Below are 129,082 nucleotides of genomic sequence, written 5' to 3'. Positions count from 1 at the left end.
ACATACATTTTGTAGGTTGTAATTATGATATTTGCATTTTTTTCCCCTTCATTTGCTGTAGCATTGAACCGATTCGTCCTTGTTCCTCTACGTCTTGGTTGGGAAATTCTTCAATGCGCGATAGACGTTGTTTTCACAGGCATTTTCCTGGCCTTATATATTACCTTCAATTTGAAAAAAGTGATTCTCTCAGGCAATTTATAAAATGTGTAAATATTTCCGTCATTTTGACTAAAAAATCTGTCCAGATTGATAAAGACGATCAAAAGGGCCTAAAAGCATCACAACTGATTATTATGTAGGATTAGAAGCCAAACAACAAAGAAATGTTTTTCAGTCACTTTGTAAAATAACTGAATATTTAGGCGTTTAATAAATTTGAAAATGTTACACATTTTGACAGTAAAAAAATATACACACTATATAAAAGCAATGCTCAGGTGAAATATTTACTTTGTATTGCAAGTCAAAATAGTGTAAACGAAAATCGCAAAATTACCAAGCAAGTGTTTTATCAAAACTTCGTCACCATTACCGATGCTACCCACAAAGATACCTACATTTCCTTATTATCTCGAAAACTGTATTTCATTTTGTTGATCAATGTGACCATACGCCCTTATTACTACCAATACAAGTGACTAATGCGCTTACGAATGGCGCAGCAGAGGTCGCGAACTAGTCTAGATTTCTGCTATACATCCGGGTTCTCACTGGGAACAAACAATAACAAAGGCAACAACCAGTCCCGGGGAATTGCGTTAGATCAGTGCCCCTTTAACATGGGTCCTCCTTTGGTCAAACGTTTGTTCCCCCTCTAATGAGTGTGTCACGCGTTGCACACGAGTGACGAACGGGGTGCACACCCGTGTTCAACGCGTTGCACACGGGTATCACACGCGTGGCGGACGGGTTCCACACGAGTGACCAACGGGGTGCACACGGGTTGCGTAACGCGGTGCCCATGCGTGTCAGGGGAATGAACTTCTAGGCACTAGTGTATCTGGTGCTCGGCATTAGGGCTAAAACAAGGACTTCTTGGCCATGAGTCAGTGTACTGTGTCGCTGAGTGCGGTATCCACGTTAAATTGCGCATGGTATCGCAGTGGGCATTAGTCCGGGCTAGTATAAGCAGCCTCACCCCCACCCCAGCCTCTCTCTCTCACACACACGTATATGGACATCGCTGTAGAAGTGCAATAATCTTGAACGCGATGTTGTTAAACCCTACCTCGCCTCACCACGTTTTGCGGTGTTAAAACGTCTTCGATATCCAGAGAAGCGGATGTACAATTTTACCGTTGGTCTCGCAAGTCAGTTTCACAACATAATTTCTCCACTACAAGCAGGATTCTCTGCAACTAGAACTGTCATGCTCTGCATCTTTGTAGTACAATTTACCTGGACTTGACAGTAGTACAGAAGTGTACAATCATCAACAAAGGTAACATTGTACATGTGATTTCGATTCTGTTGTGTGGCCACACAATGTGTTATTTAAGCCTTGTCAATGTTTTACTGTATCGGTGAACACTTTTCTTAATTATTAAAATATGTTTGCGTCCTGTGTTCTCTATTGGAGGCGTATCAGTGACTGACTGGCAAGGAGTAGCGTTCCTTTGTTTCCGTAGTAAGTGGGTTCAAGTACATCAATCGCCTTGATTATGATTCTTGCACTGTCAACATCATAATCTTGCGTGTCACTTCCACAAAACACTTTAACAAAATTTCTGCAGCACCTCATTCTTTCCACTACAAAAATCAGTTACAATCCATGCCAAAATGACCAGTTCATTTTTGCTGTAAATTTTGTATAAATGTCGGCATTACTCTGTCACATATTTCAGATTTTACTACCTTTTACGACAAGCATAGTCGCATTTTATGGCAAGCATGAGTTGTTGAATTGGTCTTCAGCAACCCATGCTTGCCGTAAAAGGCGACAAACGGTATCTTGTGTTCAGGGTCCCATTCCACAAAGCGATCGTAGCGCTACGATTGTCGTAAGTCTATGTTAAAGTATGTGAGTTACGATTGTCTTAGTGCTACGATCGCTTTGTGGAACGGGGCCCAGGCTCGCTGATTTGGTTGATGTATGTCATTGTATCCCAGTTTCATAGACCGATGCTTATGATGTCAATTACTGGATTGTCTGGTCCAGACTAGATTATTTACAGACCGCCGTCATATAGTTGGAATTTTGCTGAGTGCGGTGTTAAAGAAACAACCAAACGAACAAAAACAATAACAAACAGTCGCTTTACTAACGTCGCTGATAGATCAGTATACAGCTGCTGCCACCATTTTCTTCGTGGGTTAAGGTGCTTCCAAATTTAATCAATTTATTTTCTTCTGACAGTGAAGCGAATATGGATACCGGTAATGTACTGGATTATTTTAACTTCAAAGTACGCTTATTGTCTCTACTTATCGCCGTTAAGACGTGCCACTCTGGGTTTGAATCCGATATTTGGTTTGATTGTGATCAGCGTCAATAAAAACGAAGATAAACGCCAGAGAGTAACCAGTCTCAATTATTCGACAAAACCGATTTCATTGGACGTATAAGGCAAAACAGCGGTGAAAATTATATGAATGAATCACTTAAAATCTGTGATGACACCAAATGTTCGCGAAAAGGGTAATCATAGATAACAGGGTAAATAAGTCAGCAAATAATGCTTTGGTAAATAAGGTTAGCATAAAAAAAGCTAGGGTAAATAAGGGTAAAATAAATAAGTATAAAACTGACCTTCGGTCCAGATTATTTTTGTCTTATTCAATGTTGTGTAAAAAATGTAGATATGATAGTAATTAAGGTGATGGTTTGCACAACTCACACACTCAGTCAGTACTAGTTGAATTTATAACATATCATCGGCGTATAACATATCATTTGCATCATTTCTGTTAAATCACAACGATGGGTACAACATGAAAATCATGTGGAGATTCAAATCAAATACGGGTCTTCGGCCTGACGAGCGAACACTTTACCAATTGTCTGCCTCACCGCCCCATCATGTAAGACAGTACAACGTTTTGGTAAATATATACTTAGGACCAAGACGAGTTATAAATAATCTTAAAAATTACTATTCAGAGTATATACTAGAAGACTGCTATCATACTGAGGCTGATTGCGATGTAATGCTGCAATCCCATTGAAACTATGTCGACATGTAACGGGTACCGTATCACTTGTCTTTGAATGTTGTGAAACACGCCCTTGGCATCACTCCCTCATTTGCAGCGGCGGTTTAGAGCGTAGTGCTGCAATATTGATAACACGTGTGTTAACCCAAACAAAACATGTATGACTAATAGACCTGTCTTTCAGAACCACAACTCCTGCGGTCACCATGTGTGTGCTGAATGGAATTAAAGCCGAAAAATTACAAAAAGAGTAATTTCCTACAAATTGACTGGAACGTTCCTCGTGGCACAACTGGAGTGATATCCGTTGAGTGAATCTTGTAGGGATTGAGAGAACTCGAGGGGTTTCGAGTGGTTAGCTCACGTCACAACGCCATTGTTCATTCGTCTTTCAATCTTATCAGCTGTAATTTGGTTTCCTGTCCTCGTGACAAAAGCCCTAAATAGTCATTATCTGTACTTGAATGTGAAGACCAATTTTGCGATACGACTGAGATAGATTGCCGATTAGCGTTGGGTTTTGAATTTTAGGAACCCATTTTAAGAGTAATTTAATTAGTATTACATAGTCACATAACATAACGCTTTCAAATATATGGTTTTATATATGTATAACAAATTTGGTAACGTTTTTAGCAGTTGTTTAGACACGATGTAATTCGTGGGTTAGAACATTGATAGTCAAAATTTTCAGGTTAACTAAAAGTTACAAGCAAGTTGAAAGCAAGCATTTCAACACTAAATTGAATGAGAGTATAACCTAGTTTAATTACCAATTACTAACCTGCATCCCTCAGTGATTAAGCTTGTGTGACAGTATTGTAGTGACGAATTTGGCGTTAAAGATGAGATGTTCTGTAGTGACGAATCCGACGTTGCAGATATAATGTTTTGTAGTAACGAATCTGGCGTTGCAGTGATGTCCTGCACTGGCGAATCTGGCGTTGCAGTAGTAATGTTCTGTAGTGACGAATCTGGCGTTGCAGTAGTAATGTTCTGTAGTGACGAATATGGCGTTGCAGATGTATTGTTCTGTAGTGATGAATCTGACATTGCAGTAGTAAAGTCCTGTAGTGATGAATCTGACGTTGCTGTAATGATGTCCTGCAGTATGAATCTGGCGTTGCAGATGTATTGTTCTGTAGTGACGAATCTGGCGTTGCAGTAGTGATGCCCTGTTGTGATGAATCTGACATTGCAGTGGTGAGGTCATGCAGTGATGAATCTGACGTTGCACTAGTTATGTTCTGTAGTGATGAATCTGACGTTGCAGTAGTGATGTTCTGTAGTGATTAATCTGACGTTGCAGATGTGATGTCCTGCCGTGATGACTTTGACGTGCAGTAGTGATGTCCCGTAGTGAGGAATCTGACGTTGTAGTAGTGATGTCCTGTAGTGATGAATCTGGCGTTCCAGCAGTGATGTTCTGTAGTGATGAATCTGACGTTGCAGTAGTGATGTCCTGTAGTGATGAATCTGACGTTGCAGTAGTGATGTCCGGCAGTGATGAATCTGATGTTGTAGTAGTGATGTCCTGTAGTGATGAATCTGACCTTGTAGTAGGGATTTCTGTAATGATGAATCTGACGTTGCAGATCTGATGTCCTGCAGTGATGAATCTGACGTTGTAGTTGTGATGTTCTATAGTGATGAATCTGATGTTGTAGTAGTGATTTTCTGTAATGATGAATCTGACGTTCAGAAGTGATGTCCTGTAGTGATGAATCTGACGTTGTAGTAGTGATGTCCGGCAGTGATGAATCTGACGTTGCAGATCTGATGTCCGGCAGTGATGAATCTGACGTTGTAGTAGGGATTTCTGTAATGATAAATCTGACGTTGCAGATCTGATGTCCTGTAGTGATGAATCTGACGTTGTAGTAGTGATGTCCTGTAGTAATGAATCTGACGTTCGTGTAGTGATGAATCTGACGTTCCAGCAGTGATGTTCTGCAGTGATGAATCTGACGTTGTAGTAGTGATGTCCGGCAGTGATGAATCTGACGTTGTAGTAGTGATGTCCGGCAGTGATGAATCTGACGTTGCAGTAGTGATGTCCTGTAGTGATGAATCTGCCCTTGTAGTAGGGATTTCTGTAATGATGAATCTGACGTTGCAGATCTGATGTCCTGTAGTGATGAATCTGACGTTGTAGTAGTGATGTCCTGTAGTAATGAATCTGACGTTCGTGTAGTGACGAATCCGACGTTGCAGATATAATGTTTTGTAGTAACGAATCTGGCGTTGCAGTGATGTCCTGCACTGGCGAATCTGGCGTTGCAGTAGTAATGTTCTGTAGTGACGAATCTGGCGTTGCAGTAGTAATGTTCTGTAGTGACGAATATGGCGTTGCAGATGTATTGTTCTGTAGTGATGAATCTGACATAGCAGTGGTAAAGTCCTGTGGTGATGAATCTGACGTTGCTGTAATGATGTCCTGCAGTATGAATCTGGCGTTGCAGATGTATTGTTCTGTAGTGACGAATCTGGCGTTGCAGTAGTGATGCCCTGTTGTGATGAATCTGACATTGCAGTGGTGAGGTCATGCAGTGATGAATCTGACGTTGCACTAGTTATGTTCTGTAGTGATGAATCTGACGTTGCAGTAGTGATGTTCTGTAGTGATTAATCTGACGTTGCAGATGTGATGTCCTGCCGTGATGACTTTGACGTGCAGTAGTGATGTCCCGTAGTGAGGAATCTGACGTTGTAGTAGTGATGTCCTGTAGTGATGAATCTGGCGTTCCAGCAGTGATGTTCTGTAGTGATGAATCTGACGTTGCAGTAGTGATGTCCTGTAGTGATGAATCTGACGTTGCAGTAGTGATGTCCGGCAGTGATGAATCTGATGTTGTAGTAGTGATGTCCTGTAGTGATGAATCTGACGTTGCAGTAGTGATGTCCGGCAGTGATGAATCTGACGTTCGTGTAGTGATGAATCTGACGTTCCAGCAGTGATGTTCTACAGTGATGAATCTGACGTTGTAGTAGTGATGTCCGGCAGTGATGAATCTGACGTTGTAGTAGTGATGTCCGGCAGTGATGAATCTGACGTTGCAGTAGTGATGTCCTGTAGTGATGAATCTGACCTTGTAGTAGGGATTTCTGTAATGATGAATCTGACGTTGCAGATCTGATGTCCTGTAGTGATGAATCTGACGTTGTAGTAGTGATGTCCTGTAGTAATGAATCTGACGTTCGTGTAGTGATGAATCTGACGTTCCAGCAGTGATGTTCTGCAGTGATGAATCTGACGTTGCACTAGTGATGTTCTGTAGTGATGAATCTGGCGTTGTAGTAGTTATGTCCTGTAGTGATGAATCTGACGTTCCAGCAGTGATGTTCTGTAGTGATGAATCTGACGTTTCAGCAGTGATGTTCTGTAGTGATGAATCTGACGTTGCAGAAGGGATGTTCTGTTGTGGTGAATCTGTTCTTGCAGTAGCAGTAGTAATATCAGGTTATGTCATTTACAGATGAATGCAGATCTGTAATATCACTTTAATTAATCACACAAATTAATTTGTAGTAGTACAGTTCCCCGTAAAGGTCAACCATATACTTTTTTCACAACCCATTTGTAATACATGACTACCACTGTTTGTGCGTAAACACATTTTGTTCTGATGAATGTGAGTTGGTAAAGTTGTTATTTTTTGTCACAATGTTTCTAGGCCTGGCTTTATCCCAGTGGTACCCTCTTTAAAAAGTAGGACGCGCCCTTGTACCAGTTTTAGCCCATGAAGCTTATGAAGATGTAATCATGTTTGCTTGTAAAACCAGTTGCGAATCTCTATTAGGAATAGTTGCAATACCAGGCCAATAGTTCTTTCGTGTTCTTTTTTTCACACAACGTACATGTATCTCGCTTCTGACTTATGTATACTGAGCGTTGTTAGCACAGGTGGGCATCTTTGTGGGTTCCTGGCAGAAAAGATCCCCCGTTTCATACTCAAGCCGCCGCGACGTGAACTGTGCATGCACCACACTCTCTGCTCTTTGAATAGGAAGAAAACCGTCATAATGGCATGTCAGCACTCATCATCCCGAGGCAAGTTGACTCTAAAAGTCCAGTTTCCACCCTTGCCGAACAAGGCTGGAATTTCAGGGCTCGATCGTAGGGCCACCAGTTGCTATTACAAGTTATGTCACGTCTATGCCCCTCCTAATGACCTATCAGTTTCACTACTCAAATCACTTGCAATGCTTCAAACAAAATGGCGGCCACCGGTCAAGACGATCTGGACCACGAACAAGATCTGTATTGTAATATAACGGGTCGTACCTCGGATAGTGCATCAAATCACGTGGGCAGCTTGATTTAAAACATGAAAAGATGTGCAAAAATATCTGGCAACGCCCAGTTGACGGGACACGGGCAAACCCTGCAGTCGACCGAAATCTGCACGCTGAAATCCATTGAAAACCGGATGGACTATGGACTATAAAATATAACTCTTTAATCCCTGCCCAATTCGGCAAGGATTGATACTGGACTTTTACAGTCAGTTAACTCCCTTGCCTCGGGAAGATGGTCAGCGCTGGTCATGAAACCGTATAACATTAATTCTTCAAATACTTTCAATCATTAATGTAAGGACGTGAGATTCGCTGTACATGAGTAATAGGCTAATAACTGGTGACGTTACATAGCCTGGATTAGACTACCTCCCTTGTATACCATGCTTGTCACAAAAAGCATTTAAAGAGCATCGGAGTGTCAGTTCCTCAACCTGGTTAATTGCATGTCATCGTACCCCGGTAGCGTGGGACGTTGCTAATATACTAGTTACTTCTGTTGTGTAGTATAATATCAACCACAGGTTTGTCTAGCTCATATACATAGCCCGTCCTCATATCGCCGGAATATAAATAAAACTTCGTGCTGCGCAAAACAGCAAACTACAACGATGCTGATGCCCGATGTTCTTTTCATATTTTGATATGACATGCTTTCATTACGTTACTCGCGTTTTGTTCTTTCTATTTGTTCAGTTACTTCTGTTTGTTCAGTTATTTTTGTTTGTGTAGTTTCAGAGATGTTTGTTGATCGCAAACAAACGTAATGTTGTGCCTTTTCGATAATCGTGGTACTTTCATGATCAGCAATAATAACACTCGCATGAAAAACATAGCACGGTATTTGATATGTTGAAATACGCCGTGTTTACTTTCTATTTGAATGCTGTTATCACTCAGTTGATCGAAATTATCGGGGCCTTCGAAAATATAGCCCATATCGATTCTGCCCGCAATATTATTTTTTTATCGTCATGCACAAGACCATTGTTTTAAAGGAAACTAAATATCCCATTGAGGTATAATGCATCTATCTGCCTCATATGTTCGGAACGAAAACAGGAATCACCAAAAAAACACTCCACTCTTTATAAATTTCAAGCACCGCCGTGGGGACACATGGTGTTCGTTATCAGGGTAAACAATTCCTTCCCTACCGGTAGTACCCTTTGTGTGTTCTGGTTATTTCTACCTTTTAATCAGTATTCCTTTTACTACTCTATAATCATCATCGGTGCTTCATGAATTATACAATTACATGAATAACCAAACATACAGTAATAAATGAACAGTGATATGGTATACATGGTAGACTATGTCACAGTTTAACATTCAAATGTCTGAGGAACGTTGACAACGCTGACATATTTTAAAGCAGATACTTTACAATTTGTGGTATTTAATTATATTTGGCCATTTTGACATTCCAATGACTGAGGAACGTTGACAGTTTTTTTAAAGTAGATACTTTGTGGTATTTAATTATACTCTCTTCAAAACCAGAAACGTATAGGTAGTATGTTGTTCATTGAACCTGACTACACAAAAACCCGGTATATAAATTGGTTATATGTTATTGAAAGATGTTTGTGGCCTGATATTCGACACACGGTGCGTCAAAACGCAGCCATTGTCGATTTGCAATGTCTTAAACGGCATTGTTTTCACACTTGTTAAAAAATGTCATGGAGGAAAACAGTAAAGCAAAATGCTCGTGCAAGTTATGGCATTTGTAACTCGTGGTAGTGGCTATAAAAAGGCAAGAATAAGCCAATAATTTGTTATTCAATTGTCAACATTTTTCAAATTCGAAAATGCCGAGACTCAGCGCTGCCGATCGGAACATCGCCATGGAACGTATCCAAAGAGGGGAATCGCAGTCTTCTGTTGCCGTCACTTAATCGTCCACCACAGCACCATTTGCAGCCATTTGTGACCGATACACACAGTTTAATTCCACTGTAGACCGGCCGAGAACCGGGTGACCAAGAGTTACCACCCCTGCACAGGATCCCTACATTCGACTGTTCCACCAACGTCATCGCAATGCCACAGCATCTCTGAGAGATCTGACTTGATTATGGTTCAGGGAAATCGCTAAATGAATCAAATTCTTCAACCTCATCTTCTTCCAATCATTCGACCCGTGATAATCCGAGGTAGACTAGGTCTTCAGCAACCCGTGCTTGCCGTAGAAGGCGAATATGCTTGTCGTAAAAGGCGACTAACGGGATCGGGTGGTCAGCCTCATTGATTTGGTTGATGCATGGTCATCGATCCCAATTGCGTGTATCGATGCTCATGATATCAATCACTGGATTGTCTGGTCCAGACTTGATTATTTACAGACCGCCGTCATATAGCTGGAATATTGCTGTGTGCGGCGTTAAACAACAAACCTAGCCGAGGTCTCCAGATCTCAACCCAATCGAACACCTCTGGGATGAACTCGATCGACGTGTACGTCAACGTCAGAACACGCCGCAGACATTCCCACAACTGGCTAACGCGTTACAAGCAGAATGGCGCAGAATGACAATGAACAGTTTTCAATGCCTTTGTACAACGACAATGTGACTATCGAGCTCCAAAATTTCATATTTGTATCTATGATATTAAATTAGATATATCGATTTTATTAGATACAATAAATTTACTAAAAATCTACATGTGCGTTTCTTTTTTTGAAGAGTGTACTTGGCCATTTTGTATAGTATTCATTAATATATTCAGTGTGTAAGGTTAAATGTGAATTACATCTAAATATATAGTGGAATTCATCGCCAATTACTTTGGAGTCACACAATGTACATATACTTTGTTCTCGTTTCGGTAGTTTGTGGTAACCAGTTCTAAAATACAGACTGAGTGAAGGTTTAGAAATATGATCAGAAAGAAGCAGATTTGTTTCGAAGTATGGACATCTTTTAAGACATATCCCACATACCTTAAATGTACAAATGGAAGATTGTATCACACGAAGCAACTATGAAAACCCAGTGAATGTAAATATTAGCACTGACGTCACACAGTCAACGCAATCATTCATAATCAATCCAAATAACACTTAAACGAACCACATAACTATTTTGTTACTGTTTACGGATCATTAGGTTATTTCAATAAGATGCCTATGTTTAGCTGTTGCAACACAAGTAACATATTTAACAGTATTCTCCATTAGTAAACATTCAGTCAACGTTTCACTTTTCGAAGATTTTAAATAAAAAGTAGTGACACTCTTTCCCCGTTGGGCTATCTATCCGTTTTTATGCAATCACATTTATGATATGGGCCCATTAGTTCAATTGAAATTTCCTTAATAACGAAAATGTCCAGTTTTTTTCACGTTTCTTGTGAATAGTGTATTGTCTGAAACCTTACTTTCTAACGATAAATATTATGCCTTTACAGTCTATTCTACTCAGGAAAACATGATATCTAAAACTGTCCCCAAGAAAATTATACATGATTCACTGAATCTCATATTTCAAGCAATATCATTTCACATGATTTCAGTTTTACGAAAATGCAGCTAACGAGAGTCTGCTTACAGGTATGGAATGAACAGTACATTTTTGTCACAGCAATATAACAGCATTATCATGGCAGCCTGAGAATATCGAATTAATGTACAAACCAAATATATGCTAGCGTAAGAAACGTTCAACGTCCCCCCTTCCCCCCTCCCCCCCACCCACCACCCCCAGCAACAAGGTTGCTCATTGTCTTCACTACAGTTGGCATTAACCACGGAACAAGAAGTACAGGAAACCTATTCTGTCTTTGAACGCCGACAGGATGTGTTTTTGCGGAATTCTAAGTTAATTCTCAGATCCAACTTAGCCTTACCTCCAATCAATATTTCCACAATACCAGATGCATGTTACTCTGTGGGTTTGCATTCACACTGTCATCTCATCCCACTAGGTACCCATTCTCTGCTGGGCTAAAATGGGAAAGTAATGTTATTCCAAAGGGCTGTTTGTGTCTGACAGCAAACGCTGATCAGCGACACTAGGATAAATGTTAATGTAAGTTGTACACATCAGACAATGAGTGAGTGAGGATGGTTTAACGCAGCTTTGAACACTTTTTCTGTAATATCATGGCGTGTCAACTTGACCAGGGAGGAGACCCATGAGCACGGGTATGGTGCTGACAAACAAACAACTATAAACAGGGCAAAACATGGACTCAAACCCATGGTCATAGGTTTCTGGCCCACCTGATCACTGGGCCACATCCAGCAAGTGATTTCAAGCTGTAACCGTCATTTAACATGTAAATATACACATGTGCTAGATTATGAGTGAGTATGGTTTTACGGCGCTTTTAGCAATATTCCAGCAACATGACGGCCGGGGACACCAGACATGGGCTTCATACATTGTACCCATGTCGGGAATCGAACCCGGGTCTTCGTCGTGACTAGCGAACGCTTTAACCACCAGGCTACCCGACCGTCCCAGCTAGATTATTAAAATATCAAAAGTGTAACAAACATTAAAGCATTCAGAGATGCAATTTTATTTCACAAATGCTTAACTGCGTCCACATATATTGTATACACATTACATATCCACTGACGTATATATGTACACAGTAACACTCGCATTTGACCAAGACGAAGTCCGTTGCACCTTTTATATAACATTAGGACAACACTGATACAATGTTGATATGATGATTATCTAGATCGATACATGTGATCAGATATATGGTGTAATTGTGAGCTGAATAATCGTTTTGGGAATAAGGTAGGCCTTGGCCACAAAACAAATATGTTTCCACCAAAAACTTCAAATGGTCATATATGTGGCTTGGACGAAAAAGTGTCATGGCCTTGCAGTTACGTGTCACGATAATTTTAGAATCACAGTTTGTTTACATTAAGTGCCGAAACAAGTACGATTCAGCCAAACCCAATCATAAAAGATATTTCTTATGGTAAAGTAGTGTCAAAAACAACTAAAGGATAGTATTGTGAGAAACCTTAAAGTAAGGAAATGCTTCTCGGGAATCTGCGCTTCAAATAAAAACCTGCGCGTTAGCCATTTTTTGTTTTCTTTAGTTTTGAAATTTATCAGAAGTGAAAAAGCGTACTCTGTTATCCCAAAAATAATACGCTTGACAACTGATATTGTGTGCCCAATTGTGTTTCTTAAAAAAATACAAAGCTGTTCCTCCCGTGTCACTTTTATTTTCAATAAAACATTAAAATAAAAACCAACAGCTCTCCTTACTTTTGAGAAAAATGTGCCCGAGAAACATTTGATCTGAACAGATTTGAGATCTTGATATTATTGCTTATGTATGTACTTTAGGTCGTGTATTAAGTATACAAATCTACGCCTAACATATTGCATTTACACGTCAGTACTTAGCAAACTGTGTATGAGATAAATATCTTTTGTACCATGATTTGTATCTGTAAATTAGGATTATTTGAAGTTATGTCAACATTATTATTCCGTGTCAACCGGGTACTAAATATTTGCAGTGACCTTCGTCAACAAGAATGAATTGTTATTCTATACATTCTTATTGCGTGAAAAAAAGTGATTATTTCTAACAAACGTGGTAATATCAATAACAAGACATCTGGAAAATCAACATTCACAGTTAACATACATAATGATAACATTACAATAAATAGCACAATATAACAAATAACAATAGATCCCGTAAACAAAAAAAACAAAACATGTTATCATCATAGGCAAATTGTACACTTCTCCACTTATGTTTCCTTTCCATGAGGAAAATAACATTTAAGGACAACTGTATCGATATACAAGAGTTTAAACGCCATTTAAGCTGTGAAAGGACCTCCATATAAAACATCACAGTTCAAGGTCTGATGTGGGTTCAACAGAGAAACAAATACACTGACTGAACTCCCAAGGATCCTCACACATTTCTACAGTAGTATTATATGTCAAGGTATACATTGTGATTGATGATATGCAATATTACATTGATAACATCTACTCGTCTTTAAATAAGTCAATGATAGTAGGTGAAACAGCGTAGCATGTAAACATCACAGATATGTATCGTGTTCATTCATAATAACACATCCTGACAACCGGTATATATGGGCGAGAGAGAGAGAGTATCAACAGTAGTCCAGTTATATTACGGCGTGTAAAAGCAGGTCTTAGGCGTTGACCACTTTGGTGAAACCCACGAGCACGGATATGGTGCTGAGAAACCTAGAAATATAATCGGGGCGAACTGGGATTCGAAGCCACGATCATAGGTTTCTGGCGAGCCCAAGGGACGCAAATCTGCACAGCGAACTGCGGCGCCTCAGACAACCCGTGTCCACATACAATGATTACGAGTGCGAGAAAATGTGTATGACTTACTATGCTGTTAAACAAACTTTAGTCACTAAGACAGTCTTTCCCTAATAAATACAGTTACTATGCAGGACATAATATCTTTTCGCTGGATCAAATTATCTTTCAAGCTGATTCTAGATCATTAGCTTGCGGGTAGTGTTGTGGACACACTTTTGGAAGTTTTGACTAATAAAGAAGGCCGACATATCCAGTCCCTGCAGCTGTTGCAAGTATGTATTCAATATATCAGTACATTGTTAAATATGAAACTGATCGCGACTTTTTGTCAAAACAAAGAACCTTGTTTGCTTTATTTACATTCATTCCAGAAAAATAGAACCTGTATTGCGAACACCACAATATCTTAGCATGCACAGTAGACGTTGATCATGACATTAAGAAGTATTGTAAGGCTGAATGAAGATTTACATTCTGCCCAATGTGAAGCATATCACTTACATATCCAGACCCGTGAAGATTCCGGGGTAGAATAGGTCTTCAGCAACCCATACTTGCCATAAAAGGCGACTATGCTTATCGGAAAAAGCCGACTAACGGGATCGGGTGGTCAGGCTCGCTGACTTGGTTGATGCATGTCATCGATCCCAATTGCGTGGATCGATGCTCATGATATTTATCACTGGATTGTCTGGTCCAGACTCGATTATTTACAGACCGCCGTCATATAGCTGGAATATTGCTGAGTGCGGCGTTAAACAACATACCAACCAACCAACCACTTACATATTCCTACATTCGTTGATCACACACACGCACACGCGCACACACGCACGCACATACACACACACACACACACACACACACACACACACACACACACACACACACACACACACAGAGAGGAAATGGACTTTTCCAAAACCTTTCAGGCTGTTTCCATTTGCTGGGAATATAAAATTGGTTGAAACATTAATTTACAACTTTATGTGTGTGATTTGATACATTACGTAGTAAGAATATAGTCAGTTTTAAACGACTATTCTCCATTAACGCAACCGAAAGTCAGTGATTAAACTATCGTTCACTGACGTTTTACTCAACCCCTCAACATAAATTTCTGACCTCTTAACGGCAAGATATGTGATGCTTCATCAATACAATCAATGGGATCAAGCGTGAATAAAGTCTGTCCAATGAAGTTGAAACCCCAAGACTACACACGTTACTGACCAGGCCTCTGAGGATACTTCGTCACTTTCAATGTTGCTTCTGGCCTCTGGTCTTTACCAGTTCATGAATGTAGTAATGAACAGTGACGTGTCTAATTGCGCCCTGACAATACAAGTGATACGGCTCTTGCGTCTATGCCATGTGCAATTAACGATCCTATTACGCGGAATCGACTAAAATACAAAAGTCACCTTAGTTTCACGACATCCCAAACAAAATAAGTTATATCATTCAACTAGCAAGATGTCTGAAATCCCGTTATTTAAAAATCTGATAAGGTCTTTGTGTCACTGGTTTACATTCGGAGTTTCAAGCCATTCAGCGCAGAAGTATTCAGTCTTTAAAGCTTGTGAGTGTGACTTCTTCAGTGTGGCAGTTGCTGTAGTTGCTGTTAGAGAACGTCATAGTGAACGTCCCGTCACGTCGACGTGGGTTGGTTTTATACCAAGGTCTCAGGCAGCAGTAGCAAGCCAGCTTGAACTCCTTGCGAAATTTTGCTGAAAGAAAAAAAGTTAATAAATAATGTAAAATAATTGGCAATTTAGAACATTTTCATTTTCATTCAATTTATTTTCATACTTTTGTTTTCACATTCACATGAAGTAGACAATATAAGTTGTAGCAGGGTCACGAGGAGTGCATGGGGTTCCATGCGTCCCGCAGTTGGTTTTATGCCACGAGCCGGAAGCGAGTGGTATAAATTATAACGAGGGGCGCATAAAACCCCATGTTCGTACCCTAGTGATATTGCTATTACGAATTTATCCCACCGACATGTTTTAATATGACACTGTAAAATAATAAAAGCAAATTTAATATTGTTAGAAAACAGCTGTTCGATTGAACTGCAGTTAACTTGTGCTGTGTTTCGTGACTTCCATTGACTCGGAAAAAGTATGAGGCTATTGCTTCAAAGAAGGGGGTATAATGGATTTGTTCTGTCTCTCTGAAATCCCCATACAGCCTGTCTTATTTGAGACGGGGTATAAGGGATTTATTCTCCCGCTGAGAAATGTATTTCCCTCCAAGGCGAGGTTGATAGTCTTTTATCAATATCTCGTGGACAAATCCGATCTCATCATTTTGAGCTATGATTCATAGTATCACATTAAGAAAAATAAAGAAGTGCGTTTTGGGTAAGTGTCCGGAGGTATCCGGAAGGAATCCGAATACCGGAAACTGCATTTTTTTGCTGTGTTATGAACCCGAGAGAAGGTGTGGTCATATAGTTTCCAAGGGAAGGTTCGATATGATGCGTTCTCAGTATTTCCGGAAACACATGAGTTAAGTGTAAACTTTCTGAACAGGAACAGACATAAGATAAGATCTACGAGGCAAAATATTTCAGAATACAGAAAAAAGGTTTGTGGAACGATCTTCATCATTAAACATAAAACGTAATTCAATGCCCCATGCACGCTTGTTTATCCACTAATTGGCCATCATAGGGTATTGTGGGAATACAATGTACACAGGGGAGGAAACTTGAATACAAGTCGGATGTGAAAAAAACCAAAATGACATATCCGATGTCTTCCAATAAAGCCTCAAAATATTTAGGTTCTCCTGGTGCTAAGATGAAGTTACGTCTGATAATACTATTGATTCCGGCTTAATTGCCAGTGTGGCGGATTTACGATTTTTTTCATCAACAAATATCGCATATGACAATTATTCCCCCATATAAAGAAACTCCTGACCAATAACAAGTTGAAACGAATGTCAAGGATTTGTTAATTTTTGATGAATTCTGGCTTGGTTCAACAATATTTATCAACTGATGAAGACGTTACCCGCAATTAAATCCCCGAGAGAGCTCGCTCTTTCATGTTATTATTAAAACATCAGAAACATTTATTCGTTCAAAAAGTTGATTATAACAGTTTTGTCATTCTAATCGATAAAGAGACCAAAGAGGTTTCCGATTCATGAAAGAGAGGAGCAAATGCCAAAATGAAATTTACATATTCCTATATCTCATATGCATAAATGAGTGAGTGAGTGAGCTCTGAACAATATTCCAGTTAAATGACGGAGTGCATATGCATTAATAAAAGTATGACGTTGAGTTCTTAATGTTTTTTTCTCTTTGAATGTGATATCCCTTTTCGTGCAGACACTGACATCTGTAAACAGTTTGAAGTAATGGAGTATTGTCAAAAACTACATAAATCCCGTTTTAATCTGAATGTTGTATTCGTTATATTGACTCTGTGAAATACAAATTTCGTTCCTGCAGAATGTATTTGTTTTGTATGTATCATTATCGCAAGCACAAATGGACTCATAAAATGTTTCAATACACATGTATACAATGCAAGTGTAGAACATACCGCTCATGAAATTGTAGATAACAGGGTTTAGAGCACTGTTGAAGTATGGCAACCAATGCGACAGCTGGCTCTGGACTGCCGCTACATCATTGTTGGTGGATAACAAAATTTTGAAATACCTGAAATAAATGAACAATGCAATACAATTTTGCAAAGATGTGCTAAACGACCATGGCCAGCCATTTCAAAATGTAATTAAGGGTGACATCTACTTTTATTTTCATTACGCAATACCTCTATCGATTATTTTAGTTCACTACGCTACACAACGTTTAAGACAACTAATTTCAGATTAAGGTACGCCTGTACGCACACTTCTTGTTATTTGACTACGCGACCCGTGAAGATTCCGGGGTAGAATAGGTCTTCAGCAACCCATGCTTGCCGTAAAAGGTGACTATGCTTGTCGTAAAAGGCGACTAACGGGATCGGGTGGTCAGGCTCGCTGACTTGGTTGATGTAGTCATCGATCCCAATTGCATGGGTCGATGCTCATGACATTAATCACTGGATTGTCTGGTCCAGACTCGATTATTTACAGACCGCCGTCATATAGGTGGAATATTGCTGAGTGCGGCGTTAAACAACAAACCAACCAATTATATGACGCATCGTTGTGATTAAATGAATTATGTAAGATAAGTATAAATATTATAAAAAAATGAAGCTGAAGTAGAACATAAATATAACCCACGATTGCTATCAGTGTGTTTGAGTAAATAGGGTTTTACTCATATAGCTGGAATATTGGTGAGTGCGGTGTTAAACAACAAACAAACAAAACGATCAGTTGTATCACGGGGCAGCATCGTGATGTGGAAGGAAAGCCTTATTGTGATGCAGGTCTTAGACGTTTACTACTTGCGTGAAACCCACGAGCAAAGGTATGTTGTAGACAAATCACGATCCATAATTAGGGCGAATATGGGATTCGGTCCCACGATCAACGGTTTCTGAAGGTCCTTTGCGACGCAACTTTGCACTCCGAATTGCGGCGCCAAAGACAATTGGGCCAACGCGCCTCTCGGCTGCTATTAGATATTCATGCCAATAATGATATAAGTACATAAGCTTATACTGTTGTTCTTAAATGGTGACAGATTGGTTATGTAAAACATGTTCTTTGACAAGATATGTGGTATCCATGTATTCCAGTATTGACGAAATAGATATTGGACTTTGAAAATGGAGTATGGAAATTTTCTCAGGAAGTTCATGGTTAAATGCCAGCATGAACAATCACTGCTTGTGTCAAAGCATGTGACATCAAATACAGCAGCCAAAAGCCTCCTGAAGCTGCTAAAAACATAAAATCGATACAAAATCAATCTGAAATAAGACCAGAGATGATTAAATCCATTCAACGAGAAGTTTAAATAATGTCAATAGACGATATTATATTGTATTGATCCATGGATTTCACTATTCCACAGAAACATTCCAATAATATTTGACACTTTGTATTTAAAGTACCCTTAAAAACGGCTATACAAATTATGATTTCATATGATCCGCTGTCGGGCTTCCTTCAAAATGTAATAAAATTTGTCAGTAAAATATGAGAATTCGCAAAGATTCATTTACACCTTTAAATACGTCATGGAAATCTACTATGGCGGAAGCCTTTGTTTCCACAACAATAATAGCAATACCACAACAATAAAAGGTTGCGCTGCCTTCACGTTCTGAATGCGAACTCAGTTTACTTCACCTTCGTCTATAATTTGTTGACAAAGCCAGTCATAGGTAATCTTTCTGTATTCATTGAATACAGCACTGGCACAACTGTTTCCTGTTGAAGTCTTTCAAACATTATCACATGCATCTAGTCTCAACATTTGCGTATACCTCATATGCTACAATTACCCATACAAGTGCAATACCGCTCGTCGTTGTTTAAATTACATAGGTATGCGACATGGCTTCAGCAGTGATATTAGTGATTATTAGCAAAGACATATATGCTTTAAAATAAGTTCAGTAGAAAACAGCTTACACCCGGTGTCATCATCGGCTTTGTCCTCATTGCGGCGTGAGGGCGCATGTTTCATTTTATCAATTCGTTTTTATGGACCGCCTTACACGTGATTGGGATACAAATTTGTATGTTAAGATTTCATGACATTGGTCCGACCAGGACTTTCTTTAGGTAATACAAAAGTATCTGCAGTTTCCGATCCGGAAGATTATTTCATCTCGCATCGTTACCTACTGGGACAATTATCTTATAAAATACATGATCGAACAAACATGGCTCACCTTAGAATGTTTAAGATGTGTACAGGCAGGTAGCAGATGGAAAACACGATGACTATTGTGATTAGCATCTTGGCCGCCTTTCTCCGAGACTGGATCTTGTCCTCCTGGCTCTTCCCTTTCCCTTCAATCATCGGTTTCTTGCCTGGCAATAGCAAAACACTCACACTACTGATGCGTATGGTACACGTTACTACATTGTAGTTTCGCAGAAACTTCTCAGTGGCTCCCCGGAGTGTTTGTGTAGCTACCCAGAAGTTTTACAAACATTCTGCGAAGTTCCAAAGTAACTACGAAAACGGTTCAGAGTTTCTGCGGAACTTTTGCGGAATAAAGTAAAAAACTTTTGCGATGTAATGTATCCCCTAATAATTGGCACACTGTCTCATCATGTGAATATACATCTACTGGTATTTAAATGAGATTTTTAAAGTCCTGAAATGATATGAGAATTTCTTTTATAAAACTTTTAATATATTACGTCAATACCTCATAAGATATAGAGATTCTACCTCATGTCTAACAATTTTATCTTGAATGTCTGAAACAAATACTTAAGGTTGAGAATAACATCGAATCTGAAACATATGCTATCACAATATAACGGTATCACATTGACAGCTAACAAATTGGTCTATTTTGCCTATTCCCTAAAGGAGCATTATGTGCGTTGCATCTACACAGAGTGTACATTAAAAAAGGCTTTTGTATAACTATTGCTCAGTTTTAGTACTCGTCTTCGACCACAGCATGCATTCAAAACAATCTGAGAGGATGTATTCATACGAAACCTTTTGAGTACTGCCCCATCTCCGCCTGTCCAGGGATGTCATTGCGCCAGAGTACCACTGCTATGTTGGTATACGTTAGTCCCATCAACACTAGCGGACATACGTACATGACAATTACAAGACTGATCTGGTAAATGATCTGCTTCCATTCCAACCAGGCTGGGGCACACGTGGTCAGGTAAATAGTCTGGAAGTCTCCAGGATAGTTATAGGGGTTAGTCGTAACAACGATCATTTCGGGGAGGGCCACGCCTGCAGCGACGACCCAGATGACGATGATGATGTTGCGTGCCCGGGAGAGGGTGCTTTTGAACGCAAGGGGATGGCAGATTGCGTACCATCGCTCCACAGAGATGGCGCTCAGAGTCAGGACAGACACCGATACTGACACGTTCTGAAATAAAGAATTTACTTTATGACCTTTTTCCATATTATTAACGAAGTTTTACTTTACATACGAGACATGCATGTTTGATTTGAGATACGTGACAGGATAGATTAGATTTTTAAATTGCATTCAATTAACACATTTTACACATTAACTGTCCAGTATGTTCAAAAAGGAATTATTGTAACTTGGACGTGTTTCATTTACAAAACTCTCGTACATTTGGATTTGAGCAAGAGAAAATGTGAAAATGCTAGAAACACATCCAACCGAATGTCGCTGGTATTGCATGTCTTTTGCAAGACAAAAGGAATTTTCGGGATAAATTGCTTCAAAGGTCAGATATCCAATCTCATAGTATTGTCAAATACTTAAAGCAATCTTCGCAAGTTTTGACTGTTTCGATGAGATTTCAAAATGTTTCGCCAAGTAAAAATGACAGATGACGAGCCACTTGAATGCTTGAATCCGGTGCCTCGCTGTGTGACGTCGCCTGTCACTTCAAAGCCCACAGGGACACCATATAGCACGTTATCAACTGCACAAACACGTCAGAAACCTTCCCAGTAATGACCACCAACCCTCAACAACTGCTCGCCAAGTCATATGTGTTCGAACTACGAGGGTTTCAGACAACATCTCTCATAGCCCGTGCCATTCCTGGCAACAGAGGCTTATCTGATATGACTTCCAGCGACGTCTACGCATCTACGAGAACTGCGCGAGGCGCCCAGCCGCACGGCAAATCCTGACGGCACAACGTCTCAAGGTCGACGTCTCCAGTTGTGCTGAAAGCACTTGTGTGGGACGGCACGTCAGTGGAGAATGATCCTGTTCATTCATCCGATGGCAGGACAGGTTCCTGCAGTCGTCACGTTGAGAGTTACGTCATGTATTCTAGAAGGCAATCGCGTCGGAGGCGATGCCGTTGTATGATCTGGGGTGGAATAACGGCTACAGAAAGGACTGAAATTATTGTGATTGATGGTAATGTGAATGCTGCAACATACCGGGATGCGATTTCGTAAACGTTTTACCGATTTTGCAACTGAAAGACCACGGAGTGACGTTGCAGCACGATAACGCCAGACCACATGTTGTGGAGCAGTATCTGATTTCTTGGTTTGTCACCAATCGAACATGCATGTATGTGATGACATGAATCGATATTTGTGACACCTTCCAAATCCTCCAACAGCGTTACAGGAACTTATCCTCCCTCAGATAGGGAATGTCACTCCCCAGGCCTTTCCTCAACGTATTGTGGCCTCGGTGAGAAGGTGTCAGGCATGTATCAATGCATAAAGTCGAAACACTCGCTTGAGCGCTTTCATATGTTACTCAATAACTTATCTTTAGACATAGTTCTTTCAATGTCGGAAAATTCCATCAACGGCATTAGAAGTTTTTTAACGATTCTCTTTTTACCTCACGATAATGTTTTCCTTTGATGATATTTGTAAATGCGCATTCAGAAATACGGGTATTGTGCAGTCAATCCTAAAAACCATTGGCAGGATGAAACTGGGATTAGAACCCACGATTTAGGATTCTAGCGCGCTTAAGAGTCGCAACACTGCACAGCGAGTAGAGGCATCTTAGATGACAGTGCCACCGGTGCACCCTTCAAGGAAAAAAGAAAAAAATCCCTGTTTCACATAATTACCACACATGTCATCAGTGAATGTGCAAAATACCAACATTGCTAGTCAACAGGTGAATTGGAAATATAAAATGTCCTTAAATTCAGAATAAACGAAAATTTAAAATCGTATAAACATACTTAAGATGTCCAGTGTTATTAAAATTAGTTCAGTTATGTGAACTTGGTACGCATCATAATGCTACATGTAGATCATCGTCCACAGTAAATATGGAACTTGGACCATCATGTGGGTATTTTCATATCCGTGGAGAAAACTTATTTTCAATGTGTAAACATTTTCTGTTAAAATTTCATGGGGAAAACGAACGTTTCTACATGAATAGAAGTACGAAAACCTTTCTTCCAGCTCGTCAAAAAGGTGCAGAAAACTACACTCCAAAATGTTCCAATTACGTAACACCACATCGTTTTTTATGAGAAGTAATTGTGAATGATCTTCACTGATAACGCCAGCGAAATCCTGGCAATGTGAGATCGTGCAGTCAACTAATAAGATCTGGAATATGAATGACAAACACGCGGAAAGCCGGTCAGTGATGTAAACACTGTCCATTAGCTTCATGATCCCATGGGCAATGGACCAATTGCGACTCAATTGTAATATTTACCCATGATTTAGTACACACCGTACTGTCATATTATCTTACCGAACAAATCTGCCTGGTAATGACTCTTTCATTATCAAAAATGTGTTCGTGATTCCAGTTAGCTCTGTTCAATGGTGGTCATTATATGTCCTGCCATATGTTGGACTATCCTTTAAGTATTATACGACTTGAATACACAGCTTTATTGTGGCATTTCTACAGTATAAAGTGGTGTTTTATGTAGAGTTAATGTATCATGTTTGAAAAGAAAACAAAAAGAAAACTTATCAGCAAGTGAGTGAGTGAGGTTTCACTCCGCATTCAGCAATATCGCAGCAATTTATTGGCAGGGGACTCAAGAAATGGGCTTCACACATTGTACCCATGTGGTGAATCGCACTCGGGCCTTCAGCGTGACGAGCAACAATTTCAAGGCATAGCTACAACACCGCCCTCAAATAAAATAGCCATTAATAGAGTATGGTCCAATTTTACAGGTAATGCGAGTTGACTTTTACATAATTATCTAGCGTTATGTATCTTGATCTTCATGCAAACAAACCGAAGTAATCTTACAACCGTGTATCGTCATTGTACATCCCTTATCTCAAGGCGGATAGGTGGTTTAGGACAAGTGGGTCTAGCGCTCGCTCGGATATGCTCCCCCCACGAGTAAATTTTGTTATTTTATGTCCCCTTCCTCTACAGGGAGGCGACCGTGGAATGCCATGCGTGATTAATACTTTGGGTTTCCTGGCACGACCGGTTGGACTCTGCGGAGCAAATAATACTATTCATATAATAAGTGATGCACCATCACACATACCATTCATGATATCGTTCCGACATTGGTACAATGTGTGAAGCCTATTTCGGGTGTCCCCCGCCGTCATATTGCTGGAATATTGCTAAAGGCGGCGTAAAACCATACTCACTCACTCACTAATGACATCGTTGTAACATCTCTGAAACCTATTTCGTGACTTCATCAGTTATGTCTTTGTTTGAAAATGACAATATACCAGCTGATTTCATATCAGATATTCTCTTACGAATATCTATTAACAAAAGATTAGTAATATCGTTCCCCCAAGGAATCCCAACAGAGTTCAGACTCTTTGCATCTGAACAGCAGATTGCCATTTGACCTCAGAGACCAAGGCCGCAATAGTAAGAGTCCCAGATATATTTACTGCGTTTTCCCATGGCATTTATCACAATTACTGGCACAGACAGTCCTGTCTAGGATTACTTGTAGGAGCGCATTCCTATGGTAACCAGTCTCTCTCGCGTCTAACGGATATGCATGTGCGGCGGTCTACGAGTCAAGATGCAATCGTGCCTCTTGAAAACAAAGGTAAAGCTTACAGGAAAACCCATACACATACTTGGAGGTTTTCTGTAATGTATTCGTGGCTTGGAAGTCACAATGCGTAAAATATCTCGTCGAGACAACATGCAAAATAGTCTCTGAAGCATATTGCGTGAAATGATCAGGTTCGGCGTGGTGTTTTTCGTAACTATGTAATGAAGCTAAAGCGTTACGTATAATTAAGTTCATTTATGTGTTAATTCTTATTGCAGGAGGCATGTGAGACAAAACTAGAACAAAGAAGTGGATGATGAGTAGTGGATATGCGTGTTAAGAAGTCATTTAAGTTAGCGAGTGATATTCGGTGTAACCTCGCTTTTAACAGTGTTTAACCGTTTTAATGTGAGATGAGGTTCCAAGGGAACGCAGTGTACAGTACCATTGGGATTCGAAAATAAAACCAGACAGTAGACATACCGGCGGGTTGTCCCTCCGTAAGGTTATACTAGTATCTTTTCTGAAATGCCTGATCTAGTTAGTCCAGGGTATTTCGTTGACCATTGGACTTCTTCTCTTCTCGATCACATACAACTTAACCAGTCTTAGGCTTATAGAATATGGCGGAGAGAACGTGTACGTACCTGGGTGGAGGAGAGACGGGGAAAGGAGAGAGTGTGTACTTGCATGGAGGAGAGACAGGCAAAGAAGGGAGCGCGTGCTTGCATGGAGGAGAGACGGGCAAGGAGAGAGCGTTTACTTGCAGGAGGAGAGACGGACGAAGGAGAGAGTGCGTGCTTGCATGGAGGAGAGACGGGCAACGAGAGAGCGTGTACTTGCATGGAGGAGAGACGGACGAAGGAGAGAGTGTGTACTTGGGTGGAGGAGAGACGGACGAAGGAGAGAGTGTGTACTTGGGTGGAGGAGAGACGAGCGAAGGAGAGAGCGTGTACCTGGGTGGAGGAGAGACGGGCAAAGAAGAGAGTGTGTACTTGGGTGGAGTAGAGACGGACGAAGGAGAGAGTGTGTACTTGGGTGGAGGAGAGACGGACGAAGGAGAGAGTGTGTACCTGGGTGGAGGAGAGGCGGACGAAGGAGAGAGTGTATACCTGGGTGGAGGAGAGACGAGCGAAGGAGAGAGTGTGTACCTGGGTTGAGGAGAGACGAGCGAAGGAGAGAGTGTGTACTTGGGTGGAGGAGAGACGGACGAAGGAGAGAGTGTGTACCTGGGTTGAGGACAGACGGGCGAAGGAGAGAGTGTGTACCTTGGTTGAGGAGAGACGGACGAAGGAGAGAGTGTGTACTTGGGTGGAGGAGAGACGGGCGAAGGAGAGAGTGTGTACTTGGGTGGAGGAGAGTCGGACGAAGGAGAGAGTGTGTACTTGGGTGGAGGAGAGACGGACGAAGGAGAGAGTGTGTACTTGGGTGGAGGAGAGACGGACGAAGGAGAGAGTGTGTACTTGGGTGGAGGAGAGACGGGCGAAGGAGAGAGTGTGTACCTGGGTGGAGGAGAGACGGGCGAAGGAGAGAGTGTGTACTTGGGTGGAGGAGAGACGGACGAAGGAGAGAGTGTGTACTTGGGTGGAGGAGAGACGGACGAAGGAGAGAGTGTGTACTTGGGTGGAGGAGAGACGGGCGAAGGAGAGAGTGTGTACTTGGGTGGAGGAGAGACGGGCGAAGGAGAGAGTGTGTACCTGGGTGGAGGAGAGACGAGCGAAGGAGAGAGTGTGTACTTGGGTGGAGGAGAGACGGACGAAGGAGAGAGTGTGTACTTGGGTGGAGGAGAGACGGACGAAGGAGAGAGTGTGTACCTGGATGGAGGAGAGACGAGCGAAGGAGAGAGTGTGTACTTGGGTGGAGGAGAGACGGACGAAGGAGAGAGTGTGTACCTGGGTTGAGGAGAGACGGGCGAAGGAGAGAGTGTGTACCTTGGTTGAGGAGAGACGGGCGAAGGAGAGAGTGTGTACTTGGGTGGAGGAGAGACGGGCGAAGGAGAGAGTGTGTACCTGGGTGGAGGAGAGACGGACGAAGGAGAGAGTGTGTACTTGGGTGGAGGAGAGACGGACGAAGGAGAGAGTGTGTACCTGGGTGGAGGAGAGACGGACGAAGGAGAGAGTGTGTACCTGGGTTGAAGAGAGACGGGCGAAGGAGAGAGTGTGTACCTTGGTTGAGGAGAGACGGGCGAAGGAGAGAGTGTGTACTTGAGTGGAGGAGAGACGGGCGAAGGAGAGAGTGTGTACTTGGGTGGAGGAGAGACGGACGAAGGAGAGAGTGTGTACTTGCATGGAGGAGAGACGGACGAAGGAGAGAGTGTGTACTTGGGTGGAGGAGAGACGGACGAAGGAGAGAGTGTTTACTTTGGTGGAGGAGAGACGGGCGAAGGAGAGAGTGTGTACCTGGGTTGAGGAGAGACGGGCGAAGAAGAGAGTGTGTACTTTCATGGAGAAGAGATGGGCGAAGAAGAGAATGTGTACTTACATGGAGGAGAGACAGGCGAAGGAGAGGGCGTGTACTTGCATGGAGGAGAGACGGTCGAAGGAGAGAGTGTGTACCTGGGTTGAAGAGAGACGGGCGAAGGAGAGAGTGTGTACCTTGGTTGAGGAGAGACGGGCGAAGGAGAGAGTGTGTACTTGAGTGGAGGAGAGACGGACGAAGGAGAGAGTGTGTACTTGGGTGGAGGAGAGACGGACGAAGGAGAGAGTGTGTACTTGGGTGGAGGAGAGACGGACGAAGGAGAGAGTGTGTACTTGGGTGGAGGAGAGACGGACGAAGGAGAGAGTGTTTACTTTGGTGGAGGAGAGACGGGCGAAGGAGAGAGTGTGTACCTGGGTTGAGGAGAGACGGGCGAAGAAGAGAGTGTGTACTTTCATGGAGAAGAGATGGGCGAAGAAGAGAATGTGTACTTACATGGAGGAGAGACAGGCGAAGGAGAGGGCGTGTACTTGCATGGAGGAGAGACGGTCGAAGGAGAGAGTGTGTACTTGCATGGAGGAGAGACGGGCAAAGGAGAAAGTGTATACCTAGGTGGAGGAGAGACGGGCGAAGGAGAGAACGTGTACCGGGGTGGAGGAGAGACAGGTAAAAAACATACCACTGTGGTTATTGTAACACATTTGGTATCAGCACATTGTTCAGCTAAGTACAAGTTTCTTCATGATAAGGACTATATACGTAAAGCCAAAAGCATTTTATAACAATAAAAGTTTTAATATTAATATAATATTATCCTTCAAACGGTGACATAAATTCACTTACAGTCTTTCATAGTGAGAGGATGATCTGGGGTTTTCTTGCCGCGTTTAACAGAATTTCATCATATGGTGTGATATCTAAATACATGTACAGGCCATATGTTTGCACATCTGCTTGGGATTATTTGCGTTCATCCTCGTGATTTAATTATGTATATATATATCACGGTAATGAATGTGCCAACATAATGTGAGATATGGCAAACATTTTGTCAGATATTTACTCAAATTAATGTGCTGCATCGGAACCAGGGAGTCGAATAAAAAGTCATCACATTAAGTCTCATTCATACAAACAAACGCCCTCAAATAAAATGCACAATACTCAAGATCGTTACAATAAACACACGAGCAGCTAAATCCATACATCCTTACCATAATTTCTTTCTAAAAATATAGTCTGTATTGAAACTATAAGATAATCTGGTTACACATACAATTTTATATTGTATGCATCTCTGTGACTGGAACATTTGCTCAAACGACAATTAGAATCATAACTTCGAGGATTGCCTTAAAAAGGGAAACACAATGCCAAATCAGTACAATCAGCTATGGTCTGTATATCTGGCATTAGAAAGGCGAATGAGTTGAGCAGTCTTGATGAAACGAGACACCTATAATAGACGCATATTCCAAAATGATATGCTTTACTTACTGTATACGATCGCAATATTGTGTTATCATGTATATATCCATAGTGATTCGATGACGTCAATTCGGTTTTGAGATATCAAAACGTCCACTTAAGGAACACATCAAATTAGAAAAAGACGTTCGTGTAATATATAGAGGACGAGTCCCAATACTTCGTCGGGAAATAAACGTAGTATCGCGAGAACAAGGGGCGAGGCGTTTATATCCCGATAAAGTACTTGCACAAGTTCTTTATTGAAGGCCCTTGAAGATATCGGGTAAAGATTAGGTCTTCAGGAACCCATGCTTGCCGTAAGAGGCGACTATACTTCTTGTAAGAGGCGAGTAATGGGATTGTGGCCAGGTTCGCTGACTTGGTTGATTCATGTCATCGTATCCCAATTGCGTAGATCGTTGCTCATAGTGTCAATCACTGGATTGTCTGGTCCAGACCCGATATTTTTACAGACTTCCGTCAGTTTTCTGGAATATTGCTGAGTGCGGCGTTAAACAACAAGCAATCAATCAAAGAAATCTAAATCTAAGAGCTCAACAAATACGACCTTTGCACTGTAGATCGCTCAAACTCCACGATTTACACTCTCGAAACAGATTGCACGATTTCATTTAAATTGTATGATTCGTGCAGTCAAGGGCTTCTTGATTTGTACAGGTTTCACGATCTAGAGAGCACGAGATAACTGACCATCCACGTGGCATGTACCATAAGTGGTGTGATGTATTGAAGCTATCAAAATAAAATGACTCTGTAATGTTTCATGCGCTTTGAGGAAACTCTGGAATGTTAGTTATTTGTCTTGATCACACTTTGTTTCAATTAAGCGAAAATATATTTCCATAAATAATAAAATAAAATCCATAAATGATACATGTCATCGTCGACAGTAAAGAGAGATGTTCATATTTATCTTATGAACTGGCAGAAGTAGGCAATTATCACAACATCCACGACTAATCCTCATCATAAGATGTCGATAGGTTGTTGATACGCTCTTGTGGCTGACCCAATGAACGCACACGGAGACAAGTGCCCTTTACCTATGCCAGGATACGATGAACATTGGTTCGAATCCCGGATTTGCCCTAATTAGGATTTCTTCTCTGAAAGACCTATACCTGTGCTTTTGGGTTTCACTGATGTGCACATCGTCAACGATCAGCGTCACATCACATCGGGCGTTACTGGCAAAATGCCGTGCCTTGATATAACTGAACTACTTTTCAAAGCGGCGTTTAATCCCACTCGCTATATTTTTATGCCACGGATAGTGAAGATAACGTGTGCTAGATCCTGCGCAGTATATAGACGGGGAGACCTCTGAGCCACTTCTCTGTACATGATCAAAGTATCTAACAATAACCACGCGACTTAACACAATATGACACGATATCTACAGAGGTCCATGTGACGTGAACTATCCGCTCATCAATATCATCTATGTGCTTGTTCGACTCATAGACCCTTTTAGTCAACGTGTCTGGACAATAATTGCATTTGTGCATCCTTTGCCTAGTCAGTATGATGGATTGGATAGGTCGACATTGAATTATTACAGACAATGATGAGAATACAAGATGTGGGTGACACAGACTTTACTTGTATAGCACTTGACGAGAAAGTAAGGCTATAAATATAGCTGTTTGATGCATCAGTGACTAAATTTCATATTTGAAGTACTTCTTTGGACCAGTAAAGATAGCTGAAGATCGAAATGGAAGGGGTGTAAACTACTTTGCTTTTAAAGGAAAGTTATTTAACTATTTATGGAAAGCGGTGTGGAGAATTGAGCACTACCTAAATAGAAACACTGATACACGTTTGGCTTTGATGTATTCTTTCTTCCTGGGTCAAATGTACATTCTATTAAACAAAATCCGATATTCATATAACAAGCACTATTTGTAAATTCCAGATGTCATCTACGTTCATTCCATTTCAGCCATAGTATTTATCAAATTTTATATATGATATATATATAAAATTACCAAAGTAGATCTACGTTATAATTCAATAATATGGATACATACATTTAATCGTTGATTGCATTGATACCGATTTTAGCTTTGTTACACTGGTCAAGATCTTAAATAAGTGAGTAAGAATATGAATATTCCAGTTAGAATATTTAAGTTTTGACAAAGCAAGCCATTGACTGAAAGCATGTGTAGCGATCCAGACAATCACTAAGGCGGACCCCAGGATTTCTTGCAGTTGCCTCTTACGGCGAATATACATGGGACATATTCTTCCTTTAAATTTCCCATGGGGGTCTTCTACATGTATGGACTGTGAGTGTTGACTTAGGTTTCGCCGTAGTTTTAGCCTTAGATCTTTTTTTGTACGTCTTCATGAAACTTTCTGAAGAGGTTTGCTGAGATTTTCGTAGCTTTTTGTGGATTGCATTTGTGAAAAAGCAGGTTCTATCTAAGACCAATGTATATTCTTCCGTCACGTACGATGTTCGAAACAGTTCTAACGTGAGATGATTACATGACTATGTATAACTTTAACAAATATCAACATTTCCATTCATTTCAAAATCGATGAAAGGTTGAGTACTTCGGCAATTATTTGGTCAGCTTATAATGATGTTTCTTGGAATGGTTGTGGAAACACGCCGCACATAAACCATCAAAAGCATGTTTGTCCATGTTATAATTCATACAAACACGTGAAGACTTTGATTCTTTCGAAAGAATTGTAAAATGTATTAAAAGTCCAAGTTCGAAAAACACTTTGTTTGGTATCTGCATACATGGCTGAAGAATGTGCTACTCGTCAAACGTCGTAAAGAACAGTTTGCAAACATGCTGAAAGGTGGAAGTTTCACTTTCGACTTTCTACAACACAGCTGTGGAAAATGAATGTTTACAAAGAACGGTATTATGTTTGGCGTCACTGTAACATGTTATGTTATGATTGAACATGCCTCTGACGTCGAGTCGCGAAGGTTGTCAAAGAGAAAAGATTAACACAGAAATGGGCTCCTCCAGTGAGACTTTCCGAACGTGCTATATACTACACCACTCAAGAAAATTACCCTGCGTCACTGTGAGCAAAATTACGTTAATAACCACCCACTACATCACAGAAAAACAACATCACACAATCGAATTCGTCTTTTAATAACAGATCATGTGCATACAAATTTGAGTTTTGAAGGTCAGACGGAAGGAGTTCGTGTCAGGTCTACTCCACGACGTCAGGTCTGGGTGACTTAATGAGGAAACGGGCAACCAGAGATACCTGACTGCATAATTGAGTCGATCTACCATCACTATACCCTTTCATCTTATAGATAGTATATTCGTCTACAGAACTGTTGTGACAGGGGGCTAAGAATAATTTTGTTTCTTATCAATGTTGACGTAGGCTGCATAAAAACGCCAAGAACAATATCGCGGATAACACTAATGCTATACAATAAAAGAAGTTCTTAAGTGTTACCGACACTGTATGTATTAGGTGTCACTGTCGGTGTACAAGTATGCAGATTCTTATGCCGTCCGTGGAAAAAAATGCCTGTTACTTGTGAGTTCGGCAGGAATAAGTTATTCATTAGGCAACAACAAACTGATTATTTGTTTGTATAATGACATCATGATTTTGTAGCAAATGAACAAAATGTAAGTGAGAAATAGATTATATTGCCAAAACAAGACAGTTTGATTATGAAATAAGCTCAGCTCGTCATTAACGTATAGTATTATCTAAATAGGATACAATTGTGTGAAGTATAAGATTGGTATGGTCGTCATGCATCTTATTACAAGTTAAGATACGATAAGCACTTTGTTAACTAATACAGAAATCAGTCCTTCATGTGTGTGAATCTAGGAAATTGTCAGCACATGGTTATTTCATACCTAAATGGGAATGCACAGGTATGCACAATGTATATCGTTATCTCGTCGAATCAATAACTTAACGGAACATCAGAAACTGATTCAATTGTACAAATCTAGTGTATGGTGATCCCATCATTAAGTGTTAACATTACTCCGATTCAGTTGTGTGAATAACAATGATGTCTGATGCACTTCCCTATGTAGGCCTATACCATACGTTCCTGTGCTTGCAAGCGATCAGGTGATCATTTGACTTGCCTTGGCCTATGTTTGTGACGGGTGCCACCCTTGGAACAGGATGCCTCACCTTTTCGCAAAATACGTGCCATCACTAATACATTATGATTCATAAACGCATCTATTGGCAAAAATACTTATGATTAAGTAAATTGCTTTGCTCGCTTATATTCACAATATACTGAATACTGTACTCAGTTGTACTTCCATACGTTTATAAAACACATGCGTGAAAACACCTACCCAAAACCCCCATACCTTAAACATATTACATGTTTCCATACAGATACCCATACCAGTGGTATAAAATATTATTATCCATTGCTTGTAGAAACGTCCTAACTGGGCATCGCATATCAGACTTTTGCTAAGTCATTATGGTTTTAGGAATGTATGGGTTGCACAAAGCGTTGGGAATACAGAATTATTTATACATATGTTCAGCGAAAGAGTAAAAGATTGTTCCTTTCAAGATTGACATGCATCTCTGTGCAGCAAGACCCTCTCATTCTATAAACTGCTCACATCTTATATCGTTTGCGAAACATGTTTGTCAAATATGAAGCATTGTGAATATAGAAGGCTAATAACCAAATTTAGATATGGACAAAATACGCTTGGTATTCAACATGATCGTATGTAAACACTGTCATGTAATTGAGGATGAACTTCATGTTAAATACAATTGTCCTCTTTTTGCAAGTCGGCGGGGAATGTTTATCCCAAAGACAGTTAATCATCATTATTTTTGTTTAGAAAGACTGTCAATTATACAACAATGATACAATGATAAATGTTGCAAAATTTCTAATGTTTGTGTTCTCAACAAAAGAAAGTATCAATTAGGTAACTCTTAGATAAAAATATATTATGTATTTTGTACTATGGGTCACTTAACCTTTATACAAATAATTCTGTCTGTCTGTCTGTCAAATATTACGTATTACATAATTTATTGATACCTACGAAAGCGACATCCTTTTATTTATCAATACATCGAGATGACATAAAATTACTATCACTTAAACAACTTAAATGTGTTAATCTGCTAAACCGTCGCCATCAACGTTACTGCTATTATGTTTCAGATACATGAATCCTGTAAACGGTCATCGCTTCATGATACCCATACCTGTAGATGATTCAGCTGTGAGTTGATTCAGCTGTGAGTTGAACTAATCCACGATTCACCTCAAAAGTAAATTTGTAGATCAAATTGTAAGAGTATCGGATCTTGCACGGAAATGGTTTAGGAGAGTGGAGAGATTAGTTTCAATCTGATTCAAGCAGGCAATCCACACCATTGTAATGAAATTCTGTCTTTTCTTATTCCCGTATCGTTTTTTCAACACATGCTGTAATCCATTTATCGCAGGCAGTGACAAACGAACTGCACCAAATCTATTTTTTCAGTGGTAAAATATTTGGATTGAAGCCATTTTAGAATCAGCTCATTATTGAACATTTCATTGATGATTAAAACAAAAATCTAAAAGTGTAAAACTTAATAATCAAATGAGAACATGGTGTAATACGAGTTCATATAAATTTAAACATGTTGATATGACTTCTTGAGGGGCGTATACGTGTGTATATATTAAAAATGATTATAAATCGTAATACACTGTCTGCATGTAAGAGAATATGCAAATACTTCACCCAAAGAAAACAACATTAGATGAATACAAAACGATTTCTTATGGCAATCTCTCACAGTTCATTCCCAGCACATTCCAAGTACATTCCCAGTACATTGATATCAGTTGTAAAGCAACAGGTAAATACAGCGCATCCAGATCAGCATCATGGTCTTCAGTACCACCACAATGTAACTCGATAATGAAACAAATAACAGCCTTTCCCTCATGCCCTACTTAAAGCAACAGCGGTATTTCGCTACCCTACACCTGCATATCACATTACCTTCACTCTTTCCATACGAGAGCTCAATAACCCCTACTAGAGCGTATAATAGGGTAAGGAGCAACTAGCAGTAAGCACTTGAACAGAAGTAAAGCACTGGCTTGGCAGACAAGGGGGTGTTTAGGACGATATAAAAACTTCCTGTGTACCCGCTTGAACTCTATTCTTAAGAGCGGGGAGATAATTCAATCGATTACGATTCCCTCTAGACGTTATTACAGATGTTAATGGATGTGTGGAAGGCGTTGTGGTCGAGAGGTGTAAATCCGTCATATTCTTTGTGTTTATGATAGCTACATGTATGTCTGGGCTTCTGTGGTTACGGTGACCAAACCATCTATGTAAGGTGTACTCTGGCTAAAGTATCCTTCTAGAGTGAGAAAACAACATGTAAAATGCCGGACTTCCTCGTTGAAAAATGTTATGTGAAATTTGGGGATATATTTAGGCAAGAAGTAAGCATCCCCATGGGCATCAATTGTGCTGCCTTTCCTGTTTCTTTATGCATACGAACCGGTAATGATGTATGTGGAAATAGGTCGGATAGAGCTAGACGGGTATCCCTGTCCTTCCCCTCCGCAAGCGCTCTAGGACAGGGCGTGTCGCCTTCTTATAATTTTCTCAAACCGAAAACCAATAAGGCCAGGCGCCTGGTGTCGTGCAACGACAAGAAGGGTGACGTCAATGGTCCACACATCATTTTCTTCATTATGTCGAACAATATTCCAGAAGCGCAAGGGAGCATGCTCTTACTTCGAAGATTTCAAAGAGCGTCATACGACTCTTTCTCAAATGTTTTTTTTTTATCAGAGATCCAACATTGAAGGCCTCAATAAAGCTTTCAAAAAGTATTATGGAAGCCATGTGGAGGACTTTTGACGCATCAGTCACAAGAAAATGTTGTCCGATATAATTCTCTGTGGGGGGCACGGGTGGTCAAGCCGTCTAAGGCGCCGCGATTCGCTGTGCAGAGTTGCGTCCGTTGGGCACACCAGAAACCTATGATTGTGGGCTCGAATCCCGGTTCGCCCCGATTATGTCTCTAGGTTTATCAGCACCATACCCGTGCTCGTGGGTTTCACCGAAGTGCTAAACGTCTGAGACCTGCATCACTTCGGTTTTTGGTTTTGGTTTGGTTTTTTGTTTAACGCCGCGCTCAGCAATATTCCAGCTATATGACGGCGGTCTGTAAATAATCGAGTCTGGACCAGACAATCCAGTGATTGACAATATGAGCATCGATCCACGCAATTGGGAGCATCATTTCGGGCTTTCCTCCCACATGAAGCTGACACGCCGCGATAGAACTGGAATACTGTTAAAAGCGGCGTTAAACAAAAATCACTCACTCACTTAATTGTCTGTTTTGACTTGTACCCTGTGTTTCTGAATGTGAATAATATACTTGCCTTTGCATGTGTTTATGATGGGTAACACCGGTGGGGAAGGACACGTTTACTTTTTCGCGAACACCTATAATCATCACTATTTGATAGTGATTCAGAAACACATGCTCAAGATCGGAATCTGTAAATTGTTTATTTCTATGGGAACGGGCTTTTTGGGTGTCGCTTTTACATACTTATGATTGAAAAATGTTTCCTTCTTTATGTCTAAACGTCTTAACTATTTGCTTTATTTGTTTTATTACAATATAACATGATTCAGCGAGAATGTCACTTGGTTACACCATATGTATGCAGAGAAAAGTGATTTCTTTGAATATTTATGTGTGACTTGGTTTTGTATGTGTTTGTGACGGATGCCACCGACGAAGCACGCTCAGTTTTTTAGCGAACACCAGGTATCATCACTATTGGATAGTGATTCAGAAATACATGCAATTGACTGTCCTTTCAGCAGAGATTTCTTATGGTTATAACTTATATGGAAATGTTTTTGTCACTCTTACTTGCATGGTGTGTTATCGTGATATACGGGGACATCAAACAGAACTTCCATTTAGCAGAATCGTAAATTAACTACTTCAATATATGAAATGCCATGAACTGCAAATCTTCCTGTTTTTGTTGGACAATTTATTGGACAACTTTACATTTCCAACGATTTGACAAGCACCAAGCATTATGAAAGAAACATTACTGGTTCAAGATTTCATTTCTGAAAACGCATCTCTGAATAGTCAATTATGTCATTTCCAATGTAATGCACAACTGTTTATAACAAGAGTTATAATCTAATAACAGTGGAATAGAGAATGCAATGGGAATCGAATGTGTTTGTATGATTTATGACACAATGAGCCCGCAGTTACATGGCTTGGGTCATAATCCCAATAAACACTCAGCTAACACACTTGAGCTCCGCATCTGACAAGCCCTAAGTAGCCCAACGGCAGAAAATGTTCCACTGTAACCATATAGCCATGGAGTTTTCGTAGCATAGTGAGTAAATCACGAGGATAAACAGCAGCTCAGCTGGCTTGGGTTGGAGTACGTGTCTTTCAACACAAGGAGACACCGTGTTTTGCAATTAATAAACAGACACACGTCCATTTCTATAAATTTACACGGTTTTTTAGACAGTTGCTATGAGCATGCACAGATGGAGAATAAAATTAAAAACCGTTACCTAGCGTCAAATATGACGGACAATTATGATGAATGGAAGATGATTTCCTCGCCATATGTCAATAATTAGGGAAGTGTTACTAGATGTTTCGGGTCTTTGCATCTCAAAGAATTCCTCTTCCTTTGAGTCCATGTGCGTACGAGTACTTTATTGGAAAATTCGCAGTATTCTGATATTAGGTCTAACCAAGTTTGACGTAGCAATAGGTTGTGCATTATTACACGTGAAAAGAAAATTGCCTTCTCTCTATGTCCAAGGGAAAATGTGAAAATGAGATCAGAGAGTGTTCGCAGCATGGTTCCTTCTTAGAACTTGAACATAATAGAGTGGAACATTTGGACAATTATTTTGAGATGTGTTTATGTTGTATTCTCCTGGATGGGTATCAGTTTGTGGGCGTTATATTTGGTATTTTTCCAACAGGCTGTCATAAGGCTACATGATATTTTGCTTAGATTACAACATCAGCATGTGAACGAGCAAACGTACCTTCTCGGTAGCCTGGCACTAAGTTTTGATTAGTGTCATGGATGTAAAAACATTTGAATATTTCCTCTGTCTGGAGCAGGATTTAAACGTTTGCTGTGTAACACCGATGCACAGAGGCAAATCCCACCTCTTATATACTGGAATTGTGCTCTGTGGTGCAACAATTACCACATTTAGCTGCCAGGATCGTGAGGTAGGTTCAAACCCCCAAGTTATACAAGTCACCGGCTTGCATTTTGGGTTTTCAAGTATTAAACTCCTAAGCCGTGATGAAACCGATTCGGTGTTCAAATTGGCGTCACAAATCCGCTCATTTATATATCAAACGCAAATGGACACATACATGCAGCGAGACCCCTTTATCATGACGTTGCCAAGTTAAAGTGTCCGTAGTGACACATTTCAGAGAATAAGATAATAATTATCCTCTCTGCCTGAAATAACTGATTTGACGGGCGTATCACCACAGAAGCGGATATGTTTAGAAAGTACTTCTGAAATGATTGTCAATCGGCGTTTAGAAATAAAGATATGCAAACACATTGTTAAAAGAAATGCCATTAATGCAATATAGAAAGTACGTGTGGAAATACATTTTGGAAAGAAAACACGATATAGATCGAGTAAGACAGAGTATATTTCAAGCTTACAACAGAGCGCTTGAAATTAGGCGCGTTTCTTTATAAAACTGTAACGTCACCTCTTGTGTTCCAATGAGCGTTGTGACATCAGGATAGTGACTCGCAGTGCAGTGCTAAACCTTGCTCGGCTTGATAAGTTCTCTTTAGGGTGCCCACTTCACACTGTTTTACGAAGTGGATGCGCTGCACGCGTTCAGTACCTGTCATATCTTCGAGTAAAGTATAAAGGTGTAAAAAAACAAATACATCGCCAAACTGTGTGTAAACCTTGTGTAAACGTTCTTATCAATGTTTCTAAATTCATAACCGCTTCACGCCAGCACTTCGCTCTAAACGGTTTAATTTTGACATGGCCGCGCGTTTGCCTCCAGAATCAACAATGCGATTACACTTAAATGTAACCTAGTTCTACATTGAAAACACAGAACCCGTATGTCCTAAATATCTATATTTGATTAAGTGGCTATGTCATGTGCGATAAAAAGTAGTTCGACAACTTATACGGTTATTCATGTGTGCCCTATTGTCGCTGCTAGATATTCTTTCACTGACACGATGTCAGTGACCCCCTGAAAGAAAACGCAAGCCAAGCTTCCACACATTTGTTCGACATTCTCACGAGTTTTTACTCTGCAATAGTTCGATATGTCAGCAGTTGAAAAGAGATAAAGGTCGCTGATGTTTAGAACTTTGAGGAATCACGCTAGGAAAATCTTGTGTCTACAGACTACGCAGAATTCTTATGTTAATGATCTTAGAATCATTATAAAAGTAAGCTTTCGACAGACCACTCATTGTACTTATGTTAATTATCTTAGAATGTCTAGTAGATTAAGCATGTACGTCCTGATTTCGACAGACCACGCGCTATTCTTATTTATAAGGATCTTAGAATCACGTTACTATTAAAGTAAGCTTGTACGACCTGATGTCGACAGACCAAGCATTATTCTGATGTTCATGATCTTGGAATCACTATTCAAGTAAGCTTGTACGATTCGATGTCGACAGAGCACGCGTTATTCTAATGTTAATGATCTTAGAATCACTATTAAAGTAAGCTTGTACGTCCTGATTTCGACAGACCACTCATTGTGCTTATGTTAATGATCTTAGAATGTCTAGTAAAGGGAGCTTGTACGACCTGATGTCGACAGACCAAGCATTATTCTGATGTTCATGATCTTGGAATCTCTAATAGAGTAAGCTTGTACGTCCTGATTTCGACAGACCACGCGTTATTATTATGTTAATGTTCGTGCAATTACTAGTACAGTTAAGTAACTCATGTGGCTCTAAGGTTGATACGGCATGTTTAACGTAGGATGTCGTGTAACTTCCATCATTATTGTGATATACAGTGTGTAATCGGATTCCAGAAGTACGAAAAGGCAGTGATGAATACCATGTTAAGTGTTTGGGAAACGCCTCTGTTCTTTACATGTTTATTAACAGAACAATATTTATGTTTGCATACAAATGTCGTTAGAAAAAGACAAGAAGGAAAGTTATGTTTTACTGATTGACGATCGCGGGGCTTCCATTTCTTTACATAGACTGCGCGAATTGTTGAATAGCATCAGGGAAAGAAGACCCTTCACAGAGGACACATATTGTGGGATTATGAGAAGATGCCCAAGATTTATTTTCAGGTTTGGAGCTTGTCATTTGGTGTGCAAATTTAAGAAACCGTGTTTTAACCTGCCGGAAGCCAATCATGGTGTTCAGCTTGACAAGAGCAAATGCACGAGTGACAGTAACCTATCCTGCAAGAAATATACTAGCAGAAGCATCGCATATTACACGTCGAACACTGTAGCACCATTAGAACGCGCTAGTGTAATGTTACGAGATTTTTTAAAGCATAATATTATATGTGTAACACATTCGGGACGAAACATACGAGACAATCGCATTCCTTGGTTGCCATCAAAGATCACCCTTTCACTGAGGATAAAAGACATAGATCTGATTTTCACAATTTTAGCCTTTATCATGAAGTGCCGAGGATAGAACTCTACGTATGCAGCGTTGCTTGGGGTCATAGAGGAATAAGGCTCTAAAACTAATAACGTTTATTGCATTGATGGTACATGTACTGACAGATTGATAATAGGCAGTAGGAACCCGATCATTTTCTTTGATTCTTCATGCTGATTTGTTCACAGAAACTGAACCCAGTGACATGATTGTCGACAATCGTAAGATTATAATTGAAAAAAGCGAAAAAAATATTTAAAAATGTGTATGATTAATACATCTCATATGAGCCCTTGATGTCAATTGTGTAACAGATGGCGAGGGAAGCTCTGAAATCCTACTAGGTTTTCGTTCTGTCTCATCTTACGGGCACGGGAGTCTCCCCAATTCAATCTTTCACTTAACAACACCGCAGCAGAAACGATCTAGTTTTTCCTCTCCATTCTAACGGTGTAGTGTGTGGTCTGAGAAGCCTTACAGCTTCCGTGGAACACACACGAATCAAGGAATGCAACTCTCTCTGTATACTCTCTCTGTATACATATCGTCTGAATTTATATGCATCGAACAGCGTTACCCAAAGTTATATCTCCCCAAAAACAGACATACTGTTGAAATCCTTTATTGATTGCCACAGATGAACTTGTATGTCAACCATCCACTGGTCTGTCTAAAGTATCATAGTTGCTATGTGGGAGACAACATGTGTCGTACTGTTCGAATGGATCTTTTTGCATATTATATGGCTAATTCACACCGTACAACATTTGTGCAAGTATGCTTGATATTATATTATACATTTTCAAAATGCATTTCCCACATATCAATGAAAAGGTATTCTTTAAACATCATACATTTATAATTTAGCATGTTTTTGTGCGAATATGTCAGCTAAATGGAATTCAAATTTGGTGTTTCCCGTAAACTGTAACGCTTCCAACGACTCGATGTTCCATTGAAAAGTGCTGTGACCTTCTCGCGTTGTGTTTTGGCATTTTGATAAAACGTTTTTATTACCACTGTCTACGAATTGTGATGCAAAATGCCTCAGTGGTATGTATTCGTGTCTCTGTTTGGTAAAAGAGGACGGAGTCAGAACGAAACAGACACTACCAATGAATAAAACCAGGATTTGGTGTAATATTACAACTATATAACCCAATTGTCCGCATGATTTGGGGAAGAATTTGAGGCATCCATCGTACGTCGTGGTCACCTTAGAAGTTAAATGGCAGCTTGAGCCATCGGTCGTACATACGATAAATATGGAAGCGTATAAGTGCCACGGTCTAAAAACAAATATCATTTACGTAGATGATACTTACACTTACGTAGATGATACTATACTCTACGTAGATGATGCTTTTTTAGACTGTGGCACTAATGCGCTTCCATAGATAAACGAATGATTCAGGCAAACGGGGTTTCTTTAGCGGTAAGAAACACGCACTCCACGAGGAACGTACACGTAGTGACTGAACAGGCACGACTTTCCTCACGACTCCGAGGAATTGAAGTACTTAAGACACAATCCATAGATGATGTCAATAGTATTAATTTTCTGTTGAAACCTGGTTCATGTTCTATTACGAAAAGTTGCATTAAACATTTTAGTGTCGATAGTAGTAACTACAGTAGTGTTGTGTTTCTGATTGAGAATCCTCATACTGAACTGCTTGTCCTCACTTTCGAACCTGATTAAAACGTTGTAACTTAGCTTGTTAACAGATGCATCAACGTACAGACTGCATGCACATCATGTCTTGGTTCTAGTGGTTAACACCCTTCTGATAGGTACGTATTCCACTGATTATAAACATAATTTACCCTTTCCTATCTAGCAAGCACTATAGAAGAGAACATATATTTTAGATCATTTTTAGCATATTTAATGGTGCGCTTACATAATGTGAATAACATAAAGAAATCGAAGAAAACGTCAAACTTGAAGTTCTAAATCTTAAGTGGTTATTTGTTTAATGAAAACGATGAGGTTGGTATTTTAACAAGTGGTAACTCCTCATAATATTTCGTAATAAGATAAAAAAAGAAATAAAGCGTCATATTTATGTTTCTCATCTTGCAACGTGCCTAAATTGACAAACTTGACCGTTTACTCGCCTACTCGAATTGCAACCATTTGTCCTCCGAAAAAAAACTACTTGTTATTATGTTATAATATTTTTGTATTTCTGACCAACATTCGAAATCAAGCCGTGAAGACCTGAGGGCTACATGTACGTGAAACACAATTGCTCTCACACGTGTTACCCATGAGAAAGCATCACAGGCGCCCAGAGTGTTCGTACGTCTGGAATGATTAATATGCGTGTGGTTTTGTTAACGTTATACATTTTACCTTGGCATTCCTTGTACAAGGCGGGAAGGATGTTTATGATAATCCTTTATACTGAATAGAAACGCAGGGTCAGGTGAAGTATACACCGGTGCTTAATGAGTTCAGAGTTAAACATCAAACAAACAGATCAAACTGGAAACTTAAGTACATGTACTTGCTGCAATGAACAATATAACACAGTGTGTAATGATCACAGTTTAATATCATTACAAAAAACTATATTTCCTGTATTCTGTGTATATGATATACAGTGTACCCGTGACGATAGTTTACATGTAATGTTAAAACAAATATGCCACAGAAGCAGGAACTGTACACTTTGTGACATTGCTCTCATACATGTGCTGAAGATTTGTTTGTTTGTGTGTTGTTTAACGCCGCAGTCAGCAATGTTCCAGCTATATGACGGCGGTCTATACATAATCGAGTCTGGATCAGACAATCCAGTGATTGACATAATGAGCATCGATCTACGCAATTGGGATACGATGACATGCATCAACCAAATAAGCGAGCCTGACCACCCTTTCCCGTTAGTCGCCTCTTACGATAAGCATTGTTGCCTTTTATGGGCCGCTGAAGACCAATTCTTTACCCGGATCTCTACGGGTAACATTGGCTTAAGTACCACTGTAATGACAAATGTTCTCGTTGATGCAACGTATAGTAATATCATAAATTATTATCATTATTACTATTATTATTTACAGATTAAAATAATAAAATGCAGTAAAGAGGGTTTGGGTGATCCTGGCACAGTCAGGCTGGTTAGGCTCATCATCAGCTCAGGGCCCTTGCCCTCTCTACACGCAGCCCAGACAACAATTGGGACTTCTCCCAGGAGGCGCTGCCTAGTCAAACCCACCCAGAACTTTTCGAAGAAAGTGAAGACTCCCCAACACTGCAGCCTTCTGCTTTACCCAGATTGTCAGAAGGGCTGTATTCCTTGTAGCTAACCCGGGTACTCTCCCGATGTCAGTCAACAGATTGGGAGGTACCAAACCTAAGGCACCGAGAACAATGGGGAGTCGGACAACTTGGTACTTGGGATGCAAGCGTGACATTTCGAAAGCGAGGTCTGCACATTTGCCATGTATTTCCTCAATCTTGTCAATCACATTACTGTCAAAAGGGACAGAAATTCAATGATATAAATGATTTCATTGTATTTATCAAAAAGGACAAGATCAGGTTTGTTGGCCTGGATATGTCTGAGGCTGTATACGGGCCTATTCCAAAAGATTTCGTATTTATCATTTTCCATGACGCCCTCTACATATTCCGGGTCGTGCCATGGATGGACCTCTATGTCAAAACAACAAGCATGGCGAAGACTGTAATAAAATGATCGAGCCACCCCATCGTGTCGCTTAAGATACTGTGTCTGTGCCAAAGCTGGACATCCACTCACAATGTGTTGGACAGTCTCATTAAATTCATTAAATAATCTACATTTCATATTTACATTTTGATGCAAATTCACACATGGACGGTTTCGAGTGGGAAGTGACTGGTCCTGAGCAGCAAACAGAAAGCCTTCTGTTTCACTTTTCAGGCCAGACGACTTCATCCAAGTGAAGGTCTCTGCAGGATTGCTGATCTTCTCAACACACTGCACATAAACTCGATGCAGTGGTCGTTCAGAAAGCCGATTTGGGTCCTGGCCGATTTGATATAGCACTTCGCTTGGTTGGCAATCATTTCTGTACCGTCCAGCAGTACCAAACCATCAACAAAATCAACACCGACATTGAGATTATGTCCCGCATCCTTGGCTCGTTTTAGAAAACTGTGGAATCCCTTTTTTCATCATGAGTCTTGACATGCTTCACAAGAGGATCATCAGACAAATAGATTTGTTCAAAAGTGCACAAAACAGTTCTATCATGAAGAGCTTCCACATTTATCAAACCACGCCCCCCCCCCCCCCCCCCCCCCCCCCCCCCCCCCTTATAATTGGTAAATATAAGCGATTGAGGGAAGAGCGAGGGTGGTGGGATCTATTGTCTGACATGATTCTTCGTGTGAGGGTGTCAATACCCAGATTTTCCTGTTTCGTCCAATCAACAACACCAAAATAATATGAAAGGACGGGTACAGCATAAGTATTAGTGGCTTTTAGTTTATTGCGAGCGTTCAGCTCTGAACTCCAGATTTTCTGGGCATTCTGGAGTTTGTCCCTAATCTGCATCCCTAAGTACGTATAGGCCTGACCTTCCACGACTGATCCTCCCTCTTCTACCTTGCCACGTTTCAAATCGAGAATGCTGCATTTGTCGAGTCCAAAGTACATGTACATTCATTGGAAAAAGACTCGACAAGTAGAATCTGTTTTTTGAGTGTGGATCCTCCATTAGCAATAAGTTCAATGTCATCCTTGTAAAAGGGGTGAGTAAGGGGTGTTGGGGATCTGTGCTGAGGAGGTCCAGGATGATAACCTTCCTCTTTGCTAAGCAAAAAGCTTAAAGGATTTAATGACAAACAGAAAAGCAAAGGACAGAAAGAATCGCCCTGAAATATTCCTCTTCTAATAGAAATGGGTTCCAAAGTCACCACCTGCCCCTGTGGATACATCTCAAGTTGAGTTGACCAGCAATTCACAAAAGACTTGAGTAAAACAAGTAGTCGCTCGGGGAGGTCAATACATTCCAGTGACTTCAAAATCCATTCGTGAGGTACAGAATCATAAGCTTTTATGTAGTCTATCCAACACATTGAAAGGTTACGGTGATAAGTTTTAGCCTCTTCAGGGATCATTTTCTGAACCAGTAATTGATCCTCACAACCCTAACATCCTTTCTGGCTCCTTTCTGCTCCATGTAGATAATGTCATTCGAAGCGCAGTGCGACGACACGAGATCTGTAAGACACCCTGTAAATAGTTTGTACTGTGTGTTCAAACAAGTAATTGGGCGGAAGTATTTAGGGTCAGTCAGTCAGAAGTATTGTTCGCCCTTTGCAGAACCAAGGCAGAACATCATCTGCATCCACAAGAGAATTTTTATTATTGTTATTATTATTATAAGCAGAAGAAGAAGAAGATTGCAATTTACATTGCATTTTATTTCCCTACCACACAGAGGGTCATGCTCAAAGCGCAACCTTACCATGGTCAACCAGTCCGCTCTCGATTTTCATGTCGGCTCCCTAAGGAGTATACAGCCCAAGCTGCATGTGAGGCGTTTAAACGTTAACCGTCACACTATCATCTCATCCTACCAGGTACGTATTCACTGGTGTGTGAACAGAGGCATATTTCGAACAAAGTCACGTGCTTCATGTGATTCAGTGTGAGGCAGGACTGAGGGCCGAGAAACTCCCAGAGTTCCAGATGCCCAACACGGTCGGCCATACAACTACTCTCCGCAAGGAACGTTGTTTAACTTCACCTGATTTGTAACCGGGAAGAGTGAGTGGATGAAGGTAAGCGCTCTGTGCTTCTGACGTCATTGGAGAAGACATCAGTAACCGGATTCAGTTATTACACCATGTCAGGAATCAAGCCGAGTTTTCAGAGAGTTGACGCGTTCGCTCACTCGCCTTTCCAACATCCATGCCAATCACGAGCTTAGGCTGTCTTCGCGAGCTTCTGACACAGAGGGTATGATTAAAAGTAAACTGCAATATGCCTTTGTGCTAGGGCTAACGTCATAGCTCCAAAGGAGACTTGGCGTGGGGCACTATTTGTGTATCCGACGGTTCTCGTGGACAGCTATTAGTTGTTATTCTACTATATTTACATTAAGTAGTGCTTCATCAACATAAACTTTGCTAAATATATATCACACATCTTAACACTACACAATCGTATTTGTTCTGTATTAGAGTCAAGACTTTGTAATCGGAAGAGATTGTTGTCTTAAGATTCTTACATCCGTCTGCAAAAGATAATATCTAACGCAAACGTCCGTATCTTCATCCGCACAAGCAGACATGCCACTAGACAGGTATCACTAAATTGTCACTGGCTGTGTTTTTGCTACAAATAATCCGACGTTTCTCCCTTGCATAAACAATGAAAGCAAATATTATGAAGACCTCACCTAGAACTCTGCTCCGCCAAGACAGAGCGATCGTTGTGAAGATAGCGTGGCAGCCTCACTGACTATAGAGGAGAAACTATCCACAGACAATGTGTCTCGAAAGTTGTGCCCTATAGATTAACCATATCATATCTAGAACATAACAAGTCTACACATGGTGGCCGGTGGCCAAGAAACTGTTCTAATATTGCCAAAGTTATATTTCAAATTTCAAGTTTGTCGCCACCATAGATTATGGCGTTATTGCGTCCCCATAAAGTCGTTATTGTATACAGGTGCATCTTTTATCAATTTAAAAATTATCGAAATCTATTATTTCCTGTTAGTAATTTAATAATCGCTTTTGGAGAGGTGTGGTAGCCAAGTGGTAAAACACGTTTGCTATTCTTAAGACGCTTAAGATCCGGATAGCGAAATCAATTTTAGGTGTCAACGGCCGTCATATAACTTGACTAATGTTAAAGGCGCTCTAAAACCTACTCACTCACTTATTATCTCATTTATGTAGTTGCATGGTGCAAATTGAACACCCGCTGACGCAATTATCTGTCAGTGCTCTGGATTCAACGATAATCCATTTCAGGGCATTTGCATAAAACACAAAAAGTACCTGACATTTTCAATAAAGAATAGTGACAAAACTGTTTCTATATTCAAAAGAAATCTGCGCTAAAATCAAAAGAAATCTGCGCTGAAAGCAGAATCGATTGAGCGATTCCGACTATATCATGAGCATGTGTTTATCAATTACAATCATACAGTGATGATACCAGGTGTTCGCGAAATGGTTAGCGTATCCTTCCGCATCGGTGGAACCCGTCACAAACACATGCAAAGGTAAGTCAAACACGGGAACATAAGGTACAAGTCAAAATAGGGAATTGCATCGGACATCATTTTTGTCACTCATGTCTCAAATTTAGAAATGTCCTCTACATGTCTACCATAAAACATTTTGAAAGCTTTACTGAGGCCGTGACTGTTGTAACCTTGATCAATCAACTTGTGAGAAATAATCGTATGACACTCTTTGAATTCTTCGCAGACGCAGCACACATCTGCCAATGCATAATGTCGTTATCGGTAGAATTCACATGCAGTTCAATATCGATAGAGCAAAACACTCAAAAGTCGTTGACTGTTCCATTAGGCCAAGCCACCATGAATGGATATACCATCTAAATGGTGTCAGCATGTCGACGGTTTAGCTATTGTTTTGGCTGTTTGATGTTGAAGGTTAGAGCGAGAACGAAACTATACGCCCCACTGTGTGACCTTTCGGTCGCACGTACCCAAACATGTTTCAAGCCTTAAATTAGTCTTGTGGTCTGCAATTATTTGTCTAACACGACAGTCGGAGTTGTCGATAGTTTGGAGATTGCTAACCCATTTCAATATCACAAGAACTTGATTCCCCTCATAAAATCTGATGAACCAAAAGAAATATGAAATGCAACAGAGATCGGCTTGAACTTAAGAAAGTTAGATTCAAGTACAAGTTCAAAGCTTCTGTCAAAACAGAACGTAAACGAATGATTAAGGTTGTCCCTAGCTACAACGTCTATCAATACAGTAAATGATTGATTGGTTTATGCCATGTACAAGTGGCAGTGTTATATCATTACATTTCAATACATGTATGTGTGACTTAGATGTCCTACATATGACAGAGTCATATTCGTAAGGTAATCATGCAGGTTTTATAGTTAGAAAAGGCTTTTAAAATAAATATGATTCTAGTTTGTTAATAGTGAGTGAGTGAGTTGAACGTCGCCTTGATTAGTATTCGAGTTATTTCACGGCGTGTCAGTTTAATGTGGGAGGAAAGTCCGAAATGATGCAGGTCTCAGACGTTTACCACTTTGGTGAAACACACGAGCACAGGTATTGTGCTGACAATCCTAGAAACATAATCGTGACGAACAGGAATTCGAACCCACGATCAAAGGTTTTATGCGTACCCAAGGGAGGCACAGCGAGTTTGTTATAAGATCACTCACATACAACTTAAATATTAATGACTATTCTAAATAGTTGTTGTTTGTTTGTCGCAAAACGTTGCACTTAGCAATAATATAGCTGTATGACTGCGCCTGTGAAAAACAATAATCAACTCTGGATCAGGAAATCCAGCGATTGATATTATGAGCAGCGTCTCACGCCCTTAGGGTACTGTGACATGCAAGTCACCGAGTCTAACCACCCGATCAATTATGTCGCATCTAACGATCAGCAAAGGTTCATGGGTACATATTCTAACCCGAATTACAACGGACTTCTTCTAACCCGAATTACAACGGGGTTCTGTTATGAGTGAGTGAGTGAGTGAGTGAGTTTGGTTTAACGCCGCTTTTAACAGTATTCCAGTTATATCACGGCGTGTCAGCTTAATGTTGGAGGAAAGCCCAAAGTGATGCAGGTCTCAGACGTTTACCACTTCGGTGAAACCCACGAGAACGGGTTTGGTGCTGACAAACCTAGAAACATAATCGGGGCGAACCGAGATTCGTACCCACATTCATAGGTTTTGGCGTGTCCAAGGGACGCAACTCTGCATAGCGAATCGCGGCGCCTTAGACGACTGGGCCACCCGTGCCCCCTGGGTTCTATTATGAATACATTTTGGTGACATATTTATTTCAGTCAAACTGAGAATTGGCGAGGTGGAGGAGCATACATAACGAATATGAAAGCAGTATGGACAGATTTGTACTGACCTGAAACGGCGTATATAATGACTTCAGCTCATACCAGTCAACTATCACCAAATTTCAGTTGTAATTCGTGGTTCTTCAAAAGCTATTTTGCGTGTACGGAATATGTTCTTTATATCTAAACATACAACTGTGGACTCTTTAACTCAACTAGTTCATCGGTTTGATTAGAAAAGGTGTCATTTATATGTTGAAAATATGTACTGTGGTTACATTCCAAAATGGTATATGGGTAAGGTGAGGTGAGGTGAAATTGGGTTTAAGATTATTGCACTTATATAGCGACGTGCATGCACGTGTATGTGTGTGTGTGGCTGCTTGTACTAGTCCGGACTGATGCCGATTTATAGTGCTAGCTCACTGAGAAACCATGCCGCAGTTTAACATGAATACCCCACTCAGACACAGTATACTGACTCCGAGCCGACCAGTCCTTGTTTTAGCCCCTTAATGCCGAGCGCCAGACAGGGTAACAACAAGTACAATCTTTTAACGTCTTTTTGCATGACGCGGCCCGGGATCGAACCCTGGACCTTCCGCTCTCCGGGCGGACGCTCTACCACAAGACCACGGAGGCGGTCGTATATGGGTAAGTGAAGGGCCAATGGCTGAATACAACAGTTGCTAATATGGTTGTCATGGGAACCAAACATCCCTTTTGTTAAAGTATTGCAATCAGTTTACAAAGTTTTATTTCTTTCATTACAAGTATAGAGTAATAGTTTCACCAATTTCATGACTTTGATGAAACAATGCTGTCTGCGAAAATGAAAATGCGAACGACGAAGAAAGATGAATGACTCGCCCCGGCACGGCCACATATGACCCACGAGGCTATAAAAATGGAAATAAAGTGCAATTTATTCGAGACAAAACAGTCCTCGAACTCACAGCAAATGTAGCCAGCGAATGGGGCATGCTTATTAGACTGCCGCCTTCTTAATTTTACCATGATTGAAACGGCAAGAATATTTCTTCAGCAGACTAATTATTTGATACTTAATTTGTCTTTGATCTGCTCATATGTGAATTTTATGCAGACCAGCACTCTGGACAGATTGGTGGTAGCTAAGAATATTTAGTCGTCTAGACCCGCGCCATCGTTTGCATAAAGACATTACACATGTATAGTATATCTGATGCAAATAAGACATTTCTTGAAGGACTCTCCGGACAAGATATTCCATTTATGCCTCTCCAAATATACTCTTAATTACGTTGGTCTGTACCTTGTAGTTATAGTATTAAGGGCAGAGTTTATCTCATTCCCACATTCTATGGCACATGTACACATGATGTCATTAAGTTAACATCATGAGCATATATTTTGTTTTACTCCGACAGCAAGCGCACCATCTACATGTACCAAGGACTCTTGTCTGGGACTACTTCAACTACCTAGGCCGGCTGTCTTGGCTACACTGGGATATAAAATATCATGATCAGTCGGGAACTATTTTCAGGACATCCACCATGTCAGCTTCTTATTTGCTAAACGTGACGGTAGAGTACTTTTCCTAACAAATTGTTTTCTTTCTTAAATAATCCCAGACTATCACCCAATCCCCTTAAGTAGTACAGGGCTTCGTACATTGGAATTTTATTTTTTCGAGAGTCTGGCTGAAAAAGAGTACATTGATATACTAGTTAGCTTCTTATCATTAGGTTTAGAGTTCATATTGAGTTGATGTGCACAATCTCTGCGTATATTTGTTTAACACCAAGAACATGACCACATCGTATGTATGTTTCCAAATACTTCGACATATGAAGTGAAGTAATCATAAATGTCTCAATTGGCCACAACTTTCATTACCCGTTAGACAATGAAAAGGTTTGAAACTATAATTATGTTTGGGTATTTTTCACGAAAAAAAAAGAACTTTACGTTATCCGACTGTAATAAAAAGATGAATTACTTGCAACAGTAATTCCGCAACGCATCACAGCTTAATCACAGAAGCACCGCGTTTATTTAAGTACTACAGCTTTCCTTTATCAGAGAAAACCATTCTCCTTGAAATTAAAACGGACGCCGCCCACTAGAAGCATATGGGGCTAATTGCTCAGCAAACTTTGTTTAAAATAACTTCCACCAATTATACGCAGCACGTGGTAGAACATGCCTAGAAACCCATGGAGCTGGTGGTTACCAAGCGCAGACGACCAAACGACGCCATCTTGAAAAGTCGTTATCTGTTGTGTTCACCGCCTGTCGCAGGTAACCGAAGCACCCTTTTAAATCACTCTTTAAACGGATGTTTCTTGGTGACTGCAACTAAGGGGCTAGTAAAGAAATCACCCGGATGTGCTTATCAGCTGTACGCGAAATAACAATGTTTCAATTTGGCAGAATTGTGTCGGTTGTGTTTGCATAAAATTCCAATGAGAAAGATATATGGGTATTTTTATGTTGTAAACATGGTTGATCAATATACCCGTCTATACAAATGTGTTGCTAAAACACATAGTCGATTCAAGTATAATATACCATGGCGACATCTTGCACAGCGACACGCTTGATGCATTGTGTAATGCAAGAATGCATTGTGTAATGCAAGTATGCATCTTCGTTTGCTGGGACCATCATCCTTCAAACTTACTAATTAGCCATATCGAGAAGCGTACTTGTTAATGAGACTCAAATGGAAGGTACATTAATTCACTGTTATCAAGACAGGTTTTGGCATCTCAATGTCGCCGATATATCCTAATCCAAGTAAACATTCCTGGAAAGTTTCCTTTCAGCCTAACGCCAGAGTCGACCGAGAAATTAATTTTGGTTTGAAACCGAGGGAATGTCTTCAAAAGGGACACAATTTAGGTAATTTTATCATATATTAATTGAATGCCAAATACAACGATCACAACACTTTGTGTCTTGTAATAGACGAACAACCCGGGTTCGCATCTCCACACCAATATCATAACCATCATCAATGTAATTGGCTCCCATACGAGATCGGAATTGTCATGGTGTACACAATGAATTCATTAAGGAGTTTAAATGTCTATTCAAATTATTCCGTCACGCCGTTTTGGTGTAAATACGTCATGACATGATTATTCAGGAAACTTACATTACTCACGTTTCGTAATCATCACTTGTTAAATAGTGCAAGTAATTTTCGTAAAAGTCATGGCGTAGAAAGGAGTGAAAGTCGACTCGGGTCGTCTCAAAAATTGGTCTGGGTTGTCTTTACGTACCAATTTGCTTTGTGTTTATAGTCAATGTTAGCCAACCAGATGCACGGCGGGGACAAGCAATTAGCCTCTCTTATTTGGTTAATGTCCTCCAATGAATAACGTTCGTCCCCGACAGTCACTTTCATTTGCCTTTTTGTCATAGAATAGTTGTTGGTTGGTTGGTTTGTTGTTTAACGCTGCACTCAGCAATATTCCAGCTATATGACAGCGGTCTGTAGATAATCGAATCTGGACCAGACAATCCAGTGATTAATATCATGAGCATCGATCCACGCAATTGGGATCGATGACATGCATCAACCAAGTCAGCGAGCCTGACCACCCGATACCGTTAGTCGCCTTTTACGACAAGCATGGGTGGCTGAAGACCTAGTCTACCCCGGAATCTTCACGGGTCTGTCATAGAATAGATATGCGGAGTAGTCATACTTTCACTGCGTCTATTTGAGGCAATGAGTGAGTGTGTGACTGAGTGAGTTGAATAGTATTCAAGTTGTATCAGGCGTGTCAGCCTAATGTAGGAGGAAAGTACGAAGTGGGTACAGTGCTGCCATACCAAGACACATAATCGGGGCCAACCGGGATTCGAACTCACAATCATAGGTTTCTCACGTGTCCAACGGAGTCAATTCTGCATATCGAATTGCGGCGCCTTAGACGACTGGGCCACCCGTGCCACCTCTATTAGAATGAAGTGTACGTGTTTGGCATGAATGTCCCGACAGAATGACTGGTGCCTAAGTTTTTTGTTTTTGGAAGTAGCTATATACATTGACAAAGTGATAAACGTACAAAAAAAAGATAAGTATCCATTAATAGAAACGTTACAGCTAGTCCAGCTCGCTTTGTGAAGTTTGTTGAAAGTTTTCGAACTACACTTTATGATAATTGAAGTTATCTTTTGTAATGATTGCAGAAGATTTAAAAGCAAAAACAGAAATGCAATCGAAATTTACAAGAAACGCATCACATCGTGAACTATCTCTTAACACAAACCTATCCAATTATGAAATAGACCTGATCAATGAGTGCACGTGATATGTCCATTTCAGCGTTAATGAATCATGCAAAGAATGAACACATCTCACTTGGGCTGTTTCTGACGGGTAATCATACAATGCATCAACAATTCTGGACGAACATGAACCTTTGTACTTCCCAAATCGTTTGTCCTGTCGCGCCACTGAAGCAGTACATCATCGCAACCGCCACTGAAGTATGAGGACAGGATGTTTAGGAATGGGGGAACTATCCTGTCTAGAAACGCTAAAGGTATAGCTACACATGTTAATTATGGCCAGAGTGACCGATCTCCGTCAAATAGAGTGATGGTTTTACCATATTTGCGTATTAGTTCGTACTTTTCATGCAAGACGGATGATGTTCCCAATGTTTTGGATGAAAGACTGTGATTTCTAGCATGCCTTTCCAGATTGCTCTGCTGTATATGCCTGAAATTATATTAGGGACAAACACACATTGTTTGGATGTCAGCTTCTATTTTTTGATAGGCACTCAGCTTCATAATATTATCTAGAGTTTTCTTTATTTGTACACACCGCAGTAATACACAAGAATTGTTTATTCGGTAATTTGACGTGCTTTTGTGTAGTCGTAGGTAAACATTGACGGAATTATATGCCTTGCTTGAGCTGTTTTTGCTAGAAACGGTATTAACCTTTTAGGCACGGGCATTTAGAAAACAACTTGAAACAACAAGAACAAAATTCACTGCGTCTCGTATATCAAACCTGAACAAATATAGTAATCTTATTTTTACGATATAAGTCTTGTAGTATGAACAGGAGAGTACGATGTTGCTTTAAACGATAATTTTGAACCTAGGATCAATTTGGTCAAACTAATTAATAACCGGGATTAAATTTCAAAATGTTTTCAAAATGTCTGGCGCAAAAAAAGATTTTTTTCGCAAAAGGTCCAAACTATTAAAACCACGTCTGGACAATCGAGATTCATGGTATCTTTGGGAATATGAGGAATGCTTTTATTATCTTCCAGGACATGTCCCACGCGATTCTATAGATTTTTCTATTGTCTGAGTGACTCCGAGACCAATGTTTGCTCTCTGCCCATGATAAAATATTGCGAAACAAATATGAAGATATCGGACGTTTCCCCGAAGCGCAGTTGCTGCTGATTTTGATTTAAACAATTTTTTTATACAAGACCGAGGATTGAACACTTGTAGAGCACACATCATGGCGTCACGTAACCCACTCGATATGATTTGTGTTTTGTTTAAACTGAATCTGAAATAAAATAATAGCAAAAGACATAAATTGCGCAGTGGATGGACAGAGGGATGAATACATGACACCTTTTATGGACAGAGGGATATTGAGGTAACCTGAGATTCGAGACACAGGAAATGATGTTTATTTAAGTGTTATAACCTTTTCTTACCATATACATGTAAGTGGACAAGGCTAATGGTATACTTATAAACATATCTACACTCCTCTACTTATATAAATATCAAATTGACGTAAACAATTTTACAGTAACGGAAATCCATGTCTAGTTTACGTTTTCGCTCCTAAAATAGTATTTACAGAAACACGTACGCCTACGGACACTCAATGTGCACTCAGACGTTAGCATTGGTAAGCAATTGATACTAGATGCCTTTTAATAAGCATTTACTGTCATCACTGTTATTGTAAATACATATCATCAGCAGTTTTGTATATACTAAAGTATTCATTAACCAACTTCATGACAATCTGATAAATATATTTAATTTAATCATCTTCCGATTAATGACTAGTTCTAGATATTATTAAGGTTTCATGCATCCAAACAAGGTTATCTCTCTGATGCCATTGCATAATTATCAAATGTTATTCTTCGTACGTGTATAAAGAAACCAATTTGACATTCAGCTGAGCAAACATGCATTTAGTTAAAGGTAGTCACGACCTCATTCAGCAATTTACTCTTAGTCAGGCAGTGTGTAATTGAGCACGTGTTACGCATTACGGGTCTGAAAAAAATCAGCAGCATATACCTTGAGTTCGTCCTTATCTCTTGCAGAGTTACTGATAACCCCGTTCTGAAACGTTTGATCCACTGAAGAGATATTAATGTCGCTTGTGGAGAACACATGATTTGAAATCTTAAGTATTTAACTGACTAAGGTACAATCACATACATGTACATTACCGATGTAGAGCCATGAATGTGCTTAAACGTGCATTTCATTAAATCTGTAGAGATGAGCGCATATTCAAAGAACGAAAACAGTGTAAAATCTTAAATCTCAATCAGGATGTTGGTGAGGTGAGGTGAAATGGAGGTTAACGTCGCGTCCAAGATTATTGCACTTAAATAGCGACGTGCATGTGGCTGCTTGTACTCGTCCGGACTGATGCCGATTTATAGTGCTAGCTCACCATGCAGCAGTTTAACATGAATACCCCACTCAGACACAGTATACTGACTTCGAGCCGCCCAGTCCTTGTTTTAACCCCTTAATGCCGAGCGCCAGACAGGGTAACAACAAGTACCATCTTTTAACGTCTTTTCGTATGACGCGGCCGGGGATCGAGCCCCGGACCTTCCGCTCTCCGGGCGGACGCTCTACCTCTAGACCACGGAGGCGGTCATCAGGGTATTGAAAAGAACCCATTGAAATACATTAAAGTGCCGTGATTGTTTACTGATAGGGCAGGCTACCGGTGGGGCAGGGTATTACCGCGAACACCTGGTATTATCACTATTTGAGGTGATAATACCAGGTGATAATAGTGCTAGCCCATTGAGATATCATGCCGTAGTTTAACATGAATACCCCACTCAGACACAGTATACTATCTACGAGCCGACCAGTCCTTATTTTAGCCTCTTAATGCCGAGCGCCAGACATGGTAACAACAAGAGTGAGTGAGTGAGGAATCGAACCCGGATCTTCGACGTGACGAGCCAACGCTTTAACCACTAGGCTACCCGACCGGCCCTGGTAACAACAAGAACCATCTTTTAACGTCTTTTGATATGACGCGAACGGGAATCGAACCCCGGACCTTTCGCTTTCTGGGCGTACGCTCTACCACTAGACCATGGTCCTCATCACTATTTGATTGTGATTCATAGATACATGCTCATGACACAACCGGAATCGTACAATGGACACTGCATTTAGCAGCGATTTCTAAGTATTATAGAAAGGGTTTTGTAGCTTTTATTTTATTCATTGTACGGTTCCGACTACATCTGTTTATCGCAAGCATGTGTTTATGCATCACTATCAAATAGTGATGACACCAGGTGTTTGATAAACATTAAAGTCTACTTCTGATAAGGGAGGGGGCACGGGTGGCCCAGTCGTCTAAGGCGCCGCGATTCGCTGTGCAGAGTTGCGTCCATTGGGCACGCCAGAAACCTATGATTGTGGGTTCGAATCCCGGTTCGCCCCGATTATGTTTCTAGGTTTGTCAGCCCCATACCCGTGCTCGTGGGTTTCACGGAAGTGGTAAACGTCTGAGACCTGCATCACTTAAGGCTTTCCTCCCACATTAAGCTGACACGCCGTAATATGACTGGAATACTGTAAAAAGCGGCGTTAAATCCAATTCACTCACACTCACTCTGTTAAGGGAACTGAGAAAACTGACCACACGCTGTATCGTTATGCTTGCTTGCATGGGTTCAATAAATATTGATGCTTCTTATCAACAAACAAGTGTCAGTGTTAGACCTTAGTACCCGTTGTATTACAATAAATCTTCTATTATCTTTGATTTGGGTAAGAAATTAGGTCATTGTACCTCAGGCTTGTCGTAAGAGGCAACTAACATTGACATCGGGTGATCGGTTCTGACAGGGCTGATTTCGTTCCACCCTACTCTGATAGAATTTGTCGGTGTTCAGTCTTTCAGTCATCGTTTTCCCCCATTAATAACAGGCTGCCGCGACGTAGATGGAATATTGCTGACTGGGGCGTTAAATAAAATCCACCCATTAACAACCAATTAAAGCCATCCGTGGGGTACTTACGGAATATACAGAAAAACAGATGCTTCTATGCTGCATAGCTGCTCCTTTTTTGAGCTATCGTTATAGGTAGTGCTATAATCACCAGATAAGGGCATCTGGTGTATTTCATTCAACATACAGTCATACACTTAAATAATGCTCCATTATGAAATTAGACATGTGTAATGAGCCCTTTCCGAACCCTCCTCGAATGCTCACTCGTCATCATGTCCTTGGTTTACGACGTTTTCAACCACTGTAAGGCTGTTTTGATAATAATCTCATTCCAATACCGCCATCTGGTTAATGTTATTCCACAAACATTTCAACAATTTTATTCTTAGTGCCGAGTGTTGGGAACGTTGGCTGTTTAAAGCATTCCTTCGATTTACGGAGGACCCGTGAAAACTCTTTTCCGTGTCCCCAACAGTAATAGTACTTGAATAGTACTTACAGCGGCGAACATACATGCCCACATCCTCAAAATGTGAGAATGATACCTGTAACATTCATTGCTGACTAATGCTAGGGTGATTATTCGGGCCTTTCTCAGACAATTTTGTCAACACGTAGGATGAGAATGCAAACCCTCCTGGTGTCGAAAGGGAGGCTTGGGTTAGTCTACTCCCTGGGGTGCTGAGAATGGAAATTGAATGCACACTGATCCATTGACCGGGGTATTCTTGCCACGCGCTTTGAGCATCATATTGTGTAGTCTTGTGCTATATAAGTTACTACAATTAACACTTCACGTCCACGGCCTATCCGAGCAACAATGCACTTGTCTGTTGAAGTCATTACACATGACAGGATTCAGTTGGAACTTGTAATGTGCTAAAGGTAACGATTCTTGTATGCTCAAAACGTGCATCCCATTTGAAAGCGATCCCTCCCCTCTGAAGTAATTTACTTAGTGAAGAATGTATTTGCTTCAGTCATGATGAGAAACTGAAGAGCAAACATCAATAATTAGTTGAGATATGGTGGAGAGCGAAAGAACCACATCTCGTGTGGATAGAGGCCCCAAGATGTTCTCTTCAGAGGAATGTTGGTGTGGCGGAAGACTCAACTCAGGTTGTGGCTAATGATTGAGAAGGCCAAATACTATGTCGCAATACACAGCACATCTTTGAGAAATCGTACTTAAACAACTTGCAGCCTTTCTATTTCATTTCGTTTTAAACTTATGACTAGAGACATTGTTAAGCTACTGAAAAAACTATTTTTGCGAATCTTTAAGTGGGAAAAGTAATGTTCAAATAACATAGAATTGAAATCTTCAGTGTAAAACTCAATTTCCGAATGTAATTGAGGTGGAGCATTTTTGGTGAGTTTTAAGAGCACGCTCACTGCAGGCCTGTGTTGGGAATGGTGAGTTATTGGGAAATAAAGAACGTTCCAATGAACAGTAAAAAGGTCGTTAGAAACAGCACTGTCAACATTGTCAGCGATGAACATCGCAAAAGATATTAATACTCTGTTATTGCCCTATAGCCATATCTGTGTTTCTGAGCTAGGAGATGAATAACTGTTTTAACTGAATGTTACACAACAGTGGGAACATAACAACCATACAGTAACTATTCACAATGGGGGAAGGTTGCTTTACGCATTATTTCATGTAGGGCGGTCGGGTAGCCTAGTGGTTAAAGCGTTGGCTCGTCACTCCGAAGACCCGGGTTCGATTCCCGACATGGTACAATGTGTGAAACCCATTTCTGGTGTCTCCCGCCGTGATATTGCTGGAATATTGCTAAAAGCGGCGTAAAACCATACTCACCCACTCATTATTTCATGTAAATCTCATCTGGGCCTTGCAAACCAGCGGCTGACTGCATCAGCAACGATCAACACCGTCTGAGTGTGAAAATTCACAGTCGATCAGGTCGTATAGAGTATCCACCAGACTCTATACAACGGTTCTTAATATAATCATAGAAGAAGAGGAGACTTTTCTGCCCCGAAATCCCGACAAAGCTTCTCGTGATTGGAGTGTGGATGTGGAGTGGTCAAGTGTACCGATGCATGCCATCGAGGCTGATTGGATACAAACAGTCTAGCAACGTCATACTCATATATAACCACTCACACAAGTAGAAGAGGCGGTCGGATAGCCTTGTGGTTAAAGCATTGGCTCGTCACGCCGAAGACCCGGGTTCGATTCTCGATACGGGTACAGTCTGTGAAGCCCATTTCTGGTGTTCCCCGCCGTGATATTGCTGAAATATTGCTAAATGCAGCGTTAAACCAAACACACTCACTCACTTACAAGTAGAACTCATCTCAGGGAACCCGTCCGATCCCGTTTTTATCGATTCCTACGACAAACTTGATGAGCTTAAATACTAATTTTTTTTTCACTTTTGCCTTCTGTTTAAGCCGATCGGTATAATGTACATGACATCTTGCCGCATGTTCAAATGTCCCAATTCATCACGATTGTGTAGTCCATATATCAAACAGTTCACATTCATAGTCTGAGATAAGGGCAGTTGCGTTAATTGATACTAATCCTGCATGTTGCTCGGGGTCAATGCTGTTGCAATCCCGCCCATAGTAGCTGAAGTACCAGATGTCAACTTTGAGTGAAATAACGTGTTCCCATTCCAAACATCGAACATGTTGACTGACAGTGTAATGTAAAGGCTGTTTCCAGGTTGGTAGACAATTTATCACGTATTGACTAACACTTGATCCATATACTTGTAGCCGGCACAGATTGTATCTTAACTTGTCATTTGCACATGGCACGGAGTCATCATTTTGATAAGAAATTATGACGTTACATATTCAAAAAAATATTTAAAAAAAAATAAATCATCGATTTATTACATAAAACATGCCCACTTAAATTCGTTTAGCGGTTACTTCGTCTGGAAATCAATTCACAGATATATACTGCACTTCGTGGCATTCAATTTTACTAACCCACCCCTGGTAGAAGCTGCTGTGTATTATGAACTGAATCCAATAACCATGGTATTTTACCATTTTAATTTCGCACTCGTGCAGAGAATTCTCATTTAAGGACAGATGTTAGTATTTAGTCGTATGCATATATGTGAGCGTGTCCAATGCTGTCGATCCACTCATAGAGCCAGAAACCAAGATGTATCATCAAGATATTCAATTTGAATTCTGTGAAACGGTGTAGTTGAGAAATCGATAAAGTTTTTACCCTTGTGCCTTTATACCATCGTGTCCAGACACGTTCATGGATGTTAACTTAAAGCTATGATCCCCCGAGAAGATTTGTGACATTCCAACCATTATCCTATTCAATTATAGTGACTGTACTCAGATTTTTTTATTATTGTTTGGGGATAATCGCTTAATGAAATTTCCATCGATGCCCGTATGCGTCAATACTATAAAATAATTTCAAGGGGTTTTATGGAAATGCCAGAATGAATAGGGAAAAGAATTACAAGCTTAAGGTACTTCAAATTGACGAAAAATAGCTAAAATATTATATTGACCAGAAAATAAGTACAGGATTCATATCCATGTGTTTAATTTGTTCATGTCTGTAGGCCTAGCAGAAATCGACAAACTATATTATTTAACTTGTGACATGTCCTTTGTTGATATGGTAGACATATTTTGAGTTCATTATTGTGGAAAAGGGGCGTTTGATTCGTCTAATGGCTAAAGTCCGGTTTGGAAATGTCACATGAGAAGAATATGAGAAGCTCATTTGAGGTCACCCGCTGTAATATTGCTCGATTATTGGCGTCAAACACAACTCACTCACTCGCTATTTCGGGAGATGGTATCATGTTGTTCGATTTGCGTGTTTAGTAATGAATTACTGACTGTTGATAGGCTGCTGTTAAGGCGTCGGCCAATAAGCAGGTAACCTACATGTATATAATAAAGCATTTGGAAATGGTTAACAGTGAAAGCATGGCAGTGAGACGTAGGGTGACCAAATCTGCCAGGTCCACCCTTATAAGTGATCTTCCCGAATGGTCATACGATGTAGCAATTTTAGTTCAAACCGATCTAACTTGTGTCACCAAGAAGGTTGTATTAATTGATAATATCCACTTTATACACTTGCACCCTAGGTGAAACTAAGGTTCACATGAATAGTATTGATATAACCATCGTTATTCGTGTAAATTACTTACCTGTAAAAATATCAGTATTTTACAAATCGTTGATCCGAGGAACCAGGTCTGTAACACATCTGATACCAAGGTCGAAGGTAAACACACAAGAATGACCATGAAGTCCCCTAGAGCCAAATTCACTATAAACACATTGGTCACCGTCCTCATGCTGTGATTCTTCCATACTGCGTACACCACCAAGAAGTTGCCAACAAGTCCCAATATGAACGTCAATATGAACACAATGATGATAGGCCATTCATAAGCTCTTGGGAACAAATGTTCTTTGATTGCGTCTAGATAGTCTTCTTCATTCAGGCAGTATTCATTCCAGCAGGTAGTTTTATTATCATCCGTGTCATTACCTGTCATATTTCCAGTCAGATAATCAACGGTTACGTTCATTACATCCATGCTGAACCTAACACAGGTAACCCACGACTGTTAAAGTTCCGCCAACCTTCAAAAGATCCTCGTGTGTTGCAAATCGCACGGCTAGATAACTTGTTTGCTTGTACACCTGTAATCCTACTCGCATCTATTTATACTCCTCAATACACCATACATGTCATAAATGTTTAATTATGAAAACGGATTATTTATTAATTACAGATCTTCTGCAGGGTGTTACCACGTGTCCATATAACTAACAAATATACTTGGTAGAAAGTAGAACCTTGTGTTTGAACTTGATACACAAGGTGCCACCGGGATCCCTGTTGATGCAGTAGGTCGGAACAAGACGATGGGTATTCAACGTATTAGATGAACACAACGACGTGATTATCACAGTCAATTTGCAATGTGTAGAGGCAGAAAATTAGAGAATCATCCTTTACTTGCTAATGCCGGACTTGACGACTATAACATTGACGTATGTACTCAGGTGGGAGGTCTGTTTCCTTCTCATACAGTCGATCATATGCTGACACCATTTATCTGAAAAATCCAAAAAGATGAGATGAGATAATTACTTGTAAAACGATTTGCGTCAGATGCAAATGAATTTTCTGTTAAAGACCTGTCGACCAATAATCAGTCTTGTGGACACTGAACTGAGCACTGCTTACCAGGGTAATGAAGTGTCAGTGAAGATAATACCTTGTCGTTAGTCCACAAGACCCCAGGACACACGAGAGCGATCCGTTCAGATCATTTACAAACTCTGTCGGGACCAAGTGGTAAATTATCTCTCTGAATGACTTATCTGTGAGTCCACAATGGAACTGTACATATAAGCTGTATTCAGTGTAGGTAACGCACGAAATTAATAACTCGGCAGGTCGATACTTCATATCTATTTGGGTCAGTTAGCGAAATGGCTTGGACCCGAATAGGCTTTACTTGTTTAAGGTGATGATTGGCAGGTTCGCTTAGGAAAGTTCTTGAAGGCTGGTAATGATGACTATTTTCAGGCCGAAATGATAACCATCTTCGAGTCCCGTTAAACTCATCTAGCTGATAGCTGCTACGCTAATGGTGCTCACCCAGCGACTAACATTGTCACTGAAGATTGTTTCAACGTTTCATTTAAATAAACCTAAACATGATGAATGTAAATTGTGGGGAATTACTGACAGAGAAATCTATACGTTGCCCTAAATGATAAGCGCGTAACATATACCTGTACCAAGAATCCCATGACGATTTCTTTATTCTGTTGTCAAAACCACACGGTAATACGTTGACCAGCAAAAAGTTTTCAAATTTTGATCGGAATATTTCAGCTATTTTCGACAGAAAGTACCTGTTCTTTATCTCAACGGCTGATGAAATACAGACTTAAGCCACTTCAGAAATGGATGAGTAAATGGCACTTGTACATGACATGATGAAATTTCAGACTTCAATCTAAATCGTAACAACATCATGCTCATCGTATTTCGCATTACCAGTTACATTGATCATCTATTAAATGCTTAAGTTGTCCATTCCTGTCAATCATAAGGTTATTTTCTCTACACAGACAAAGTACAAACGCCAGAGCACTTTTCTTATGCAAATGCTCACGAGTATTTTCGCTTTTGTTCAGAATATGGAACTAATTTGCAGAAATCGTTTGTGAACTTTTCGCACTGATAGTTGTGTGTACGTTTTCGGTGAATTGATGGATTGATCAGGTGTGAGGTTGTAAAGATATGAGGATGTGATGTTATCTGGTTGAGGTTGCTATTGGAGGTTGTAGAGGTATGAGGATAAAAGGATGTGAGGTACCATGTCTTAGGATACGTGAGGGTGTAAAGGCATGATAAGTTTAGAATGCGATGGTGTGATGGCATCTGGTGTTAGGATGCTATGTGAATTTGTAAAAGTATTAAGGTTTAAGGATGCAATAATATAATAGGTCAAGGTGCGAGGATTCTACAGTGTGAAGGTGCGAATATGTAAGTAGCGAGGATGTGCATGTGTGAGGTTCAGCGGATGTGTGTGCGTGTGTGCTTAAGGCATTGTGTGTGGATGTGATTAGGATGGGAAATGGGTAATGCTAAGAGAATGTAAACATGAGAGGTTTGTATAGTCTACTGAGACGTTTCGCTATATGCTCTGTTGTAACTGTATGTAGCGATATATTGAGAATCATAATTGTGTGGATTAAACTGTATTGATTCTGCTTGTCCATTTTATTTTGACTTATGTTGAATAAACAGAGGTTTTATAATGAATAACATGCACGTTTGCCTGAGTTTGCATATGCTAGTGAAATTCTTTTCTCACAAGATTTCAAAAAGCGTCATACGAAACTTGCTCAAAAGTTGTTTGATCAGGGTTTCAACATTCAAGGCCTCAGCAACTTCTTTAAACTTTCCAAAAGTGTCTTGGTAGACATGTGGAGGACAAAGCTTAATTTGACGCATTAGTGACAAAGATGATATCCGATGCAATGCTCTGTTCTGACATGTATCATATGTTCCCATATTTTTTAAGATGAAGAATTGACTTGCCTTCGTTTGCATGTGCTTGTGACAGGTGCCACCACTCGGGGAGGATACGCTCACTTGGAGACTTGGTATCATCACTGACAGCGATTCATAAACACATGCTTATGATACAGTCGGAATCGTACACAACAGATGTATTGTGATTATGGTAGCTTGTTTGTCGCCTAATATACTTATGCTTGAAGAATGTTTCCTTCTTTAGGTCCAAACGGCATTGCTATCTTTGATTTGTGTGTTCTTTGGATTTTGTCTTCTAACAAAAAAATATGATTCAGTGAGAAGGTCACACCACATGCATGGAGTGAATGTTTCAATAATTACAAAATATGTCATGCCACAGTATGGTGAGACATCATCTGATAGGTTTCGACTCACAGAGCTTAACCATAAAGCGTTGTTCTTAAACATGTATATTTTTAAACATTTTAACCAAACTTCTGACAGGAACAAATCACGTTTTGTTGTTTCACGTAATATTAAGGTTAAGCCTTCAAGACCATCTGGGTTCTGAAAAGTTTTTTTAAGATTTTGTAAATGCGTTTTCGTTCATGATAAAATATAACATCTGTGTCCTGTTATGGCTCTAACAATTCTGCTAATGTTTAAGGATCATCTCTTCAACAGAAGAAATCGAAGTTTATTATGGACTGACAAGGACAGACGGACAACACATGATACGATGCGATCAATTGGCCCGGTGAGCTACACAGTGATGAGAAAAACAAGGAAATAGGCTTAAGAGATGTATTGAAGATAGAAGAAACGCGCTTACAAATAAGCCGGTCCTCTTCCGTTTGACCTTTCTACTGGGCGTATCACAAATTCTAAGGATAAAAACTTTGTAATTCAGCTTCTTCGAAGATGCTAATTTTTCGAAATGATTGAATTGGTGTAATTAGCTGGCACGTGAACACAGCATGGTGAAACTTCAAATCTAATCTAAACCTTAAGACGACATCCCAGCCACCATGTTTCAGGGTAGAGGGTCTATATCGAATTATAAAGTGTCCAGCTTGCCGCCTCGATTTGTATAAATGCCCTGCATCTTTAAATAAGATTACTCCCCAACTCACGCAAAGCTATGGCTTTTTCATATGGAAGCGAATTTTGACTAACGCAATTGTAGGACCTTTACTAAACGCAAAATCCTTGAGAGAAATAGTTACTGGGACTTCCTCCAAGTGCTTGCCCGTCCACGTGGCCAATTAGGAATAGCACTTGATTAACGGCGATCAGTATAATTTGACTTCCGTTGCAACAGGCACATTTTGATTGGAAAATAAATTCGTCAAACCTTTTTGAAGGTAGTTGTGGAGAAGTGCGGATTGAATCTTTTTTGTGGTTCTCTCATGTTTCATGTTGGCTTTGTAGATAAACTTGACCACGATTTTCGCGCCACAAAGGATTAACAAAAGGATCTCAGGGGTAATATCGCAATAGATATCGATTGTATGGGCCGCGAAAGAAGATCTAATCATTATATCATAAAGAGTCAGCCTTTGAATGATTCAATCATTGATTCTACAGCAAGACATTCACGATTCTTATAATGTTACCGACCATAGGACGTGAACAGATGCCCTTACTTGATTTTCGTAAGGAAAAGGACTACGTCTCATTGAAATAGTTCAGTTACGGCTGTGGTTAGGATGACGGGACATTGGTACATCGTATATCAAGCAACTTAAAAAATTCATCATGTGTGTTGATGTTTTGTGATCTAGCATATATTGTGAATGCATCAATAGAGGATGGCCTTTGATGCACATAACGTACATCGTGATTCTATACTGTGTGGCTGCAGCGAACCTACACCATGTTGATGCCACGCATCTTACTGATCGATGTGAATATATCATCATGGCATTTTGTTATAGAAAATATTTATAGATGCATCATGCTGAGAATCGCGGATAGGTGCAACTCACATACGCTAAGAATCAAAGGACACATTTGTTAACAGGACAAAGTAGAATAATTGACATGACATGACATGACATGATATGGCATGATATGGCATGAGATAGAAGAATGTAATTCCAATACGATATCGATTCAACACATATCCCTTTAAATGCATATACATGTAAATATGTGACGGTGATAAACTATATGCAATAAGTAATTACCACCGTAATTAATGCAAAAGATATCAAGTACCAGTTTGCGGTAAAACAACATATCCTACGACACACTCCGGCGCAGTGGTGACTCAGCATAACACTATGCTGGCTGGCATCTGAGACGCTAGAATCCAATGTTTAATCCAATAGATGTTTATCAATTGGCACCAATGACGTCATACTGCAAGGGGCATAAGCCATGGTGTTTTTGTTGTGGAAATAGAACACTTGGTAAATGTGAAAAATATAAATCGTTTTAATGGGAAAAAAATGTTAATTTATTGTGATATTTTTATATTTTTGTCTATGACACTTCTAGGTTAACACTTTTAATGTGGAAAAAGTACAAGAAAAATAGGTTCATTTCCGTGTGAACTTGCCCTTTAAGTTATTTGTCTCTGATCATCAAAAATACTATATACAGACATAATATGAATATAAAATCAATGTATATCTTGTACACTGTCTTACTTCAATTTGCGTGTTACCAGTGATGACAAAACTCCCCCGAAAACATGACACCTCATTTGATGTAGTGCACAGGTAATGGCTTTTTTCTCCTAATGCTCGCAAAAGAGCTCGCACAAATTGCTGAAACACTTTTTCTACACCCCTTTCTTGGCTCCGAGTGAGATCGCATTTCCTACCAAAGACACGGTGAATTGTATGTTGAACACAAACATGTCGGGGCACAGAGATGCAGAGTCGGCAAAATGATGAAGTCTGGTACCTCGATCAATGATGGGAAAACAATGGAAACTGCAGACAAATTGCTAGCATTTAGTCGTCAAATCCTTCGATAGCAAAGTGTTTAAGATCCATCTGGATGAAGATATAGTCTACTGAAGGGTCAATAGAGATTATTAGCTGAGTGTGTCTGTGCTTCTAATTTACGATGCGTAAACACACGGGTATTAAGCCATTAATTATATACTGTCATTCATAACTTAATGATATATTTTCATTCCCTTAAGGATCTCCATAACAAATTAACAACATATTAATATAACGCCTCAGTTGAGCGGCCTTTATAATGTGTAGTGACAAATTATTAGCAACCATGTTTCTTTATTGCGTCATTTGTGTTAATTCAATCCTTGAACTCTTATTTTAGTCCACACAAGTCAATTAAGTCTAAATAATGACGGAATGTATTTAACATTTGAATTGAAACAAATTATCCTGGCATTAATACTTGAAATTTAAACTCTAGAATTAGTTTATTCTCATGAGTCAAATTCTGAACTTCGGTAGCTGTAGGGTGTGTACATGTACGCCATTGGGTCCACTGTGGAACGTTTGATGGATGCTTTGGTTTTATTAAAAGCATGGCTGTTATGGATCCTGTATGACCGCACTAATGTTCAAATGAAGACAGTAAATTACCGAGTAAAGGTCAAAACTAATTGGTTTGGTACCTGGCGTTCAACGGTTCAAATTGTCTTGCTCTATCGAATTTGCAGTTTCTCTGTTGACTTTGGACTTTGGGATAGCATAAAGTGCCATGCCATACAAAATAATGATGGTTATTTAATATTTTGCGGAGTAAAAAAATCGCAACATTTCGTGTAGGCAGACACAGGTGGTCTATTGGCCTCATATGGACTTAATCGCCAGGTATTTATATTATCATAATTCACTTCCTGCCTTGCCATCTCTTCCTCGTCAGATAATTGACAAGAGTCGGCAGCGGGTCCGACAAGCCAAGAGATACAGCCATGTTATTTCTGGCATCGGTTCCAGATTTTGGCCTGGAGTATACGCTTTTGATGTAACTTACATTATTGCTGCATTTTACCAGAAGTTGTGCAAATGGATACCAAGATTTAGCAAGGGAAATGAAATCAACTACAAAATAAGCAAATTGGTATAATTGAGTTTCAAGATATGAGGAATTGTGGCCACACATGTCGATGGATTGGCATGCTATACACGTACCCCCCCCCCCCCCCCACACACACACACACAAATTGCAAGGGTGTGCTTAATTGGTATGACATCATCTTGCACAGGGGTCACAAGTAGATTATAGCGCCAGTCTGAACTATGTTTCGTCCCTTACCCGCGACATGAGAAGCTTTGAATTAGCCCGATTAAAACCGTTTGATTGTCATCACTATATTGTCATGGGTTTGACAAAAGAGCTAACATCCAGGGCCTGTGTCCCTCTGGGCTTCCCCTTAACTAAGCTTGTACTCAGTGATGAACTAGTAACTGGATCGTGTCCACCGCGATGTTCATGTACAGATAGAGATGTTTAGACTGATTCCCACTAGTTTTCGTATTGAACATAATTCAGAAACTTCAATTCATGTGTTTTTGATTACCCTAGCCTATTTTAATAGAGTATAACAATCAACCACATGCCAATGTTTGTACTTTACTAAACACTATATATACTAACCACACGCCTGCTAAATCCACGTCGATATCTCAGCTGAACTCTCACCAATACAATATGATGCACCAACATCTCAGGTTGTGTTTTTTATTCAACGCATTAAGTTATCATCAGGAGAGCTCAGCTACCTGCAATTACAGTTTCCAATAGGAAAGGATTTTCAACTGTCGACTTAAGCGGCATATTGGGAAAATAAATGTGCTTCTTGTAGATATTTAAGCCGATAAAAAGCTTGTGTTGCCACAATTAATTATAAAGGAGATATATTACAAAATTGCACGCAAGAGGTTTACGCCGATGTCAGTAATACTACAACTATGGCGGCACGCATTCATCGCATCTGGACTAGTCTGTAAAAGCATGGGCCACTTGCAAAAACAGCGATACATTTGGCACAGCCATAGTCGTTATGTTACTAATATTTTAACAATAATGTAACTTTCAGTTATCATGACTCACTAGATGAAGGTTTTATATTAACCCTTCATGACACCATTCATTCATTCAGCTCAGTGAAGGTATGTTGGTCGTCTCATTCAGCGCTTCCTGTAACTTTTCTGTAATTGTGTAATACATGGCTGTAGACAGAATTGATCAAGATACTCGCACTTTATGACTTCATCATTACAATATTCAATCAACAATGATTTTTTTTATAAATCCATATGGGATGCCATGAGACTCTGACGAACTATTACACTCCAACGTTAACGTCGTGTCATGCAAAAGATTCAATTTATCAAATTTCAGATCGACATAAGATTCAGTACAAACATCAGGAGATTAGTTGAGCTAACAATGAAATTTAAATAGAGTTCAGCGAAGGTTACAGTGAGAAATATGGTAACAGATATGTTTTCTGACATTTGCTGAGGTTTGTATTACGAAGTAATCAGCCAATTTATGCATAGCAACAGTCCAGAAAATGATTTTGACATATTTGCGTGAAGAGTAACTCCAGTTAGAAATTACATCACACGCTTGATCATGTTTCATCTGTTTGGAATTTCTTTGAGTCTATTTTACTGCATATCAAGTATCTTCCAATTCAATATTTGACAAACCTGTAATCCATTCTCGCATCCGATAGCCTTATCGTCTAACATGAAGGTATCAGAAATGGCATGCATTGAACCCATTCCCAATTGACACACGACTATGTGTGTATTCATTGGCTTTATAAAACCAGGGTTTTCAAAATTCGTATTACAAAATGAACAACATTATGATGCAGAAACAATATGGACTAGCAATCAAGGCCAATACACACTGTATTTGATACTTAATGAACTATTTGAGAAAAATGACGCACCTCAAACATGTAGTTGCTATCTTAATGCCTTAAAACGTTAGTGTACATTAAGGCATATCTGCATACACACTGTATTTATGTGTAGGGAGCATATGTTTTGAAACACATTTATCAAAAGAACATATTTAAAAATGACATAGCTAACGCCGAATGTACGAGCAGGTACCGTACTATGCCCTAGAAAAACGAGTACCGGGGATATCAGCATGACTTCAAGATTGTTTTATCACTTTCTGAAGCAAACGTGTTGCTATTGTTGATTGTCACATTTGGAATGTGTGTATTTACATCATCTGAACGACGATATATACATGACGTTTGGTTCGACAATCGCGAACAACAGATGCTCGTTATGAAAATATGTATGAGTTACAGTCATTATCTGCCATCTTTGATTGTTTGTTTGTGGTTAAATGCCGCACTCAGCAATATTACAGTTATATGACAGCAGTCTGTTAATAATCGAAGGTCGACAAGACAATCCAGTGATTAACATGATGACCATCGATCTACGCAACTGGGATCGATGAAATGCATTAACCAAGTCAGCGAACCTGAACACCCGATCCCGTTAGTCGCCTCTTACGACAAGCATGAGTTGCTTGTTGCATATTCACGCCCTATTCCGTTAGCACTCTTACGACAAGCATTGGTTGTTGAAGACCAACTCTAACCCGGATCTCCACGGGTTATCTACGATGTAATGACATTGTAGGTATATATTCAAATTCATAGAATGAATTAATAAAAAATTACAAAATAATTACAGAATGTAAATGTGCCATGGAATATATAATTATTGGTTGCGACTACCAGGCCAGCTGCGGAGCTAATTATTGCGTGTGATGAAGATTGTAATGGTTTACGAAATAGTTCCTGCACTCATCAAATATATGCAAATACAATCAAGTTATAGGTTTAGCATTCAGGACACATTCACCCTGATTTACTGGTTTAGATGTTGGCGTTTTGCCATTGTAATCGAGTAAATTAATAGTACAGCAAACACGTTTCGTCATATACGCCTATCCACTACCAAGATACTTACAAGTTTTTACCAAATATATGATCCAGAACAATTATCACTGCACGTAAAATCCAGTTAGTGAATACACATTTCTCCAATAAACACCAAAACCATTGGGCACCCTAGACTCCAGGCGAGAAAACCTTGGTTGCATTTGCCACAGTTCAAGATGCAGGGACGTAAATGTCGATGCTGCTTTCATGCCAGCGATTCTGTACAGATTGTGTGCACATGTATGTGTTCTATTTAGGACGAAAACAAAACATACACGCACGTTCTCAGCATGCATACCGCGTTGTCATCAATGAAAATAACAGCCCCAGAATTAGTCAATGTAAGCATGCACGCTTGTATCTACCTTGACATTTGCTTATGACTTTTGAGGTAAAGCTATTTAATTTTATTAGTCCTGAAATGTATCCAACATTGTTCCGCTAATTACGTGCTAAGATCGGCATATAAGTATGTTCTGTTTATAAGTGGTATATAGTATAATTTGACTTCCATCGGCTCAAACTGAAATAATGATGGGGAAGATGCTATCTGAATACTAAATAATACTTGGTCTCTTGCAATTAGACAAGCACGCATATTATTTACACATGTAAGCCCAAAGGCAACGATCCAAATTCGTCCCTTATGAAAAGTTAGCTTGTTGTGAAGTGTTGTTGTAACATGCCAAATGATACAGAATGTGTGCGAATGATCCATGTCCATGATAAGCCAAACATAGACAATCTCATCCAGATAACTGAACGAAGGAAACTTTGACAGAGGAGGTAATTTCATCGCCAACATAATAAACTCTAACGACCTTATCTGGCTCGGGATCCCGTGGAGAACATGAAACCGTTTTTTAGTTCTTCATGGAAATAAATCGTGACGATTTGACGCTGTGCTAGATAAAGAGTCTCAGGTCGACAAAAGTAAGATTTGTAAATGTCATTATGTCAAGCAGGCACCTCACAGATAGAATGTTATGTACAGAGAGTAATGAAATGTAAAGAAATGAATAATGGCGCCTGTAGAGAGCCACGGCGGTTTCATGTTCGAGGAAGCTTCAAACGACATGATTGTTTATTCTTCTTCTTAAGCAGAAATGCAAGGTGACAAACATGCATTTTCAGTCAAGCGTACAGAAGGTGTGGCCACTTGAGAAAATATGAATTAAAGGGGCATAACTTCCACCATACTTTCATTTCCTTCAGCACATATGCAAAAAGAATGGTTAACTCGCCTTGCTACAAGGGGTTTGTTGACCATCTGTGGAGACCAACGTTGGCCGATACACACGACCACGAACTGGCTGGTGCAGCATGCGTGTGATATGTCTTCGGAATTCAATATAATTATACTATATACAGGAGAATACATTCGTCTTGTTAAGCGGAATTGCAAGGTGACAAACATGCATTTTTCAGTCAAGCGTTCAGTAGGTGCGGCCACTAAAAAAATATGGGTTAAAGGGACATACCATCTACACACCTCCCATTTCCGTCAGCACACATGCAAGAAGAATGGTTACCTCGCCTTGCTTCAAGAGGTTTGTTGACCATGTGTGGGGCCAACGTTGGAACGATACACGCGGCCACGAACTAGCTTGTGCAGCATGTGTGTGCAATGTGATCGAAATTCAATATAATTGTAATATTTAAAGGAAAAGACAGTACATACATCGAAAATTAGACATAAATGTTTTCTCAATTAATTACGTCATTTCTATTATGGGTACATTTAATTCGACATGTTTTCCACGAACTGTTTCCTGCCGAAGAAATGTACATATCGTTACGACTGAAAACACTTGAGATTTAAGACTTCACTGAAAAGGAAACTTCTCTTGAATAAGTTATTTAAAAAATTATGTTTTTTTCTCATAACGTCATCATCAAGACAAAAGAAACACCAACATGGCAACTTAACGTAAAATATTGAAGGTAAAACACAACGATAAAGCTGATGAAAGCGGTAATATCATTTTTTGTTATCTGCACATAACGTAACTCTCGAAACTCTTCGGTATGATACGATCTATTTTGAAACACGGGCCACATAGGAAGGAGTACTGACATCGTGTGCAAGTCACAAGAACCAAAGGGATATCCTTGCCATCTGGTTCAGTTCATTGTCAGATACAGTCATAGACAGTAAGCGTGATATTACTGATAATCACAGCATGCACGAATAAGTTTAAACCTGCTTCAACTGATAAGTTCTAAGCCAAGTACGACTATGTATAGGACAGACACCAGAAAACAGGTTGAAGAATCGATTTCAGCAGTAATGCCAATTGTTGACTGACAAGCACGCAGTCATGTCCTCCGGCAGAGTGTGAAAGTCTCACATGCCTCGCCACCACCAGCTAGAGAGGCGTGCGCGGAAGCCATCTCTCAGGCGTAGTTTGGAGAAGACTTCTCGTTGTGGATACGTAGACGTATTATCGTAACTCGCACCTGACCTGTATTATATCTGCGTCGCTGATTATGAGAAATAATGAAGTCGGGGCCTGCTTTCAAATTTATATCCTTGATGTGGTTTTGCTAGATAACACGTCTGGGTGCGAGTCATGTGTTGAATGGGCCTCGGGAAATGCACACAAAAGCACGTTGGACATACATACACAAGCTAGACAGCATGCAGTCATGACAAATGTTCAAAAGAATATATTTATGCATCCATATTATGTGGAATTCTTAGCAGAGTTGGCTTGATACTCTTGGCTCGTAATATGATCTGTTTGACGATACTTCTCTGGAGATACGATGTGGCTGATGATACTTACCTTACGATACCATAATTATCCTTTACAATCTTTACTTTGAGATTGCATAAATTAAGTAGCGCGATACTTACTTCAGGATAAAATACATGTATCTATGATGACACCAGGACATACTAGCATTTCAAGACAGTTCCCAATCATGAATGTATCTCGGGTACCCAGTTGTTTCAGTTTCATATTTCATCTTGTATGTACATGTATATGATACTAGGTATGAATAATATTTATCACCCAATATACGGTTGAACAGGAGATGAAACTGCGTCTTAATGTTTTGCAGACCATTGTCACGTTATCAGTAATCATGCTGTCACAATAAATTGACATCGCAAATTTCTGCCACTGACGCTGATAATCTGTCGTTTTTACACTCGAGACACTGGTTGTTATATAACGTTTACAATGCGTAAATTCGACAGAATGATTTTAGATGATGCAGAGCTCCCACCTCCGTGTTTTTGACATCAAATGTATCGAGTCGTGTTGATACATTTGATATCCGGGTCAGAACGTGTAGCTTATGTAATGCAGAGTAACTAAGCAAGACATAGATACAATGACAGCTGCACGCCCTAATGGGGACATAATAATACCAAACTGTCGCCAAATGACAAATGAGACACATCTCCTGTATGTTAGCCAGATGCCACTGTTCAAGTTACCAATGACTGTTCTTGTTCACTTGTGTATTTGTGAAAGAGCAAGGCGTTTGACTCTTTCGGCTTCTGTGCAAGAGTTTCTGACAGTTCTGTAAGACAATTATTACCCCAGGGTAGCCTTTGTGTGTAAAGTGATATAGGGGCGCTAGAAAGTAGAACATTCAGCTGTTGCCACTGCAAGCAAAACATGCCGAGAAACCTATGGCGCATCAGTCAGTACACAAGATTTGGGGATGAAGCGGTGAAAGAAAGGACTCATTATGCCTATGTGTATTGAGTAGCTCTGTTGCGTGTTAACGCGATCCAATCTTTCTTCATTATGTTTATGGGTTTCTGTGAAAGCTGCCTCTCACACTCATCAACAGTAAATTTCATGGCAATTGCCTGCATAAAAATAAGCATTTTCCACATGTCTTTTCAACGGGGTATAATTTAAACATACATGTAATACTCTGGTAATAGGTTTACCACTGTGCACAAAATGAGCATGTAAGTAGATATACATTCTTGGTAAATTTACTGTCGGTTACAGTTGTTTCCATTGCATGTTTCCTGTATCTGGGTGCATGGGCACGTGAAGTGGGAGAAAACGTAGTATCCTTAAGCTATTGCCTGTATCAGCTGGGGTAAAAGGGTAAAGAAAATATGCCATCAATCTACGTAAAATGTGAGCATATGAATGCTCATCGTAGAAACTACGTCGTACAACGTCCTTCGGTAAAATGGTATCGTTTCGTCAACTAATACTCTGACAATTGAGGCATTTTCTTTTCCCATGCAAATAAGTTTAATCATGTTTGAAATATTGAATTATGAAAATAACTATATGTGTATGTACATAAAAGGCATACTATTGTAATACTATTCTGTTTTGTCTGCACATCTCTGTAACCCATATAATGCTATCATGCATGTCATCCCGTTGTTAATTCGGATCTTGTAACATCGGATTACTGCAAACGGGCTGAATTAGATCACTAGAAATCCGTTGATAAGAAGGCATTAATGGCACAACAGTTTTCTGAGAATCTATCATCATATGCCAGCATGTCTGGGTCAGAATAGAACCAAGTACTCCAGGCTTGCAATAGGAATCGGCGTTCGAATTTTTACGATATGTGATATGGCTGATTTTGCATCCTCGTACTGAGACTGCGTAAAGTGTTGCTGATGCTATCAATCACTGGTTACTTGATTCAGACTCGATTGCTTACAAAGCGCCGAAATGTAGATATTCTATTGTTGAAGCGTCAAACTTTCAAATATTCTTACTTTGTTGAGCGACAGTTAAACAGTTAAACATACAAAGATATAAGTACATGTACATATACATAAAATTTCATTTCACGTGAATCCAAGACATTCTTACATTTATACCCCAATTCAATAAGTTCTTATGTGTCTAGAATGATAATGTTAACTTATCCGTTTTTTTCATATTGAACGTAAACCTTGAAGTATTAACACGTTGGTTATGATACCAAGTGTACGCAGTTAATTAACTTTGAATTTATATTTGAATTTGAGGACGCACAGTATACTTTCTTACGTATTTTCACGACTGAGCGCAACGAATATTTTGCGTGTAATTGCAGAGAGTGTTATGGTACACCCCTTCAGTAATAACTGAACAGGTGTGTGTTTTTACCTAAGCCGCTATGGGTATCTTTACATGGGATTCACGCGTCCATACATCAAAATAATAAAAAAATATCATTCCGCTGTACGTTCTTTTCAATATTGCTGATATATGCCGTCAGTGTTATTGGTCTTCGTGCAATATGTCCCGGGTATTACGTAACAAGACACCGTGAAATTTTCCTTTTAATATCAAAGCAACGCAGAGTCTTTGAAAAAAACATGTAATGCCTCGATCGCAGAAAATTCTTCCCTTCCAATAATGGTTAGACTGATTCTCTCACGAATTCTTCGACCTTCGTCCAAGCCATCGACGTCGAACAAGAAATTATTGCAATAAATCTATCACACTATAAACACCACGTACCTAATTGACTGCCGCTAAATACGTTTTCAACTCATTTTCCTGTTCTTTTATATTAAGAATGTATTAAGGTTTAACCGGCATGATAGAGTACTATATTGTGGTAGAGCGTCCGTATTATAGGTATTAATAGGATTTGGAAAAGCGTAAAGAATTGGCCCCCACTAAGCGTCATCACTTTCCAGCATTTGGCTTGATGGATGGGGAGGATTACGTAAATATTATACCTTGCAGAGGACTTACGCTTCAAGTTCTGCTTCATTAGTAAGAATGCCACCCATCCGTTTTCTACTCAGACACTTGATTGGTTAATGATTGTGCTTGATATATATTGAAAGATAAGGGGCTTATTGACCCGTGTGTGTCCATCTTTTGATCACGTTAAGAACCAGGAATCGCGGATAAACGAGGAACCTGCAGTCGTCATCACTCTAATTTTACATTCTTTATGATTGCCTTTAGCTCAATATGATTATTGATGGAACGTCGACATATTATTATCCAGACACGCTGTGCAGGAAAAGATATATTTCTTTAAGGAATCTGTAACTGATGGAATTTGTATCAAATATCATTTTTATCATCAGAAAAATTACCACCGATATTTAGTTCATTCGGTTTGTCGTTTTGGTAAGTGAGTAGGTTAGTTTAGCGCCGACCAACAGTGTTTATAAGTTTAATAACGGCTTTTCAGCCTGATGGAAGTTATGCAGATTTACCACGTAAAACCCACGACCACGAGAATGATGCTGACAAGAAACATGGTCAGGGTCAACCTAGGATTCAATTCTGCACAGCGAATTCCGGCGCCTCAGACAACTTGGCTGTCCAGGCCCCATTTTTACGTGAAGTTATGTTCATGTGTAGATCACACTAGCATCAATAATTTCATTTTATTACAAAATACGTACATGTACATATCGGGAGATACAAGACAATTTAAACGCATACTAAGTCATATTAAAGTATATTCTACCCAAAAGAAGATAATGACTCTCTGTCATGATTAACTATAATAATATGAAAAAGTCGTGTTGTCCTTAACTTCTTTTGAGTAGTTCATAAAAATTGGATTATCACCTTACCGCTGATTATAACTGAAAACATATTCACTGGATATTGACGTACAAAATCACTCGTTGAAAAGCTTATCTGCTACACTGTCATAATTGATCCGTAATTTTAAGTGTTTAATTGAAATTTGACATGTTGCAGTTGTTGTTATTGGCCATGCCAATGCAACGAAAATTGTGTGAGAGGCGGATAATGCCGATAGAGCAGGACATGCTTACCCTTCTCACGAACAGCTGGTGTCTTTACTGAATTTCAGTGATTTTTATTTTAAGTACACATTTTACCACTCTTTTGCATTTTACGCCCAATGGAATCTGTGTCGACAGATCATTAAGACTGAATATTCTCTGGCGTTTTATAATTGAATCATTGCAAGTCAAAGGGCCACGATCCAGCCGGTGTTTACCTTTATCTTTTTCGCGAACACCTGGTGTCATCACTGTTTTTCAGTGCTCCATTCATATAATTTTCACTGCTATTTTGGCCTTCACGCCAAATTTAATCTGTTTCGGCGAATAATCTGGGCAAGTTATTCTCTTGCATTGACAATTTATATTCACATCCCTTTGCCTTCGATGTAGGGTTACCCTCTGACAATGATCCTTGGTGTGCCTTGCTCACGATCACAAGTTTCACTTTAGTGGTAAACGTCTACGACCTGATAAACCTCGGGTTGTCCTCCCACACTGATCTCACACACCATGATATAACTGAAATACTGAAACACTAGGCCTTACCAAAATCACCCATCAACACCTAAGGATGGTTACCGTGAAGTTATATACTGTGATAAGGACCATGAACATTGTATTGCTCAGCAATATGTTAAAGCTTCATGCAACTGTGAAGAAAGAACTAGACACATACGTAATCGACAGCGTGAACACCAACCTGTTACGTCAGAGTTTGATGACACCCACACAACTGAAATTTGGTCGTATATGTTCATCACCAATCGAAGAACATGTATTATTTAAATACGTAGACAGTGTGACCACTTATACCAATTTTAATTATCGTACTACAGACAGCGTGACATATATCCTGGGGGAACACTTCCACGACTATGATCACTACGTTAGGCAGTGACGTTTACACGTGGATCTGCTTCGGGCTGTATGTCAGAAGATGGCGCCACCAAACGCTGCAACTTCTTTACAACGCAAGTTACAGCCGGAAATACGCAGCCTTGTAATTAGCACTGGCATCTGTATGATCTCCCCTCTCTAGCCTATTTGCAAACATCATGCTTGAGGTAAGCTCAATGAGTTTTCATCAAGTAGATGAGTGTGTTTGGTGCTATAAATTATGAATTATGTCTTTTCAGTCAAGGTAAATGGCTAACATTGCAACGCTGCATTGCAACGCTTTCAATGTTTATATGTCTTTTCATTTTGATTATGTGGAATAACAGGTCTTTGTTTGGAACTGCTTGTTAATGTAATAAAATACTGAACCGTAAAAGAAACTTCACTTCATGAATTATATTTTTTTAGGTATCCCGTTTTTTTACATTAGTCTGTATGCACATTTAATATTAACGGATAAAGAGTGACACAACGCAGCTAAACAAACGACCCAATTGCTTTCCATGAAAATAAAAATTCACTTGCGTTTCCGTGTTCCTTTCTTGATAAACGGCACCCTAATACTTGGATTCAACATTCTTGTATCGATACTAGCGCCATGCCAAGACTTTCGAAGAATCAGAGAAAACAGGCTTTAGGTCGACTGCATGCTAGCCAGCCTTCAAATGGTTGCCAATGATTTAAATGTCCACGTGAGAACCATCTACATATTACAACAACGATAACAGGTCAGCATAAACATGGAGTCTTTCCAAAGGCTGGTTTCTCTGAAACTTTAATAAAATGCATTGATATTTCAATCGGAAAGTTTCATGAGATAGCGTTTCTTTTGCGCTTCAACTAACATTTGTTTACTTTTTCAACCATGCAGTTTAACAACGTTGATCAGTTAAATATAGAAATAAATTTTATCCCATAACTGATGAAGACGCATCTTATCCTCTGTGGACCAATCAACAACTCCCCTCCCGTCCCGTACCATACCTGTTTGCATCCACCACGCTTTGCATCCCGTATCCATAAATCCAGCAAGACCCTCTATCTCTCAACGAACTGATCTCTCCATTCCTGATAGCTACTCCTCTATGCCACTATCCATTGTTCTCTGTTGTATAAACCCCTGTTTGGCCATCTGTACACTGAATATCCCGATATATTCTGTCATACACTGTCGCTACATCTGCCCATCCACTATCTCGTTATTCGTCATGACACCCTGCCCTGCTATCCATATATTCATATATGACTACCGCTGTCTCCATTTAACAAATCAATCCTCCGACCTTTTATGTTAATATGCAACAAACTGACGTTGTATTCATTCATTTATTATTTACATTCTTTGTTTCTATCTAACTTTTCGTCTGTCCATATCACAGTCAATCATTTTGTCACTCTTTTCGCTCATCAGTCATCTGTCCGTCTTTCTCTTCTTCTGCCTAACTGATCGTGGGCTGCTTATTGGCTATCTGCCTCTGCCTGATACATTTTTCCACCAAAATAATAGTCCACTAATCTTCTCTATCCTTCTTTGCAATAATTAACATTAATCATTGTTCTGTACTTCATTTAGATTTGATTTTATCAATTGTTGATACACATTTTTGAATAATTATTTCTTGGATTTATCATTATTGTTTGTCTAAGGTTGGTGACTAAACAACCACTTGCCTACGTACTTACAATCTTCCTATCCGTGAACCATCTATTCACCCGTCCATCACTGCTCAACCTACCTACGCGATCCTCGCTATGTTCCATCACAATCCCCGCCCTGATAACAATACTCCGCGCCATGCTTGTCTTGATTGTTCCCACGTTCATTATAACACTACTGTTGTAACCTGATCTATGTCTCATCTCCCAGGAAGAAGTTAATTGCATCATTAAGACATGTCGTCCTACCCCGCAACTATGTTCTGAGCAGGTCGTATCAATATATAATGCCATACCTTTGTTCCAGATTCAGTGAGTGGAAACGCCAGACACTCCTCTCATTATCGAATCACTGGTGCATTATTGAAGAAGTGTTGGGATGGACTCAACAGAGAACAACTAGACCTGGCTCTGATTTCCCAACAAGATGGTCTTTGTTTACGTCACACAACGAACGAAGGAACGAACGAAGGAACGATAGATAGATAGATAGATAGATAGATAGATAGATAGATAGATAGATTTTAATTCAAAATACAATGTCTTTTAGAAAATGGTCAAAAGTAACAAATTTTATATTTGGGATTACACTTTCTCAGTGAAGGCGAGTGTGTCCTGGTGATTAGGTGCGTTACTCTGAGAGCGTGGGTTCGAATCCCGGATTGGACTCTTGAATTTATTCGTTACTATGAAAGTTTAATCCCAAAATCTACTTTGTTTTAGATTTAGAGCAATGCCACTTTTAGATTTTAAAAATAACTCATATTTTTATAACCCGTTCCAAGGCGTGACTGTGTCTGTGTCACGACTCCGAAATTAAAAGATCTTGGAAAAAGGTAGTTTAGGTAGTATACGCTCATAGAATACACTTAAGAACGGAAATAATGCAATTGTTTCTCATAAGCAATTCTGCTATTTTGGTAATAGCGACAAACAGATCTTCCTGTACATGAAATTGTGATTTAACCTACACATTGTGAGCATACCCCTTCTATTTCTTCTTTGGAACGAGGCGGATGAGCCTATATCAAGAACAGGTGCCAATGTGTGGTTTCAGCTACCACTGAATTTGAGGCTACTTTCAGGTTAACCTCGTGAGTGAGTGAGTTGGGTTTAACGCCGTGTCAGCCTAATGTGGGAGGAAAGCCCAAAGTGATGCAGGTCTCAGACGTTTACCACTTCGGTGAAACCAACGAGCACGGATATGGTGCTGACAAACTTTGACACATAATTTGGGCGAGACGGGATTTGAACCTACAAACATGGCCCAAGGGACGCAACTCTGCACAGCGAATGGCGGCGCCTTAGACGACTGGGCCACCCGTGCCCCCGTTAACATCACGATGATATATGAATGAACGATGACTCGATTCACAGTAAATACTTAACATAAGTACTTAACTATGAATGGGAGGAACGCATTGTACATGTATAAGCTCTAACTATAATTACAAGGACATTTGAGCTTGACTGAGTCCATGTTGTACGCCATAGAATATTATTAATATTTATGGCCTGACTGAGCCTTTTCCTTACCCGGATCCCAACTGCTTTTCTGAAAAGAAACCACGATGATATATGTATGTACGATGGGAATGCCACGACACACACATTTGAAACTATTTATTTTGATTTATTATTGATGTTTGTATAATAATTCGTCTTTATAACCTTTAAGTAGAAGACGGTGTAATAAAGAGAATATTAATTCAGTGGTATCATTTTAGATGTAAGATATAATATTAATTGAATATAAACTATTTAAACAGACTTCGGTGGTAGGAATCATGCATGAAAACGTCTAATTAGTTTAATCAGGACAGTTGTTTCAGAAGGGGTGTTTCAAAACAACGACTTTGGACGTGGGCCAAACAGGCCACGTCATGAGTTTGATACGATCTTCGTCGAAACGACCGCCTCCGTGGTCTAGTGGTAGACACACACGTGCATGCACGTCGCTATATAAGCGAAATAATCTTGGACGCGACGTTAAACCCAATATCACCTCACCTCACTCTTCGTCGAAACAATTTTTCAATAATGATAGCTTCAACAGAACGTGTCACATGGGCTTTGACAAGAGCAGATAACAAAAATATCGGCGATAAGAAAACTGATAGAACGTTTCAAAAAAGCCATTCATTAGGGCGCGGCAAACCCGTACATACATCTTTAACAGCATGTCTCAAATTCTTTCTGTGGGCGACGTGGCCAAGCTGCATCGTGTTTCTTGTGTATATAGTACCCATGTTAGATTTGGAAGTGTACCAACACGTTATATATACGGGAATACGTTTGCCATGTGTAGCCCTCGCGATAGTCGATGGATACCATACACGCATAGTTCCGAAGGTACAGGTAATAGCTTCTAAAATACGTTCTCCCATTTTTCTAAGCGTAGGATGAGTTTCAATGCCGTATACATTTTCATGTACAATACACAAACGCAAAGTGTATCCCTGACAATCACCATGTACAAAACACTAACGCAAAGAGTTTTAATCTTTTGCACCTGAGATCATCTCGTTGAAGGGAACACGAGTGGCCAAGTAATTTAAGGCACCGTAACTCCATTAGTCCTGACATCGAATCCACTATCAGCCCAACAGAGATCCACAATCAGTCCATACCATAACTCTGACCAGGGGTTTAAGCAAAGTGGTAAGCGCCACAGACTCATCTCTTTGAGCTGTCCTTCGCGTGTGTATGGGGTTGTGTCCACAACTAAGGAAGTATTTTACTTCAGTATCATAATTTACGTCCTAAAGTCGTTACTTCAGTATCAGATGATGTTAAAATTAACATACGTTATGTGTGTAGCCATTAATGCAGGAAATACATACTTAAACTTACCTCCTTTACAGAACAAAAAATGTGTAACTCAGATTCACTTTGCCATGCTTTTATTCATAGTATGTCATGACACATGTCTGCATCTAAAACATGTACTATCGACGACTTTAATAACAAGTCCCATTTATATGCAAGCTTAGGAATGGTTGTGGGATCGAATCCGATCAGCCGTGATGCTGACACATGCTATGTCATGACAATGCTGTCCCTCATGAGTTCCGCCAATGTGAGATTACCAGCGTATCTGAAACGTAACTCCTCACACAGCACTCAACCACCGCAAAGACGAAACCCACTTTGCAAAATATACTTGACTCCTAAGAAAACATCCCAGTTGTAAGGTCTGGAATGAAACCTTACACCAACAGAGATAGGGACTGATTAAAGCACATTCTCATTCAACAGCGACGATGTTAACCAAGGAATCATTGATCTTTGTGTCCTTCCCACAAAGATGCAGAGCTGAGCCTGACGACTTGAACCCCCAAATAGAATTACTCCTACACTACCAACATCCATCTACAATGTGCCATCTGCCATGTGCAAGAGACACGACTAATGTGCTATGCAGTGTGAGACTGTAGCATTTAGTTTCGGGATTTGATTATTTTCAGAATGTTTATACATACAGTATGCTTTTTTGGTGAATGTACCCTAGGTTAAGCCCCACGCGCAGGACCAGTTATACGCTCATTATATACCCTAAGGTTTGATAACTATCATAATTGACGGAATAAGTGAAATATGAAACATGTACCAACTCAATACCGGACAGCCTCTGACTATTAACTGTAACACATCCGACATTCGTTCGACATAAAACACCTTCACAAACAGTATGTGCCAATTAAAAAGCCTGTTGTTTGCAAAGAATGCGGGTCATGGCCATTACTAACAAGGGAATATTGAAACTATATACATATTTCGTATAACAAGAGACAGAATGTTCTATTTTTCACACTTCCATAATTATGATTTTTATCACACCTTCTCATGCAAGTTTCTTGTTTAGTAAAGTATTTGGATAACGATAGGCTTAACGCTATGGGGAACGGTGTGCGGTTATTAAAGTTTCCCCTGATGCTGAAATCGACAACTGGGGATTTGTAAGCAAACAGACTGAAACTAATGGTACGTGTTTTACATTGATGTTTGACTAATCGAATCCAAAGTCGCAGATCTGACCTGGCTGTAATAATATGCCATTGTATGCCTGGAGATATGTATCGATACTTTCACGAGGGCACGGGTTGCTCAGTCGTCTAAGGCACCACAATTCGCTGCGCAGAGTTGCGTCCCTTAGGCATACCGGAAATATATGATTTGGGGTTCCCCTGTTCGGTCCAGGGGCGGTCGGGTAGCCTAGTGGTTAAAGCGTTCGCTCGTCACGCCGAAGACCCGGGTTCGATTCCCGACATGGGTACAAATTGTAAAGCCCATTTCTGGCGTCCCCCGCCGTGATATTTGCTGGAATATTGCTAAAAGCGGCGTAAAACCATACTAACCCACTCACTGTTCGGCCCGACCCGCTTATGTTTCTAGGTTTGTCAGCACCAAAGCCGTGTTGGTGGTTTCACAAATGTGGTAAATGTCTGAGACTTGCATTACTTGAGTGTTCTTCCTATATTAAGCCGAAGCGCCATGATATAACTGGAATACGGCGTAAAACCAAACTTACTCACTCACTTTTGCAACTAATACTTATTTTCTCCAAAGCAGTATTCGTACACATATTGTCCATTCTCTACGATTCGATTCCAATTCCTGACTATTCAGGCAACGTTACTATAACTGTTTTTGACACCTGTTGGATTTAGAAGAACAAATACACTTCAACACAGGAACATATGGGTAACAGAATAATAAGGCGCATAGGTTACCGAGAGAGGGAAAGTAGACATTACTTCACCACTCACTTATTGCTTGAGAAAGAAATAAGTCTTACCGCACCCCATTCGCAAATTATGGACAGCTTTATAACTTGACTAACTTACACTCCTTGAAATGAAATAATGTAGAGGTTGTATAAACATAAATCTGTCAATCTCTCAATTCACGAAATGCTAATAGCCGAAAAGGGGATGACAGTTGGTTGTTTGGGATGAGAAGGGGATAGGAGCGGGTTGTTGGATTTAAGAATGGATAGGAGCGGGTTGTTTGGGTAATTGGTTATGTATCTTGTTCCTGAAAGAGACATTACTTTAAACCACGCACTGATACAAACGGAAATCGGCTATACGTTATGAGTATATCAGCGTTTACTCCACGTTTTGCAGGACTGACATAACATCCAAACGTTGAAAACCATGATTAGCATGGCTACTATAAACGGATACCCATGATGACAAATGAAGAATAATATACTCATTGACAGTTCACCAATCTAACCGCTGACAGGATACAAGTAGTTATTCATTACGTCAGAGGCAGCTATTTGTTACAGCGATACCCTATACCTTTGAGTAGGCTTCATTGCAGGTGACCAGTGCAACAATCATTGTGACACCAAACCAGAGCAGCCAAACCCGTATGTGCAGTGTCCGTCAAAAAGTAAGTAGCGCGTCTTTCATCATGGGACGTGTCAGTGGTATAGAAAGCAGTTCAATTGTTGTGTTCACATTGTTGTGTATACGTGAATAAGTCCCGAGGCGATCATAAGGCACTGACCATTTGATATTCAGGGAGTGGAGTGAGGTGGGAGTGGGTCGGGGGATGGAGGACAGGCATATTTGTCTGAGGGCAGTTTGTCCCTGAATGGGAGAGCCAACGATTCTTTACTTACAAAACGTTATTTTCAGATCCTGCATGCTCAGCAAACAATGTCCCTTTTTTTTATAAAACCAACATATTATCCCATCCCTTGGTCCTCCCTCAAAGGGATACGGTTCGTTCAGTCGCCAAAAGCGCTGCAATGTGCCTTCGATGTGCCAGAAATCTATGATCTAGGGTTCGAATCCCGATGCACCCTGATGCTGTTTCTAGGTTCACATAACCATACCCGTGCTCGTGGATTTCACAAGAGTGGGGCGGTTTAAAAACTGCATCACTTCGGGTTTTCCTCCCTCATCGAGATGACACTCTCTGTAATAACTGAAATATTCTTCAAAGCGCCTTAAAAGTACGTATTATTTATTCACAACGATTTATTATTTATTATCGAAATCATAGAGCAATTATGATATTATCTACACGTCACCATGTGTGTCAATTGCTTAAAGCGTTTACTGATCACGGTTGGGTTTGATATCCAACATGGACAAACGTGTGAAGTCTTTTCTTGGCGTCAAATAAAGTGATATAACTTGGTTTAAAGAGGCGTTAAAATCCAGTCACTCACGTGTACCCCCGTTTCCTTCAACGAATATATAATTGTCGAACCCTAGGTCCAATTCTCTGGTTCACAAAGATTTTTCTTCGCGTTAACGTTGTCAGCTGGGAAATTAACACATGTCATACATAGACTCTTATTTATACATGAATAATGAATAGAGCATATCACTGCACTTCATCTGTTCAATTTCTTCATTTGATTGTGAAGACCCTGTGGGGACAAATATTGTCACCTGGCCGAGTGTTGCGTCGGACACGTTGGCTTATCTTCACATCTCATCATAACATTATACAACCGATGAGGTTCGGTCTACCAGGTGTTGACATGCTATATTTTAGCTATTAAGCATATGTTGCTCCCTTACATTGGGAAAGTGCGTACTCCTTGTACGATAAACCTTATAAAATATGTAATCAAAAGTTATAACTGTAATACAAGCTTCAAAACATTCCATAATCATAAAAAATATTTTCCAAAAGCAGAGTCCATTGCACGATTCCGACTTTATCATAAAAAGTTTATGAATCATTATCACATAGTGATGATACCGGGTGTTCGCGAAAAGGTAAGAAAATCCTGAACCCAAACTGGCACCCGTCACAAACACAGGCAAAGGTAAGTAAGTTGTTTAACCGAACAAACACGGTATCATATGGTACACGTCAAAATAGGGAATTGCATCGCACAACTTTTTTATCACTGATGTGTCAAATTTGGAAATGTCCTCCCACTGTCTACCATAAAACGTTTGGAAACAACATTTGAGAAAGAACAATTTCTCCGGCTTGGAGATCATTATTATTTAGTTGGTCATAATGGTTCTTAAGAAGACATAAATTACTTCTTCACAATGTCCAAGTATGACGCCGTATTAAGACTCTAAATCATTGATCTTGCAGTCATTGGCATAACGTCATGTATCCAGTACCCTTTTGTAAGGATCTGGCATTTATATGTTTGGTATTCAACTTCGTATTTCATGTTACGTTACAGCCAATTTATTTTGGTTATGTTTTAATATATACCAGCCCGCTATTGCCACGGCCATAATGCATTTCTCCTATGTGTCTGGCTCTTATCAAACACGTAAATGCATAGAAATATAAATGAAAACCGCATCCAGGTATCATCAGACACATATTCTGACGGTGTGGTTCGAGTTTGGGAAACAAGCAATAAACCGCAGACATGCCCATCCCTGAGCATGTTTATAATAACAACCGCATCTGTAGCTAGACGTCATACACTCTGTATTGCCTGGTATCAGCAACTCTCTTTAAACTCTTAAAGATCAAATCTATTATATCCGAGGTGTATTTACCAACTGGTTTACCCTCATACAAAGTGCGAACCTCTTGGGAGCATATTGGCCGTGTGTTTCAACTCGGGTAAATGAACCCCAGATTGCTGGTTTGATTTACGTTTGATTAAAAGGCGTGGAAACCATTTAAATAACATATTTTAGTAAAACATAATTGATCTTTCGGTTCTACTCGGTCCCTTCATATATCTAACCAGAAGTCTCAGTACTCAATATGATCGATGTGAAACGTTATTCAGTAACGTAATACTCGTATCGATTAAATAAATGATTAGTTAGTTAATGATACGGGTACATTGGGTATGAAATGTGTTTATAAAACCGTTTGACAACTATCAGCGTGCAGTGAAGTATGTTCATATATTCCGAAATTCGATTCTGATTCTAGAATTAATAACAGAAGTTCCCAGCTCAGTAGTAACAGAGCAAGAGACTGCTTCATTAGGGAGAAAGAATGAAGATAAGGTAAAATATTGATACTAGCCTTTATGATAAATTTAACGAGTCTCGGGTCACGCCTTGCTGCCAAATCAAACGGTCAGAAGGACGTTTATGACCTTCGTTTACAACACCTGGACGCTTACACTACTAAACGTCTCTTTGATCGCTTCTTCAAGCACTGGAGGAAGGGTAATAACACCACTGATGGGCCACCAAGTATGATTAATGACGAATTTAGTTTAAATCCACAAGAGTAATGAACCGTTAAGCACGTGATGAAATTAACTATCCACGGAGAAATCGCCATTAGTATTTCAGGATAGTTAGATTTCAATTAGTGCATGGGTATAGCGCCCACATGTATATGAAAAGCCCGTGACTTAAATTTAACATATGCCAGATAATGTATCAATCCTTCAAAGGGAAAGATATATTAACTGATATATACATGTACGTTATTGGTTAAAGAAGTGCAGGCCACAGATAGAAGTCACCATGTATTTTTCTCCGATAGCCCATTAAATGGTTACAATGAATTAAAAAAATGTCAATGTATAAAGAAAATTCTTTTTGTCGGGTTAATGCATTCTGGTGAGAGTATTTACACTGGTAAACCCTACATAAGCATGTTTCCGTTGTCTTCATTCCCAGAACCTAATTCAAACTAAGGTTATGTTTCTTTTGAAGTTTTCTTTAGAATACAAATTCTTCGTAAAACTGACCATCAACTTTAGTACGCCTCATCACTAAGGGCAGATACGTACATAAAAAAACGACTCAACTTACCTCAGCTTTCAAGAAGTTCTCATCGCGAAGAACACACACTTCACAAAGCAAATGCCTGTAACATGTGTCTTAAGATACGGGATTTCGATCGAACAAAGATAGTGCTGTGAGGCTACGCACGGGAGATGCTCGCTCGCCGATATCTATCCGCCAGAGAAAAATCCACCATACCGTGCACGTGTTTTCTGGTGCTATCCCTACATGCTTTGCAGCTTTACAATGTCTGAGTAACAGCATGCCGTGAATACTATGGAGAGAGACCATACAGCTTAGAATGTTAATCAGAGTTCAGCTATTGGCCAACGAAGTCGCTTGATCTAAACTCCACGTGGAACGGAGCGAATGGGAATTTACTGCTGAGGCGGCGGGTTGAGAGAACTAAGCTAACGTTTGGTGATATTTCCTCCGGCGACAGGCTTTTGTTGATCTGGATGTTTCGGGGCTGTCCATGTGTGATAGCTTTTCAAATGACAAGTGCTACATCTTGCTAATTAGACAGCATGGTCGGTGGCCCAAATGACGGACTACAGCTGTGGCCTTTTTTGTAAGAGTGGGCGTCCCATCGAGTAGCAGTTCTTTATGCAACTAGTGACCCTATCGGTGTTCTTTTATCACAGCCAATACAGAAATATTGGTACGCCTATCAATCGATGCATTACGTTAATATTATTTATTTCTTTAAGAATTTTTTACAATAACAGTAATGGTAATGATACGTTGCTGACCTAATAGGAGTATATTCTTGCTCATAACAAATGTCTTCTTCACGATGATAGTATATTCTTGCTCATAACAAATGTCTTCTTCACGATGCTAGTATATTCTTGCTCATAACAAATGTCTTCTTCGCGATGCTGATCACGTAGTGGATGGTCCTATAGTCAATCTTCCGTTTGTGTCGAGCAATATTCCCTCAGCTCCTGTCTTTGGTGTCTACGTTTCACAACTTTTTGAGTTGCTGCTTTTTCAAACAGCGTCATATCATTCTTGCTCCAATGTGGTCCGGGGCGGTCGGGTAGCCTAATGGTTAAAGCGTTCGCTCGTCACGCCGCAGACCCGGGTTTGGTTCTCAACATGGGTACAATGTGTGAAGCCCATTTCTGATGTCCCCCGCCGTGATATTGATGGAATATTGCTAAAAGCTGCTCACTCATGATCACTCACTCTAAGGTTGTCTGATCAGGGTTACAACACTCAAGGTCATAGTAAAGATTTTAAAAAGCTTTATGTCAGACATGTGGAGGACATGTCCAAGTTTGACGCATCAGTGATACAAAATATGTCTGGTGACGTGTACCATATGTTTCAAAGTTTTTCAGGTGACTTGCCTTTGATTGTTTTTGTGACGATTGGCACCGATTGGGAAGAATACGCTTACCTGATAACCAACACCCGGTATCATCACTTTTTGATAGTACATGCTTATAATATAGTCGGAATCGTACAATGGACTCTAGTGTTAGTAAGTGTGTGAGTTTTTGTTAAAGCCGCTTTGAACAATATTCCATTTTATTCACAGCGTGTCCGCTTGATGTGGGAGGAAAGCCCGAAGTGATGCAGCTCTAAGACGTTTACCACTTTTGTGAAACCCTAACGCACGGATGTTGTCCTGACCTGGAAACATAATCGAGGCGCACCGGGATTCGAACCCAAGATGATAGGTTTCTGGTGTGACCAGTGGTCGCAACTGCGTAATTGCGAGATCTCAGATGAATGAGCCATCCGTTTTCCCGACTAATCATGGAAAGGGTTTCGTTGCTTTTATTTTTGTCCATCATTAAAAGACTTTAAGTGAATATATTTGCATATGCATAATCATAGTCAAGAGTGAATGGTGAATGGTCATATAAACAAATAAAAAACCTTAATATTTATTCAATTATTGTGGACCTTAGAGCAAACCCATTAATCCGTTGCATTAAAATTGCACAGAGCATAACTACTGAACCTTCTACGTTATGAAGCTTAAGGCAAATGAACCAATTTTCATATATTTTATTGAATGTGTAACAGTTGGAGGCCTCATCTATCTTAAACAATAACAAACAAAACTTTTCAACAAGCATTGAATTTGTGTGACACGTATACCTCGTAAATTCAACACCAACACTTGTAACCAGTCGCAATCGCAATTGATCTAGTAATGTTTCATAGCGTAGTAGTAAATATTGTAACAGACTCAATTACACACGTCTCAGCGGTTTAATTAATGATGGCGGCATCCTGAAGGTCGATGCGAAAGAATCCATTAATCTTCATGTTGGCCTCGACTAGGCATTTGCTACTTTAACGAATCTATGTAAGTGTACACAGCATGTGTGGAAACAAGTCGCCTCTACTACTACTACTACAACTACTACTACTACTACTACTACTACTACTACTACTACTACTACTATTACTACTACTACTACTACTACTACTACTACTATTACTACTACTACTATTACTACTACTACTATTACTATTACTGCGCACTTATCATGAGTTTTTGCAGTGGGTTGGTCTTGTACTTTCCATGACTAATGGCTGTGATTCAGTGACAAGTGCCGGTAGAGAAGATTGTTTCCAGCAGGAAACTAACAAAAAAGACATCTCTCCATAATAGATCATGATTCCTCTTCTGCACCGAGTTAATAGGTTTTAATGCCAATTTCAACTTGACTTCAGTCATATGACGATCTATTAATGAACAAGAAAAGTCAAAGGTGTCTGGTCGGACAGGTTTACCTCCTTGCTACCCCACCAACCCTGGTTTTGTACCGACAGATCCGGAATAACAACCAAGGCAACCATTTTTTATTCGAACCCATGACCATCAACTGATCCTGGCATGGCTGAAAGACATAGATAGATTGCTAGAATGTTCTCTTTTGACACATTTGACAAATTTGTATATATACGAATGTTTGAAACATGTCCAAATGGTTTATTGAAATTCAAATTGTGTGATTATATGTCAAACACTAACGGTCTTGATGATTATTTCAAAGAGGAAAGCAGGTGATATAACCATGCAAGATTTACATTTCTACGTACATGGCTTCACATATTATCCTGAATCAGAACTAATTGTCATATGACTGATCAGAATTCAACAACCTGCAGTGATACGGATTACGCTGTTGCGCAGTTACGACACAAACTAATTTGAATGTCACGTGACCGGACATATTTCCAGTTTGTCAACAAAGGCTGAACAGAGCAGACATTGCTAATCTCAATGTGAAGTACAGTTGGTGAGCGCAACTGAGTTGAGCTGTCCAACTACAATCGCGACAGTTACGAATATTACGCAAGTGACATACAATGACAGCAATATAAGGGTAACGCTATTTTTCAGGGCATTATCATTTGCAGAAGCCCGAGGTCTTCCATTAACTGCCCGACGAAGGAGGGCAGTTGAAAAGACCGAGGGCGTCTGCAAATGATAATGCCCTGAAGAATAGCGTTACCGTTATTATAGCTAAAATGGATGAAAATTTGTATCAAATAAAAAGAAACAACAATATCGGTTTTAAAACATTTACTGCAATCAACACAAATGTCACTGACCCTCTTTTACAAATATGGAAACGTCATAGAATAAACCAGATGACGTCACTATTTAACGTGACGTCACCTATGCCTACCCTATGACGTCACCCAACAACGGACGTGATAATGGCCCGTCGTCAAGCCATATGAGGGCATTATCAAGTTACAGTGGCCCGCTGATTCTTGATAACATGCGGGCGGTTTACTGATAATTCTATCCATTTTAGCTGTAATGAGCAATAAGAGAGTGAGATACGCATAAAGACAAACACATATTGCACTGTTGCTTGTTATGACGTATTTGAAACGAGAAACTATAGTCCTTTTTCACATGCCGATCTCTGGAGGGGTAAGGATAAAGCCATATACATCGTTAAAACGATACTTATGTTATTCTCGGTCAAGATACATGTACAGTGCCATCCATATCAATTAGCCTATACTAAAAGCTTGTTATGGACTGAGATTAGTATATGTCGTTATACTTGAAGTAAAGTGTTATTCGGCCAAAGAAGATGAACATTAACCAATGAATGCAGCACTATATTATACGTATTCAAATGGCTTATTGAAATTTAAAGTGTGTTATGCTATCAAAGATGAAAGAATGAGACGTAACCAGACTTACATTTATATGTGTGATTTATATCGAATTATGAACACGTTATTCCCAATTTAAAGACCTACATTTATGTAAACTGAAACAGTGCAAGCATAAAAACACCATCCATGTTCATTGAGGATACACTATGCTCACAAACTGTTTCATAACCAATACTGACAATTGTTTTCTTCCAACATCCCAGATTGATATGGTTGTCAGCGTGGACAGAATCATGTAAGAACGTTAAACGGAAAGCAATCAACTGACGTGAGCAGGTCCAATGTAATAACTCTAACTTGCCAGTGAATTGTAGTGATCGTCCACGAAACACACCAAAACCACGTTACATAAACAGGGTTTTGGAGCTTTCGTCATGCCAGTCTATATAATATCAATTACAGACAACGATGGACATGAAACGGATGTTATTTTATATTTAAATATTTGCTTTCAAATCAAAGCAAACGTCTGGCTTCGGTACGATGGTTAAAATCGTGAAAGGGAAATCGTTCACAACCTAAAACGAAGATGACTTCTTGTCCATGTTATTCCTTGTGGAAATGGTTATAACTTTCAGGATGTTTCTTTGTCCTGAACGCACAATTATCTTCTACAGCAGGTCATGATGCGAAATACATGTCACAATCTACCGCTGAGATTGCTTTTAAAATGTAAATAGACATAAAGTGTGGAATCCCTTTGAGAAATTGAGCACGCAAAGGCATGCGTATGATTGATTTTAGGTTTGTCACGAAGTGACCGATCCGTGAGATTTTACATGACTCCAAACGTTTTTTTTTGTTTTTAACACTTCCGATATTCACGATTTGATATGACATTAATTGCAACACACCTTGTATATATAATAAAAAGAGTATGATGAACAAGTGGTTTGACAGAAAAATACAATATGTCACATTATGTTACGTAACGGTATGTCATTCCTTTCACCTTATATATTCCGTCTTTACCAAAATTCAAATTGTACAATAATGTAATTTGATTGTACAAACAGAAATAATTAGTCTGACGATTGACAAAACGTCACTAATACTGGCATTGTTCACAATGCGAATCATGAAAAATCTTCAAAAACAGAAACGCACAGGTAGATTTTTAGTAAATTCATTGTATCTAATAAAGTCGATATTTTTAATTTCATATCACAGATACAAATATGAAGTTTTGGAGCTCGATAGCCACATGTTGTCGTTGTACAAAGGCATTGAAACTGTTCATTGTCATGTCACATAATCTCACAAGGTTGCGCTGAACTCAGTATCTCGTGTGACCGCCCCGGGCAATCACGGCTCTGCATCTCCTCGGCACTGATTGGATAAGTGTACGTATTCTGTCCTGCGGAATTCTGTGCTATTCTGCGCCATTCTGCTTGTAACGCGTTGGCTAGCTGTGGGGGTGTCTGCGGCGTGTTCTGACGTTGACGTACACGTCGATCGCGTTCATCCCAGGTGTGCTCGATTGGGTTGAGATCTGGAGATCTCGACGGCCAGGGCAAGATGTTGATGTTGGCAAATGAGGTAGTCCACCGAGCTGTGTGCGGTGGAGCGTTGTCCTGTTGAAACAGCTCCCTCTGGCGGTCAATCATTGGAAGTAGGTGAGGTTGAAGAATTTGATTCATGAAGGTATTTGCTGTCAAATTTCCCTGAACCACAACCGAGTCAGATCTCCTGGTGCAGGATATGCACCCCCCCCCCCCCACAAACACACCCACACCCACACACACACCCCCACCCACACACACACCCCACCACCACCAAAGGCGGCAAATGGTGCTGTGGTGGAGGTTTAAGTAGCGTGCAACAGAAGGCTGCGATTTCCCTCTTTGGATACGTCCTGTGGCGATGTTCCGATCGGCAGCGCTGAGTCTCGGCATTTTCGAACTTGAAAAATGTTGACAATCGAATGACAAATTATTGACTTATGCATGCCTTTTTATAGACACTACTACGATTTACGAATGCGATAACTTGCACGTGCATTTTGCTTTACTGTTTTCCTCCGTGACATGTTTGAACAAGTGTGAAAACAGTGTCGTTTAAGACAATAGAAATCGACAATGGCTGCGTTTGGACGCACCGTTTGTCGAATATCAGGCCACCAAAATTTTCATATATCCAATTTATATACCGTTTTTTTTGTGTTGTCAGGTTCAATGAACTTCATACTACCTGTGCGTTTCTTTTTTTGAAGAGTGCATCTTATATAATGAATATTGTGTTCATGATGGATGTTGTAATCGCCTGAATATCATTAAGAACCAGTCATGCAGAAATAATGCTGCAGTTTTGTATATACGGGACCTTTCAAGGATAGAAAAATGAAAAAGGCAGGGTCGCCATGTTCCACGTACATGAAAATATTCTTTAAAATATAGTATGTTTAAACCGTTTTCAAAGTATCTTTGCTTCACATCTTCTTGAAACGATATTTGATAGAAGTTGATATATCAAACATTCAAGCAATCGTTATAAAAACAAGCGACAAAAATATTTCAACAAATTTAAGAAACACAAACCAAAAGTAGAGTCCAAAGTACGTTTTGACCCATGAATCACTATCAAATAGTAATGAGACTGGAAGTGCGCGAAAAAGGGAGAGTATCCAGTCCAAAAAGTGGCAACCGTTACAAACACATGAAAATGCAATTGTTCACATGAAAAAAATACTGAAGCATGAGGTCAAAATAGGTAATTACATCAGACATCATTTTTGTCACTGATACGTCCAATTTGGAAATGTCCTCCACATGTTTACCATAACACGTTTTTAAAGAGCTTTACTGAAGGTGTGAATGTTGAACCGTGATCAAATAACTTGTGAGCAAGAGTCATGTGACGCTCTTTGAAATCACCGTAGAAATGAGCATGCTTGATTGTATCTCAAAATTTTGAAATGTAAAGGCTTGAGCTGTTCGATTATTGCACGACATGAAGGGAAAGTTGTCTATAGAAAAGCTAAAGTCATCGCTTTTGACATACAATCTTTTTGTTATTCTTTTTGCATGGATCTAAATATGAAATAGAGGAGACGGTTTCACTGGTGTGTTTTATTTCTTGTTCAGGTAGGTAAATCAGTGGAAGGGAATTGGCTATTTGACCGTTATTGAACGATATCAGATCATCGTTATATCTGAAGCTTAATTTAAACTTCTTGGCCAAATTCGCTTGTTTTGATTTTGCAATTCCGAGCAGAATTTCATAATCATGTGAATGTAGAAACAGATCAGCCAGAAGGGGAGCCTAATTTGTGCCAAGGAGACTTTTTGCCTCCATGTACATGTCTTATCCTCAAATTCCACATATATTTTATCAATGAGTGAGTGAGTTGGATTTTACGCCGCTTTTAGCAATATTCCAGCCATATCACGGTGGGGGACACCAGAAATGGGCTTCATACATTGTACCCATGTCGGGAATCGAACCCGGATCTTCGGCGTGACGAGCGATCGCTTTAACCACTAGGCTACCCGACCGCCCCTTTTATCAATGAGGAAGTCCAGAATTTCACGTATTGTTTTCTCAGCAAACTTCAGATGACACTTGACAAATTGTACTAACCTCTGAAGATGGAACTATAGCTATAGACACCACGCTTAGTACACAATATAAGATTAAATGAAAGATAACAAATGAAGCATGGATCAAGGAATGAAGTTTTCCCTTAAGTTTGTCGTGTGAGATCGTAGTGCACAAAGTTGAAAATTCGAATGGCTTGAACTTGGTTCTTTTCCAAGCAAATCATCTGAGTTTTTGAAAATACACATGGTATTAATTTGACTTGTCTCAAACACTTACTGTGATTATAAAGAAAGTCCCTCATTGATTGTACTGAGGAGAACGGTTACTCGTTGACACAATGAAATGGTGGTACGTTTGCTGGACCCAGCAATATATCCTTTCATTGTACATTGTATATCTCTCATTATGGAGCCTTGGAAATCCCGTACAAAAGAGAAATGGTAATGTTTTTATTTTGTTTTGAGTCAAGTCAAAAGTTGATGGTAGTGATGGGTTTTTTTCTGATTTCTTCCTCAGTGAACATACTTTCGTACATGTGACATTGTTTGTTAGATTATTTATGGCATTAAATGTCACCTTTAGATTTTACATTTAATGGTTATATTTTTATAAAGATAGTAGACATACATATTTTGAAAACGTTTTCACTTTTAAAGTAGTGTTTTGTTACAAGTGTTGTGCAAGCAAATGCTGGAAAGGATAAACTGCCTATGAAAATAGTATACATTGTAAGATTGTGAATAGGTTTTAATATTTTGGCTAATTAAGCTGAATGTTAGCTTGAAAACGTTTGCCTAAACACATCCATAAATAGTCACTAGCTGAGCGACATTGGCAGCGGAGTGATTCAGCAACGAGAGCATGTTCAATCCTCTCCATCATGATGGTCGGATGCGGGTATATCGACGGAGAGGGGAACGAATGTTCTTGGATGCGTCCAAGAGATTCACCTTTTTAGTGACAGTGGCGTCATGGTGTTAGGTGAGATTTGAGATGAATGGAAGTCACAGATAGATCATCTCTGGGAACATCTTGGGCAACAATTTACAGCATCTGGAACGTGCGTTATTAGAGGAGTGGGAGTGCATACCCATTGACGTCATCAGGAGGTCAACGTCATCGATGAGGCGTCATATGGACGCCCGAGATATTGATATCATAACCGACGGGTTATTGATGCAATCGGAAGCACTTTTAACAGACTTTCAACGTGTGTTATTATTGTGAAAAGTGTGACATCCTATGAGTGTTTGGATGATTAAACTGCAAAATACACTTCAAATAGAAGGTGTACGTTTTCTCATTTTTCTTTTTTTAGAAAATCCTAGTAGGTTATAGCTTTTTTACTGGGGGGCAGTTGTCTAGGACAATCTGACACGCCAGCTTGCTAGATATAGATGAGTATGTTAATGAGTACATCCCAGGTAAAACAATGGTACTATCGAGTTGCCCATCTGCTTGCTGCGTATGTGGAATGAGCGATGTTCCTGTCGGCTCCTCGCCGTGTTACATAGCTTAGCAGGGAAGCTGCAACAGGAGAAGAGAACAAAGAGGAGAACCTTGAACCATATCGTTGCATCGGAGCATGAGGTATCCTAGAAACACGCGGCACAGTTTCTGCGTGGGTACTTACAAATAAACTGTCTTAACAACCTGTGAGACATCAACAAAACGTCACTGGACTTTAACATGTGATGGACGAGTCAGTAGACAAAACCAAACCGAAGAATGTCAGCGTTAGAAATGATACATCCCTGTGGAGCGGGACCCGCCTTGGTTTCTTTGTATCATCATGGTTGTGTTTAGTAATGAGAAATGCTACAAAGAGAGAAAGAGTGACTTGGTCTCAACGCTGCTTTGAAGTGTATTTCAGTTAAATATCGACGTGTCAGCTCTGTGTGAGAAAAAAGCTCCAAGTCCCACATTTTACTACTTTCGTGCAATACACGAGCAGGGGCATGGTACTAACAAACAAAACACAATCAGAGTGAATCTGAGATTCAAAAGCGCTTTCATCTGATCCTGGCACGTCAAGAGAGGCAACGTTCCACTACGATTTGCCCTGCATAGTCAAAAAGGACGCCAGTGCCCCCGTTATGACAAGTGGGAATTAACATGCGTTAATATTATGACATACTTATATTATTATGATCTGAAAGCTCTACGCAGTGTTATGACTGAGCTGTATAATGTACAACATAAAGTACCATGGGGCGATGGCCTACATCTGTACTGAAAAAATAATTGAACATCGAGTTTCTATTTGATAATGATTCATAGACACAAGCTCATGATAAAGTCGGAAACGTACAATCGGCTCATAGCTGAGATGCCTTATGAATATGGGAATAGGTTTTGCCGCTTTTATTATACTCACTAACAAGGCTAATGCAACAGCGAATGTGATGATTCCCCCCAAATGAAAGCCACGAATCACTACATTCACAAGCCATTGTATAGTGTAAATGTTCTCATAAGGTGTTGGTCGGGATTGCAAAGGAGCACTATCACCTGATTCCAGTCAAGGTCTGGCATGGATTGTGAAATTCTATACCCTTGCATCTTGCCTCATTCTGCTTGTTGCGACGTCATATATACTGCAACGAATATTATATTAATAATCATTGAAATATGTGCGTGTCGTGACAGACGAAATACAAACTGCCTGGTTGTGCTGAAAGCTTTCACAGTTGGGTGGTCAAACTACAATTGTTATGTCACAGCATCAAATAGAAAGTGGGATAGCTTCACAACCAGCCTCTTGACTCGAGCTTATGGGTCGCGTCAGCTGTCTATGAGAGGACATTTTCCAAAGTGCCACAATGTTGTGATAAACTAATATTTTGATGAAACCTATGAAGCATGGGTATGGTGCTTTCAGACCGATAGTAAGAAAAGTGGCGAGTCCGGGCCAGCAGTTTCTGGCTGCACTATGACGAACACATTTTGATCCAATGAATCCCCTCCTCCTAATAAGTTTCAAACTTGTATTACACAGTCTAACGAGTCAACAGGCCTAGATTACAGTTCATTTAAAAGCAATTAATTAACTTTCTATACGTATATTTCAAAAACGGATAGATCGCCTGTAGGTCATAATTCATTGGGTCAGTGGGTAATTTAAGACTCTACTAGATGAAATATGCATATATTATCTTTGATAAAAAGCATAAATAACCTACAATTTATTATGCATTACGTCGTCTTTCCTTCAAAGGACATCGCTCCCAGCGCCTCGTGGGATTCTTCCGTCGATCAAATGCGAATTGCCATCTGCGCTGAGTTATTTCTTTTCCAAGACGACGTCCAATTACGTGTCCATACTGGTGAGCAGGTGTCGGCCCATTTGTTGAAATAAAATAGGACAGTGGTGAATGTACCTCCAATTCGCTACCTTTTACCTGGCGTCATTATTATGATTGAATGAGAGAAACAACGGAAAAGTAGTTTGTTTAAACTTGTATAATATATTTACACACAGAATGAACATATATCCAAGCATATATTCTGTAACGTGACAAGAGGCGATGATTATCCCTCACCATATGCAGGCATATTTTACTTGATACATGGCAAACAACAGCCACTACACGATAACATTTCAGTATAATGTATACATATTCAAATATTGTTTTGTCAATGGAACGTCTTTCCTGACAGTGTCCTGATCCATTTATTATCTAAAGTGAGTGTTTAATGATTCGTCACCCTTACTTGTTCAATATTTCAATACCAGTGGACATATGAGGAAACCAGCTTTGAATTGTTTTGCGACGGGTCATAAGGAACACACGTATTCTCAGTTAATGACATGTCAGACGATTGCAATTGGTGTGAGTTCAAAGACTGTTATCAGTAAATCGTGAAACTATGGGAACAGGAACACTGTAACTACGGGGTAATTATGTATGAATGGATTATTCTTTCCCTGTTGTTAGTTGTTGTTTGTTTTGCAGCCACTTTAATATGGCATCCATGATTGAACTATACTATTCATTGTATGTGCTGGAACGTTGTGGTGTCCTTTCTGCGAAATAAACTACCTATCACCTGATCATCTGACCCTGAGGGTATCTGGTTATTCGATTGAAAGGGCACAGGATGTAAATGGTCAGGTTACAATTGCAATTATGCAGGGAATACAACAATGCTTGTCTTTCATCGTATAACTACATGTGTATATTACTAAAGAACGAAATTCAAAACATGAAAATATAATCAGCTTAAGAAAAAACATCTCTCTTGTACGAGGGGTTACTGAAAAGTACTGAGCTTAACTATGGTGGGCTGCTTTGGTGGAGTGTGTTGCTAATTATATTCCACCATAATCCCCTCCCCACGCTTCTGCCCGAATCCTGGTTGTGTAGTCCTCCACAATGGGCATTACGTCATCATCATTAATTTTGCATCATGCTTGCCAGACACAACGAGTTCATTCTTCAATGTTGGGAAGAGTGGATTCTGACGGTGCCTAATTTGGTGAATACTGAAGGTGTTCAAAGCCACAGCAAGGGAGACACCATACTTGTGCACATGTGCATGGCACAACATAACTTTCCTGACTTTTGCACGACTTTTAGCCTTGCTATTCCCACAAAGTTGCCTAAGCAGATTGACATAATGTTGGTCATTACAGGTGTGACCTTTCGGGAAGTCCACGAGTAGAATTCCTTCGGAATCCAAGAAATCACCTTGACAGCTGATGGAACAGACTTTGCCTTCTTCAGAGGAAGAGACCGAAGATGTTTCCACTGCTCTGACAAATGGTATTTAGTCTGTGGCTGATAGTGGGGAACCCAAGACTCATCTGTGGTTACAAATCACTCAACAACATCAGCTGGGTTTGTTTCAAAACTACATATATTCTCACGAGAGATGACGGACCTGGAGTGTTTCCGATCAGGAGGCAGGAGACATGGAATCCAGCGTGCTGAAACTTTGTCATGCCCAGTACATTCCTCATAATGATCTCTCATGAGTGATGTCTACTGTAATTTTTATGTGACGTGTGGTGAGTCGTCGATCATCCAGTTAAAGGTCTTCCTGATCGTGAATTATTTTGAAGGCTTTCTCGTCCCCTCTTGAACTCCGCCGCCTACTTCTTAGTAGTGGCAAAGGAAAGAGCTTCATCCCCAACACCATGTCCGAATTGATGGCTGTTGGAGTAAGCCCTTTCAGTTGGAGATACCTGATGAAAGCCAGTAGCTCATGTTGTCCGACAAATACCTAGTCACTTTAATTCCTCCAGAAATATGCAGCCTGAGTGTGTATTTAGTTCAAATGCAGCCTGTAAGCATTGGTAGGTGCAAACTAATAAGAGTGTACGATAGATCATTCATAGTAAGGCTCACACGTGTAAGCCACCACTCATACGTAACAGTAAATGACTATATATTTCCTTTATATATAAACAATGACGATTACAATGGCAAATACGACATCGAAACAAAATATCCCATGTTTATCGTATTGGAACTGACGAGAACTGATTGGTTTTTACATAAGACCAGGCTGAGTTGTCCCAGCATGGAGTGTTGTTCATGCTGTCAAACACTGTTTTTCCCGGGCCGGCCAGGATTCTTTACAGCCGCCGACAAATACCTGGACTACTGCTGACTGCTGTGTGAAACAACATTCCAACTCCGTTACAGTTAGTAGAGAGACGGGGTATCCAAAGGAGTGCTTTGTATACAAGTATGTAGATATATAAATATACGATAATCTCTAACCTAGATATGGGGCATCAATGGGGAATACATGGGTCGAATAGGTTTCATGTACCCTGTGGGTTCTATTGCTATGTGGTGAAAGTGCTCTATTCTTGGTGTTGCATTATACAGCGTAAACCCTAGTGACCAATCCATCAATGTACGCCAAGATAAAATGCCCAGAAGAGCGCTACATACTCTGAACAGCAATGTAACATAATTATATTACAATGCTCAAGGCACATGTTCTGATGATCTAATAATTGTAATGGTGTACACTTTTACAACCTTATTAACCTATCTGAATAGAAACTTGATATCTGTCTATTTCATATCTGCTCCAAATTAATGATTTGTTTGTGAAAATCATGTTTACATATTTGGCGAAGGCGAAACACGAATATTGATACAGTTGGTTATGATTCCTCGTTGAGTGCTATACAATTCGCCCAATATATCCGAAGCGATATTTTCGTCTGAAAATAGCATAGATAGTTCCTTTCCTCTGTACCAGATCTAAAATAATAAAGCCAATTGAAGCGTTATCAACCAGTTGAATGATTCAGTCTTAAAATATTATTCACTGCATATAACTACTGGTATCTCGCAGTTAACCTGCGACAATCAATCTACATGTAATCTTGGCGTTAATCAATGAAAGAATAATCGTGAGATATCCCCATACACGTGTGCACTAAAGAATCTCTTCCTCTCTTCTTCCCCAACGGAACACATGGTTTACAAAACCAGGCACTATTAAGTCATCAGTTTACCCAAGCATACTAGGATAACACACACTTGATTCCATACACTTGCTTCTCATCAACCACTTAATTGGAAGCGTGGTTCCAGATGTGTAGTCTACGTTAAGTCAGCAGCACAGAACAGGTAGAAAACCTCGTAGCTGAGTTACATAAATACGTTGGCCTGTTGAGATGTTTTTTGCTAAAAAGGCAAGGAAAAGGCATTAATTACAGTACCCCACCTTACATTATGTAGATGTTTTTCTTTAATTGATGCTCCATTGATGCAGAATATGTCCACATACTTGTCGTGAAGGCCAACTAGATGGGCATCTGGGAATTACGATGTGTGACCTGTCTGTGTCATTGATGTCGGAGAACGTCACTTATGCTCTCAACAGTGTGCCTGGTACATAGTCAATGATTTATGGGCCGGCGTGATATAGCGGTGACACTGATGACACAAATACAATCATTCCCACTTATTTATCCTTCTTTCGGATCCACTTCGCGAAACTACACCATCTGTGACATAAATCAACTGAAAGTTCGCCATTCACATCGCTATAGCCACTGTCAAGTGTTGTAAAAGTCAACTTAAGTAACCTCGGTTATTAGTTTTCTCGTTTAATGATTCTATTACTCATACCTTTATACTTTTTTCATTCGACTCATTTACCGAAAACTGTTGAAATCTCAAGAGACAAACAACGACGTATTGACGACATGCTTGTCGATGGGTATCTGTGATGGAACGTGTGTATTGGTATAGGCCTATATGTACATGGTGTGAAGAAACATTGTATGTGTACATTGTTTTGTATCTGCCCTGGAGCATGTTGTACTGGCTGTGCATTCTCTTTTAAGTGAGTCACTATAAGGCTGAAATAATGCCAATGCGACGTTGCATTTTAACTCAGTCTTCACTAGTTTTTCATTTAGACCTTCAAGTCTTTGGACAAACACAACCTCGTACTGTTCATACACTTTCTTCATTAAATCATCCTTAGCGTGATCAATACGCTGAAGTCAATGCAATCATTCAGTCCAAACAGAGGAACGTTACCTCCAGTTACGATTGAGAAGTTGATGAAGCTGGACATTGGGCCAAGGTGAACTGGTAGCTTGACTATCCAACTATCCCTATATTTGAGCTTGTAAGCTGTAAGTTTTCTGTTGACTTTTCTAGTGCCTAGTTTGTTATTGATTTGTAGACATTGGAAGACGCTCACATCCGACCCAGTGTGAAGAATGTAGGTGTAAGTTGGCACGCAGAGGCACCAGAGGCCAAAGCTCAATGCATTCTGCATATTTCATACAGTCATCAAGTGTTCAACAGAACAACTGTGAAAGTACATAGTCTTTATATTGGCCGTACACGCTCGACACAGGTGAGCCCGTGTACGTAATGAAGACGTGTATATATTTTCTTTGTAAACTGAGCCACGGCAGAGGATAGACCGGCGGTTAAAGACTCGGACACAGTTTTCTTAAAGCACAACAGACTTAGGAACCTGTTGGAAAAGATCACATTGATAATGAAAAACATGAAGGTATTTTGAGATTTAACATTTATTCAATATTGACGTGATTCACACTTGATAGGTTAATTTGGAAATGATTGGCTTCACCACACTGTGTGAACTCATGCAGTTGTGTCATACAATATCTTCTCGGCCTGAACAAATAAACAAATCTGTATCGCAGACCTCACACATGTAACGCAAACCTTAACAGAATTTCTTGTGCGAGATGCTCTGTGTGCTGTTTTATCATGTATGTCTTTCAATTTGTAAAATACAAGCATCAAGCCCCGTTTCTCCATTTCTTTACTTGTAGAACCCTGCGACTGTTATATGACATCTAAAGTGAATAAAAAGATATGTGCAGTTAAAGTTTTCTTATAGATACATATAGGTAACTGTCGGGCAAAAGAATGTATACTCTTGAAAATTGAATTTAACCAAAATATTACAAACGTTATCAAAATGTTACTTGGCTGATCTGTATATACAATGCCATGCGTGATTAGCAAAAACAAAGAAAAAACGCTCGGGGAAAAAGGGAATTGGTGCCAAGATTCTCACTTTTACTCAGATGAAATTAATAGAATTTGGCTTCGTTGCTTTAAAAAGCACCGATCATGTATTTGACATTGGAAAAAAACGACACACAAGTGCTTCAGTCAATTGAGTTTCAGGTTGCTTCATCAACCACACTCTTTCAGAAGTTTTTCTTCCACATATTCTGTTAATAAAGCCATTTTGTATTGTAAAAACCTGGAACAAAGGGTCTGTTAAAGTGTCTAGCCAGTTATTTCTGAAATATGGGTAACTTGTGCGAACATTATTTTCTTTTATTTACTTATAATAATTGTGCTTATTGTTTAACCTCGTTTTCACTTTCCTTTATTGACCATTATGAAGTAATCTTTTCTCCTAATGGTCGTTTTATTACATAAACCAGAACGTTTATTGCGGAGGTTATGGAGTTCTTTAAAGCTAATGGTTTTCTCCAAGGAAATGGTGGATAAATTCAGTTATGCTAAATAGCCCAATAATTCATCGTCACGTATATGTCATTGACTTAATTGAATCTACTACATAAGTTCCTCTTTAAACTGAACATTTACACCAAAGTATCATCTTATCTGGAAATCTCTGATACTACATATCCTGATCAAAATTGACGGCTATAACCTAAACCTTTAATTCGTTACCGTAGCTATTAACATACAAATTCTCCTCCTTTACGTTGAATACTAGGTTGAACAGGTCACTGTGTTTGCCCTCACTAATCAATGATTCTGATTGGACGTTGGTCAAGAAAACAACTATTTCTATCCGAGCGGTTTTACTTCGTTAGAAATATCCACATGTCACGCGAGTGGTCTTGTCTCAACGGTTAAATAGACAAACACGTAATAAACATCCCGAAACAATTCTAGCGATAGCACTTGCGCTGTAGAACTCTGATAGTGCCGCTACTAATGTATTCTTCCGGCAGAGCTGCTGGCTGTGTTTATCGCCGCCGGAAATTAATAGTATCAAATACAAATTTTCTGCATGGTCGGCTTATTGGCATGGAGAAAGGGATGGTCAGATTTATAGGACAAGCAGCACCATCTGAAGACGATGTCACTCACTGTGATGTATTTAATTTGTAAAAAGCACAAGCTCATTCTGCTGTATATGTCCCATGGTCGTTGACTACTGTGTTTGATGCGGATATTGGTAATCTCGTCATTGGCAATAACTTGTCAAATGATAACCTCGTAAATAGTCTGGACAATGTGCATAGCGTAAGAGGGTTCAAGTCAACAGCTCGGGTCCTAGGCGCCCCCTTCCGGGGGGTTCGCCACTTAAAGTGATAAACGAGTCCGTTTAGGTAATAGAGCCTGTGGATATTTTAGGTGTATTATATCATGGCACCTTTTACTCAAGGATTTAGTGCACTTAGCAATGTGTGGCTCACAGACAGTTCAGTCGAAGTTTCTACTATATGGATATATTGATATAATATTCCATCTATTTGTATGTATGCTGTTGCAAAATAAAGATTTATTTTCATTGAAATATTTTTATTTGAGACGACATGTATGTTTCCATGAAGTATAAGGCATAATTTGTAATTTTGTAACCTATTTTTATAAGGCCTAACTGTATAAGGATCGTGAGCTATTTTAACTTGTACCATATGTTCCCAGGTTCTATTCCAGGTGAACTGCATGTTTTTGTGACGGGTGCGTCCTATGGTCGAGAAGAGCGCCTGGTAACATCACTATTTGATTGTGTTTTATACACACATGCTCCTAATAGGCCGGGATCGTACAATCAACTCTGCTTTCAGCAGAAATTTCATGTGGCTATGGGAAGGGTTTTGTCGCTTCTGCTCACACTGAATCAGGATAAAAACAAGGGGAAAGTCCGCTCAGTCAACACCACCCCTGTGCTAGCGATCACACGGAGTAAAATAATCTTACAAGGCACATGGACGAATGATATTACAACTGGGAAATTACGCTGGCTTTATCTAATGAAAGCAAATACCGTCTGGACCAGAATCAGATTAAATCTTTGACAAATAATTTGTCAACATATCTCTGAACGGCGAGCACAAAAAGTATGACAAAATCACTGGTTTTAGCATCATGGGCTGAAAGGTGTTTATCTTAATTAAGGGCAAACAAGCGACCAGTACAAACCGCCGAACAACATGCTATTCAATCAAACTGTGAACACTTTTTTCAGAAACTTATTTGTTTTTCGATATGGTTTTATGTCGAAGAATATTCAACACTGCTGTCTTAAGTGTCTACATTTCATACTTTTTAGGTACATGTTTCTTTCAACGAGGATTTCAAAAAGCGTCATTCGACTCTTGCTCAAACGTTGTTTGATGAGGGTTACAACCTTTAGGGCTTTGGTAAAGTTTTCAAGACGTTTAATGGTAGATATGTGGAGGACATTTCCAAGTTTGTGGTAAATATATCTGCGATTCCATTCCCTATTTATACTTGTGCCAAACGTTCCGGTGTTTTTTCAGGTGAACAATTGACTTGTTTGTGACGAATGCCACTTGTGGGACAAGATACACTCATTTTATCGCGAACAACTTGTATTACTATTTGATAGTGATTCATAAACACATGCTCATCACAAGGTCGGAGTCGTACAGCTGATTCTGCTTTTCGCAGACATTTCTTATAATGAGTGAAAGATTTGTCGCTTTCATTTCAGTTTTGTGTAGATACGTGTATGAATATCATCGGATCCCTTGGCGTTTCTTTGTATTGATGCAGGTAGGAGTAGTTCATAAGATGCCCAGAAAAGGGTCAGCAGTTCACAGTCTGGTTTGTGATTTCTGATTATACAAGAAGTCAAAATGTAGTTGCAGGGAGACCTCCTCCTACAGAATGTAACTAAGGCTTCTCAAGTGACTGAGGCTAAATTGAATAATTTCGTGGGAATATCAATCCGGTAGATGGAATATTCCAAATGCCTAAAGGAAAGAGTGAATACATTGGTCCAATTAACATCTAAATATTTGAAATGTTTTCTGACAAGAATCCTCTAAGAACCTGGTTTAAAGGTATTTTCGTGAAATTCCGACAAAAAATCAAATAAAAACTTCCAGGCGAAAACTTGACAGTAACAGCCTTTGCATGTGTTTGTGGCGGATGCCATCGTCGGGGCATGAGATACTCACCTTTTTGCGAACACCCGATGGCATCACTTTCGTGATTCTTAAACACATGCTTATGATATAGGCGGAATTGTGCAATGTACAGTGTACAAAGATTAGTTGACATGCATTATCTTTTCAACGGTTTTAAGTGTGACTCTGAATTCGAACAGAGGCCCGTCCTGACAGGTGAAAACCTGGTTTCTAAGCAAATTATAAACACGAGTTAAAGATTATAAATGGCATAAGTCACCACTCAAAGATGAAAGCTGTATCCTGTGCATATGTGTTTCTCGTTAATGCAGGGCATTATTTTACTATAAAAATGTATATACCATTTCCCCTCTTCTTACTTTTGAATGACTTGTCAATAAGGAAAAGAAAGAGGTGACAATTGGTACACATATACATGTAGACGTTTTTCATAAATTGCAACAGTTTCTAGCAATGTCACAATTTCTTTATGGCTCAAAGAACGGAGATACAACATCACTCTTTATCTCACTCACTGCCTGTTCGCAAAAGGACCACCAAACAGAACGCAGGGACAACACTCATGGTCCCTGTCATTTATGACATTACCTCTGCTTCGAATCTCTAAGGATATTGGCATCAGCGTTGTACTACACCCCTTGGTCGGGATATACATGCACTAATTTCACCAATATACATTTACGTGCATTATTAAAAACCGTTGAAGTGGATGCATGAGTGTTCATTTTTCATCTTTAAAAAAAATGCAAAAGATGAAACCCTGAAAGTCAAATGTTACACAGGCCGAAACGTTATTAATGCCTTAAGTGAAATTGTCGATCTGATCACTCTAAATTTCTTATGTTGGTGTGATCTGAGGGGCCTGGTTGGTCAGATATACCCCCAGGCGCACACAAGTCTCCGCAGTGCGAAGATCGCAATTATTGATGGTCCAGGAGGAGCACTAGCGTTATTGGAAGCGGGCTTATACTGTAAGATAAAACCCACCGGAATCAATAACAAGAAGAGGGGTTTATGTACCGTAGTTTGTCCATCCCCAGTCTATGTAGATAGATTCGGAAACTGTTTGTATTAATTTGATTATCAATTTATCATTTTTGTCATTGGCTTTATCGTGATTGCTTGCAATGCATTAATGTATAAATGTTGATGTCGGGTTTGTCCTTTGATTGATGCGATACGATCTTTTTACCAATGTTTAACTCCCCTATGTTTGTCATTTATTTACCGTTTGAAACATAGTTATTTTAAACACTTGAACTATTATGACTATTTTGTATTGTTGAACTACAATTTTCTAATTTTAAACATGATTTGAGGCGATTGATTTTTCAGACATGTTTACGCTTATATACAAAGAATAGGTGAACACATAATGAACATGATTGGTTTCCTTGTCCGTTTTCAACGCTATATAATTATATAATTGTCATAGTTACATATAAGTTAACATAACACATTACTTAAAAAAACGACATGTAAACATAAGACTTTCAATATGCTGCAAAATAAATTACAAAGACATTGCATTGAAGAATCATGGAGAATACTTATTATCTTATAATAAACAAACATATATAGGTAAAACATTATCGAAATTATTATTGTTATTGGACCAGTATCTTGTGAAATCAATCAAAAAATGTCCAGAAGTATTTACAAAGACGTAGACTCTTTCTGTACGGTTTACGGTATACGTTGTACTCACCATACGAACGGAAAGGTCATTTAGTTGTCTGAATTGGTCTTGTATAGCTTCAGTGAACACTTAAAGGGTTTATAATGATAGATTGACTGTAAGGAAAATTGGTTATCATTACTGGCCCTGCATATTGACTAAATTTACAAGAGGTCAGTCTTATTAACAAGTTTTGACGTTCGTGACAGAAATAAAGGGAGTCGGCCGGAATAGTAATTTCATAAGGGTATACAATGAAATTATGTTCCCGACGTTCGTGCCTGGGGTACCTTTGGATGTGTTAAGTAAACGTTCAGGCCTTTATGTTCATCGTGAAAAATTGCTACATTTGATGTGACAGAAATCAGATGAATTGTATATACAAGTACCCCCACAGGCTCGTCTTATGACCGATTTCATTTCTGGTTGGACGTCTTTGAAAGATATGAGAAATTACGCGAGATCGTTACGTCTATTGAGTACAACGGCATCTTGAGACATGAACAGTCATATAATAGGACCTCCTCTGTCCGAGAAATATAATCTATATCACAAGCTACTGATTCATTCGGTGTCTTCTCTAAACTTTTGGATGTTGAAGTGTAATCAGTTTATTTTAACCTTAAATATAGACTTACTGACAGATGTATGAAAGAATGGACGACAAAACCGTTGTGACATTGAATTATAAGAATAATGTAGGAAGGTTTTTTATCTAGGTTTGTAGAATAAATGCACCAAATGCATCTTTAGACAGTTACCTCACAAGAACAATATCATCCTATTCCTCTTAGTCCTCATGAGTGAGTGAGTATGGTTTTACGCCGCTTTTAGCAATATTCCAGCAATATCACGGCGGGGGACACCAGAAATGGGCATCACACACTGACCCATGTCGGGAATCGAACCCGGGTCTTCGGCGTGACGAGCGAACGCTTTAACCACTAGGCTACCCGACCGCCCCTAGTCCTCATGAACGTATATAACATATTACAGTGCGGTGGACAAGTGACGACACTGGCCTACACGAGAGGTACAAAGACAAAATGTGAACACTTATTATGAATATTTTCAGTAGATACGAATCTAGACCCACATAGTGACAATGAACTAACATCTGTAGGGTTGTTGCGCTTCAAATACATCCCAATTCTAATACGCAACAAATATAAGATACTTGACGGAGGCTGAACAGGATAACTGCAGCACAACAAATCCAGGAATAGCGACATAGAGGCGCGCCTTACGTGTACCATGCAATAAACGTACGGTACATGTCAGCTTGTGAGGGTAATGGTTTTGGTTTTGTTTAAACGTTGCTGAACTTGCAATCAATCACCAACAGCAAATTAACCATGTAATTAACGGAGAACATGGCAAAGGATACTGCGTTGAACGGTCTATTTTCGAGTATTCCAAAACAAGACATTACAGCAATAAATTACTCTTTCTCTTAGTTACGTATTGCTGTAAGTTACTTAGAGAATCATTAGTCCGCCATAACCCAGACAAGGCCTAGATACAGTCGCGACAACACATTAATTAAGCAGAAAGTACAACAGCAAAACAGTACCGACTGTATAGTAAGCTTGTCGAAAGAGGTGACTGACGGGGTAGGGTGGTCAGGCTCCGCTGAATTGGTTGAAGCATATCATCGTATCCCAATTGCGTAGATCGATGCTCCTGATGTCAATCTCTTGATTGTCTGGTCTAGACTCGATTATTTACAGACCATATAGGTGAAATATTGCTGAATGTGGCGTTAAACAACAAACTTTAAGCTGAGACACACACGATATCATATAACTGACCTGGCCGACTGAGTTTTATTTTTAGCCGCTGTTTGTAATATTCCAGCAACAGAAGGAATGGACTTCATACATTGCACTTATGTGTTGACGAGCCAACGTTCTAACTATGAGGGTATCCAACCACTATTAAAGGATACAAAAGTAGATTTCTGAATGTCTTCAGATCATGTTCTCAGACAAGATATGCGGGCCGGCGAAACCCAGTCATCTGAGGCACCGCAATTCGCTGTGCACAGTTACGTCTAGTGAGCGTGTCAGGGTACCTACAAGTATGATCGTGGGTTCAAATCCCAAATTCTAGATTGTCATCTATAAAAAGTGACATCGTTTTGCCATTGGCGTGTGTGCTTACTTTGTAGTTTGACAACATTTATTTACTTTCGGCACAATCACATATTGTTTCTGTAGAGAGATATATTGGTATAATGGCAATATTTCCACATGGAGTTGAGTGGAGTGATTCCTTTATCAATAAAACGTGTACAAGCTTTTCAAACTGTCCGATGATAGAATAATGAAATTAAAGGTGAAAATGTGTGGTCTAAATTAAGTCGGGCCTGTAATAATATATTCTATATATTAATGAAAATATATGCAATGACCTTATCACGGATAAACGAACTATCAGCTGCTTGTTAGAGTTTGATGTGGATGTATAAGGTTATGGTATGATCTTTGTAATGTTAATTAAACCCGTGTAGCTATTTCATCCAACATTACATGTTGCCATTCGTTCGGTCAATGCTTTGTGTGAGTGAGTTCGGTTTTACGCATCTTTCTATTATAACTCTCACTTTGAATCTAGCTAAAGCGGGGACTTTAAGGCGGGTCCTAGGCGAGCGGAGCGACCTTTTTAACCACTACACTACCCCACAGAACCTCTATGCTTAGAATACTGGACGTTGAATTGGTGAAAATTGCAAACACAGTGATCATCAAAGTGTTGTTTTGATTAGGGTTAAATTCATGTAGCCTGTTTGGCAATACCATTTGTCGGACCAAACGTAGAACCGTTTTTCGTGGCTAGGGTATTTCAGTGTAAATATATTTTCAGTAGCTAACTGTTTCCTACACCACCATAAAACTATTTTCAGTTCACTCCGCCAAATGAAACCTTCATTGAAGACATGTGCTGAACCCACTGGAACCACACACTATCGTACCTGCTGCCAGAACTACAATGAAGCGCTATTAATGTCATTCGTTATAGTCCACCCTGCCCATCACGGTAAGCAAGTGGAATATATGACCCCAGTCACGTCCATGCTCCCTGAGTATACGCATCAGCGTCGTGGGACAGGAATGATTGATTCTGATGATGGCTAGGACTGGCACGCATTAGCACATCAGTCTGCAGAACATGGGTTTGGAGATGATGCTGTCTAGGTTCATCGCTCGTGTAACATGCTGCCTATGCACTCTTGATGCATTGCCCCAGTCTGTTAGGAGTTTTGATTATGTCTTACACACGCATGTCGGTGTGGTACTGATGGCACAGGGGCAGATGAGTTAACAACAGACGCTGAGCGTGTCAATAAGTCATTAGGTAGACCATGAATCGCAGACATAGCTTTACAAACGTAAATTTCTGCTTTTCGTGCCATAGTGACATAGTTTATAACATTACTGGCAAGACATACTCGTATGTAATGTTTTATCGATTGGATATGTCCATAACATATTGATGTTTTTTGCATTGTTTTTGATTTGTCAGAGTTATTTATTGCATGCAATCCCTACCATTCGGGCATGTAAATGATAGAGAATAAATAAAAAACAAGATTCTTTGTATCATAGGGTGTTAAATAATTGATAATAATTAGTTGATTAAATAAATTCGAGCAATGTAAACCAATAGCTTCCCTTGGCTGTAACTGTAAAGTCCCTTAAGTCACGTATGTCATTAGTTACCAATAGAATGGGACAATTTCGCCCGTTGTTTTGCGAACATATTTGAGAATACCTGAGTTTTGATAAAACCATATTTAATGGCTTGTTAGAGCTTTGTTCTATATTTGACGCTTTTCCATTGGATGGTTCCGTTCCATGTGAAAGATATTCCAAATTACTTTAAGACCCAATCTCCAAGACCCTGCGGTGTACAAGTTCACAGATCGGGCGATCATAATGTGTGACCTTGTTTACTGTGTGTCAACGTAGGCCGACGGAGTTGATCGTTGTCGTTGTTGATGCTGTCATTCAAGTACTGGTGTGTCTCGCCCTAACTCGATTATTTACAGATCCTAATGATAAAACTGGAATATTGCTGAGCGTGGCGTAAAACAACATTCGCTCACTTACTGTAAGCAGTTCCTTGTTAGGTTTCTGTTTTCATCGGGGGTAATGTAGCAAATAACATAATCAATACTGATTCTGAAACAGAAAGAAAACCCAAAGCAGTTGTCATGTGGCTTTATGCTTATCATTATTCGCTGCACAGTCTCAAGCCAAGCAAAGGTCGCACCAGACCCTTTCATCCTTATACAACCTTATATCATAATACTCATTACTGTCACTTGCACCCACAAGCGTCCCCAAAACGACCAATATTACTGATAGATTGACACACATTCGAACGCCTTGCGAATAGCTATGATGACATTAAATTTCGAAGCTCAAAGGCTTATAGCCAAGGTCACAATGAGTCATGTCCGTTTGATGTGTTGGCCTAAATGTTCACTCTTTGTCTAACCCTATTGATATGGGAGTAGCACATGGTGGTTAAACTGTACGGAAAGGCGAGGAAAGGCGAGTGTGAGTAGAATCTACGGGGCATATCTTTATGACATATCATTGATCATTGAAGGAACGAAATACCTTTAAACTATGAGACTATATCCATGCCGTTTTGTGAAGGCAATACATTGTCCTGAGCTATATGTCTGCCACATTTCATAAAGATTAAACGGACATATGTAAAGGCTTTTGGTTCCATGCCACAAAGCGACATAAAGTCTGGGAGGTACGATGATCAAAATAAATGACATTCGAGTAATCACATGGCTACTGAATATATGACTCCCTATATATTCAGGGAGTCACGGGTAATTGTATTTAATTGTATTTAAAGCTTGTACAATTTATTCCCATCCTTAATTATGCTGTACAAAATGTGGATAACTCGTATAAGAAATCGGGGTCGTTGTGTGTAAGACCCCTCATGGTTTATTCTCCCTGTGTGTTTTATTGTACGACAAACAACTCCCACTCGTCGTTTATTTCTTACATGAGATATCATATATGATTATATGATTTCTACTAATAATTATTGTCACAGCCTTGATATATGCGTGTTAGTACAGGGATGACTATACCTACATGTATGAGCATGATCATATACATATATGTCAGACTGTTTTGCGAGTTGAGTTTATGTCCACAATGTTGTGACTGATGACTCGTTCAACTATTCTGATGAACACACAGAAGGAAACCCAACAACCCTCCAGACATTATGACCTTTCATGTGTGATACATATGTTGTCCTTTGGTGCTTACGTCCGTCAGTACGAATTCACCTGACGAGCATGAGGCTGATCTCAATAATTTTCCATCCGGGCGGGCCCGACTTCAGTGAACTCTCTTTCTTATCCAGTTCCCACTTTCCTCACTTGGACGTGGCTACACGTCTCGCCCTCAAATGACATATCAATAGACTGTGTTTATTTTAGCCGATACGGTCTTCCGTACATGCAGAATGGAAAACACCCTTGAGCTGTTGCTAGCTCGCAACTTCCATATTGCATTTTCTAGTAGACCGATTAGGTTTTCTGGTTCAGAAGACTCATTTATCGTTCTCTGGAGATGTTGCACCGTTGTAGATGTTGTGGGCCAAGTATCCTTTTTGTAGTCGTTCACGATTCACTGGCACATTGCATCTAGTTATCTTTCTTGCATTTGACCGCGCGGAATGACATTGTTAGCCCAATGTTGGCTACAGCTGGAAAAGTGAAACATCAGGATAATGTGTATGTAGTGGCATCATCTTATGGCACTGATTCATGCAGTTGATTATCCACACAGCTGCATTTTCGATGGTGATATCAACGTAATCGTGTGCGCTATAAGATGCTCATTTATTCAAATATTTGGAAGTTTCGGTCCAAAACGAGAAAACGCAAATTAGATAAGCACCATAGATGTAGGGTGAATCTTCAATGCACTCCAAAGGGGGGCACGGGTGGCCCAGTCGTCTAAGGCGATTCCCTGTGCAGAGTTGCGTCCCTGAAGAAACCTATGATTTTGGGTTCGAATCCCGGTTCGACCCGATTATGTTTCTAGGTTTGTCAGCACCATACCCGTGCTCGTTGGTTTCACCGAAGTGGTAGACGTCTGAGACATGCATCACTTCGGGCTTTCCTCACACAGTTGACACGCTACGATATAACTGGAATACTGTTAAAAGCGGCGTTAAACTCAACTCACTCCCTCACCCATTGGAAAAGTGTCCATGTAGAGTGTGTCTCCCATATGTTATTCTTATTCCCTTTACACCCAACCCACTATGGTTTCTTTTTTTAAACATCACAAAGTGAGTTAATTATTTCATATGACTCTTTTTATAAAGACATGCTTTTTGAGATTATCCTAATTACTAATTGAACACACAATTAAAACCTGATGATGGAGGGTGTCATATTTCCCACACAAAACCTCTTTAATGCATGAGTCGGATTATGTTGTTCAAAAATGCCTTTCCCAGGGAAATGAGCGAAATACCGAGACAATAATGTTTACAAACACCGAGTCGATGCATTTTGAACATACCATCTCTTTATTCACAGCGTTCAATATGAGCAATGTAACCTATGTGCAGAAACATTGCATCTGACAGCTCTGCAAATCCAAAGACGTCGGTCAAAACAAACAGACACAGAGAATAATACTTGTTGTTTATCTTGGCAGGAACCGCCAAGAAAAGTGTTGTGGCTACTGGAGGAATTTGGTAGTAGGGATACGCTCAGGTTTATATAAACACGAATTACAGAGGTAGGATCATGGTACACTGCACTCCCATAGACGGTCGTGCGTTCTTCCTGACATTGTTTTCGGCTGGTACCTGGATCTCATAAAGGGCCAGGTAATGTTAATCATATATGGATTTTGTTCATGCTTCTGTTCAAATATTTACGTTATTGTTCAAGGGCATTGCACGAACTCGCTGTTAAAGTGCATGTTAGTTTTTTCGCATTAAAGAACCCCTTTGAGCTTCCGAATGAATTCTTGAAGTTTACTCATTCCTGGCGTGCACTCTGTTGCACCATAAACCCATGTAATGAATAAATCTGTTGCATCTAAATATTATTTTGATTCGAAAATGAATACAAAATCAACACATGACGAACGTTTCTGGTCATGAGTAATATTTACGTAAGATTGTATTAAGATATGTTCGCATTAAACTTTTGGATCATACTTGTCTACACGTGTTTAATTAGGGGAATGCTGAAGTACATAAAAAAACAATGTTAAACGTTTTGCATATGATTAATTCTGAACACAAGACACGACCACACACACAATCTAAGCTCAATGTTTCAACTTATCAAAAGGATGGCATATTACCACTGATGTCGCCATAAGATAGCCGAGGGGCAATTTAGAGCAATTTACTTCAGCAAAGAAACATATTTGTATCATTTTAATGTATTTTAGAAAGGCTTGTTTTTCATACCAGATACCTTGAGGGGTTTTAGGAGCACACTGAACTATCTTTACAACAAGTTAATATACATCAACTCTTTTGTGCAGTTTGGCACATAATACAGACAGGGAAATAAACGTAGTTTCGATGTAAATTAACAAAAGAGAGACATGTAAGTGTAATTTGTGTTCACTGTAATCTTAAAGGAACATGCTGATTGTCATGTCAAAAATGAGCTTTCAGTTTCAGCTTTTAATGTTCAGGAAGGCATGTTTAGCCTAGTGGTTAAAACGTTCGCTAGTCACGCAAGGTTCGATTCCCTACATGGGTAAAAAATGTATGAACCACATTTCTAGTGTCCTCCACCATGGCATTGCTCGATTTTCAACCGGCGTAAAACCGCACTCACTCACCACAATAATTATTCTCTTATGTCTTTATCATCACATACACCAATATCTTCGTCGTGAGTAGTTTTTTTAAAGTCGCTTTGAACAGTATTCCGGTTATATCACGGCGTTTTAGCTTACTATGTGAGGAAAGCCAGAAGAGGTGCGTTTACAACTTTGGTGAAAACTAGGACCACGGGTATGGTGCTGACAAACCTATAACATAATCGGGGAGAACCGGGATTCGATACCACAATCATATGAATACACAACGCTGACTTTGTGTGCTGGCGATTAGGTTCCTCACTCTGGCAGTGTGGGTTCGAATCCGGGACGGGACTCATCCCAAACAAGTACGAGAATCTGTACTTTACAAAGAAAGTGTTATCCCTAATATAACAATTGTTACATTTGACCACTTTCTGAATGGCATTGTGTATTCATAGCTTTCGTCAATGGGAGCCGTGCCAATTTACACTTGTCAGAGGGGTACTCAAAGTACGTGATCTAGACTACGAGTTGTCGGACTTTCATTTTTGTGGAAGCCTCGGTGGCTGAGTGGGTTAGATCGCTGACTTTGTGTGCTGGCGATTAGGTGCCTCACTCTGGCAGTGTGGGTTCGAATCCCGGACGGAACTAAACCCAAACAAGTACGAGAATCTGTACTTTCCTTCGAAATTGTTATCCCAAAAATAACATTTGTTACCACAATCATAGGTTCCTGGCGTGTCAAAGGGACGCAACTCTGCAACGCGAATTGCAACGCCTTGGACGACAAAATTATTATTGTTAATTTGTTTTACACCGCTTCTAGCAAACCAAATTCATTAAGTAAATCAAATTTATGCGGAAAATCAGATAGTCATTGAGTAAATATTTGAAAGTATATGTTTAACCTCAATATCATTGTACACTCACAGTGAACGTTAACAGTTACTATAAATATCAACATAGGCTGAGGAAATATATTAGGCATCGAATGAATTGAATGGAAAAACGATTGTCATAACTTGTATGTGTAACAGGTGTGTAACAGTAAGGTGTGTGTGTGTGTGAGGTGAAATAGGGTTCTACATCGCGTTTGTCCAGATTGTCAGGCACTACAGGAAGTTTACAAATATGACATCCAAGCCCACACCATAAATGTCCTGTAGTGTTCAGGTCAGGACTTTTACCTGGCCGAGGCGGTTCCGGGAAGTTTCTGTTTCTCAAACAGCAGCTGTCACTTTGTGTTTTAGCGGGTGGTGTCCTGTTGGAATTCAAACTGACGACTAATCCTACGCGCAAAGTGTACCACGACTGGCCTTATCACCTGATCACTATATACGAAGGTAATGCCAGCACACACCATCACTGAGTCACCACAGTATTCGTCGTGCTTAGATTTGGTACACTGTTGGTAAGCGCTCTTGACAACACCCCCAGTCCTTTGTAATGACGCGAAGGAGCACCGATTCCTAAGTGAACATGGTTTGACGCCATCTACTGCACGTTTGTGATTAACAGCGATCTTGATGCCAATCACTTGGCGGCAACTTTCAATCCTACAGTCGATTGCGTACATTTCGATCACTGTGGTTGATTTATGCCAGCATTTATGAGTGATGCAGATCTGAATCGATCTTCACTGCCTATCGTTTTTTTATGTCCATCCCGACCATGTCGCATTTTCAAACCGGTTTTACTTGCAATGCCACTAATTGATTTGTTGAGATCATTATCAACCTGTCGGATTGAGTTCCTGGACGTAATCATGCTATTTCCTTGCCATTTATGCACTAGCATGCTTTCAGGGTGCATTTTCTGCGAAGACATTGGGCTTGGTCCAACCAACCGGGAATAATTCCTTGCAAGTATCAGTGTACGTGATCACAATATGAACTGATTCCAATCTATCCTTATCCGAGGTTTTATTATTTTCCGTAAGTTTTTATAGACTAAGTTTTTTTTATAAAGCGACAACAAATGGATTATTCTTTCATTGGAATTGTCTTATCTCCTTTTCAAAAAGTGGATGATGATTGCATGAACTGCTATTTATTTTTGTTTACAAACTTCTCCCTCCTAAGATTCGGGAATTCATTTCAGAATATTTTAAAGAATTTTCTTGATGTTTTGTTTAAAACAATCGATGCACCCAAAGGAATGTGGACGTTGAAATGTCCTTAATGTGGAGTTTGTTGAGAAGAATAATTAGATATTCGCCAGCTCCATACTTTTCAGCTCCCAAATCCAACGAAAACCATAAATTGTTACCTTCCAACAGTTTACAATGAATAAATTATTTGGAGGAACTCAACCGAATAGATTGCAGATGGTATGTTTTAGGTTAATCTATTTAACTTCTTTAATACTACGGATCCTGTCAAGCGTTTAATCGCCTGGACTTGAAAACGAAGCAGTATTCCATTTGATTTATTGTTCGCAGAGGGTACTCGATCTTCACTAAACCGCTTGAGTCTTCCTTTAATCTTGCTTGTTTCTTGTTGAAGGCGAATGTTTGTGTTGTTTGAGACGTGGGTGTTATGAGGTTTTGTGAGAGTTAATGTAATTCCAGCCTCTTGGGTTGGGCAGTAATAGTACATGTTCCCCTTTACGAATACATTCATATACGCGTAGTCTTTTTTTATATTCAGATAATGTTTTGTACATATAAAACTTTACACCCGGGGGCACATTCTTATATGACAAGTAAATGTACTTCAAGTCTGTAGGAAGTAACAAACTGTTGCTAAATACACAACTTCAAGCTGACCGGAATGTGCAACTTGAAACCGTTCGGATAGGTCGACTGTGGGTACAACGACAAACTTAGCGGAAAAAAATGCCCCATATATTCGGCAAATGTCCAAACGACAGAAAGGCGCTGACGCATCTAAATGTCATTCCACCTCCCCTTCCCCCTGACGATTTGCAGACTCGAACAGCTAAGTTAAAGCGATTATTTGACAATTTATTGTATTCCCATCGAGCAAGTCTCTTGAGACAGGAGTAAGTCTTTGAAATCAATAACGATTTGTTTTCGACACGGTATAGCGCGACTTCTCTGATTACAAGTAGATCTCAGACGCGATAACTATGACTGGATTGTGATCTAATAAGGTTATTGTATCGATTACTGGCAAAGAGACCTGTTGATAAAAGACAATACCACATAATAAGATTATTTCGAAACGGGCTAACACACTCAGAAAAGATGAAGAATATAGTTGATGACTTGTGGCGAGACACGTTAAGTGGACTGTAATAAAGCGATACTGCTTTCTGGTTCCATTGAGAAAACCCTAATAATGTTGCATCTTGGTTTACACTTTGAAGTCACGTTTTTGAATGTCGTATCATTAGGAATGTATCTTTGACAAAAGAGGTATGTTGCCTAAAATGTAATCAGTTATCCAAAGAAGTTTAAAGGAAAACATAGCACTTCATGGAATCTTCGGAAAAACGTACAATTTTAGATGTGTTATTAAGTAACATCTGAATACAGCAGGCCATAGATCAATATTAATTTGTCAATTATAGTTACCATGTTCAAGAATGGGGAAGTTTTCACTGATAACCTCCTTCGAGGCAACACATATTTGTCGCCATTGCTTATGGGGCTAAAGGCATTATGGACTCAATAACGATTACAAACAAGGATCTATGAAAGATTGTAACATTTGTGCTGTTGATGTTTGATATTAATAATATCGTTATGTACGATGCACGTTTTGAGATATTGGAGGTTGTCAGAAGTATCTGGGTGGTATATCTGTAAACTGGTTTCACTATCGATTCGCGCAGCATGCTTAGCATTTTAAACAAACAAATTGTAATAAAATGTGTAGCATATTTGGTGAAGGTGCGTAGTAGCGTCCTTAGTTACCAACGTGACTTAACATGGACACATTTCAATACCTCAAAGGTTTTGGGAGATAACAATGAAACGGCTCTGCTGACATAATTAATTTTGGTGAAGACGAAGAGCGCTTTGTTTATTCCATTCAGAGGAATAACGATGCGATATTTTGTTTCTTCCAATCTTAGTCTACAAGAAGTCAGTCACCGACTGGTCTCCGGAAAATTACGTGTCGATGCTGTGATACACCGTTGTATAATATGACAACTTTACCTCGATACAGCCGAAGCTAATGTACAAACGTTAACTATTGTTGTTTTCAGTGATGTAATACTTTGACGACGTTTGTCCATATTAAATGCGAAAATATGAGAAACGTACATTGATCTTGTAACGTCTCATTTCAAGTTTATTGAAAAATATTCCGACTGGTATATCCAGTTAACTTATACCAGGAATATCCAGGGATTTCATTCATAACAGCATTTTTCTTTGTGGCTCATCTACTTTTTCAGTATTCACTTCAAAATACTTGATAATAAAGCGACAAATCCCTTTCCATAGCCAATAGAAATCTCTGCATAAAGCAGAGTCGACTCTACAATTCATTGTACAAAGCCATTTTTCCTTTTCGACAATGCGCATATTCGTATAAAATGTAAAAAGTCAGCGCAAGAGAACTCGATTATCCACCGAAACAGATCCCATTCGGCGTAAAACACAAAATAATGGTGAAAATGGATTATGGATTACTGAAAACCAGAGATGACCACATGTGTTGGCAAAAGGGGCAAACATGTCCTGTTTCACCCGCCACTTACATAAACGTGCAATAAAAAAGTGTTTATTACCTAACGCCTAACAGCAATGTCAATTCCATTAGACTTGATCTGTCAAAAGTAGATTCATATCTTGACTGAAAAACGTTTAAGATGCAGCCTTGCCAAACGGTTATTGTCTTACATTTCGATGTTTTTAAGCATAATTATTCTGTTTTATCAACATTGAAAACAACGTGATATAATACAAGTAAATGGCGTTGCTACAAATCAACATCGGCAAAACACATCTGAAAAGCTTACACCCGATTAGCGAGACATCTGCAACGCCTCCAACTATCTGTTCGCCTCGGAAATCTTCTTCTCTCCGTGGACTAAGGGTCTATTACAACATTTTGTTGAATGCAAGCATGATTACCTTCAGCGAAGGCTTTGCTTTTTCTTTCTTTCTTTCTGTTATTCAGCGAATGTGTCAGTCAATAATTTATACAAAATGACGCATTTTTTCTACAGCTGCGTTTGAAGCACGTGTCGCGACCATTTATCGCAGCCATTTATTCATATATGCAGGTGTAGAGAGAAGGTAAAAAAAGAGGCTTTTACTGATTGTCGAATTAGGATTTCTGAATCATCTTCCAACACGGCAGCCACAAGTAGATATATCTTCGGAGCTCGCGTTATTTTCCATGAAATGTAATTGCCTGTTCACCCACGTGGCTAACTATTGACACTCAATGTAGTTCACGTTTACAACGTACAGCACTGTCACAAATCAATCTTTGTTTTCATGAGAGAGACAATTGTAAATAAATGATCGTTTGTACATCGTATGGTTTCATAGTTAGAGCAAGTATAAAGTGGTACTCTATTAATGCATTTACATGTAAATCAATTACAGTGAGTGGGTTAGTGAGTTGGTTTTAACGCCAGTTCAATTACGCGTGTCAGCTTAATGTGGGAGGAAAGCCCGAAGTGATGCAGGTCTCAGATGTTTACCACCTCGGTGAAACCCACGAGCACGAGTAAACTGACAAACTTAGAAACATCATCGGGACGAACCGGGATTCGAATCCACAATCATAGGTTTCTGGCGTGACAAAGGGACGCAACTCTGCACAGCGAATCACGGCGCCTTAGACGACTTGGCCACCCAGGCCCCAAATCAATAAATCAAAACCGTATTCTTTATGATAATAAGAAGAAGAAAAAGAAGAAATATCTGCTTAAAACTATTGTTCATTTTGACAGTTACACCGGTCGCAAACACATGCAAAGGGGTGCATATTGTTCACCTGAAAAAAATAGGTATCATACAAGTCAAAATAGGTTAACACTGACTAAACAAAATTTGAGCAAGAGTTATATGTGACGCTCTTTGAAATCTTCTAAGAAAGAGCATGCTCGATTGTACCTCAACAGTTGTGGAAGAAATGCAGTCACTACAGGCTGGAGCTGCTGCGCTATTGCTCAACTTCGTGGGAAGTGCATGCTTGTTTGGACCGTCGTAACATGTAATCTCCACATCGTATTTTCAACACGGTCGGGGCAATGTTACTCTGGTGGAGGACACAAGAAGATCGGGAAGAGGAAGAGCAAACGTCCATAACTAATGACAGGTGTAATAACATCCCAACACTCTGATATATGCACCTTCACTGCCGGTTTAACTCATCCTATCGCCCCTGTTAGAGTTCGTCTCATCACTGTCGGCTTAAACCTAAATCGCCAGCTTTGACGTACGGCCTTCGTCTTTCGTTTCATCGCTGGTCTAGTGGTGTTTATCTTCGACCGAAGCCGGTCAATTTCCTTCTAACGTACTCCAGTTAGAAAGAAGGGCTGCAATTACTTGGCGTGTATATGTCAAATATGTCTGCTATTTGTAAAGATGGGTGATGGAATCATTACCGATTCTGCTGCAAAGCTGACAACTGGGGCTTGTGTAAATGACCTAGAATTTGAATAATGCATGATCAATCTTTGTCACATTGTCTCATTCCTGGCTACAGAACGCGTCATTTATACTACGTAAACAAATACTTAACTGTTTTTCTTTTGGTCGTTAATGAGGTATGAAGTCCAGAATTCCCAGAATGTACATGGCTGAAAATGCAATTATGACAAGACATGAGGATATTTACCCCCACTTACATGTCAGTGTACCAGCATATAGCTAACAGCCGCTGTTCTGGTGCACTGTGACCTTAGGAGCCCTGGATCCAGATGATGTAATTATTTTGAAGTAGACTGAGCCAAATTAAGTGCTTGGTGTTGTGAGAATCTGTAATGTCTCACATCAAGGGAAAGTATGGAAGACCATTGATATCACTCGTCACTATCATATTATTATCCAATTTTTGTCTTACCACCTTGCTACAAAGTACTTCTGTGAAACTGCTTAATACACATAGAGACAAGCTAACCCACATCCTACTGAATACGAATATTGTTATGTACTTTACAAAACACTGGACCATACCTTAGGCAACAGGGGACACGGGTGGAGCATTCTTTACCCTGTGGTCGTAGATTCCTATCGCTAATTCGCCCTGATTGTGAGTATAGGTTTCTCTCGTTGAACAAATAAATTGTCCCGGAGTTGATTAAAACAAGAAATTATTTGCCTAAAAGATACATTGTTGTAAGTTGTTGTTTTAAAAAAAATAGTTAGGCTCATGGTTTTACTTAAAATAATTTATCTGGCTTAGCTGATGAAGAGTATCTTGTCTAGATCTCCATACAAAATCCGGGAATCCCCAAATATCGTAGGTCATAACCAGTAACAAGCTCAAGTGAGACTCAAATGTAGAATTACGTTGGTGGCATAAAAAAGACACAAATCTTGATGAAATCTACGCATATACATCTAAATATAGTTTTATATATACACCTCGTCTAAAGTGTCGCACCACCAAGATGTTTTGATTGAAAAGAGATGGGTAAAGAAAGATAAGAAAAACAAAAGCAATTAAAGCTTTACTTAAGGTCAAACAACATGTCAAGTTCATGAATAATAGGAAAAATTAGCATTTCCAAAAATAAATAGCAACTTTATTCACCAGCCACTACAAGGACTGAAATTAGGGAATCTGTCAGAAATAAGAGTGACAGATCAACACGTTGGTGTCTTAGTAACTTTGTACCCATGTCACAGTTACAGTATCAGTGTAAGTGTACGCCTGATCGTCAACTGAGGGATGTGTTGTCATTCCCGATGCAATGTCTGGGTCAATTCTTAGGGATTCTGTACTGGAGGGTCACCCGACGTCCCAACTGATCCCAGGATGCTCGCTTGAATTCAGGTCGGGCTTCGAGAAGGTCATGGCAGAGTCTCAATTGCGTTGTTTTAGAGATGGTCAGTCACATCACGTGATCGGTGGGGTCGGACATTGTCGTCTATGAAGACAGAACCTGTGGCAAGTGCATGGATATCAAAATGAGTCACAACAAAAACGTCCAATATGGTATCCGTGTCGATTTAATGTCCCCTGAACAGTGACCAAATCAAATCTACAATCAATACCATCACTGAGCCGCCACCCCATGCCACTGTTTCCTGGATGTTGCGCTGATGATAAGATGTTTCCCTTTGCCTCCACACGCGAATCCTACCATCAGCGTGGTGCAATGAAAACCGACTCTCGTCAGACCAATGAATCCTCATCCATGACCTTAAGTTTAAGTGTACTCAAGCCTGACACCATGGCTAGACTTAAAGGACCCGCACCTGTTGGAGTGAGAGTAGTGGACGTCTTATTGGTCTTCTGCTGCGTTGATGGTGCTAAGGGACACTATTGTGGGTATGCCAGTGATGACGAAGAACGGTGCACGTTGAAGTTGGCAGGAGCTTTGCCTGGCGTACAAGGAACCATTTCTCTCTGACACAGGTCCTCGGTGGACGTCCTAATCTCGGCAGGTCCCCCACATGTCCAGTCAATGAGTCGACTGATTATAGTATGATTAATGTTCAACACGGTGATTATATATAGTTAAAATCACAAAAATACCCATATCTTAATTATCTGTCGAAATTAAGGAAATCGTTTTCTCCCACTTCATCCTATAATAGACCTATGTTGTCCCCTCAACACTTGAAATGAAACACGCCGGCCACATTCTGTCATCATTCATCTTTGACCGCACACTTTCAGTTGCAACTTTAAACATAATTATGAATATTTATAGCACTAACAACTGTGACGTTGACAGGAGCCTTCAGGTTAAAGCATGACATAAGCGAAGAACCTGAGCGGTGTGAAAAGAAGCCATGTTGATGAGATCTCAGATAAAACACGACAAAGAAATTCAATTCGTGCCAAGTTGCTCTCGATTCTCCTAGACGCCGAACAAGCACGGAGTCGGAAATGGGTCCAGTGAAAATTTGATTGCAGTAAAGGGCTTGCATTTACTAAACATGTCTGCTACTATCTTTAGTAGAATTTTATTAGCTTGTCAGGCAGGCTATGAAATTTAGGGCCTGGTGGAGAGGGAGTATACTATCGTTTACGTCACATGTAACGCCCATGGCAAATCCAGTGCATGAAAGCAAGTATTTACGCTCAGCTTACAATCTCAGAAATCAGATGGTTATGTCGGCCAATGTTGACTTTCATTTGAACCTTATCAAAGAATGGTTACAGACTAAGTGTGAGGACCACGTACCTCCCAGTTGTAGCACAAACTTCATGTATCCAGTCTGATCAAGGAGAACAAATTATGGAAGGTGTAAGAAAAAAAGCATTGATTTCTACGGAGCCAGGTTGTGATAAGTATATGGGTTGTCCCGGGCCTAACTTTGGCAAGACACCATGACTTTTGTATAATCTTTATCTCCAACTCTTAGTTCCTGTATTAGAGGATCACATTTAAATTATAATGTATGTTGTATGTCTCCTGAAATATTAATCTATAGCCATAATGTACCATGAAGACCAACAAATACTCACAAATTAATTTGCAAGGGTTCATGTATACTTTCAGAAACAAAAGGTCAGACGTCCAGTAATTATTTCAATTACAAATGAATTAAGTCTCAAATATCCGTGATAAAATACGTTTCCACAATCATCATAATAAAAGCAACAAAACCCTTTCCATATTCATTAGAAGTCTCTAATAAAAGCAGAGTGTATTGTACAATTCCGATTATATCATGCGCATGTATTTTAAAACACTATCAAATAGTGATGATACCAGGTGGTCGAAAAAATGTGACCGTATCCTGCCAATCGGTTGCACCCGTCACAAACACATGCAAATTCAAGTTCACCTGAATAAAACTCGGGAACATATGGTACAAGTAAAAATAGGTATTTGCATCGGACATAATATGTGTCACAAAGGTATCAAATTAGGAAATGTCCTCCACATGTCTACCATAACACGTTTTTAAAGAGCTTTGCTGAGGACTTTAAGAGCTTTACTCCAGCCTTGAATGTTACGTGGGTCATGATACGCGTGATTTATACACACATGTAGCCAACACTGAATAACGCTTATCTGTTAAAACGTGGTACCCAATTATTCTAACCGTCGCACATCTGACACTTGCGAAATGTCCACAGGCTGATACAATTTTGTTAATGATAACAGTCACACGCTATAAGTGCCGTGTACCAGAGGGAACAAAGGTAAAGGTACCTCCCACAAAGTTCTTTGAATTAGTCATGATTGAATGAAATGTAAACTGTGCACATACAGGTCTTATTCCTCAGGGGAAAATTTGAAGCGAAACGCTTCACATCTCCTAGCGTAATGATTCCATTCACAATCCACGTCGTATTTTACAAACCCGTGACGACCAGGGCTAGTATAGGTCTTCGGCAACCCATGCTTGTCCTTAGAGGCGACTAACGGGATCGGTTGGTCAGGATCGCTGACTTGGATGATTCATGTCATCGTATCCCAATTTCGTAGATAGATGCTCATGATGTCAATCACTGGATTGTCTGGTCCCGACTCGATTATTTACAGGCGGTCGCCATATAGGTGGAATTTTGCTGAGTGCTACGTGAAACTACAAACAAACACGTCATTTACATCCGGAGATGCTTTGTATTTACCATGCAGTTTCGTGCATTGTTAAATAATTCGCGTGACAACAAATACTTTTTCACGGGTTTTTTAGCCTGTTAAGGTAACTGATTTTTAGACTTAATCAATTTGAAATTGTGATAATATTTTGTTCTATTATTATTCCTTCTGCACGTATACATGATACCCTTAAGTTAATTAGTGAGTTGTTTATTGTTTTTTTTATGATTCATTATTGACAGTAACCTAATAATCGACACATTGCGAACTGCGACACACGTCTTTGGGGTTAGAGCAAGAAGAAGTCATTCTACACCGTGTTATACATAACATTATGTATTTTCAGACTCGTCACTTCCGTCCAAGACGTTACTATTCAAGGTCTTACCATCCAGCAGACTATCGTTTACTTTCGATTTATCATCGGT

At 39.7% G+C, this 129,082-nt stretch overlaps 1 protein-coding gene across 2 annotated transcripts; it reads right to left on the bottom strand.

Annotated features, from left to right (window-relative positions):
• Nucleotides 1–14,422: 14,422 nt before the first annotated feature.
• LOC124111593 (orexin receptor type 2-like) lies at nt 14,423–89,421 on the bottom strand. 2 transcript variants are annotated; one of them, XM_046471344.2, is made up of 6 exons: nt 89,174–89,421; nt 61,397–62,317; nt 20,377–20,770; nt 19,589–19,730; nt 17,330–17,448; nt 14,423–15,493 (listed from the first exon to the last, which is right to left on the bottom strand). In XM_046471344.2, exons 2-6 carry the CDS (start codon nt 61,790–61,792, stop codon nt 15,330–15,332), a joined length of 1,215 nt encoding a protein of 404 aa, XP_046327300.1. In that variant the 5' UTR covers nt 61,793–62,317; nt 89,174–89,421; the 3' UTR covers nt 14,423–15,329. The 2 variants fall into 2 exon arrangements, with proteins under 2 accessions (XP_046327300.1, XP_046327301.1); XM_046471345.2 differs by lacking the exon at nt 89,174–89,421 and adding an exon at nt 71,202–71,363.
• Between the last annotated feature and the right edge of the window lie 39,661 nt (nt 89,422–129,082).

This window comes from Haliotis rufescens, unplaced genomic scaffold (genome assembly GCF_023055435.1).
Source record: "Haliotis rufescens isolate VD_foot unplaced genomic scaffold, xgHalRufe1.0.p SCAF_2, whole genome shotgun sequence".
Taxonomy (NCBI): domain Eukaryota; kingdom Metazoa; phylum Mollusca; class Gastropoda; order Lepetellida; family Haliotidae; genus Haliotis; species Haliotis rufescens.
Note: the sequence above shows the minus strand (reverse complement) of the source record. Positions and strands in the feature narration are given on the sequence as shown.

What these genes read in the sequence shown, in the direction of transcription:
- LOC124111593 (XM_046471344.2), bottom strand. Translation starts at nt 61,792, where the DNA reads ATGGATGTAATGAACGTAACCGTTGATTATCTGACTGGAAATATGACA. An exon ending in GATGGGGCAGTACTCAAAAG is followed by an intron (nt 19,731 to 20,376) that starts GTTTCGTATGAA and finishes TGCTATTGCCAG; the next exon opens with GCAAGAAACCGATGATTGAA. An exon ending in CACATCTTAAACATTCTAAG is followed by an intron (nt 17,449 to 19,588) that starts GTGAGCCATGTT and finishes CATTTATTTCAG; the next exon opens with GTATTTCAAAATTTTGTTAT.